The sequence below is a fragment of the Spermophilus citellus genome (genome assembly GCF_964194105.1).
Source record: "Spermophilus citellus genome assembly, chromosome: 14".
Classification (NCBI taxonomy): domain Eukaryota; kingdom Metazoa; phylum Chordata; class Mammalia; order Rodentia; family Sciuridae; genus Spermophilus; species Spermophilus citellus.
This window is the reverse complement of record NC_138194.1, coordinates 59,415,548-59,537,443: the sequence shown is the minus strand read 5'-3', so window position 1 is coordinate 59,537,443 and position 121,896 is coordinate 59,415,548. Positions and strand designations below refer to the sequence as shown.

The following is a 121,896-nucleotide window of genomic DNA, read 5'->3' as shown; positions in this document are numbered from 1 at the left end:
CTGAACGCTGAGGAATAAACATTCCAGGAAATGATGAATGCAAATTCCAGGGGGAAACATAAGGGGTTTTCCTGTAAAATAGGAAGAAGGTCAGAGGGATGGAATAAGTGGATGTTGCAAGATACGAGCTTGTAGAAAAGTGTCAGGGACTAATCATGTTGGATGTTGTGGGTCATGCTGAGAGGACCTGCTATAGTTAATGAGTTTGCAAATGGAACCCACATTTGAAGGTTATTCAATAAGAGAGTGAGATGAGTAAGATGATGTGATTTATTTTTTATAAGACTATCAGGCTGCTGAATATCTTATCCAAGGTCAATCTTCACCCCATTGCTTCCCATCACACCCAGTGTCTAGCACATAGTAAGTGCCCAATAAGTACACATTATCCTTTGTATCTCCAATATCTCCCCCCATGTAGTCTCTCATTAACTGCCCTTTTTGTCCTATTTGCCTGACTTGGTGGGAAATTCCTATTCATTAAAATTTAGCTAAAGCATCTCTGTCCCGGGAAGCCTTCCTAATCTGCAGAGCTGAGGGAAGTACCCTCCTCTGTGGACCTTGTATTCTACAATATTCTATTCTTGTATTCTATAATAATACCAGTCACACGTTATTGTACTTGTTGGTTGGGTTGTCTCTCCCTCCATATAATTCTTAAAAAAGCTTTTTTCTTTCTTTTTTATTTTGATTTTTTGCAAGGCTTGTTTCTTCTTCTTTTTATTTATTTTTATGTAGCGCTGAGGATTGAAACAAGTGCCTTACATGCGCTAGGCAAGTGTTCTATCATTGAGCTACAACTCCAGCCCATTTCTTTTTCTTACTTAATCTTTAGTGACTTTGTTAGATGATTTACATATGTTCTGTTCTACCTAAACTGAACTGAAAGAGTGTATCATTACTTTTACCTAACTTTAATATTGACTCTAGAGATGGTGATTTCTCTATAGAACCTTTGCATATTATCCCAAACCATCCCTGTAACCTATTCACACTATTATAGTATCACCCTAGGTAATCCTAATTTTGCACTAAAAGTTGGTTTCCAACTATCTCCAAATTGGGTGTGAACTTATTTCTATTATTAGGCACAAATTCTTTGAGTACAGAATTGTGTCTAACTTATTTCTGTAATCCTGGTCCCTATTACCACATGTGGCATATAGCAAATATTTAATAAGTGATAATTATTATGAGCCCAAGATTCTTTTTTTTAATTGTCTAGTTGTCAATGGATCTTCATTTATTTATATGTGGTGCTGAGAATCGAACGCAGTGCCTTACACATGCTAGGCAAGGGCTCTACCACTGCATCACAATCCCAGCCTCCTTTTTTTAAATATATATATTTTTTAGTTCTAAATGGATCTTTTATTTTACTTATTTATATGTGGTGCTGAGGACCGAACCCAGGGCCTCACATGTGCCAGCCAAATGCTCTACTACTGAGCCACAACTCCAGCCCTGAGCCCGAGATTCTTGAAGCCATGATCCATTGATGTTTTCTGTAAAAACAAGCTACATCAGTAGAAAAAATATAAAATCTTTCATTTACATAGTATTTCCAAGGAATAAATATTTTTCAATAGGAAATATTTTTCATCTTTTCAATGATTCATAGGAACAAATCTTCATATTAAAAAAAGTAGTTACGACAGAAACTTTAGTCACACATTTTAGGAAAAAAACAAAAAAAAAATCTTTTCCAGTAGTTACTAGTAGCAATCTATCTATCTTGCACTTCATTGATAATGATGTTGAAATATAAATGAATAGAAATCAGTTTTCTTAACTGTGGTGGACAACCCATCTTTCAGACTTGGATGTGCAAGAAGGGATAAATTAACTAAAATGAAAATTAAGATAAGTTTTGTTCCTTATTCTTTTTTTTTCCAAACACTTGGTTAGCTAAAATAGAAAATTAGGAATTCAGCCACATGAATGTCTTCAACATCTACTTTTGTGGTTAGAAGAGAGCCAGCTTTCACGGCTTTCTGAGCATAGAAGACAGATCAGCTTCTCTAAACCCACTTCTCTTTCCTCTGCTCTCAAATTCCTAAAATAACAACAAAAATAACCAGAAAGTATAGTGCTATTAAGATCAGTGTACAGGAAGGGAAAGATGAGATTTTTCTATCACAATTATTTATTGGAGAAAAACAATTTCTCGTGTGGCTAAACTGTAATTAAGTTTACAAACGCAAACTCTTAAAACCTTAATAATTAGAAACTCAAGAAGAACAGAGGAAGGCCTTGTTTTCCTGATTACCCATCAAAGTGGCAAGGGTATAGAGGACTCAAGGGGGGCATGTGTTGTTCATATTCCAGGTCTTGCTTATCTTTGGCCCAGGCTTCTTGGTCTCTCATAGATTTAAGAAATTCTAATTGAGGTTGGGGATTTAGATCAATGGCAGAGCACATGCCTAGCATGTGTAAGGTCCTGAGTTTAGTCCTCGGCCCTTAAAAAAAAAAAAAAAAAGAAGCTCTAAGATGCACTTCTCTTATTTTAAAGCTGGGTGGAGATGTGTGAATATTCTTAGAAACATAAATATAGAAAATAAGTAAGACAAGAGAGGCTTTCTCAATGATGGCTATTTCTGTGAGGTATTTGAAGAGCAGAGTGGAGGCGGGTGTGAATCATTCCACATGGGTTGTGCTTAAACAGTAGTGAGGTGCCCTTCCCTTGAGCCCACATACAAAAGCCAAGAAAATGGGTGTGAAGGATAAATGGCTTTATCTGCCATCAGTTAGAAGATCTGCTAACCCAGAAGCTGGTGTTTCTATGTAAATTTGGTGGCAAGAAGGGGAGAGGTTCAGATGGTGCACATCATGAAGCACTGACGTTTTACTTTCTTACTCTCAAAGTAAGAGAAATCAAAGGTCACACTAGAACAAGATAGTAGAACTGAGATCCACTTGTACTTGACACTTTGGTCACTTTTTAGGAGGAGGGGGAAGGTGGGACAAAGGCAGACAGGACCAAGTGCTGCCAAATACAATTTAACGCAGACCCTAGACAAGACAACCAAGAGGAAATGAAAAACTGAGACAAACCATTTCTCTCACTGGACAGAAGCAGACCTCACTTATCATTAGCAAGAGGGGGCCTGGTACGATGGAAAAGCCACAGAAGCTGGCGTCAGAGACAGGAGAATGAGTCCTGAGTTCTGTCATTTACTGGCGTGTGATCTTGGATAAGGCCCATCACATTTCCCTGAATGATTATGTTTACCCACCTCAAAGACAAGGATAGTTATACTCTTAGCAGCAACAATTTCACCAGGTTTGTGACAGTAGATGAGATTAGTAAAGCTAATTGTGAAAACTTTATTATTTAAAGTTAAATTGCTTCATCTTTATTATTCACCATCCCAAACTACAATCATTACCCAAAAACCTTTTTCTAAGTATGCCCATACTAACGTCCTCTATTCTCTTTATAATTCATTTGCTGTCTGCTTGTCCCACATTAGTCTAGCTAGTAGCAGGGCAGCTGAGATGGCCAACCGGGAACGTACAGTGGGCAGACTGGAGGGGATTTTAAGCACCTTGAGCAAGGTGTGCATGGATATTGGTTTTTGCACAGCCTTTGCTGTGCTCATCAGTTGGCTCCTTTGTATTCATCCACTCAGCACTTCTCTGCATTAGTGCTTTGCTGAGTAATGATCCCGGCCCACGACCATGCAAGGTGTACGAAATGATTGAGCTGCTGTGTGCTTTCTCACTTCATGGGAGTCATTTTAAAGGGGCTGTATTTATGCAGAACCTGTGAAAGACAAATGTGACTGAAATAGAGACCCTACTTTAGCATTTTAAATCACTGGAATAGGTTTATGGAGAAAACAAGATCAAGATGTACTGGAAGGGTATGGCTGGGGTTATTAGCACCACTGAACCTAAGAAGCTATTGATTTCCCTTAGCTGAGCTTCAAGAACATGAGTAACTAAATCATTTTTGTTTTTCTTTCCTGGATGCAATAACAATTGATGAGTTCAGTCCATTGAAACAAAACATGGTCACTATAGTAAGAATTAGTCCTAGAACATGACCAAGGACCTTATTACTAAGTATCTGAGAAGGGAGGAGGAATCAGAAAAGAAAATAATTAGTAGAAAAAAAGGTCATTAGTGAGAACCTATGGTTCACTTTCAGGACTCATTTAAGGACACAGAGATTTGAAATCAATTTACATGGATGTAGTGCTACTTAAGAAATTGACAAATCATACCAATAATAGCAAAATTTGGTGTGTGATGATGACCTCTATGTCTTATATGGAGAGATGTCAATAAGCTCTTAAGTTATTGTACAGCCTAAAAGGAACCTAATTAATACCCATGTTTCTCTTGGTTCATTTCCTCTCAAAAACCTAAAGTCATATTTATAAAGGCATATTATGCCACAATGTACTGTCTGATTAAGTTCATAATATTTTTCTTTTTTTCCCTTGATTTTATAATGAGTTAAAATATGTATTTCTTAAAACTGTCAAGTTAGGAATCAGAGCTGGGAATATCACATCTGTTTTCAATTTTTTCAAAGGAGATGTAAAAGTTTTAAAAAGAAGATGAGTGAAATCAGCCTATAACATTAGAATACTGTGAGCACAATTAATCCCTGATGTTGCTCTGGTCAGCCAACCTCCTGGTAAAAATTTGTTGTAGACAGAGGAGTAATTTGTTGGGTAGCACATTGGGAACTTCCCTGAGGTCACAGGTAGAGTAAACAAACACGATTGAGAAACTACTGTGTGTTGACCTGTGACCACCTTGGCTGTAAATAGGTTTCATGACATTAGGAAATCTTATGCCTGATTTTGTGATTCAGTCTTGCCATAGAGAATCAGAATCGCCTTCCTGATATTTCCTGGTGTGCAGAATGTGGCCTGTAGTTGATAAGTGTGACAATAGTGAATACTTCTTAATGATCTGAAGAATTTTTATCGGTGAGTTTAGGTTATTATGTGAGGTAGTCATATTTATGTCACTCTAACAAAATAACTGAGACAATCAACCAAAAAAGAGGAAAGATTTACTTTGGCTTACAGTTTTGGAGATTTTAGTCCATGATAGATTGACTCATTGCTTTGGGCCCGTGGCAAGACAATCCATTATGGTGGGAGCACAGAGCAGAGGAAGCTGCTCATCTCATGGTAGACAGGAAACAGAGAGGAAGGGGCTAGGGTTCCAGTATCCCTCACTCTGCCCTGTGACCTAACTTCCTTCCCCGGGGCTCTGTGTCTTAAAGATTCCACCATGTCCTGATAGCACCCTGGGTTGTTGACCAAGTTCTTAACACAAGGGCCTTTGAGGACACTTACCCAAACCACTGTGCTATGCCAAACTCTGTTGTAAACACTAAATGTAGAACTGATTTAATCTTTATGATATTCCCATACTAGTATTTTCTAATTTGAAAAAACCACAGTGGCCGGGCATGGTGACACATACCTGCAATCCCCAAAAGATCTTAAGTTCAAGGCCAACCTGGGCAAATTAGTGAGTCCCTGTCTCAAAAGAAAGGGATGAGGATGTGGTATAGCACCTCTGGGTTTACTCCCCAGTAGCATAAGAAAAAGAAAAAAAAAACTTAGTTGAGGGAAAGAGCAGTAGCTTGCTTATCACAGCAACAGCATCATTTGCTCTAGGACAGTATAATAAACTACATAGTCAGAAAATGACAGTCACAATGAGTGTGGGCAAAGAAATGGCCAATCGTAAGTTTCTGAGAAGAAAAATGTGAAGGCCAGTACACTACTAGAAAATTTGAAAAGTAGCCTAGGAATATCAGAATTGCATCAAAATGGAAGATTTTTTTTTTTTTTCTAGGCAGAGATGGATTCTCTTTAGAGAATTTTCTCTGGGATCTCTATTTTCCTTCTCTGTCTTCTCCATTAAGATATTGTTATCCTGAAATAAAAACAACTGGTATGGTCTTTGTTTCTGAAAAAGTCAATTATGTTCACTTCCTCTACAAAAATGTGTATAGTGACAGAGGTGTCATTAAGTTTTCTATTATAGAAAATGAATTTCCTTGTCCTTGCCGGGTGATAAAAGAAATTCTGAGGCACTAAGTGCCTGGAATGGGGACCCCATGATTTGCATCATGCTGCTGTGATCATGAATATATCACATTATGGTTAATGTGTTACATTAGGAAGTTACAGTTGCACAAGCAATTATTTAAAAAGGAGCAGGAGAGGTACAAAGTGTGAGAGTAATTCTACACATTCCTGGGGACTTTCAACCTGGAGGTAGCAAGCCAGGAGCCAACAGGTATGGGCAGCCCTTAGAAGTTGCAAACAACACTTAGCTGTCAGCAGCATGAAAAGGGGACATCAGTCCTATCACTGTAAGGAAACTAAATTCTAGCAGTACCTCCAACAAGCAAAACAATGGTGTCTCCCCTAAAGCCTCTGCAAAGGAATGCTGCCCACCACACTTAGATGTTAGCTCTATTACTTGTGTCAGAATCAGACTTTTGACCTATAGAAATGTGAAATAGCAGATGTGGGTTGTTTTAGATGCTAAGTGTGGGTCGTTGGTCCCAAATACCATTCACAAAATCCGGACTTCATCCATGGATTCTAGGCTCCCTTGCTAAACTGTTCCTGGCAAAGACATCAATTCTCACTATAACCTTGAAGATTCCCAGTCATTGGCTGCATTTAACTTTGCTGAATTTATTCAGAAAATGTTGAGTGATAGCTAAGTGCTGGCATTGCTTTGGGTTCTGTAACAACAAGCAAGAGAAACTTGGGGCTTACCATTTACATGAAACTTGAGACAAGTAAATGAATACCCACAATATAGAATGATAGAGGTAATACCCAGCTCCATGAGAGCACAAAAGAAGGGCATGGATGGTTCTAAGATGTGGGCTCTGGAAAGGCTTGCTGGAATTGATGATAAACTAAGAACTTGAACTACATGCAGTGGGGTGGGCATGAGTGGTGCAAACATCAGATAAAGTATGTGCAAATGCTTTGGAATGCCATCAGCCTCTCTGTTTGAGCCATCACCAGCCACCCTCTACGTAGCAGTCTTAGGAACATAATTCCTATTCCATTTTATTAAGATAAAAATTAAAGTTTGACAGCCTAGCTTAAGGTTCAGTTTTATTTTAATACATTGCATAAAAATACCAGATCTACAGGATTGAAAGTTATCTCTGACTTCTAAAGTGCTATGTATTTGAAAGATGTAAAGAGCTATGCATTTGAAAGATGAACAAAAGTTACACATATATATTGGACATGCTGTTTGGATTTTTAAATAAAATCTGTAAGAAATCCCAGAAAGAAAAAGAATACCCCTTAGCCAGGCTCGGTGGTGCAAACCTATAATCCCAGTACACACTTATAATCCCAGCAATTTGGCAGGCTGAGGAAAAATGAGTACATATACCTTGCACTCTCTTTCTGTTCATATAATTGAATAGTTAAGTTGATAGAAACAAACTTCCTTCTTCTGGGGAAAACCCAGTCATGGTCCATCTGCCCAACTAATTTAAGTATGCCCTGAGCTGAGTCAGAGAGCAATCCTGTGCCTCAGCAGAGACCTCTGATTGGCTGAAAAGAACTTGTCCTTTTGAAACATGATCTGAGAAAAGCACAAGTTCTGCCCATGATATGGTTGGAAAGCCCAGAGTACTTTTAATGCACCAGGGCATATAGAATCCTGCATCTATATCCAGGGAGAAGGGGTCAGAGAGGGTGGCTGTAGTTTGGCACAGGAAGTTAAAAAAGGAGGCAAAAGAGATGAGATTTTTGAGTATGGGAAGTAGTTATATGGTTAGGGAAGGATTCTACCGGTATGAAGAAGAGCAATAGTCATTTTATTTCCTTGGGAATCTGAAGACTTTTCTGACAAGGCCACTGGCCTTTTTCTTTTCTTTCCTTTCTTTTCTTTCCCGAGAGCTTTATCAGGTCAGTCTTGGTCCTACTGAGTAGATTTCTAGAAGCCAAACTCCTTTGGTGGCTTCTCAATATGCCTATTATCTATCATTTAAGGCCATTTTAGTGTGAAGTGCTCCAGTGCTATTCCATAGTGATTATTACATACACACAAGATAAAAGAGATACAAGGAAAGAGGGATGTTTCCTCCTTGCTGGTAAAGAGATCTGAATTCCTAAAGAGTTCATCTAAAGAGATTTGAAATAATAAGTATTGATGATTTCTCACCACAAAGAAGCTACCAATCTTCTATTTGCAGATTACTAATTTAGAAAGGGTGTGTTCAGTCATCATTCATTAACTGTGACCAAGCAACATATTTAAAAGCAAACTGAGAAAAGAAAAAGGCATGAGGGGGTGAAGGTGGGGTGAAAACTAAAAACAAACCAAAGGAAGGTGTGTGTGTGTGTGTGTGTGTGTGTGTGTGTGTGTGTGTGTCGGGGAGACTCAAAACACAAAGAAGCAAAAAAAGTTTTTCAAGATTCATCTCTTTTGGGGGTACTGGGGATTGAATTCAGGGTCACTTAACCACTGAGCCACATCCCCAACCCTATTTTGTATTTTATTTAGAGACAGGGTCTCAATGAGTTGCTTAGCACCTCACTGTTGCTGAGGCTGGCTTTGACCTGTGATCTTCCTGCCTCAGACTCCCTATCAAGTTGTATATATTAAATAAATAAAATTGTATGTCCACTCATGCCTCAATAAAAGCATTATTAAAAAAACAGGAAAAAAGTATTTTAAAAATTTTGAAATATGTGTGCTCACTTCTGCTTAGAAATGGCTCCACTCATATATTTAATACTTTGGGACAGATGTAAAATGTATATGTTAGAAGCATCAATATTTAACAAAATAATTCAATTACTTAAGTTAGAAACTGATATAATTAATCAACATTTGAAACATATACAATCTACTATTAAAGTTAATTTTATTAACCACAAAAAAGATCTTTTTTTCCAATGAAAATCAACGCCTCCTCCTTACATAGATTTTCTTTTAAAGAGCACTTATTAAAGGTAACATCATTAAAAAAATTTTTTTTTGTAGTTGTAGATGGACAACATGTCTTTGTTTTTATTTTTATGTGGTGCTGAGGATCAAACCCAGTGCTTCACATGTGCCAGGCTCTGCCACTGAGCCCCAGTCCCAGCCCTAATATCATTGTTTTAAAAATGTACTGGTTTAGTTCCAGAATCATCATGAGTAACTTAAAATTTTTAAACAAATCTAAAGTATATACTAAAAATAAAGAAGTGATAATTTTCTGGTTTGTCTATGTATTAGCATTTGGATAGTAACTATCATTTGCTGTATCTCAATACACTTTTATTTTTCTAGTCTTCTTTATTACCATTCTGGTGATTTCATCTGTTTTCATGAAATTAAGTAACATCTATGTTATTTATATATTGATGACTATCAAATTTATTTATCTGGCTCAGACTTTTCTGATCACAGACTGTGCTTTGTAGTTTTGGACTTCTTATTGCGTTTTGAAACTTAATACCAAACTCAACTCTTGGTATTTTTCACTTCAAACCTTGAGGAATTATAATTTTCTCAGAAAATTGGATTGTTTTCCTTTCATGTTCACAGCTAAAACTTTGGGGCTTGTCTTGATTTCTCTTTCCCTTCTTACCCACTGTTATCATACCCAATATGTAGGCAAATCATGTTGTTATATCTCTAAAATAAGCCTGAACTCCAACACTGCTTTCTGTCCCCACTGTGGAGACCTTGGTCTAAGTCACCACAGTCTCCCACCTAGACCAGCCTCCTAACTGGTGCTCCTTCCTTCACTTCATATGCGCATGTAGCAGCCTTTGTGATATTTAAAAATTCAAATAACTATGCTTTTACTCTCCTGTAAACCCTCTCAGAAGTTCCTTTTGCACTTGGGATTATATGCAAACTCCTTCCCTGCTCTGTAAAGCCCTGTATGATCTTGATCTTCCCTACCTCCTTTTATAAGGTATTCTAGTTACACCAAAAACAAAAAGCAAAACAACTTTTTCCATTGCTATTTTGCATTTCTGGTTCTCCCAGATTAACTAGATGGTCATACCCAGGAAAGCTAGCTCCTGACTCCAATTTAAAATTCAGTGTCAATGACACCTCTTTACGGAGGTCTTTCCCAACTACTCTAATTAATGTAAGTTTCTTCATTAGTCATTCTTACTCCTCCTCCTTGGGCATCAATGTTTTAATAACAATCTGTAATTATTTTATATTTGATTCCATTTATTGTCTGTTTATTTCATAGTCATGTGAGCTCATTTAAGGCAGAGATGACCCCTCTCCTTATTACCAATGAGCCACAGGACTTAGAAATAAATAAAAAATACTCAATAAATATCTATTAAGAGATAATAGCATCCTCATTTTATTCCAAAGTCATTTGATTTTTTCAGCACAGTAATTTTGACTACTTTTAGACTACTCCAACATCTGTACATTTACATTTTTACTATGCTATGCTTATACAGGCAACACATAGCCATCTCTTGATTATGGCACTAAAGAATTTGTAAAATTGTCTAAAAAAGATTTGATAAACACATAGACATTTAATTAGCATTGCAGTCTGATGAGTAATACTATTTCTGGGTTTGAACATACAATCTGCTCCTACTTTCGTATCTTAGGCAATAGTAGTCTTACTTAAAATTGATCAAATTATACTGTTTTATTGTGTGAATGTATGAATATAACAAATGAAAAATAAAAAAAAGAGTAGGCTCATTTAGGATGAACACTACTGTAAGTAAGACAGAATTCTTTTTTTGGTACTGAAAATTGAACTACTGAGCTACAATCCCAGTCTTTTTTATTGGTTATTTTGAGAAAGGGTCTTGATAAATTGCTGAAGCTGACCTTGAACTTGGAGATATTCCTGCCTCAGCCTTCTGAGTTGCTGGAATTACAAGTATGTGTCACTATGCCTGGAAAACAAAACATATTTCTTGTCCCCAAGGTTTAATGGGGGATTTAGTCCAATAGTAAGCAACCATAAGACAGGAAATTAAAACTGTGAAGAGGCAGGTTTATTAATTTTCTATTACTGCTGTGACTAAGTACCATGAATTTAGTGGCTTAAAACAACACAGATTTATTCTCTTCTAGTTCTGGAGGCTGTTAGTCCAAAATCAATTTTACTGGGCTAACGTCAAGGTGTTTGCAGGGCTGGTTCCTCCTGGAGGTTCTGAGTAGAGGGTCAGGGTGTCCTTTCCAGTTTCTACAGCTTCCTTACTTGCATTTCTTTGCTTTTGGTGGCTTCCTCTATTTTAAAGACATATCATCTTCAAATCTCCTTGCTTCCTTGATCACATGCTATATTTCTTTTGTGATGATACCACCTTCCCTCTGTAAGGATGTTTGTGGTTAGGTTTAGGGTCCACTCCCACAATCCAGGATAATTTCCCTATTTTGAGATTCTCCACTTCACCATATCAGTAAAAATCTCTTTTGCTGCCCAAGATAATATTCACAGGTTCTAGGAATTAGGACTTGGGCATCTTTGTTGTTGTCTATTGTTTAGCAGTAGGTAAAGAAAAAGATCTAGGCCTATGGGAAGAGACCAATGACTCAGGATCAGGTAAGGCTCAATGGTAGATTTCAAAGGCAAGACCCTTCAGAAAAGTTTACAATAGCCTGAAAGGGAAAAGGAAGAAGGGTCTTATTAAAATAGCAGGAGTCAGAGAAGGTAGCTGCGGTTATGTGGACTGCTGACAGCTTGGGTGAATTAAATTCAACAGAAGGATTTGGAGAAAGGAGAGGAAAGAAAGTGAAGCTAAAGCAGAATTTGGAGGCCTCTTATGGCCTGGGACAATGAAAAACCATCAAAGGATACAAAAAGGGAAGAAATGGACTACACACCATTATTTTTGGTTCCTATGTTTAAAAAAATGTATTGAGGAATGGAGCAATGAATTGTTCATTCAAATTCAATAAATACTTTTTTGGACTAGTAGGATATGCTAGGTAATAAGATACTTATAATAAAATAGCCATGGTTCCCACCTACCCTTATGAGATTTATTTGTTGAAGATAAAGCAAGTAGAAAATAAATAAATGAAATATTTACCCATTGAGATATGGTACAAAAGGAATACATAGGGCTGAGAGTAACTGGGAACCCACTTAGATATAGTGACCAGGGAAGGCCGTTCTGAGAAAATGAGATGTGAGCTGAGATTTTGAAGGACCCAGAAGATTCATATCAAGAAAGATCCCATTTTGAAAGGGCAAAGGTGAGCTCTAGAGGAGCCTGCAAGGAGAGGGATATGACATAAGATCAAAGACCAGTATGCTCACATCTTGTAGATTTCTTTTCCCTTAAGCATGAAGAGAGTTTAAACACGGGCTGAGGATATAGTTCGGTTGGTAGAGTGCTTGCCTTGCATGCATAAAGAACTCAAAAACTTAACACCAAAATAAATAAATAAATAAATAAATAAATAAATAACCCAATCAATAAATTGGTTAAGGAACTTAACAGACACTTTTCAGAAGAAGATATATAATCGATCAACAAATGCATGAAAAAATGTTCAACTTCTCTAGTAATTACAGAAATGCAAATTAAAACTACGATTTCATCTCATTCCAGTCAGAATGTACACTCATACATTGCTGGTGGCACTGCAAATTGGTGCAACCACTCTGGAAAGCAGTATGGAGATTCCTTAATAAACTTGGAATGGAACCACCATTTGACCCAGATATCCCTCTTCAGTCTTTACCCACAGGACTTAAAATCAGCCTACTAAAATGACACAGCCAATATTTATAGCAGCTCAATTCACAATAGCTGTGGAAGCAACCTAGATGCCCTTCAATAGATGAATGGATAAAGAAACTGTGGTATATATGCATAATGGAATATTACTGAGCAATAAAATACATGTACGACCAGAGAAAAGTTGTGTTCCATTTTTGAGCAATGAATCAAAATGCATTTTGCTGTCATATATACCTAATTAGAACAACAACAAAGAAGGAAGAGTGTAAAAAAAAAGTTTTGGGCTGGGGTTATGACTCAGTGGTTAAGCGCTTGCCTCGCATGAGTGGGGCACGGGGTTCGATCATCAGCATCACATAAATAATAAAATAAAGGTATTGTATCCATCTACAACTGAAAAAGGGGGGGGCAAGTTTTAAGCCAGAAGCTGACTTGGGAGTATTTACTTTTTAACAACCTGATGATAGAGTTGTCTGGGAAAGAGAAGCTGTTTATTGACCTGCAGTATGATATCCATCTATGATGACGGAAAAAGTGGTCAGGCCGTAGATATATTTTGGAGGTAGAACTCGTAGGACTTGAGATTAAGTGAGTATGAATGGTGAGGACCTTGAGAGTAGAGTAAGAAGAAGCAGAGGGAGGGAGGGTTGTCTTAGTTGCTGAGCGAAGACACAGGAGAAGGAAATCAAGTTTTGTGTGATGTTGCAGAGAGGAATGAGGAGGTCAGGCTTGGAATGTGGAGTTTCCTGTGGAGCAGTCAAGAGGGCTGGGCTGGTAGGAAGTGAATCTTGAGTTTAGGAGAATGAGCTGACTTTGGACTCATGGAACGTCGAGGTGATAATTAAAGACCATGGAGGGGGATGTGGTAGATCAGGGAAGTGGCAAGAGGTAAGTGGGTTAGGAACATGAGAAGGTCCAGACTGTACCTGGAGTAAGTACAATACCTAAAGTACTTGACTAGAACAGTACCAAGACCTAGTAGAAAAACCAGTGATGTGTGGTGCCATGAAAGAGGAGAGAACTATTTACAAAGGAGAGAGTGGCCAGCTACATCAGACAGGGAAGGACCGAATAGCTTTCCCTGGGCTTAGAAACTGGGAAGATGGATTAGTCATTTTGGGCAAGAACAATTTCAGGGGAGTGGTTCAGATAGAAGCCAGATTTATTTATTTATTTATTTCCTTCCTTCCTTTATTTATTTTCCCAACTTTCTGCTATTAGAAATATATATAAAATGGCACATGTCTAGAAATTTAACTTCTTGGGTCTAAAAGTATAAAACTTTAAATGTCAATGAATATTGGCAAATTCTCTTCTAAAAGTCTGTATCAATTTATACCCTCAACAATACCTAAGTGGATTATAGCCAAATAAATAAATAAAGGCTGTGGAATGAGTAGGGATAGTAGGCTGTTGGAAATCAAGAATGACAAGAGACTAAAGAAACATGTCAAATGTCTGCCTTGTCTACTGACATACCTATATACCAAGTTCTTGAAAATCTCTGGTACACAGAAGATGCTCAGTAAATATTGTTCAATGAATGAATGATTTGTCTCCACTGCTGATTGGCAGGCTTATCTCTGTATGATTGTGTATCTCTAGCTCTATCTTCTTAGTTATTCTCTATGTATATTTTCTCCCTATGACTACAGTATGGGCAACTTGAGAATAGAGGTTCACATCATGATTCTTCTTACTAGTTCAGATAGTCCTAATCACAGATAATTCTACACAAGGTGTCTAATAAAGACAGATCAATTTAATGTGATCCATGACTGACTTTTCTGTTTTGCTCTGTTAGTCCCACTTTCACTGCTCTTTTTACCCTGGATTAAAATGATATTGTTTCTTTTAGTGTAAAAGAACACAACGCTGGGGGGCATTATAGTAGCTGCTTGAAACGTATCATCTGGGATTCAGCAAATGAAAATAGAATCTATTTAGTAACAGGATATAAGAGCTGGTTAAAAAAGGATATGGTGGCTAATGGAATCACTGTGGGCTCAGAAGAAGTCTTTCTAGACTCTGCAAATTACTAGCTGGGTCACCTAGGACAAGTCACTAAAACCTCAGTTTTCTCTCATCTATATGATAAGGATAATAAGAATATCACCCACACAATATTGTTTTCAGAAATACATTAGATGATATTTGCAAAAACACTTGAATGGGTTGGTTAGTCTAATACAGAGCAAACATTCAAAAGATGATAGCTACTATATTAAGCAATTCCAGTTATATAAAAACCATCTTTTTGCTAATGACTTACACTTAAATCTCTGATCTGGTGCCCGTCTGTGTTCTTCTTCTGTGATCAACCACCTCCTTGTTCTGATTGGTGTCCGAAAAAGTGTCTTGAATATATTGTATCCAAAACAAATTTCTTCACTTCCCCAAAATCAATCAAAATAAAGCAAAACTTTTTCCTACTCTTTTTCCATCTGCTAAATTACTCAGGTCAGGAGTAATCCTTAGTCCTTTTCTTCTCTCATATCTAGTCCATTGCCATATTGTGCTGTTTCTCGCTCTGGACTATATATCAAATCTCTTCACATGTCTAATGGCCTACTCCAGTCTAAACCTTTTAAATGGAGTCTCACAGTCAACTCTTGCCTCCCACCCCACAAAGAATCCCTCTCAAATGAAGCCTTCAGCATGTTACGTGATACATTAGAGTAAAATTAAATTTCTTACCAGGCCTAATCATATGTCACCTTTTGGGCTGTGTTTCTTTCTCCTGTCATCTCTCATCATCTCTATTGTCTTCCAACCTCACTGCCCACTAATGTTTTATCACTAAAGTCCTTTCCCCACCCCTCATCATGGCTGTCCCATTCTCCAGTGATGCACTGTAGCATCCCCTTCAGAGAGAGATGTTCCCTACCACCCCATGCAAATTCATTCTTTCCACCTCACAAGTAAATTCTATCAATAGTACTTGTTTGTTTCATTTCTAGCTCTATAATCTATAATTATCTTCTTTTGCTTGTTAATAGATTGCTGTTCCATTCAGCTGTGAAAAGATGATTTTCTTGAGGGTAGAGTCCTCTTCAAGAGAGTAGACTCCTTTAAATACTTAGCGAGGCCCTAAACAACTCAGGAGAACCTGTCTCAAATAAAATATAAAAAAGGGCTGGGGATGTTGCCCAGTGGTTAAATGCCCCTGGGTTCAATCCCCGGTACCAAAAAAAAGATGGTATTAAATTATTAAATGCCCAGTGTGGTGGTGCATGCCTATAATAACATTGGCGTAGGAGGCTGAGGCAGAGGATTGCAAGTTCAAAGCCATCCTCAGAAACTTAGCAAGGCCTTAAAAAATAAAATTAAAAATAAAAAGCCGAAGTCCCTGTTAAAAATGTTTTCCTCCTCTTTTTATGCATTATTTTATTTTGGAGTCAGCATTTTAGAAAACTTTTGGTTGTAAGCATTTTCTCATCTTTTTGCAAAATATATAAATCCTCTTGGAGAAAGGTCTTTAAGCAGCTTTATTACTCAGAAGTGTCTTTCTCAAAACCCAGGAGCCATTTCTTTGTAATGTCATCATCCAGGAAGATTCCCTACTCCTAACCTCCCCACCCCTCACTTTGTCCTTGAGGGTTACAGTCTAACTTCAGCAGGCTGCCTGACTTCAAATTGCACTCTTAATTCCTTTAAAAATGATCATCTTTCCTTTGGACAAAGAAAATCAGTTAACACAATAGATCATCCCAATTACTAGGTAAAGTTATGATAAACTATGCATGATGGAGAAAAATGACGGGCGCCCACTGCATGATATTATTTAAATGCAAGGCAGGAGATATTTCAAATTGTATTGGCAAGCCAACTAGAATTAGGAGCATGATGTTTAGCTAAGGAACCATGCTTTCAGAGGCATTCAGACCATCCCTCTTAAATAACCATGAGGCAGGCAGGGATTATTCTAAAGAAGAGCCAAATAAAACAAAACATCAAGAGCAGAAGAGTTGCCTAAAATACACATAAAGGGCTATCATATGGAGAAATTAGATTTACTCCAATACCCCATTCTTTCAATCCTACCTGTTTCTTCGGTATAACTTTCAATACAACCTGGTATTGCTTCTTGGGTTGTTCTTCCCATGTCAACTCAGCTCTCCTACTGTCATCATTTAAGTGTTCCTTCTGAAGTTCTTCTTAAAAAAATTAGTTTTAGATTCTTATCTGATCTGAGGGTCATGTTAAGCAATCTTTCCAAAATGCAATATATGACTAAAATGCTTTGGGAATTCAGGTTGGATGCAAAAGTAAAAATTTCCAATCAAACCTCAGTTCAGAGACTATACATCCTGAAGACAAACATGGCAATCAGAAGTAAGAAAAATTGATTTGTAAGCCTAAAGAGAAATTATGTTATACACAGTTCTACCTATAGTAGTTCTTAAAACTATGGTCTTGAGATTGCCAGGAGGATTTGTTAAAACAGATATCTGGACTCCACCTCTATAGAGAAGCCTTAATTTGAATTTCTAACAAGCTTCAGGTGATGCTAATGCAGCTGATGTGTGGACTACACGTCCAGACAGCACAGCTATAAAAAACAATGTAAAGAATGCCATTTTCTAGTCTAATTAGGATTATCTGGCTGGGCCTGGTGGCACACACCCACAATCCCACCAACTCTGGAGGCTGAAACAGGAGGATCACTAGTTCTAGGACAGCCTCAGCAACTTAGCAAGTCCCTGTCTCAAAAAAAAAAAAAAAAAAAATTCTGGTGTCAATGTCCTAGAGACTGAATCCAACTCATTGTTCTACTACTTCTGTGTGATTGTTGGCATACTCATGTACCACATATTTACAATTTCTATTTCAAAGTGTCTTTTTATTTGAATATTATAAAACTTTATATATTATTACAAACATAAAAACCAGGACTATTTGTCAAATGTGATTTGTTTTCAAAGGAAATACAGTTTAAAATAATTACAAAATTCTTGCTAATATTCTATTCTTAAGTATTTTTAAAGTTGTAGACAGACACAATACCTTTGTTCTATTTATTTTTATGTGATGCTGAGGATCGAACCCAGTGCCTCAAACATGGTAGGCAAGTGCTCTACCACTGAGCTGTAATTTGTAACCCCAGGCCCTTGCTAATATTATTTCTGAAGTTCTGTTAAGGGAGATCAAAAGATGATAGCACAAAATTAAGACATTTCCCTTAATCAGAAGGCTTCAAAATGGACTGAATGAAACTCATTTACTATATGATTCAAATGTTGTTTAGTGTTATATCTGTGTACTTGTTAACCCCATTCACTATTAGCTGTACTTGTACTACATTTTGGGAAATGTGATTTAAGTGAAATGCCCTCTTTTCTTCTCCAGCTTTTATTCCACTGATTAATTATTCATTAAAGAGTTATTTAGAAAGGGGCCACTGTATGTGCCTGACCCTGTTCTGTATTGACTGGTCCTAATCAGCATACTGTCTCACCTTCTCCCAAAGAATCACTATATTTTTAAATATGGGTCATCATGAAAATCACTTGCGGAGGTTCTAATAATTCTATGAAAGGATGTGAGTTCATTGCAGATTCACTCTGATCCTTGACACCATCTTCTTATTAATCAATATGTTGTTATTCATGTAGAGTTTGAAGAGCTGATGATGGATGACTATATCTGTGTCCTTCACACAGTGATCCATGGGAGAAAGTGTGTGGTAAGCACATAGCCATAGCAGAGAGTTGATGAGGTTTTAGATCTTTGAAGAAAATGGAAAATGCAGGGCAAAGCTCATTTTATCAACTCACATACCCCCAAATCAACATAAGTCAGTTTGAGGCCATCAATATTAAAAAATTTTAAAAAAGAATATATAAAGAAAGGGAAAGCCTCCAAAATAATTTTTTTTCTCCTACTGATTGTTTCCCAAATTAAACCTTTATATTATCACTTTTTAGAGTTACTAGGTAGCTGTGTGGTTAATTAACTAATTAGTTTTCATTTTTCCCTATCAACTTCCATACTTCTCAAAGGCACATAAGGAGACAGCAAAGGTTAATAAAATACTACAGGAGATTGAAAGAGTTATTTTAAATAAAAAAATTTTAATTGCCTTAATGCCATCAAATTTCTTTTATTCATTTTTCTTCCAGTTAATTTATTTTATTTTTTTATTCAGTTTTTTTTTCAAGTTACGGGTCTGGGGTTTCTTGAAAATTTGTGCTTTCAAATTTATCTTGTATCTTACTTTTTACTGATTTTGTTAGATGTTTTTCAGGAAAAGGCTACTATTCCTTGTAGGTTTTCATTTAGTGATATAGCCCATTATTAAAAAAAAAAAAAAAAACGTTCACATTGTACCTTTACTGATTGGGCTACAGTTGGGGTGAAGAAGAAAAAAGAAAAAAGAAAAAAAGCAGTCTGTGCAGCAATTAAATAGTTAGATCTATATTTGATCTGGACAGTTATACATGCTGTCCTACTAAATGCAAAAAGTAGGCTGCAGGATGATGTTTAAAGATAATAATATTAAGAAATGACCTTCTCTCAAATTAGCATATACTTTGTTATGAGCAAGAAGAGGTGCATGAGAATACACATCAGGCTACTAACCTTAGTGAACTTGGTTGTTATTGACAGTGGGTAGGGCTGAGGTTAAAAGTCAGGGCAGGGGGGTGAGGTTGTAGCTCAGTGGTGGAGCACTTGCTTAGCATGTGTGAGGCTCTGGATTCGATTCTCAGCACCACGTATAAAATAAAATAAATAAAATAAAGGCCCATCAACAACTAAAAAAAAAAAAAAAATTTTAAAAGTCGGGGCAGATAATGCTATTAAGATTATTCCTTGAAATAATCCTGTTTTATAGGAAAAATGTAACCTGGAACATGGAGTTTAGAATGAATGATTTTTTTAGAGAGAATTTGAATCTGGGAAGACAGAGTAGGAATGCTTTGCTATTTCTGGTTTGTCTATAGAGGTTCTACACTTCATAAAGATCAAATCTTAGACGAGTAATAAATAATCCACAGAGAAAATGAGTGTGCAAATGGCTTCTATCAGAAACACACGATACTTTAAGACAACTTTTAAGTACAAGAACATTATTACACTAAACATAGTTCTAATTAATGAAAGAGGCATGTAAAATTGAAACATGTAGCAAAAATTCAAAGTTTTTACTTATGTTAACTTAAAAAAATACTGCAATATCATGGAAGGAGATAACATCTGCCCTCCAAAAAATATCTTCAGTAAAGCTTGTAATACTCATATGGATTTTGTAAAAACAATGTCAATGTAACAGAGATATAAATAATCTTCTATAAACTGACTTTTCTTCTTGAAAAAGACTTACTTATAAACTTTTATTTTGAGGGAAATTTGAAGATGGTAGTCTGGAAACCACTAGTATTTCTGGGTAGGGTTGAAGACCCATTTGTTTGTTATCTTTCAACTTTTGTACTATAACTTTAGCAAATTCTTCTCCTTGGATGTCACTGGTGTCCAATAATTGTCTAACTTTTGAAGTCCTTGTAGGTTTGGTACTAATAAGTTCATAGTCCTCCTTCATGATCAAGTCCCTGGACAGGAGGGCATCTAGTGATTGGTTAAGGCAGGCTTCAGTCATTTGGTTCACAATGTCTTCCCTTTTGCTCTGGATCCACTGTTGGGCTATACCAGGTTGTAGACGCTCTGTAAAGGTAAGGGATGAACAATTAAAAAGGTGAGGATGGATATTTAGCAATGACTAAAATTACTAAAAAAAAAAAAGTAGGCATAAAACCTAATTTTTGTATGATTGTGCTAATGTGGGACACCGTATATTTTTTCAGGAAACATGGAGATCTGGATTATCTTTCCTTCACCTTTCAGAAAAAGCACTACCCTTTTATATGCCACAAATCATGGGGAAAATATTCTTTTATTCTTTGGGTTTTGTTTTTTGATTTCTTTCAAATATACAGGATATATGAATATTTGTTAAATTAAAAAATAGCTTTACCTTTAGTGACATAGTAATACCTCCTGTTAGCACTTCCTTCTTAATTAGATGTTCATGGGATACTATGTCAGCAGAGTTTGAAAGTGTTTTCCTACTTAAAAGGGTATGTATTTATTTATCTTACTGAGGAAACACAACAAACATATCTTGTCCAGTGCATCTGCTGGATATATACTTATGAGGTAAGATGGCATCATTTACAATATGTCTCATGGTAAACATTTACCTGAATACCTCTCAGTTAAGAATGAATTTATTATTGTTGAAGAGCAAGGGGTGGTCTTGTGATCACAGAATACAGCCCTCTGAGATGCAGCAACAGTACTATCCCAACTGTGATTTACTGACTGATGTAGATTCATAGAAGAGTAGTCTGGAGTTTTTCCTATAAAACACAAGATCTTCATTAGGGCTGAAATATTCCTTAGATATTCCTATTAGCTAAAATATCAACATTCTGGTTGCATAGAAGGTAGGCCCCAATCTCTTAGGTTTTCACTGCTATTAAAGTTGCCTCAGGGGCTGGGGTTGCGGCTCTTGCCTCACTGGGTTCGATTCTCAGCACCACACAAGAATAAACAAACAAAATGAAGATGTTATGTTCATCTATAACTAACTAAATAAATAAAGTTGCCTCAGAAAACTAATTCTGCAAATAAACAGGTTTTAGATCAAATAAGGGTATATACCATATGTTCTTACTATACTTTTGTCTGTGTTGTCTATTCTATATTAATTATGAGCTGTGGAATTTCATTTCTTCTCATAGTCCCATATTTATTCTCTATCTTCTTTTCCTTCCACTGCACTTTAAAACATGAGCTCTATACATGTGTCAATATGTAGTTAATATACATTTTTAAATGTATCAATCTATATATGACATTTATCTTCCACCCTCTCCCAATTCTATCCAGCCTCACTCAGAGTCTCAATTGTCCATCTGTGTTCTCAGATCTGTGTAATTAAATTTTCTGTCATTGTTTAATATGGTTTTACATTTTCAACAGCCCACTGGACATCACCTCCATATGTAATGCTAGAACCTCAAATTTAAAAAAAAAAGTTAAAAATTTCCATCATCATTCACTAACTCTAAGACCTGCTTCAACTCTTATTTTTGTGTGTAGCATTAATATTCACCCAGGGACCAGGTTTAACAACTTGTTTATCTTTATCTTTTTTTTTTCTTTCTTAACTTCTTCAAGTGAAAAGTTACAACTCCTATCAGTGAGGCATCCATAATAATTCTCACACCATCTCTGCTTGTTTTCACTCTGGATCAGTTTTCATAATCACTTACCAGTACTTTGGTAAAAGTCTCCTACATTGAAGAATTTTATCATAACACATTCCTGCTCAAAAATTTTCCAACATTACTCCCTCCTCAATTCAACATACCAAGGAGCTGAGTTGAGTGTCAGAATTCTGGACGATGTAACTCCCCTGCCTACTTATCTATCTTCTTTCGTTCACCCTCTTCATCAACCAAACCAAACTACTCACTGTTGTCTGTCTTCTTGGTCTTGGGCCTCTGTGTTGTTCTTTTTGTCTGGAATGCTTCTGCTTTATAACTAGATGTCCAGGCCAGAAACGGTGTCATCATGATAACAATTTGGTGTATCGGACTGACATAAAAGTCCTCCTTAAAGGACCTGATTTCAGTCCAGTCTTGGGTTTGCCTGCTACTAGCTCTGTGATCCAGAGGGTTCTTAATCTATAAAATGAAGACTACCTCCCTTTCAAAGCTGCTGTTGAAGTACTCTGTAAAGAGCGGTACTCTGTAAAGAGTATTACTCTTGAAGTTAGGTGCAGTGATGCACATCTATAATCTCAGTGATTTGGGAGGCTTAGGTAGGATTGCAAGTTTCAGGGCTTGAGATGTGGCTCAATGGTAAGGTGCTCAGTGTTCAATCCCTAGTTACCAACCCCCACATCTGCTTCTATTTCATACTGTGGTAACTTACAAACATTTCTCCTCTCTTGTTAAGAACTTTTTTTTTTAAGTATCTAACACAACACCTTTAATACTTAAATGTGTGTATTGAACATGCCACTGCTATCTTCACATCTTTAGACCTTGTCATTTAAGAAAATGAGTTATGAATACATATGAAAGTATATTCAATACAAACCATAACTCCCTGCCAAGAATATGACCTTGAAAGAAAATGGAAAACTTGAAATCAATTCTGATTGAAAAATTAATGTACCAGATAAAAAGTCGTTTTCTTGGGGAGTTGACAGGGACCTTGAGGTTCCAGGAGAACTACTGCTTTTATGAAGCTGAGAGGATCCACATGATTCCTAAAGTAAACAAATGATAAATAGGTTTAGGGAGACTACTCCTAATGGGTAATAATTTTTTTTTTTAAGTTATACAGCTTGAGTTTCTAACAGTTCTTGCTTTTGGTTTACAAAGATTCAGAACTATTAACACATTATAACTTAGAGAATTAAAGGAACATATATAAAATACTCAACAAATACAAACTTAATTTTCTTATCAAATGGAGGACATGGGCAACAATTACTAGAAATATTTTTTTCAGTATAATCTATATGATCTCAGAGGCTTTGTCCAGTGGCTTGAATAGTGGATAAGAAATTTGGAATCTGGGTTATCTACTGACTTACCCCAATGGCTTATTATTAGGTTCCTTCAATCAGAAGTGGAAACCCTTGAAAAAGTAATGGAGAAATTGACTCTACTCCTAGCTCTGTCATGGAATTACTGACTAATCTTTGACAAGGCATTTAACTCTCTGGCTCTCTGATTCTTTGTACTGTCTATCTCAAATATGCATGCATAGGCTCAAGGATCAAATGAGATGGTTTATATAAAGTGACTTAAAAAAACCACATATTCTGCTTTAGGTTTTTTTGAAGGCATTATTACTTTTCTGAATCTGTAAAGTGAATATATACATTTTTGAAAAACAAACTCATGAAATAAATCTGGAAGAGTGCTCCAAAAGAAATCTTTCTTCTTGGTGAGGAAAAAAAAAAAAAGACTTTCTCTCTTATTAATTACTATAAAAGGCAAGGACTAGGCAGCATAAATAATGTAGAGTTACAATCAATGAGTTGCCCATATAACACACCCTAGATCATTATTAACTGTACAAAATGACAGGGACAGAAGTCAATGCCAAAGAAAAAAAATTTTATGATTTGATGGGATCAGTGATGAAAGAGAATTACAGAAGCTGATTTCAAGTTTGCCCTGGGCTACCAAATTCCAAAAGCTTCCTGAGCTTTAGTTCCCTATTGTTAAAAGAAGGGGTTAGACTGAGTGATTTTTCATATTCTTACATATATATATATATGTAAGAATATATATATATATATGTGTGTGTGTGTGTATAAAATGTACATTTGCATGTGTGTGTGTGTATTTTTTTTTTTTTTACCTCCTGGGGACCATGATTTACAGGTATGTTCAGAGATACCTCCTTCCTCTTGTCACACGAGTGAACAGTACTCGAGGCACTCTGTAACTGGAATGAACATATACACGCACTTTAATTGGAAGCAATTAGGAAATTAGAAGTAAAATACACTTACTTAACACATTTTTAAAAAATATTTATTTTTTAGTTTTTTTTTTTTTAGGTGGACACAATATCTTTATTTTATTTTTATGTGGTGCTGAGAATCGAACCCAGTGCCTCACACATGCTAAGCGAGCGTGCTACCACTTGAGCCATATCCCCAGCCCATACTTAACACATTTTATATATTTATACAAAATCAATGGAAACAAACTCTAAATTGGTTGAGAACACAGTATATAACTTATAGGCAGAGATAGTATAAAAAAAATGGAAATATCCTTAGATAGAGAGAACTTGAATTATGTCTCATATTAATTGGTTGCCTTGAGCAGATTATTGATTGATCAGAGCCTCGGGGCTTCATTTTAAAAATAATACCTGCATGCAGGATTGTCCCTAAAAATTGAGATAATAAATATAAAGTGCCTGGTAAGAATTAGGTACTTGGGCTGGGATTGTAGCTCAGCGGTAGAGCATTTGCCTCGCATGTGTGAGGCCCTGGGTTCGATCCTCAGCACCACATAAAAAAAACAAAAACAAAAACAAATAAAGATAGCATGTCCATCTACAACTAAAAAAAAAAATTACTACTTATTAAATTTTGGTGTGTGTGTGTGTAGCACACACATACACACATTTTCTATCAATGATTATTTAGCATTAACTGTTTCATGCACTGGGTTTGTACTATTATTTTTGTTTTATTGATAAGAAACGAAGGCTTGGACTTAGTAAAGGAACTAATATGTTATAATGGAATGGTGGAGGTCAAGTAGCCAATCAGATGTGGTTCAGAATCCAAGAATACTTAACTATTTGACCTCGAGCATGAGAATGTATCTCAATTTATCATATCTATAAATTATAGATAATAATATGTTTTATACAACTACTATAAGGAGAATTAAGTGTAATATATGCAAACAGGACCTATGATTACTTGTAAAAAACGAAAAAGGCTCGAATGTAGCTCAGTGGTAAAGTACCCCTGTGTTCAATACTTAGTACTGCAAAAAACCAGTCAAACAACAGAAAAACAACCTATATGTCTGTTTTCTTCCTCAGACCAACATAATGCCAACTGCTTTTCAGAACTTTAAAAACTGCTGAGTTTTGTACCGAGCCCTCCATTCATTATTCAGTTATGACTACCTGTTCTATTAGAAGTAAAAAATTCCTATTCAACTGTGTATACAACACATCAACTATAATATTCGGTACACAGTAGTTCAATAAACATCCATAAACTTGTTTTTTAAAAAATATTTCTTTTAGTTGTCGATGGACATTTATTTATTTATTTATTTATTTTTATGAGGTGCTGAGAATTGAACCCAGTGCCTCACACTTGCCAGGCAAGTATTCTATCTACACTGAGCCACAACCCTATCCCCTGTAAATTCGTTTTTATATGAAACTTTAAAATTAGTTTTATTCTATGTGTCCATTGTGTAAGGTTTTCTGTAATTTGAACAAAACATTTCTTATAAATGTAACTGAATATGCATTAGTAACTGACCAGGTGATAATTCAAATTGCCCATCAAGCAGTAAAATCAGTCCCTAAGAAATGAAATAATTTTTTTATTCAAGTTTTACTATTCAAGATGTAGGAAGCATTTATCTGTGGAAACATGAATTGCAAGAGCTGGTTCAAAAAATTGGAAAAAAATGTAGGAAATGCAAACAAAATAAGTCACTCTAGATAGTGATCTTCATTTTCAGAAATTTCTTTATGAAAAATCTTATTATATTTGTATTCTACGGTTGGCCCTGCTATTAACTAGCTATGTGAGATGTTAGTTAAGTGACAACTTCTCTATACCTTAGATATCTAATCTGTAAAAATCAGATGATATTTTCGCTTTAGCAGCTTCACAGAATGATACAAGGGTTTAAAGAGAAAACCAAACCAAAACAAAACACCCCAAACTATAACAACTCCAAGTGAAAGCAATACTGCAATTTAAAAACACTGAAGAAAGTAATGCTATTACTAAATGGTATTAATATATCTGAAAATATATACTTTACTTTAAAGGCCAAAATTTCTTTAAAACTTAATGTTATATATAGAATCCTAGTGCTAGAAACAAAAATGATCTAGAATGGTTCTCGTAACTGTCACGAGCCGTCCAATGGCTGTGTGTGGACTCTTGTGCATAGTAGCCTAATGAGGAGACAGGTCTGGCATTGCCAACTCCCTGTAGCACCCCTCAGGGACTGATCGACTGATGCAGGTGAAACTCCCCCTCAAGCTCTGCCCAAGATCCCACAGGGCACCTGAGATGGGTGTGACCTGCCAAGATGTCAATAAATCTGCTGACCACAAGACATCAGGAAAGTAAGACTTCACCCTTGAAACTACCCCTGCCTTTGAGTGTTTGTGTTTTATTATTTGTTAATTATTTGAGATAATAAGATTTAGGGTGGCCCTTTATGGTGGCTTGGATTCCTCTGGGCAGAAGAATCCCCCAGTGAGACACTGGCCATCATCCCCTTGAAACTTCCCCTTCATAACTAAGACAATAGGCCCTTCCATCCAGCTTTGTTTGGAAGGACAAGAAAAAATTGTAAGGAGGAAAAACAAGGAACTGAAATAATTAGGCAGGAAGAGATATTTTCTGAGGTTTGTATCTGTCAAGTGGAGAAACTGGTATGCTCTGGAAAGGATTTCTCAGAAGTGAGGGAGTCAAGCCCTGCGCACGCCTGTAATCTCAGGAGGCTGAGGCAGAAGGATCCTGAGTTAAAAGCCAGCCTCAGCAAAAGCAAGATGCTAAGAAACTCAGTGAGACCCTGTCTCTAAATAAAAAAAATTGGGCTGGGGATGTGGCTCAGGGGTAGAGTGCCCCTGAGTTCAATCCCTGGTACCCACCCCCAATCCCTGCAAAAAAAAAAAAAAAAAAAAAAAGAAGTAAGAGAGTTAGTGAAAAGTTTATCAAAAGATCTCAAAAACAGTAGTTCCTTTTTAAGTTCCTGCCAAAACTCAGGCATGAATATTGCTACCACAAATTTGAAGTTGGATTAGTTGTTTCCTTTGTATTTCCTTTTAAACTAAACTAAAGGTTATGTTAAAAGATGTAGTGAATCACAAGGAGAAAGCAGTCTCATTTAGTAATAAAGTTAACTGTAGACTGTGCTTGTTCCATAACCTAAGAGTTTGGCTAACTGATGTCTTTTTTTTTTTTTTTTTGAGAGAGAGAGAGAGAGAGAGAGAGAGAGAGAGAGAGAGGGAGGGAGGGAGGGAGGGGGAGGGAGGGAGGGAGAGAGAGATATATTTCGGCGGACACAACATCTTTATTTTATTTTTATGTGGTGTTGAGGATCGAACCCAGCGCCCTGCGCATGCCAGGTGAGCGCGTTACCGCTTGAGCCACATCCCCGACTCCAAACTGGTGGTTTTTATTATCAAATATTAAGTGCAATTTAATGAGACCTAGCAAATGCTAATCCATCCTTACTCAGCCCTAAAGGACTACAGCAGCTTTTTAAACAATTTTAAATAATCAGAAAACCCTAGAGTAACAGTCCTTTATGTTCTTCTGATCCACAGGAGCCAGACTGATCAAACAACTGTCCTAGGTAATTCACATTAACTTCTAGTGCTACTTTTGTCCAAGCAATAAGGACTATTTGAGTGAGAAAATAAAAACAAAACAAAAAAACAAGCAAACAAAACAAACCCCAAGCAATTAAAGATATATTTTGGGGCTTCAATTATAATAAAATTCTGTAACTTATCTTGACAATAAATCTCAAAAAACCCCAATTATAATGAATAAAAAGATAAATCCAAGAACCCAGGTATCTACTACTTTGTAAGGAAGGCAAATGTAAATTAAAACACACATACACAACCACCCCTGTGTGATATTCACGCTCATTATATATAGATGGCCTTTCATTACACATTTTAAATTTACAGCTGATATATGAAGATTCTGGAATTTTAAATCTGAAGTTGGTCATTTCTGAAAAATACAGAAAAACCCTGTGGTGACAGGGAAAGGTAGTATTCAAAGTCTCTGATAAATTCTCCTATCTTAAAACTATAACCCATATCTGTGTAAAGTATATAGATAAAAACTAATCTAAAAACTTCATAAGTCACAGAGAGTTGTTTAAAGTTCCAATTTCTAGCATTTCATAGGGCAATTTACCTTTGTTTTCTTTAGCTGAATAACAGCTTCAAGAAAAGTTATCTCTTCATATGTTCTCAGAACTGGCTCAAGCTCTATTAAACACTCTAGATAAGAAAAAACAAATCATAATTTGAGTTAAGATTGATTGTAATCATTAAGTTAAAATGTTAACATTTAAGTCATAAAGCCCTAAGTTAAACTAATGATAGCCAGCTTTTTAAAAGAATTTTTATTACTGGTATAAAGTTAGACATAAGGATCAAAGGAATAGAATTGAGAGTCTGAATATAAACTCTTACAATCATGGTCAACTGATATTCAACAAGGGGGCTAAGTCGATTCAATGGGGGAAAGAGCAGTCTTTTTAAGAAATAGTGATGAGAAAACTGTACAGTCACATGAAAACCGATAGTTTAGATCCTTACCTCACCATCACACATAAAAATTAATTTGAAAAGGATCATAGCCTAAATGTAAACATAGAAAAAAAAATCTTCATCACCTTGAGTTAGGAAGATTTCTTAGATAAAACATCAAAAACAGGATCCATAAAAAAACCCTGATCATTGTACTTCAAAAACATGAACATTTTCGCACTTCAGAAAAATACTGTTAAGGAAAAAAATAAAAAGATAAGCTACTGATTGGAGAATATATTTGCATGTCACATATCTGGTAAAGGACTTGTACCTAGAATATATAAAGAAATCTGACAGTTCAATAACAGAACAAATAACAATTTAAAAATGAGTAAAAATCTTACATATAAATTTTCCCTATTTCTTTCCAGTTAATTGATTTTTAGATATACATCAGTCTGCTTTTGTATTGCCATTAAAATTACATTTGTTTGGGTTTCCAATGATGACAGTGATGGGAAATTGTTTTATTGTTGTTGTTTTGCGATGGGGTGTTGCTATGTTTTCTAGGCTGACCCCTGAACTTGAACTCCTAGGCTCAAGAGAGCCGCCTATCTCAGCCTCCCACCACTATACCCAGCTAACCTCTTACTTATTTTATTTGGATTCTGGGCAGATTAAACATGGCTGACTGGTATTTCCTCCCAGAAACTTTTCTTCTTGTGGCTTCTGAGATACAAGAGACTACACTTTCTAATTCTTCTAATTTTTAATTTCTTTTTTTCTTCTTCTACTCATGTTTCTAAGTGCTTGAATGGCTCAGAGGTCTAATATGGGTACTTGACTCTTTATTGTCAATATTCTCTACTCAGTCCAGACTGTCTGTGAATGAAGTTCAATTTTATACAAGGAGCCCTAGTTTCTCCCTTGAGCAACAAATTTGCCTATTATTATAGTAGTATCAGTAATTATGATGCTTTCCACTTGTTGACAATCTGAATAATGCTACAATGATTATTCATATAAAAGTCTTTGTATGAACATGTTTTTATTTCTCTTAGGTAACTACCTGTGAGTGGAATTACAGGGTTGCACAGTAAACTTATTTTTCATTGTTAATAAACTTCCAAACCATTTTCCCCATGGCTGGTTTGGATGTGAGTGTCCCCCAAAAGCTCATGGGTGAGACAATGCAAGAGGTTCAGAGGAGAAATAATTGGATTTTGAGAATCTTAACCCAATCAGTGAATGAATCCCTTGATAGGCATTAACTGAGTGGTAACTGAAGTAGTAGGGTGTGGCTGGAGGAGGTGGGAACTGGGGGAGTGCATTTGGGGTATATATTTGTCTGGCAAGTGGAGACCTCTCTCGCTGCTTCATGATCATTATGTGAGCTGCTTCCCTGTGCCACATGATGTCCTGCCTCACCTTGAGCCCTGAGGAATGGAACTGACTTTCTATGCATTAAAACCTCTGAAACTGTGAGCCCTTAAATAAACTTTTCCTCCCCTAAAATTGTTGTGGTTGGATCCTTTTAGTCACAGTAGTGAAAAAGCTGACTAAAACAACCACATTACATTCCTATCCACTATCTATGAGTGTTTTGCTTCTTCATGTCACTGTCAACACTTATTATGTGTCTTTTTAGTTATAGTTATTTAAGTAGATATGTAATGGTATTTTTATGTAGTTTTAAAAAAAATTTTTTTAGATGTTGATGGACCTTTATTTCATTCATTTATTTATTTATATGCAGTGCTGAAAATTGAACCCAGTGCCTCACATATGCTAGGCAAGTGCTCTACCACTGAGCCACAAGCCCAGACCTTGTAGTTTTAATCTGTATTTTCTAATAATGTTAATCACCTTTTCATTTTTTTAAATCATTTGTATAATTCCTTTGGTGAAATTCAAATCTTCTATTCATTTTTTAAATTATGTTATTTGACCAATTATTGAATTGTCAGAGTTCTTTATATTTCTAGATACAAATCCTTTTATCAGATACATGATATACAATATGTTTTCCCTGTCTGTAGCTTATCTTTTCCTGATTCAGTGTGATTCTGAAGCTTAAAAGTTTCCAATTTTTTAAAGTCCCATTACCAATTGTTTTTATAAATTCTGTTTTGATGTCAAATTTCAGAACTCTGCTTAATCCAAGGCCATGAAGATTTTTCTCCTACATTCACATTTAGATGTCTTTCACCAGAATTTTGTCACTGTACCTCTGAAATACATCTTAAATCTCTATAATTTTTCTATCTCCAGAATCATCACCTAGTTAGACAATTAATAAAAGACTTCCTAGCTGGTCTCTTTGCTTCTACTCTTGCCTTTCTCCAGTTTCCCACACAGTAGCAAGAGGAATTTCACCAAGGCTTAAATCAGACCATACTTCCCTGCAAAACACACTATGATGGCTTTCCATCACACTTGAAAAAAAATTTAACCTTCTACGATGGCCAACATCTTTATCACCTCTCTATTCTCACCTCCTTTACTTCATTCCTTGCTCACTAAATTCCAGCTAAATAGACTTTCTTTTTGTTGCCTACAAATAGAAATGTTTTCTTCTTCTAGGCTCAGAATCTTGCTGTTTTCTCAGACTGAAACACTCTTCATTTAGCTTTTGAATGACTAGCTTTTTTTAAGCTTCAAATCTCAACTCAAATATTAGCTCCTTATAAAGCCCTTTCCTTAACTAGTCTACTATCATGTTTATTGTCTCATAAGAATTTACAATCTGTACCTGATTTGTTTTCTGCCTTTTTGACTAAATGTGAGCTCTTGGGAAGTTAGTAATTTATATTTTGTTATTTGTTTTGGGTGCTTATCCCAGTGAGTAGGTGTCAGATGCTAAGTGTTCAACAAATACTTGCTGAATACATGAATGGAACTGTTACTCCTGTCAGAAATTTCTCTTTTCTGTTATACATTCTCTATTCTTCTCTAGAAACAGTCCCTATATATAAGTGCTAGGAGTAACAAAGGTGAAAAGAATTCAGACAACTTTGAGCTACTCAGGTAATTTGCATAATTTCCAATATTTTATTCACACTCTATCGGTTATTTCTGTAATTCAAAGGGTCCAGATTAAAACTGTATACTCACTTAAGAAAGAAGGTCTTTCATCTGGATTTTGTGCCCATCCGCTTTCTATTAGAGAGGTCATGACTGCTCGATGAGGTATATCAAATGGCAAACTTTCTTCAGTAGTGTCAGGTCGATGTCCTTGAGACACACTGTACATAATCTGCAAAGGATTGGTGACGTCTGTCAAAACAAATATGTCATTAAGTAGAAAGATATTATGCTCCAGTATATTAAATACCCAATCTAGCCAAATGAAAATGAAGGAATCTTAAAATTCTAGGAATGATTCATCCTACCCCTATCTGTAAAAGGAATCTGTGCAATTCCCGGGCAGTGTCAGACCTGTCCACTTCCTGTGGGAGGAATTTACTTCCTCATTTCATTAATTCTGGGCTTGGCCCTGTTTTGCGATTTTGTCAAGGGGACATGAGTAGAGCAGAGCTGGGCAGAGCTCAGCAGGGCTGAGTGAAACCTAGCAGGGCAAGAGGAGTTACAGTGACTAATATCTAATGTGCATAAGAAATAAATGTTTACTTTGTAAGCCAATGAGATTTCAAAATTGGTACACAGCAAGCTGACCTATATAAACCTCCAAATAAAACCAATATTATCAGAGAATGAAAAAGACATTATTTTTCAAAGTTTAGCAGTCTTTCCAAAAGGAATATTAATTAAATTTTTATAGAATGGATCTTGGAAATAGTTATTCATAACTCTTATAGAAGACAAAAAAATGAGAAGTCAAGAAGCTTGATCATGAGCTAATTACTGTCAGATCAAGAATTAGAATCTTGGGAGATCCAACATGGCAGCGGGCGCGGGGAGATCAAATCTCTGACCTCTTCAGCTGTGCAGGCACAGGGAGTCGTAAACAGTCTAAATGCTGTTTGCTCAGGATCACTAGGCAATGCTGAGCTGACGTGGATCTGGGGCGAACAGTCTGGGCCTCTCAGAACACACACTGAGCCCGGATCGGCTGAATTCAAGCTCCCGTTCGCCTGCTTCTTGCAGACAAACAGCTGTGACTCAGCACTAATCCATCCCGCTGAAACAACTGGTTGCCCCTTCTGATCCTACGGAGGTAAATGCCAACCGAGCCTTCATAGGCAGTGGCCACAGGATTTAAACGGGGCTTGGGAGAGAAAGTCAGGACCCACCCATTGCATTGGTCACCCAGCAAAGGGAAACGAACTGTTGCCATTTGCAAGAGATAACACCATGGCAGAGAACTGACGTCACCAGACTGCGGCGGAGGAGATAACTTCATTGAAACCTGCGGCTACAGGTGTGTAATCCCCTAGCCTTCCCTCTCTACAAATCGGGGAAACCTTAAGGGCCCCTCCCAGCTCTCCTGTGAGGGCGATAGCCAGACTGAGGGAATCAGAAGTGGCGCGGGATCCGCGACGTGGAACTCCCGGCTACCGCTCCCACCAGTGCTGACAACTGAGGTCTCTTGCACCAGCTTCCTGGGGCGTGGCTACCGGAGGGCAAGCAAATTCGCTGAGGATTCTCAGCCTCAAGCTCTACAAACTTAGGGTCTGAGGGAATGGCAAACAGGGAGAGTGTGCCCAGTCGTTCATGAAAACAGGGCTCCCGGGAGCAGCAGACCTGGCGTGTGGCCAGTATTGTGGTGAGCGTCACCGGTGAGAGGGGCCTGGCTAGAGGAAAAGTGGGGAAGTGACTAGACACAAGAGAGGGCCTAGGCACTCAGGATTGGAGACTCGCCCAGTCTGGGAGGAGGAGCTGCTGCACAGTGATTGGTTCCCGCGTATTGACAGGAGAAGCTTGGCCTGATGGGCACAGCTCCACCTACTGGAAGAGAAGTTAATCAAACTCTAAGACTGCATTTATTAGTTTTATTTATTTATTTTTTTGATTTGGGTTTTTTTTTTCTCATTTTCATTTTTCTTTCTTCTTTTTTAAAATTTTTTTTGTTTAATTTTTTAAAACTTTTTTCTTCTAATTTTAATTTTAATTTTTATTATTATTATTATTTAAAATTTTTTTTCTTCTTTTATTTCCTATTTTTTTCTTTTATCTTTTCATTTCTTTTCAATTTTCTTATTCCCCCTTCCTTGAATTCTACCTGCTTACTCTCATTCTCTTTAGTGACTTCTTCTCTTCCCTTCTAATACCTTTCCTCCCAAGCATCAAATAAATTGATAGGAGTAAACAGTAACTCAACAGTCAAACAGAACAAGAAGTAACATGAGCAGCATGAAAAAGCAAGGAAGAAAAGGAGTACAAACAATGCAGGACAGCCTAAATATTCAGGAGGACCTAGAGTCATCAGAAAATGGTCATATAAAGAACTCAAGGAACACCTTAGACAGATGGAATGGAACCTTAAAGAGGATATGAGACAGCAAATTCAAACAGTGAGAGGACACATTGAAAACGAATTACATAAACAGATAAAAGAAGAAGTTAAGCATCTTTATCAGGAGATAGAGATTATAAAAATAAATCAAACAATAATTCTAGAAATGAAGGAAACTATAAACCAAATTAAAAACTCAAATGAGAGTATCACTAACAGAGTGGAGCAAGTAGAAGCCAGAAAGTCAGATAATGAAGACAAAATATATCATCTTGAAAAGAGTCTAGCCAACTCAGAAAGGCTGGTAAAAAATCACGAGAAAAACATCCAAGCGTTATGGGATAACTTAAAAAAACCAAACTTACGAGTCATCGGGATAGAGGAAGGTATAGAGATTCAAACCAAGGGAATGAGTAACCTGCTGAATGAAATGATTACAGAAAACTTTCCAGAAATAAAAAAGGAAATGGATATACAAATTGTAGATGCATACAGGACACCGAGCATACAAAATCACAGTAGACCAACGCCAAGACACATTGCTATGAAGATATCCAATATACAGAACAAAGAGAAAATATTAAAAGCTACAAGAGAAAAGAGGCAGATTACATTCAGGGGTAAAACAATGAGGTTAACAACGGATTTTTCATCACAGACGCTGAAAGCAAGAAGGTCCTGGAACAATGTATTTCAAACACTGAAAGACAATGGATGCCAACCAAGAATTCTGTATTTTGTATCCAGCAAAATTAAGCTTCAGGTATGACAATGAAATAAAAATCTTTCATGATAAACAAAAGTTAAAAGAATTTGCATCAAGAAAACCAGCATTGCAAAGCATCTTGAGCAAAACACTACATGAGGAAGAAATGAAAAACAATAACCAAAACCATCAGTGGGAAGTGCCTCGGTAAAGACAGAGGGCAGGGGGAAAGATAATCATGGAGAAACAAACTAATTAAAAAAAAAGGATAAATAATCAAACATGGCTGGAAGTACAAACCATATATCAATAGTAACTCTAAATATTAATGGCTTAAACTCTCCAATAAAGCGACATAGGCTGGTATCATGGATTAAAAAAAACAAATCCAACAATATGCTGCCTCCAGGAGACACATCTGATTGGAAAAGACATACACAGGCTGAAGGTGAAAGGATGAGAAAAAATATACCACGCACACGGTCCTCGTAAGCAAACAGGGGTGGCCATCCTCATATCGAATAAAATCGACTTCAAGACTAAGTTAATCAAAAGGGATAAGGAAGGACATTATATACTGTTAAAAGGAACCATTCACCAACAAGACATAACAATTATCAATATCTATGCACCAAATAATGGTGCTTCGACATTCATAAAACAAATTCTCCTCAAGTTCAAGAATTAAATAGACCACAACACAATAATTATGGGTGACTTCAACACACCTCTCTCACCATTGGACAGATCCTCCAAACAAAAGTTGAATAAAGAAACTATAGAACTCAATACCACAATCAATAACCTAGACTTAACTGACATATATAGAATTTATCAACTATCATCAAGTGGATATACTATTTCTCAGCAGCACATGGATCCTTCTCAAAAATAGACCATGTATTATGCCATAGGGCAACCCTCAGTAAATATAAAGGGGTTGAGATAATATCATGCATTTTATCTGATCATAATGGAATGAAACTGGAAATCAATGATAAAAGAAGGAAGGAAAAATCCTACATCACATGGAAAATGAACAATATGTTACTAAATGATCAATGGGTTACAGAAGACATAAAGGAGGAAATCAAAAAATTCTTAGAGATAAATGAAAATTCAGACACAACATATCGGAATCTATGGGACACAATGAAAGCAGTTTTAAGAGGGAAATTCATCGCCTGGAGGTCATTCCTCAAAAAAAGAAAAAACCAACAAATAAATGAGCTCACACTTCATCTCAAAGCCCTAGAAAAGGAAGAGCAAAACAACAGCAAATGTAGCAGAAGGCAAGAAATAATTAAAATCAGAGTGGAAATCAATGAAACTGAAACAAAAGAAACTACTGAAAAAATTAACAAGACTAAAAGTTGGTTCTTCAAAAAACTAAATAAGATCGACAGACCTTTAGCCATGCTAACGAAGAGAAGAAGAGAGAGAACTCAAATTACTAACATACGGGATGAAAAAGGCAATATCACAACAGATGCTACAGAAATACAGAAGACAATTAGAAATTATTTTGAAAACCTATATTCCAATAAAATAGAAGATAGTGAAGACATCGATAAATTTCTTAAGTCATATGATTTGTCCAGACTGAGTCAGGAGGATACACACAATTTGAACAGACCAATATCAATGGATGAAATTGAAGAAGCCATCAAAAGATTACCAACCAAGAAAAGCCCAGGACCGGACGGGTATACAGAGGAGTTTTACAAAACCTTTAAAGAAGAATTAATACCAATACTTTTCAAGTTATTTCAGGAAATAGAAAAAGAGGGAGCTCTGCCAAATTCATTCTATGAGGCCAACATCACCCTGATTCCGAAACCAGACAATGACACCTCAAAGAAAGAAAACTACAGACCAATATCTCTAATGAACCTAGATGCAAAAATCCTCAATAAAATTCTGGCGAATCGAATACAAAGGCACATCAAAAAAATTGTGCACCATGATCAAGTAGGATTCATCCCTGGCATGCAAGGATGGTTCAATATACAGAAATCAATAAATGTTATTCACCACATCAATAGACTTAAAGATAAGAACCATATGATCATCTCGATAGATGCAGAAAAAGCATTCGACAAAGTACAGCATCCCTTTATGTTCAAAACATTAGAAAAACTAGGGATAACAGGAACTTACCTCAACATTGTAAAATCAATCTATGCTAAGCCTCAGGCTAGCATCATTCTGAATGGAGAAAAATTGAAGGCATTCCCTATCAAATCTGGAACAAGACAGGGATGCCCTCTATCACCACTTCTATTCAATATAGTTCTCGAAACACTGGCCAGAGCAATTAGACAGACAAAAGAAATTAAAGGCATAAAAATAAGAAAAGAAGAACTTAAATTATCACTATTTGCAGATGACATGATTCTATACCTAGAAGACCCAAAAGGGTCTACAAAGAAACTACTAGAACTAATAAATGAATTCAGCAAAGTGGCAGGATATAAAATCAACATGCATAAATCAAAGGCATTTCTGTATATCAGCGACAAAACTTCTGAAACGGAAATGAGGAAAAACACTCCATTCACAATATCCTAAAAAAAAAAAAATACTTGGGAATCAACCTAACAAAAGAGGTGAAAGATTTATACAATGAAAACTACAGAACCCTAAAGAGAGAAGTAGAAGAAGATCTTAGAAGATGGAAAAATATACCCTGTTCATGGATAGGCAGAACTAACATCATCAAAATGGCGATATTACCAAAAGTTCTCTATAGGTTTAATGCAATGCCAATCAAAATCCCAATGGCATTTCTTGTAGAAATAGATAAAACAATCAGGAAATTCATATGGAAAAATAAAAGACCCAGAATAGCAAAAGCAATTCTAAGCAGGAAGTGTGAATCAGGCGGTATAGCGATACCAGATTTCAAACTATACTACAGAGCAATAGTGACAAAAACAGCATGGTACTGGTACCAAAACAAGCGGGTGGACCAATGGTATAGAATAGAGGACACAGAGACTAATCCACAAAGTTACAACTATCTTATATTTGATAAAGGGGCTAAAAGCATGCAATGGAGGAAGGATAGCATCTTCAACAAGTGGTGTTCGGAAAACTGGAAATCCATATGCAACAAAATGAAACTGAATCCCTTTCTCTCGCCATGCACACAAGTTAACTCAAAATGGATCAAGGAGCTTGATATCAAATCAGAGACTCTGCGTCTGATAGAAGAAAAAGTTGGATCCGATCTACATATTGTGGGGTCGGGCTCCAAATTCCTTAATAGCACACCCATAGCACAAGAGTTAATAACAAGAATCAACAAATGGGACTTACTTAAACTAAAAAGTTTTTTCTCAGCAAGAGAAAAAATAAGAGAGGTAAATAGGGAGCCTACATCATGGGAACAAATTTTTACTCCTCACACGTCAGATAGAGCCCTAGTATCCAGAGTATACAAAGAACTCAAAAAATTAGACAATAAGATAACAAATAACCCAATCAACAAATGGGCCAAGGACCTGAACAGACACTTCTCAGAGGAAGATATACAATCAGTGAACAAGTATATGAAAAAATCCTCACCATCGCTAGCAGTCAGAGAAATGCAAATCAAAACCACCCTAAGATACCATCTCACTCCAGTAAGATTGGCAGCCATGACAAAGTCAAACAACAACAAGTGCTGGCGAGGATGTGGAGAAAAGGGTACACTTGTACATTGCTGGTGGGACTGCAAATTGGTCTGGCCAATTTGGAAAGCAGTATGGAGATTCCTGGGAAAGCTGGGAATGGAACCACCATTTGACCCAGCTATTGCCCTTCTCTATTCCCTGAAGACCTTAAAAGAGCGTACTACAGGGATACTGCCACATCGATGTTCATAGCAGCACAATTCACAATAGCTAGACTGTGGAACCAACCCAGATGCCCTTCAATAGATGAATGGATAAAAAAAATGTGGTATTTATACACCATGGAGTATTACGCAGCACTAAAAAATGACAAAATCATGGAATTTGCAGGGAAATGGATGGCACTAGAGCAGATTATGCTTAGTGAAGCTAGCCAATCCCTAAAAAACAAATACCAAATGTCTTCTTTGATATAATGAGAGCAACTATGAACAGAGCAGGGAGGAATAGCAGGAAGAAAAGATTAACATTAAACAGAGACATGAGATGGGAGGGAAAGGGAGAGAAAAGGTAAATTGCATGGAAATGAAGGGAGACCCTCATTGCTATACAAAATTACATATAAGAGGTTGTGAGGGGAATGGGAAAATAAACAAGGAGAGAAATGAATTACAGTAGATGGGGTAGAGAGAGCAGATGTGAGGGAAGGGGAGGGGGGATAGTAGGGGATAGGAAAGGTATCAGAATACAACAGTTACTAGTTGGGCATTATGTAAAATTGTGGATGTATAACCGACGTGATTCTGCAATCTGCATGTGGGGTAAAAATTGGGAGTTCATAACACACTTGAATCTAATGTATGAAATATGATATGTCAAGAGCTTTGTAATGTTGTGAACAACCAATTAAAAAAAAAGAATTAGAATCTTGATTTTTCTGATCTTTAATCCAGTACACTCTCCAGTGTATGGTGAAATCAGAACAGATCTTTAATCCAGTATACTTTGGAGTACACAGATATGCATAATTAATAAACTGCTATATTTTTATAGTGCTTTTTGTATGAAAGAAGTTATAGATTTAAAATAAGATAAGCTTTAGATAGTTCTGAGTGTGGCCTAACAACCTGATGCTACCAAGAATAAGGAAGTCACAGTAAGTTACCTTCAAAAGGCTGTTTTCTGGATAACACTTCCCACATGATAACTGCATAGCTGTTTAAAATAAAAACATTTATTTTAAATTAAATGTGATTTATATATTATATGTTATATGTGAGCTTTGCATAATAAATTAAAACAGAAGTAATTTAAAAGCAGACTGTGCAGATAGCATTTCTTAAAGTGAAGGTGGTTGAAATGTTGCTTAAAGAATCACCACATGCAAGAGGATGAATGCTCATACAAAGCATTATTTTGAATGGGAATTAACCTTAACTTGAAAACATCCAGGAAGTTACTGTAATAAAAGTTTAAAGTTACCTTTTTAGAGGAAAATTAATTGTCATTCCTGAATACTCAGGTAAGCCATGCTCTCTAATTACATGATTCTACTTTTTACACAAAATAAAGAACATAAAAATGTCTGTCTTATGTAGCCCTACTCTGTTGACCGTTTATTCTGAAAATATTCTGCTTACAATTAAACTTTGATTGTAAATCACTTAGGGTTCACTAAGCTTATATTTGGGATCAATGACTAAGTAGGATATAGAAATTTTACTGCACTACCAAATTAACTGTGCATCCAAAATGGACACATTGAATCGATTAGGTACTGACACACAGTCTTAGAAGGAGAGTGAAGATTACAGAGGAAATGCTCACTCAAATCAAGAAATAACATTTTCTCATTTTCCCTGACAGGGAATACCAAAATTGAACATAATGGCATAATTCACAAAATGAATAAGTAGATTTAAGTTGGTCTTTTTTTTACAAAATCAAATCAGCTTTCAAGAATTTCAAGAATTGTTGGCTAGAATATGTAAATATTTTTGTTCCCTTTTCTCAGAATAATATATAAAATCAGCTAAAAATATCAGGGAACAGAATATAAAAAGAATATTTATTCATACAATAGTGTGAATGTACAAGATTTATATCTGGTGTGTTAATGCAGTCACTAATATGGATTGGCTGGCACTGGATTTAATTAGAAGTAACAAAAATTAAAATCTTTTTGGAAAAGATTAATTAACTCTACAGTTTTTTTTTTTTTTGTAGAGCGATAGCATTAATTGCTAAAAAGCATCTTTGTATTTATCAGGTAGATTATTTTTTAAAGACAGAAAAAAGTTCTTTTAGAGGGACATAAAATGTGTTCATGGTAAATGTCTGATTTTGCATAAATTATCATGTTAAAAGACACTAGTTTAACTTATACATGAAGTGAATGCACCCACCCCTAATTCTATGCATTAAAAATTATCACTTTCCTTTTCTCTTGTCAAACAACCACTACCAAGAACAATGTATTATACTTATTACTGTATTATGAGATTATAAGTAATCTGCATTGAAACACAAAAACACAATTTTATCAAACAATGATTCCTTTGGCACACATTTACAAGCATCAGGGATTCTTAAAATAGAAAACTCCCCAGTACATTTATAAGCTCATTCATTTTTCTGAAAATATGAACAGATAACAGAGATTGAAAGGTTGAAAAATTTAAAGCTAAGCTATGAGGAATCAGTTTCTCTATGCCTCCCCAGGGCATATGATAAGAACATTTGAGGACATATTACAAATTAATAGAAGAACTTTTAACATTTTTTAAAAGAATACAAAAGTTTCTTAAAGGACAGCACCTTTAATTTGAAAACTATTAATTACTGTGGTTTCTAATTTATGTTCACCACAATTATGGAAGAAGAATTAAAAAATCATACTTTAAAGTTTCAAAATCTGGTTGATTAATCTTATGTTTTAGACAAGATGCAGTACCTATATATATCATGTTTGACACTGGCCCTTGATTTCTGTCCAGGTTCATAGTTTTCAGGTGGCATATAGATAATTGTCCCTCCTTCTGGAGCAGATTTGTTACTTCGTGATTGTGAGAGAGACATCATACGCCATTTTGATAAACCAAAATCTGCAATCTGCAAAAGAAAAGAGTACATAGCTGAATTTAAGTATTTGCTCTTTAAAAAGCCCAAGAATTGACTCTCTTTGTGTTTAGTCACTGTAGTTAGTTATCACAGATGTCACATATGCTAATATTTTATTTCTATTTATTCTGCCAGTTTCATACTGAATTAAATTCCATAGTGCTACGCCCCCAAATTCTTGAAACAATAAATACTGACTTGAAGTTTAGCACACTATTACAAAATTTACAAGGCAATCTAATGGTTTTTGCCTTATATTCTGAATGAATATATACTCAACAGTAATTTTTTATTTTATTTTTTGTACCAGGGATTGAACTCAGGTGTATTCAAACCACTGAGCCACACACTCAGCCCTATTTTGTATTTTATTTAGAAACAGGGTCTCTCTGAGATGCTTAGTGCCTCCCCGTTGCTGAGGCTGGCTTTGAACTCATGATCCTCCTGTCTCAGCCTTCCAGGCACTGGGATTACAGACATTGTCATCGTGCCTGGCTTAACAGTAATTTTTAAGTCAAGTAATTTTATAGCATGTGCTTTCCAAATTCATATAAATCTCAGAATTGCTAAGTACATTTCATACAACTGTTACTAGGCATTTTTCACAACTTCGGTTTATATGTTCTCATTCATAATGTCCTAGAAGTCCTTAAGTTTTGGAAAAAGTAAAATCTCAATAGTAAAGATTATCATTATATGTCTAATGCTCACTACTAAAAGTGTCATATTTGGTAAAAAATATTATAGCTACCATATAGGCGTATTTAAGACCACGACAATGGGTATTTAGAGAATTATCAATGAATAACATTCTACACATTTTATATATATCCTTTACAGTTTTACTTTAATTGCAAATATTGTGGAGATGTTACATAATACCTTGTAATTATAAATATTTAAAAGGTTCCTTGTTTTTTAAAAAAATAAAAGGCAAAATGCAAAAAGAAATGATATTTAGTGGACAAGGAATTATGGGAAAACTTAATTACTTAGAGTTTTATAATGTTTACTTAAGAAATTGACAGGATGGAATGAGCTGCAACCAATACATCAGCTGTATTTTGATTATTTAACTCATATTTTTATTGGTTTTAAAAGCATTTAGATGTATTTGAGATTAAAAAAATGTAGCCTCTCATCCCTAGTAGGAAGATATAATACATGAGTGTTTCATACCTTTAATATAATAAAAAGGCAAGTATAAGACAAAAAAAGAAAAAAAAAAGAATAAATTGCAAGAAAACATGGTCGTCAACATGTGAAACTCCAACCCTGACTGAGACCTGGGACTTGAAGTTCAACTACTAGAGCAGAAAATAAAATCTGGATCAAGGTGGGGAAGGTAAAAGGGGCAACCCAGAGAGAAACACGGAGAAAAAAAGCATAGAAGGCCACTCCCTTAACAACAGCTGGAAAGAAAAGCAGACCAAATTAAAACATAGTCACTGGGGGAGATCAAAAGTTTAAACCGAATCATAGCCAGAAAGACGTTCAGGACATGGCAGCCTTTTTGTGGAGCCCACAACACACTAGTCACCCAAGAAGAAATTAAACATGGCATCTTCCCACCTCTGTACAGCAAAAACTTAAACCAGAGGGAGGACCCATGCAGTGGGTTGTCTTAAGAATCCATCTAGAAAGAACTTGTAGAGGGATTGTTACTAGCTGAAAGTGGCTGAAACCCCCTCTCCACTATGAACATGATAGAGCAGCCCCATCTGGGGAAGGGTCAGCCTACCCCAGCATACCACACAGCCTCCACTGGAGCCTTGTTAGTGGGAAAGTAGTGCTGGGAAGCTGGTCACAACTGGAAGCTGCCTGTGGGCCAGGCAGCAAAGGGGGAAGAGGTGCCTGAGGCTCCCAACTTGGGGCAGTGGAAGCAAGAATCTAGGCAAACTGACTGAGTCTCTTTACCTAATAGTAGGGACAGTACCCTATGAGTTGTGTTGGCCAGGGTGGATGTTTTTGCACCACAGATTACCCAAAGAGAATCCACAACTACAGGACCTGTATTCCAGACAGCCACAGGATCCATGCCATTTTGAGAAGGGTCCTATGGAGGGGAGCAGGTACAAGGTGGCCCACAGCAATCAGAGAGAAAGCCCAGAGCCCTGCATCCTGAGTTGCTGCACACGACAGAAAGAGTCAGCAGACACAACATGGAACCCTCTGAACAGCCAGTGTCAGGCCCCAGGGCTGACAAGGAGCACCAGCTGGTGGGAGGTCCATAGCAACTAGCGAGGCTCTTGTGTTCCAGCACCCCTGGAGGGATCCAAAGCCAAAGATCATGGATATCTTTTAAAGATCCCAAATCCTGATGAAATCCAAACCAAGACTCAATAAGAATGTCCTTTACCTTGGCATGGTTTACTATGAATAGCTCTAATGTCAACTTTGGTCATACATACATCTCTCATTTTGATAGTTGTTGCCCTAGTAGACAATACCGTGCTTTCAACCAATTTGACTATATTTCTCCTAATGTTTTAAAGCATTAATTGGAATCATTCTTTGTTTTCCTAGCTCTGGTTTATACTTGCTGTTCTTACCCAGTCCTTTTACCTGCTACTACCTCCAATTCTCCCCTCTATCTTTTTCTTTTCTTTCTTTTTTAACTTTGTGTGTCTATCATTTCTTTCTTTTTTCTCTCTTTTGCTCAATTTTTCTCTCTTCCCTCATTCAGCCTCTATATAATGTTCTAGCAATTTTACTTTATTTATAAATAAATTTTTTTTCAGCCTATTCCAGAACTTAACTATAAGTTTATACCTGAATTAGAGGACCTGTGGGGCACAATATCAATACATTTTCATTTTTCATAAGGTTGAATAAAAAATAGTATGTGGGCTTTGCTCTGAAGTGACTGTAGTAAATAGGGTTCAGTGTCTTCTCTCAAAATGGTGCTGATATTGAGAATAGGAGAGTTCACACTCTGAGTTAAAGTATCTATACCTGAATATTCTCCCAGCCTCGCCTTCTTACGAGAAAGAAGCGCACAAAAAAGTCCCTTGTATAAAGGTAGAAGTGATAACCATCCCAACAGATGGGTAGATACAGAAGAAGTATGAAACACCAAGGGAACAAACCACTTCAAATAGCCCATAACATTTCAACAACTGATTCCGCTGACACCACAGTGGAGGAAATGTTGAAGAAAGAAGTAAAAAAGTTCATAGTTAAAATGTTCAATGAGATAAAAGAAAACATGAGAAGTAAAATTAGGGAAAAAATAATAGGAGGTGAAAGATCATTTTAATAAAGAGAGAGTCTTTGAAAAAAAACAAACAGAAGTCCTGTAAATGAAAGACTCAATAAATCGAATTAAAAATTCAATGCAAAGCATCACCAATAGATAAGACCACTTTGAAGACAGATTTTCAGGCTGAGAAGGCAAAGTATATAATCTTGAAAATAAAGTTAACAATAAAGAAAGGATGATAAAGAGACTATGACCAGGATATTCAAGAAATCTGGGGTGACATCAAGATATAAGAATCACTGGAGTAGATAAAGTTTCCAAAAAACAAATTCAAAGAATGAGCAATCTTTTCAATTAAATAATATTAGGAAAATTTCCAAATCTTAGGAATGAAATGGAAATCCAAATATAAGACATATACTAAACTCCAGACAGGCAAGACCAAAAGAGATCCTCTCTAAGACACATCTATACCAAGTAAGGACAGAATTTTAAAAGTTACAAGAGAAAAACAGGAGGTCATATTTGGATTTCAACTGATTTCTCAAATCAAATCCTCAAAGCCAGGAAGGCTTAGACTAATACATACAAAGTCCTGAAAGAAAATGGGAGCCAACCATAATTACTATATCCAACAAAATCATCCTTCAGAATTTAAGATGAAATAAAAACTTTCCATGATAAGCAGAAACTAAAAGAATTCATAACCACTAAGACTTTATTACAAAATATATTCAATGAAATATTCATGCAAAAGAAATAAAAAATTAAAATGAAAATCAGCATTTGGATGAACTGCATTAGAAAAATAGTTAATTAAAAGAAAATCAAGTCCAAATTAAGCATTAGAAATAAATCAAATTGGCAAGAAATAATAAAAAAAATCACCTCTCTATAGCAACACTGTATGTAAATGGCCTAAACTCTCCAATTAAAAGACACAGATTGACAGACTGGATTAAAAAGAAGACCCAACAATATGTTGTTTACAACAGACGTACGTTACAGATGTAGACATCCACAGACTGGTAAAAGGATGGGAAATATATATACCATGAAAATGTCTCAAAGTGGACTTCAAGCCAAAGTTAATCAGAAGAAATAAAGAAGGTCATGTCATGGGGCTAAGGGAACCATACAACAAGAAGATATAGTGATTTTAGATCTTTATGCCCTAAAACAATGGTGCATCTATGTACATAAAATAAACTCTTCTCAATATAAAGAATGAAACAGGCCACAATACAATAATACTGGGTAATTTCAACACACCTCTCTTAACACTAGATAGGTCATCCATACATAAACCAAACTAAGATTCTTCAGAACTAAAAAAGTACTATTAATCAAATGAACTTAATCGATATCTACAGAATATTTCATCCATCGACAACCGAATTCACTTTCTTCTCACAGCACATGAAATGTTCTCTAAAATAGATCATATTCTAGGGCACAAAGCAAATCTTAGCAAATAATAATTAAAAAACTCAGATAATCAATCAGATCATAATGCAAAGAAATGAGAAATAAGATTAAAAACCAGGAACCACTCTTAACACGTGGAGATAAGATAATAATTTTCTAAGTGATGAACAGATAGCGAAAGAAATCAGGGGAGAAATAAAAAACATCTTAGAACACAAATGAGAATAGTGATGCAACATACCAAAATCTCTGGGGCAATGGGAAAGGCAGTTTTAAGAGGAAGGTTTATAGAACTGAGTTCCTACATTAAATAAATAGGAAGATACCACCATAAATAATCCAATGTTACATCTCAAGGCCTGGAACAAACTTACACCAAAAGCAGAAGACAGAAAATAATTAAATCAGAGCCAAAAATCATTGAAATTGAGAATAAAAAAGACAAAGCATCAAATGAAGATCAATGAAGCAGAGTTCTTTTCTCTAAAAGGATGAACAAGATTGATAAACCTTAGTCAAACTAACCAAAAGAAAGACAGAAGACCCAAATTAACAAATTAGAGACAAAAAAGAAATATCATTACTACTAAAATCCAGAGGATCACTGGAAATTATTTGTAAATTTATATGCCAACAAGTTATGAAATCTGACACTGACAAATTCCTAGAGACATATGACCTACCCAAGTTGAACCATGAGGATATAGAAAACTTAAACACATCAATATCAAGTTAAAAAAATTGAAGTAGTTAGTAAAAGTCTTCCAATAAAGAAAATCCCAAGACCAAATGAATTCTCAGCTGAGGATGTCTACCAGACATTTAAAGAAGACATAATATCAGTCCTTTTCAAATTATGTCATTAAATAGAAAAGGAGGGAACACTGTCAGGTTCATTCTTTGATGCCAGGATCTGTCTGATACCAAAAACAGACACATCAAGAGACAAAAATTTAAGGCCAATATCCTTGATGAACATAGATGCAAAAATTCTTAATAAAATACTGGTGAACTGCATTCAAAACCATATTAAGATCAAGTGGGTTTCATTCCAGAGAAGCAAGTTTGGTTCAACAAAGGCAAATGAATAAATGTAATTCACCACATAATTAACAGTTAATGATAAGAATCACATGATTATCTCAATAGATGATGAAAAAGCATTTCACAAAATACAGCACCCATTCTTGTTTAAAACATTAGAGAAACTAGGGCTAGAAGGAACTTACCTCAACATGGTAAAGTCTACATATGACAAACCCAAGGTCAACATCATACTGAAAAACTGAAACCAATTTCTCCAAAAATGGGAAGAAGACAAGGACATCTACACACCACTACTATTCAACATAGTTCTTAAAATTCTAGCCAGAGCTATTAGGCAAGAGAATGAAATTAAAGGGGGTCTAAATAGGGAAAGAAGAAGTAAAATTATCTCTGTTTGCTGATCAAATAAATAAAATAAAACCAAAAAACTCCACCAGAGGATATCAAGAGTTGATTTAAAAAAATTAGTAAAGTAGCAGGAAACAAGATCAATTTACATAAATCAATTGCTTTCCTTAACTCCAATAATAAATCTGTTGAAAAAGAAATTAGTAAAACTATCCCATTCACAATAACCTCAAAACAAACAAACAAACAAATAAATTTGGGAATTAATCTAATAAAGGAGATGAAAACCTGTGTAATGGAAACTATAGAACAATGAAGAAAGAAATTGGAGAAAACCTTACAAGATAGAAAAATCTCCCCTGTTCTTGGACAGGCAGAATTTAATATTGTCAAAATGGCCATACTACCAAAAGTGTCATCCACATTCAGTATAGTTCCCATCAAATAAAACACCAAAGACATTCATCATAGAACCAGAAAAAAACAGTTCTAAAATTAATTTGAAAGAATAAGAAACACTAAATAGCCAAAGTAATTCTGAACAAGAAGGGTAATTCTGGAGGGATCACAATACCAGACCTCAAGTTATACTACAGAACTACCGTAACAAAACCAGCATGGTATTGGCACCAAAGGAGACACAAAGACCAAAGGAATAGAAGACACATAGATAAATCCACATATTTATAGTCATCTGATCCTTGATGAAGGTGCCAAAACCATATGCTGGAGAAAAGATAGTTTTCTTAACAAATGGTGCTGGGAAAACTGAATATCAACAGGTACAAGAAGGAAATCTGACTCCCTATTTCTCACCTGCACAAAAGTCAACTCAAAGTGGATCAAAGACCTAGGAATTAGACCCAAAACTCTGCAACTGCTCGAAGAAAATGAAGGCTCAACACTGCAACACAATGGCATAGGCAATGATTTCCTTAATAAGACTTAAAACAAAAGAAATAAAATCAAGAATCAATAAGTGGGACAGTTCCAAATTAAAAAGCTTCTGCACAGCAAAGGAAATGATTAAGTGTGAAGAGAGAGCCAACACAAAGGGAGATAATCTTTGCCACCTATTCTTTCGGACATTAATATCCAGAATATACAAATAACTTAAAAGACTTACACACACACACACACACACACACAAATAATATAATTAATAAACAGACAAAATATCTAAATAGATATTTCTCAAAGGAAGAAATAGAAATGGCCAATAAATATATAAAAAAATGTTAACCATCTCCAGCAATCAGAGAGTTGCAAATCAAACCACATTGAGATTTTACCTCACTCCAGTCAGAATGGCAATCATTAAGAATACAAATAATAATAAAAGCTGGTGGGGAAAAGGCCCACCCATACATTATTGGTGGGACTGTAAATTATTGCAACCAGTCTGGAAAGCAGTATGTAGATTCCACAAAACAAAACACAACACCAGAGTGGACTACCATATGATTCAGCTATCCACTCTTCAGTATATACCCAAAATATCTAAAATCACCAAATACTATAATGGATGCAACCACATCAGTGTTTATAGCAGCACAATTCACAATAGCCATGCTATGCAAACAACCCAGGTGCTGACGGAGAGACAAATGGATAAAGGAAATATGGAATGTATACACGATGGAGTGCTAACTCAGCCATAAAGAAGAATGAAATTACGGTATTTTCCAGTTAATGGATGGAACTGGAGATCATCATGCTAAGTGAAATAACCCAGAAAAATCAAAGGCTGAATGTTTTCTCTGATATGTGGAAGCTAGATCAAAATAAGAGGGAAAGGGGTGAAGAGGAAAAAAGTGGGAGTATGAAATTCCATGAAAAATAGAAATCAGAGGAGAAGAAGAATAGGATTGATGGGAAGGGAGGAGGGACAGAAAAGGGAAGAATGGTGGAATCAACCTGACCTAACTTTCCTAGGTATCTATATGAATATACCAAAGTATACATATACATAAAGTATACCTTTATGTATACTGATAAGGATTAATTAAAAATATTATTAAGTAGAAGAAAGATCAGTAGAGTAGAGGTAAGGGGTCAGGGAGAGGGAGGAAGAGAAGAAAAGGGAAAGTATTTGGGACTGGTTCAGAGCAGATTATATTCCATGCTCGTACAATTATATCAAAATGAACCCTAATATTATGTATAACTAAAATAAACTAATAAAAATTAATATGTATGGGGGTGGTGGGACAAAGGGAGGGACGGAGGGAGGAGAGAGAAAATGTGGGTTCTGGAGCCCAGATTAAATTATTATTCTAATTCTACTGCTTTTTTATTTGTGTGAACTTTAGGAAGTTGTTTGATTTCTCTGTGCCTAGAATACCCAATCCTAAACTGGGGATAATTTACCTCATAGGGGTATATTGAGAAAGTTAAATGAGTTGTTTAAGTAAAGCATTCAGAATAATATCTGACATATAATATGTGATCCATATATGTTGGTTACCATTATTAATATTTTAAAGACAGGAAGTCTCTCAATAAAAATTGCTGTCATTCACATAACACCAACAAAAATCAGAACAAAGTTTTAGGACCTTGAATTAAATCACAATTGAGTAGTGAGAACTCTAAATATTACCTTCTCTACTTGCCACTTCTGTACTTGCCCTCTACCTACCATCTAAAAAGTAAAAACAGTTCTCTAGTTGCATATCTGCTAGGATAACAAAGCATTACTATGGCATAGTTTATTTTTGTGCTATAATTAAAATTGCTAAAAAAATGCAATATGTCATCTCACCTTACACTTGAACTGTAATTTCCAAACAACTGGAGGCTAACTTCTCTTAAATGCAGTGCTAGAGAAAACACATTCCTGGGCTTGCTTCTATATGTGCTCCTTTTACTTTACCTTGGACATTCATCTTTGTGCTTTCAAATGTAGTTGAGAACCTCCTTAATCGGAATTCTTTCTATTAGATTGGTTTTCACATCAACCATACTTTTCCCTTTTCTGTTACAAATAATATAAGTAAGATAAAATTCACTACGTCTTGATCTTCAGTAGAAAAGAACATTGGGAAGGGGAGAATGCAATGGAAGAAATAATTATATAATTTTTGAAGGTCTCGAGAAACCATGAAGATTGAGAATAGGAACTTTCTTATTTGAGACAAGATCTTTACAGGTATTTCAAAGCTAAAGGCTCTTTAATGGAAAAGATGATAGAAAGATTTAAAGATATTAAAATATACTATCCCCCAAAATCATCCATGATCCCATCATCCTACTAGAATACTTTCATTTTAGGGAAGGAGAGTATGGGAGGAAGATTATTTCTAGATAGAGAAGAGGGGTGGGAGGGAAAGGGAGAGGGAAGGGGAATAGCAAGGATGATGGAAGGTGATGGTCATCATTATACAAAATACACATATGAAGATGTAAATTTGGTGTCAACATACCTTATATACAAACAGATATGATAAATTGTGGTATAAATGTGTATTAAGAATTGTAATGCAAAAAAATAGTGAGTTCACGTATAATGGCATAATTTGGCGTGAACATACTTTATAAACAGAGTTACAAAAAATCGTGCTGTGAATGGATAATTATGAATGTAATGCATTCTACTATTGTCATGTATGTAAAAAATAAAAAAATAAAAATGCTATTCATATCTGAATATCTATAATATTATTGTCTGCAAGAAACTGTGAAGAACAATAAGCACTCTGGTTTCCACACAAGATTGATATGACAGCAGAGAAAGCAGAAATGGTACATATAATTATTTTCTTTTCAAACTGGTTTAACTTTTAACACTGGTTTCTCTCTTTCTGGGATGTATTTGTAGACACTAAGCAGACAGAGAAGTCTCAACTGCCCTTAATTGGTTGTAAATGTTTTTCTGTTAGGTACTATGTTTCTAGTTAGAATTCCAGTAAGAAAATTTGCTTCAAAAAATGGTAGCAAGGTATTAATTTCAATTTAATTTTATTATCTATCTTAAAGATTTTTTGTGATTCATTTAAAGGCCCTACAAACTGGTAAGTTGATTAAAAAAACTATGACTTCTTCATGGAGTCCATGATGAACTTTGATTTTTAAAAGATATTCATAAAGAAAAGGTAGAGATACATAAGGATGCATATAAAAGAGTATATGTTCTTTTGTATAAAAGAGAAATTTATAAGAAAAATATTTACAAGAAATATAATAATTTATGAGAAAAATATCAGCAAGTTCGGAGTACTATTTATCCTAAAACAAAATCTATAAAAAATTCATAAAACCAATAATATTTAAAACACTCATAGCACAGAAGGACCAATGGTACCCTATTGATGGATGAAAAAGAAAAAGTGGAGGACATCAACTTCTGTCTTATCAGGTTTATGGACTATATTAAAGGAAACAAGTTGCAGGAGGTTGAAAAGTTCAAGGATGTTTATAATTTAATGTTGAGAAAACCTACAAATACTTCCACAGTGCTATCAGTGTTCTTCTGAGACAGAATAAAGAAAAATATAGTATATTTAAAGTATTAGCATCTAAAACTTGCATAGAAGAGAATAAAAGAGAGGTTACTACAGACTAAGAAGAGCGGGGGCAAGGGTAAATACAGTGCCACAATACAGTCAGACAGAAAAAATAAGTTCTGTGTTTTAATAGCACAACAGGGTAAACGTAAACTACAATAATTTAGGAAATATTTTAAAATAACTAGAAGATTCTGAAAGTTCTCAACACATGAAAATGATATATGTTTGAGAAGATGGAAATAACCATGACTTGAACATGACACACTATATACATGTACTGAATTATCATCTCATAGCTATTACAAATATTGTCAATTAAAAATTAAAAACAAAAAATAAAAGTAAATGTCAGTCTAATTAAAAAAATGATGATTTTACAAATTTACATACCTAGTAAGATATTGTCAGTAAATCCTGGTTTTAAAAAGCTTAGAAAATTTCACAGAAGTTCAGCTTTAGGACCAAAATTTAAGGGAAACTCAAACAATCAGATGCATCTAAATAGCACCAGGGATTAAAACCTATGTAATAAGGAAATTTTCAGGAGGAACTAAGGATATTTAGCAGGAAGAAGGACAAAATCTATGGGCATGTGAGGAGTGGAAGAATCATAGCTATATTCAAATATTGGAAGGGCTGATATGTGTAAGTAGATTGGGTTTATTTAGTTTGAACAAAGAGGTAAAGTAGGACAGATGGGTGAAGGTAACAGGGAAGAGATTTTGATTTTTGACTGATAATATAAGAAAATGTCAGTCACTTAAGTAAGGATGTTAAGTCTCCTTCATAGCATAGTTGTCTTGGGAAATAAGGTCTGCTATACATGGATTCAGAGAACTGAATGCTGTGTAGAAGCTTTCTTTTCTTTCTCACTTCCCCTACCACTTCATTCCAGAGAAAGGAAGTGTCTTAAATAAAGAATGCTTTGTTCACTTAATTTTTCTCATCATTTTATGTCACATTTCTTTTCTTTTTTCCTGGTACTAGGGATTGCTTTATGGCTAAGCTACATCCTTTTTTTTTTTTTTTTTTTTTTTTTTGCACTTTGAGATAAAGTCTAAGTTACCCATGCTGGCCTTGAACCTGTGATCTTTCTGCCTTAGTCAATACAGTCATTGAGATTACAGATATGCACCACTACTCCTGGCCTTGTGTTAGTTTTTCTATTGCATCAACTTCTCTATTATTAATTTGTTTGAATATTTTTGATGCTTATGCTAATCTTCTGATTATGTTATTGAAAAAGTATAGAAAAATAATATGTAAAAATAAATTTATTGCATTCAGTGTTGGCAACTACTTTTTATTTGATGTTATTAGTTAGATGTAGGGTAACTGAAGTCACTACATGAGTGCTATTAGCACCTAAGCCTTACACTTCATACAAAAATAAAATCAAAACAGATCATAGATTTTGATGTAAACATAAAACTACAAAATCTTTAGATGATATCTAGAAGGAGAACACCAGTACCTAGAGCTTGGTGAAGAGTGCTTTAGATCTGATGCAAAAGCATGATACATACAGGATAAAAGTGATAAACTGGATTAAAACTTCTACTGTGAAAGGCTCTGTTGAAAGGACGAAAAGACAAACCATGGATTAGGAGGAAATTTTTGAAAACTGCAAGGACTCGTATCTAAATCTAAATCTATACAGAATTCTCAACACTGAACAATAAAAGCCAAAAACTCCAATTAGGAAATGGGCTTATGACATGAAAAGACATTATACTAAAGAGGCTAAAGAGGTGGTAAGTAAGCAAAAGAAAAAGTGTTCAACATCATTAGCTATTAGGAAAATACAAATTAATATAGACATATGAATAGCTAAATAAAAAACAGTGATAATACCAAGCGCTGGTGAGGATGTAGAAAAGCTGGGTCTCTCACACATTGTTGGTGGAAGGTAAAATGGTACAGCCACTCTGGAAAATAGTTTGATAGTTTCTTAAAATACACGCACCCTTACCATATGACTGAGAAGCTGCACTCTTAAGCATTTACCCTTGAGGAATGAAGACCTATTTAGTCGTAAACCTGTAGAGGACTATCCATGGCAGCTTTTTAACTGCCAAAAACATGGTAAAAACCCGATAGTCCCTCACTGAATGTCTAAATACCTGCAGTACATTCACACCATAGTATACCATTAATTAATAACAATCAACTGCTGATACAAACAACAGTTTGAATAATACAAGGCTATTATGTTCAGTGAACAAAACCAATCTCAAGGTATAGATACTTTATAATTTCATTTTTACAGTATTTTCAAAATTATGGAATTATAGATGGAAGATAGATTAGGGATTATCAGGAATATGTGATGGTGAGTGGGATGAAGTGGGTATAATTATAAAACGGTAGCTTGACAAATACCTTTGTGGTGATGGATAAGTGCTACACACCCTGATCTGTGATGGTTATGCAATTATACACATGATAATGTCACATAAAGACATACACACATTGTATCAATTCCTGTCAAATTCTTGGGTCTTGAAGGTGTATATTGTTATGTGTTATGTAACATGGAAACTGGGTGAAAGGTACATGGGATCTCTTTGTAACTTACCATGAATCTATAATTTCAAGATACAAAGTAAAAAAATAAAAAGGTATTCTTAACAATTTCACTTAAGAAACATGATGAAAGCATTTTGTGCCATAATTCTACTTATTTCTGAAGTTGAGGGATAAATAAGTCACTACAGTAGGAAGAAGGGGAACTCAACATAGAAACTAGGGATATGGAAAAGGTATTAAATTGGCTAGGTGGAAGAAATAACTAAAAAGACTTTTAAAACAGATAAACTTAAAAAAAATAATTACCTTAACATGAAATTCACTGTCTAACAAGATATTCTGAGTCTTCAAGTCATGATGAAGTAGAGGAGGATTCATATTATGCAGGTAATTTACACCAAGTGCGATTTCATGCAGGATGCGGAATCTTAATGGCCAAGGAACATCAGGATATTCAATTTTCTTTATATATAAATGAAAAGGAAAAAAAAAAAGAAAATTAGCATTCAAATTTCTCTCCATTTCACACTTAGGAAATTAAATCCACGAGAAAAAAATACTGTGAACTAAGGTCAAGACATATGCTCATTTTCATATGATAGCATCAATTTGATATTGTTTAATGTTCTTACTTTCCTTACTTTTTAGAGAAAATAATGATAATCTTATAGCATTAATATTACCTTAATTTATATGCAGTCACATGGTATTGGTTCTTTTTTTTTTTTCAAGTAACATGGCTCTCAATTATTTTCTGCCACTTATAGCCAGATTCATATTCCTGCACTTATATCCACTATCACATTCTGATTTAGTAACTTGTGCACTGGCCAGCACACACACAGAAAATTACACTTGATTTGTTTCTGATATATACCAATTCATTCAAAACTTACATTTTAATTTTTTACTAGTATAAAACCATACTTCATCATAATAATCTTTGCATCAATTAAAAATTATGACCATGTTATATTTTTTGCATATTAACCATTAATATCTCATACTTTATATCATAATTTATACTCCCTCTTGAAAAATTAATCTTTGAGAGTTTTCTTTTTGTGAAGGACACAAAGATCATTTTTGTTTCTAAACCTATGTAAAGACACATTTGGAATGTTATGTTTTAAATTCCTGGTATTTATAACTGCGATATCTATATGCGCTTCCTTAAAATAAGTATTTTCTGAACATATCTGTCAAAAAAGTTTCCCAGGAAAATGAACATACTCAGAAAAATCAAATAATTTGGGAAGATTGACAATGAATCATCAGGCATACACTGCTTGGTACACTTTTTCCAAGTGCTATGAAAAAATCTGCTGCTACTGAAAGTTCAAAACTGTTCTTGAGAATTCTTTCTTCAGACCTTTTGTGATCATTAGTTACAATTTAGAAAACTAAAAGACATCTAAAACACATGCATGGAACACTACTTTCTCTGGGATATACATGGCCCTATTCCCTGGAGTAAATGACTTTTAATCTGTAAAAAGGGAAATTTTTCTAAAAATTCTGCAGTTTAAAGGAATAACCAGGCCTCCCAACCACATAGTATTTGCTGTATGAAGGCTTTTGGGCATGGACACAGGTGGAGGGCACTCATTATAAATTTATACTCCCCGCCAGGAAGTAGCAATACACAGAATTTCCAGGGGCCTCCAAATTTGGGTTCCAGAGTATCTCTAGGGAGTGCATGAAGAAACCATTAGAATTTCTACTTATATTCATTTCTCAAGGAAAACAATTTTTTGCTTTTTTAATATTTATATTTTGTTTCCTGAGGTGGTTACACAGACTGACAACAGTTACTTGACTTGTTTCAGATGTCACAAGTCATGAGCAGAACGGGATGTATTCTGAAAAAAGAGGAGGCTACTCCATGAGTGGCTGATGATGCTGTCCACTTTCCCTTGGTGGCTGACAGAACATGTGATATATTGTAATTAAATTTATCTAATTAAGTAATACATCGTAATCAGATTTATCTAACCAGATTTTATAAATTATGCAGTTTTAACTAAACCAACTATCACAAAATGGACCAAGTGGTTTACAAGATTTCTCAAGAGAAAATGCAGATGGGAGATAATTATAAGGTAAGTTCAAGCAAAAAAATAATAATTGAATTTTGAGAATGAGGGCTCCCCAAACTGGCTTACTGACAGAACTGAAAGCCAGAAGAATTGAAATCTTGAGAAAAAATATAAATGCCTCAAACTGCTGTCTCTTATTGAGTATCTGGTACTCAAATAATTAATTTGGCCTGTTAATTCAGAACTTTATGGTAGGTATATGGTATTAGAACACTTAGTACTAACTCTAAATGTCATTAATATGAAAGGATGGCTTAACTGTGGATTATAGTATATGCAGAGCTTCTCTTTTCTCTTTCCTACTTGTGTGCACTCGCATATGGGAATACTGGAATTCATTATAAACATCAGAAACAGTAACCTAAACAAAATAATCAAGATCTCATGGAACACAAGGCTTGATTCTACAGTATATCTTAATACCATGAAGCCACAAAAGTGGAACTTTATCACTGCCACTGTTTTTCAGTATTCTTACTTTGATTCACTGAGATACCCAAATAATCAAAATGAATGTAAAGCCAAAATATAATGTAGTTTGAATAACAGAAATGGTAACTAATGAAAATGAATAATACTTACCCTATGTAGGAGTTCATTTAATGATCCATTTGGCATGTATTCAGTAACTATTCCCAAAAATTCTGGCTCATTGCAAATTCCCAATATAGGAAGAATGTAACTAAATCTTGCTTTGTGCAAAATTTCAGCTTCTCTTAAGACGTCATTTCTTTCACTAAGGAAAAAAAAGCATAAATATTTTGGGTAATGAAAAATATACAATTATCATATCTATAAGATTAATTAACCCTGTATTTTTCCTTAATTATATGACCTCAAATAAACCCTGCAAATTTTCTGTCCCTTAGTTCCATTACATTTAAAACAGGTAATATCCACCCTATGTATTCCACAGGTCTGCTTACAGACCAAAATAACTTTTAAAAAACCACTGTCAGGGGCAGGGTTGTGATAGAGCACCTGCTGAGCATGCATGAAGCACCACATAAAAATAAACAAAATAAAGGTATTGTGTCCATTCACAATTTAAAAAATATTAAACAAAACAAAACAATAAAACCACTGTCAGGTCAAAGTGCTATACCCAGGTTACTATTATTGTGTTTCCTAGGAAAGGGAAAGAATACAGTGTTTTAGAGAAGTTTATAAAGCCTATCTATGTTAGAATGATTAGTGCTTGAACTAATTATGTTTATTTTGTACCAAACAGATTCAATTAGAATATTACATTAAATGTTATGGTTGCATACAATGTACATTTTCCCAAATATTCTGAATTTTAAAACATTTAAATGTTGTAGATTTTAATGACTAGATGATAATGGCTGCATAAAGGTCAATGATGCTTAGAAGTTAATATACAGGGAAAGAACACTGAGAGTAGGTAAATGCTCATAACACATCCCAAGTATAACTCTGGATACCAGGTTCATTTGCTTATTCATAAACAAAACAAATAAGTATTTTAGTATAAGAAATGTGCTCAGCATTATGAAGCATATAAAAATAAAAAGATGTATTCTTTGCCTTCAAACTGCCTGAAAATATTTTAAGAAAAATAAGTAAAAATGTCAGGCAGAATGTGATAAGAGCCACCAAATTACAAACAAAAATAAAAAAATATAAATAGTAGAATGTTTGTATTTAATTTTTAAAGTTAAGTAGAAAGGGAGAAAAGAAAATATAAACATATGCAAATAGAAAGAAAAGGAATAAAAACTATGGGAGCTCCAAGGAAAAAATAATTTTGGTCTGGGGAAGTCACAGTGTCTGCAGGTAAGTAGGATTTTGGCTGTACCTTAAGGATGGACAGAATTTCAAAACTGGATACAGGGCAGTTAAGATGGATGAGGAAGGACCATGCTTTTCTAGTTCACATGTGCACCCTGGATGTGAAGAGTGCCTTGGGCATAGTAACATAGATGTCCAGTAGATATGTGTCAACTGATTTCAAGGAGTAAAAATGAAGGTTATGTTTGGGAAACTGCAAACTGTTTAAAATGGTTCAGGATATGCAACAGTGTATATAAAAGGAGTGAAGGCCAACAAGACAGGCTGGGGCTACCACTGAATCCTAAAGGCAGGTTAGGTGGTGACTCTTTATTTGATAGTTGTGATTAAAGGTTTTGAGCAGGAGAATGACATCAGCAAAACAAAAGTTTAGGATGGTTAACTTGGCAGCAGGATACAGGATCAATAGAAAGAGGAAGAGTTTGAAAGTCAGGTGTTGGGAGATTTTAATACTGGTCAACTTGTGAATCAAGGGGAGCCCTACACTATATGGGTAGCCATGGAATTGCAAAGGAAAACACGAGCTGAACAGAATGCCTCAGCTGGGCTGTGGTGACTGATTATGGGGGATTAGAAAAATGGAAGGGAAATGAAGACGTCATCAGTTTTTAACCTGGACGAGTGGGTGTTGGTAACAATAACAGAAATAGAAATGCTTCCAGGAGAAGTCTATTAGGTAAGTGGTGATGATTAGTTGGCTCTTAAAACACCCAAGCTCTGGATAAATGGTTGTTGAAAAAAGAATACCAACAGACATTCCTGACCAGACTCATAAAGCCTGTTTAAGAACCCATAAAAACCAAAACAAAGCAAAAATAAAAATCTTATTTTTTGAGTAGGTAATATACTTTGCATGTTTTAAATTTCAAGAGTTGCGAGAAGACATAAAGTGAAAAGCGTCTCTCCTCCTTCTTGTCCCTCAACCACCTCATACCTTAAGTGTGAGAAAACCAATTTTATCAGTGTATTTGTTTAATTAAACTCATACTCCTTAAGTTCAGAGTGTTCTGTATTTTCCCTAAAGGACATGAGCCATTAAGACTGTTACTGGGTAGTACCTTTCCAGGGAGTCACAGGATGAACCTGACAATTCCTGGATACTAAGAACTACTGAGAGGAAATATTGTGAAAGTTCCAATGGTATCTAGTACATTCTTTCCTCCTCTTGTGTGCTATCATCCTAAGATCAATCCTCTAAAGTTCGCTTCATTATCTACACTTTATAAATAAGGGCACTGGGGATCAGAAAAAAGGAATAATTTTCTAATGACTATACCACTACAACCAGAAGGGCTGGAATCAGATTTAAATACAATCATAGTATTCTAAAGCCAATGTTCTTCCAATTGCATTTCTTGATTAGAGAAGCAAGGACAGTTCATGAAGACTAATTACAGGAAGACTTTGAGAGTTGGAACATTTTTAAAAAGGCAAGATGTGAAAATTAAAAACGTAAAATATAGCTTTTTATAGGTGGCTCACTAAAATTACCCAACTCAAAATTTCAATAGAAAAAACAGTTATGTTACCAATAGGGTACTTAAACAACGAATAGGATTTATCTCCTCAAAAGGAGAAAGATGTTGCAGAATTTCCACTCACTAGATAAAAGGTTATGAGGAATGATCACCAATCACTAAAATAACATGTAACATCTCATAAACTTATTTTTATTTCATGTGATCCCAAAGAACAATGCAAACATTATCCACACCAGAGTCTAAGAAATATATGGACTGTATTATTCACATTTCTTTTACGTGAGGAAATAAGACACCCTACAAGTCAATTGCATAAGCTTAGCCCTATTCTCAGACTACATAAATACTGCTAAAAGATCTTAAGCAACAAGTGGGAGAAAAGAATGTGATATTGAAATGTTAGGGTTTTACTGGTCTTATGGCTTCTTTTGAGGATGGAATTAATGTCTTACTCAATTTAGTGACAAATTTTATACTATGAAAGCTGGTAATGAATATGGGAAGAAAACTCCCTTCTCACTCCTTGTCCTCAAATGGCGTGAAACTTAGAAAAATTAAAATCTTGAAAAGCAGCATCCAAAATGGCAGGATCAATTGGCTTTAGAATACATAATGGTCCAGCAGTGCTGCATTTGTATATAGTTGGTTCTAAAATATGTCCACCACCATTTAAAGGTGACGACATACACACATTGCCCAGCATCTGCTCCACAGACTATAAAGATCCAGGGTAAGTACGCATTACACTTGGTAGGTGGCTGAACTGGATTATAATACAAAAAAAAAGTGTAAACTATTTTTAGAGGTGTTCCAAATCTACAATGGAATCTAGCCCCCACAGGAAGATGAAAATCTAGAATTTGGCAGGGGTAAAGTTGAGAGATTTATCTAATATTGATATTAACAGCCTTTGACCAAGCACTCCTCTATCATGACATATTCTCACAATAGACACAAAAGAAGAGGATGTCACAGCAAAGGATGTTAATTCACCCAGAACTGAAAGTAAAGTTCTAGTCAAATTCCACAGTACTAGTGACTAGACCATGACTGAAACATCCAGTCACAGGTCCATGGTATGTGATTGTAATGGAAAGAGAAACTAGTGCCAGTTTTTCTTAAAATATGAACACTGGGGCCTGTGTTTGTAGCTCAGTGGTAGAGGCTTGCCTAGCACCTATGAGGCACTGAGTTCAATCCTCAGCACCACCAAAAAAATATAAATAAACAAAATAAACAAAATGTGTCTATCTACAACTTAAAAAAAATTAAAAATAATGTGAATACTGGGCTAAAATTGTTCCAGGGTATGAGAGATATTCACAATTTTTGACCATTTGATCTTTTTCTAATTCAATTTATTGTTAGCAAAAATAATACACATTTCCTCTGTGGGCAGTGTTCCCCTGTGACAGTAAGAGAAACTGAACTTCTATTAAAGAGTTTGACATTTGAACTTTCATGACCACATGTAATAAACCACAAACAAAACAAAAAACCAAACCCAAACATCTCTAGTGTAGCACCGTCCAGTGAAAATATACAATTTTAGATTTTCTAGTGGCCACACTAAAAAAAAAAAAGGAAGCACGAGATGAGTTTTTAACATCTTACATTTAACCCCCCCCAAAGATTCCATTTCAGTATGTAATCAATATAAAACTATTGAGATTTATTATTATTGAGTTCAAAATCCGGTGTGTTGGGAGGATTAGATGAACTCTAGATAGGGCAAAGGAGATGGATGGGAAGGGAGTGGGCATGGGGTTGGAAAGACGGTGGAGGGAGGTGGCTATCATTACCCTAAGTACAAGTATGAAGACATGAATGACTCTGTGTACAACCAGAGATATGAAATATATATCATATATTCTGCTTTATATAATAACAAATTAAGACATAAATAAAATAAAAGTAAAGTTAAAAAAAAATCAGGTGTGTCTTTCACATTTCTTGCCTATCTCCATTCAGAGGGTCACGTTCCAACAACTCAATAGCTCTTGTGTCTAGCTCCAGAGTGAACTGTGCAATCTTAAGAGTCCCATTAAAAAAATATAAAACAAAAGCAAACAAAGCCAACACCCAACACACAAACACATAAGCTTCAATAAACAGCTTTTCGAGTTGGACTGTCATTGCTGATTTTTGGAGTAGAGAGAAAAGACGACTTGGAGAGTAGGAGGGAAGGTGAGAAAGGACAGCGGAGAGAAGAGTGCTGGAAAGCGACTGACTCATCTCCAGCAGTGCAGTTTCTCCCCACCTTCCACGGCGATAGGCTTGGGGGTCTACTTAGAAGTGACGAGGGGTGGGGCCAAACCCAAGGGTCTCGGTCGTCGGGATTCTGAAACCCGCTCGCCTGGGAGCGGGGTGGGGGTGCAGCAGCGCTCGGGGATCCGCCTGGAATCGGCGCTGGCGCCCTACCTGTCGAGCAGCGGGGTGTGGATGTGCAGGTGCTTCACAGCCACCTGGACGCGCCAGTCTGCGTGTCGGGCGGACGACACGGTGCCAGAGGCGCCGCGGCTCAGGTAGCACAGGTCGGCGAGCTTGCGGTAGGGAATGGTGGGCAGGGCGCTGCAGATGGCCTCTCCGTTCATGGTGGCGGCCGGCGGATTCCGGTGCGCCCGCTGCTCCTCGGCTCCGGACGCCGAGATCCCGGCCTGCCCGAGTGGCCGCGAGCTCCTTCCTGTGTGGGACGCTAGGTCGCCCGGCCGCCCATGCCCCTGGCTCCCACCGCTTTCCCGGCCGATCAGACTCCCTCGGACCCTCGCGGGGGGATTCCCGGTCAACTACGCAGCGCCGCGTCGCGCCAAGGAGGAGCTTGCTCTCGCGGACCCGGCCCTCCCCGGCGCGCAGCCTGGCCGGCCAGCCGCGCTCCTCCCGCTCCAAACTTCCCAGGCGTGGTCAGCTGGCCACTGGGCGGGGCGGGGCTAGGCGCCGCCCACTCGCGGCTCTCGGGGCGGGTCTTGCCGAACCTGAGCCGGGAATCCTTCGCCGCCCCCACTGTCCGCGCGACTTGGAGGGGTTCGGCTGGTTTTCTGGGGGAGGCTGGGAGAGGGAGTTCGGGGCGCGCCTTTTGCTTGCTCTCCTCCACCCCCAGGTTTGGAAGAGTTTTCCTTTCGGGAAAGTCCCTCTCAGAGGCCTGCTGACCGGTGTCAGGCTAGTCAGCTGGCCTCCACACGTGGGAGGATTTTCCTCGGGGCTGCGTGCCTTCCTGTAGCCCTGGAATCCCAGGACGGCGGGTGGGGAGTGGGGTCCCCACCCCTGACCCTCTGCCTGCAGAGGAAACGTTTGAGGCAAGTTTGGTGACTTCTAGGTTCTCCACACTGAATGAAGGCCTCAATTCGCGTACTTACCTGGACTCCAGCCTTCCTCACTTCCTGCCACTTAAGGAGTGAGGAGGGTTGGAGGAGAACTCCACCTTGGTGGAACACGTTCAGATGTTTAGCTCCCGTGACGTGCGCCTCTACTAGGGAATGTTTTTCCACCTCTTAACTCACATAAGTATATGCAGAGGTTTAAAAAATAACCTTGAGAGAATCTATCCCTCTGACTCTAGGTAAGACTGCCAAGATTTCTTACGGACTGCAAAGATGCAGTGTTAAATGCCAAAAGAAAAAGACTGCAACCATCAATCCATTTAAACAAACACCTTTCTAATTAGATGCACTTTACAGGGTGTGTGGTGCAAATGCAGTTAGTTCTTGGCATCCCATACTTATGGGGGCCTCGCTTATAGGACACTAAAATTTGCAGATGCTTAAGTCCCTTGTATAAATGGTAGAGTATATATAACCTAGGCATATCTCCCCTATCCTTTTCTTTCTTTCTTTCCTTTTTATTTTTGTTGTACTGAGGATTAAACCCAGAACCTCGCACATGGTAAGCAAACACTCTTGTCCTGAGCTAGATCATGAGCCCCTCCCCTATACTTTAAAGCATCATAGTTTTTACCTGTATACAATATGTTAAAAATATGTGTTCTTGGTTATATATGGAAATGAATTAAACTATATATTTCCAACTAAGAATACATATTTTATATAAATGGAAAAATTTTCTACCTGGGAATATATGTGTGTGTGTGAATATATATTATATATTGTTTAGTTTCCATAATTAATTGGTTAAAGACAGAAAGCTTAAGGAATACTAATACATTGATAAATAAGAAACAAAAATAGAATAGTTATGCAAATTATTCTTAAAACCAAGCATCATTTTTAAATGTTGGATTCATTTGTTTGAAATTATATGAAATTATATCAAACTGGGCCAGTGGCACAGGCCTGTAATCCTAGTGACTGGGGCGACTGAGGCAGGAGGATTTCCAAGTCCAAAGCCAGCGTCAGCAACTTGGCCAATCCCTAAGCAACTTAGGGAAATTCTGTCTCATAAAAAATAAAAAGGACTGGGAATGTGGCTCAGTGGTTAAGTGCCCCTGGGTTCAGTCCCCTGTGCTAAATAAATTGATAAAATTACATCAAAATTTGTGTTCCATTCACTTTTTAAAAATTTGTACCTGTTTGTGTAATTTTTAGAAGTAGCAATATTAAATATCTCATCTCTTCAATTAGAAACAAGAACAAAAAAAATTGAAAAGCCACTTAAAAGCACACAAATCCAAGAATTCCCAACATCTCATATTCATAAATGTTCTGTTTTTCAATCTAAAAGTACCTTGAAATTATAAAAACACAAATGCCAGCAAGTCTGTATAATTGTATGATAATGAATGTTCTACATGAGAAAACTAATGCTTTGGAGTACATTTGGTATCTTTCTGCACCCCCCAAACTAAAAATCAAACCTGTTATATCTAATGATGTGGAGTTTCTTATGAGTAAAAGAATACCCATTTTTGCAGTTAGAGTACAATTATGTTTCACATTTAGCCATTTCATATTCAATCCTAAAATTGACATAGTGTCATTTAAAAATATTTTTTCTAAGATAATTAAGCTGCATTAAACAAAATGTTTCACATGTCAATTGGAAAAAAACTAAACACTTCTCATTTTAGAATTCTTAGTAAAGATTACATTAAAATCATAGTATTTACTAATACTATATTAGTTACATTTTAGTTTTTTCTATTATTATTATTATTTTGGTACTGGTAATTGAACCCCAGTGCTTAACCACTGAGCCACATCCCCAGCCCTTTTCATTTTTTATTTTGAGACAGGGTCTCACTAAGTTTTTATAGAGTTTCCCTAAGTTGTTGAGGCTGGCTTTGAACTCATGATCTTCCTTCCTTAGCCTCCTGAGCCACTGGGAGACCAAGTACTATGAACTGAATTGTGTATCCTCCCTAAAATGGAAGTCCTAACCTCCAGTTCCTGTGACTAACCATATTTTGAAATAGGGTCGTTGCAGTAATCAAGTTAAAGTTATTGTAGAAGGCCTTAATCCTAGATGACCTAGTCCTTATCAGAAGGAGAAATTTGATCTCAGTGACAAGAATGCATAGAGGGAAGACACTGCAAAGATACAGTGAGAGTGTCATCTCTAAGTCAAGGAATGACTGAGGCCACCAAGCTGAGGAAAACTGAAGCTGGGAGTGAGAAGTGGAACAGATTCTCTCTCCCAGTTGTCAGAAGTAACCAACCCTGCCAACATCTAGGAAATGAGTACACTCAGGGACAATGTTTAAAAGCTTTTATAAATTCACAGAAGTTCAAAAATAATGCACAGGGCTAGGGTTGTGACTCAGAGGCAGAGCACTTGCCTTGCGCATGTGAGGCACTGGGTTTGATCCTCAGCACCACATAAAAATAAATAAAGATATTGTGTTCATGTATAACTAAAAAATAAAAAAAATAATAATACAGAGAGGCACCATGTATCATCACTCAGTTCCCCTCATGATTGCACCTTATGTAATTAAGATACAATATAAAAGCCAGGAAATTTGGTATTCATCCCATGGGAGTTTATGGTCCTGTGCCCTTCTCATCTCTCCTCAAACTGGAAAGTCCTGGATTTAAAATAGAACTGAGGGGATTAACACTCCTTAATCCTTTCTTCATAATAAAAGAAAAAAATTTCATTCAAATGAAATTTTTAGTCTACAAAATTAGACATATGGTTTATTATGTGGAAGATGAATAAATAATTTGTCTTAAAATCATCACTTTGAATCCCATGCCCAAAGAAGAAAGGAAGCCGAACAGTGTTCAGTGTCCTCTACTCATTATTATATGTTCATTTGCCTATATATATATCCAAGATACATTTTCTTCTATTCATGTACTATGATTTTTAGTTAAAAAGAAATATATGTACCCAATAGGCATAGTAAAACATTCAAACATTTTTAAAAGACATGCAAATGAAAACCAAGCCTTTTTAGTATTCCAGATCTTTACTCAGTGAGAGAAAGAGACCCTTATTAGATGGAGATCCAGATCTGTGAGCATGACCAGCTACACTTGCCTCTTTTGTTATAAGAGCAAAATCTCCAGTGTATGCATCTACCAGATCAACCAGAACAAAAACATAATCAGTGTAAATGTCACCAAATTCAAAGTGCCTGTGGCTGATTTATGGCTAGAGTGCTTAACCAACCCCCCAAAATTCTAAACCCCAAAGATCAAATGATTGATGTGAAATTTGATTTTCACAAAAGCTTGCCTGGGAATCTGCACATTTCTTCACAGGAAAATCATATATGGAATTAGAGAGCTCAGCTTTGGGGGTGTCACTCATTTTCTCTGAGGGGTAAGGGGCTTCCACACCCTGCCTTTGGGTATACCTTTATTTTGCTCCTTTAATAACTTCTTGCTTTCAATGTGGCTTGAAATTCTTTTTAGTGGGATAAGTCAAGAACCTGTGTAGGCAAACTTGAGGTCCAACTGCCTTCTTAAAGGGACCTCCTTGGATCCCTGTCTGATGACAAACCCACCTACCCTTTGCCAATAAGTAAACTTAAGTGACATTTTGTGGACATAAATATTGGTGGTCTCTACCCTCAAAATGCTTTGAGTGTTCTAAGAGGGCTAGACACCAGAACATTTGGTTTTGAAAGGGAAGTCCCAGGGTATTCCCCTGTAACAGAGGACAGAAGCATGTGTGTTAATTTAATAAAAGCCGGGTTCATAGAGGTTAGGTAAACTGATGGAAGCCACAGTTGTAAGTTACAGAGACATATTCCCCAACAAATGTGTTTGAATCAAAGTCCATATTCTTTCTGGGAACTGCTTTAGTTTGATAATAATCAGTGGTGTTTCCACTTTCAGTTTCACTTTATGTGATGCTTAGGAGAGAACTTTAATGAAAAGAGGGAATTTCCCACCTACAAAAATATTGTGCTTCCAAAGATTTTTTTATTAGAGAAATTTCATGGGAAATTCCATTTTCCTTTGAGATTTAATTGTTAGGTTTCTAAGAATGTGGAAAAACATGTAACTAGTAGCTCGGTGTACATTTAAACATTTCAGCCCTGGAATGTAGCAGAATATTTTGCTTTTTAAATTTTTCTTTTTCAGAAGTCATAATCATTTGTTACTTCCAGGCTGTAAGCAAAATATACTAAGGTATATTAACACATACTTATTTTTGCAACACACATACTTATTTTTGCTTTAGGAAGTTACTTGGTGAAGGAGGTTATAAAAGGTTAACACCCATTTAAGCATCCTGTTTTGGGCAGGCAGACATAGCTGTGGAAAAAGGCAGAACTTTCTGATTGCAGTAGCCTGTATAGTTTAGTTCATAACAGGATAGGCTGGTGCAATTTTCTGAAAGTGGAAACTGTGACTGAATCAGCAATTCAACGTCAACAGCTGAACAGATTGCTAAGGAAAACGCTAAGGATTATTGAGAAATAAGAAGCAATCCAGAAGCTTCTGTGACCCAATTTTCATAATTGTCAAAAGGAATAGAAATGTCAACCCTCCCAGGGCAGTCTTGTTGCACAACTGCAGGGGGCGTTATTCACATCAAACAAGTATCATTCACATGAAATACATTATGAATGAGGCCCTTGCAGTTGTGCAATGAGGAGGCCTTCTGGCTTACTTATTTTCCAGGATTGTTCTGAGAGGCTCAAGTTACACAGTAAATACAAAAGGACTTTAAAAACTGTAAGCCTGACGATATATATAAATAATAACAATAATAGTTATTTTCCTGGCCGGTTCTTCCTCTTGAACGAAACTGTCTTATCTACTTTGAGAACTAGTAAAGCAACCTCTGCTAGCCTGGAGCTGCCTGGTGCTCACAATGATGTTGCAGTGTTCTCCTGTTGAATATAAATGCTGTCATAGAACACCAACCTTAGATAAGAGCATTTGTGACTGTAGTAGAGCAAGACAAAAATAAGATCATCATGATTATGTCTAAACAGGAAATATAAGATCATTTTCCAAACCATGAAAATGAACCAACACCTCCCTTTCTTGGCTAATAGTGGCTGACTACTGCTTATTTTCCAACTATAACATCAGCTTTTCTTTATGTCTCTAAGGTTTAGGTAATAATTATTAAGATTCTTAATCAGAGAATCATCCGTGCTTCTGGACAGCATCCAGTCCAGGGGGGATCCCTATTTTCTTGAATGCACCCAAGTCCCAAATCCTATACTAAGATCTTTTTAACATTGTTTTATTGAGGTGCCCTGTGGTTCCCAATGGTATTTGTTTCTCCTCCTTGCAATGAATAAATACACTCAGCTTAGTAGACCTGCAGATATATTCCTAGTCATTGACTAAAAGACATATGAGTTCATAGAGTAGTTATTACCATGTAGGAGCTCTCACTGTCTCTTAGGCAGAGAGCTGGTTCCTCTGGCTTTTCTAGAGATTTGTCTATGGTATTAGTGGTATTTCAGAACCCAGACCTTGTGAGGAAAAGACTGTGGCTAGTTGTAAACTCAGACTCCCGTGTTGTTTGTGGATTATGGGGCCATGAATCCAAGATACTAAATTTCTTTAAAACAATAGCAATAAAATTAACACTTTCAAGATGTTTACCATATGTCAGGCACTCTTCTAGGAATGTTCTTAAAATAGCATTTAATACAACACAACAATAGAGTACGTGCTATTTACTTTCTCACTTTACAGATGAAGAAACTGAGGCACAGAAAGATTACTTACTTGTATGAAGTCACACAACTATAAGAATGCCTGGATTTGAATTAAGGAAATCAAATTATTGCATTCTGAATTTATTCAACTGTTCTTATAAAATGGTATTAGGTCACTGAGAGATGGGAGTGTGAATTATTTGATATAAATCAACGTGCTTTTGTATGAAGAGTTACTTTATCTATGATCAATGATGTCTTTTAAAGAAGGGCAGTCTAGTAATCTTAGAGTATTAATGTGTCTGTAGTAAAAGTTTGTGGTTAGGAATGATTTAAGCTTTATTTAAAGAATGAATTCTATAAGGGACATATAAGCTTTATGTTGCTACCTACACAGGCATAATACCAGATCTTCATATACATCATTTTTCCCTTAAAAATATTTTTCATTATCATAACAATTTTGACTTGGGATATAATTTACACTATTTGATTAATTTTAGCAGAAAAAATAAGAACTTCAGAATTGAATGGAGATGAGTTAGTCTCCTTTATCTAATATGTGTGATCTTTTTGGTATTATGTAATCTCAATGAGCCGATTACCTTCATCTTTTAGTGATAGTAATAACTTTTCTTGAGGATATTATAAGAATTAAGATTATGTGCATAAGGTTATATCAAATGAATATTAGCTTCCCTTCTTCAAATAAAATATTTGTGACCTTGTTAATTTTAGTATGAGAATTATCAACTTTGCAAGGTGATTGTCAAAGCTGATTTATGAAATGTTATGCTCTTGTTTCAAATGGGAGCCCCATGAAGACAGAGCCATATTTATGTGTTTACCAGTGCCTAGGACCATAAACAAAAGTGATAATAATTCACCTTTATTACCTTAGGCTGTAGGAGGATGCTATATGTCATGGCTATTTGAAGACCACAATTCTCAGATTAAAAGCATGCAGATTTATGTGATATGATTATTCTCAGCTTTCTCAGAGTTACCAAGCTCATATTTAAAAATGATTATAATTCACAGATATAAAGTTGTAAAAAAGTGCATATTTAAAAAAGTTTTGTTGCCAATATTTAGAGACTATATTCTAAATGCTAGGCTACCTCCAAATGCAGTGTATTTCCTATTATGTATTTAGAAAATGAAACTTTACTGTTTGACTGAATGAATAAACACAGATTAAAAATTATTAGGAAGTAAATAGATAAAGAAGTGATAAAATTGAAATATGAACTCCTTATATATAAAAGATGTTTAATATGCCACCAAATACAATATATTTAAATACAATCTTGTAACTTATATTTAGTGTGACATAATGAGGCTAATAAATGATATCCTTTATCTAAGTTTGGAACCAACGAGGCAAGCAAGAACAGCATGGATGGAGACCAAAGTGTGAATTTACTGAAATTTGGGGAACATGATTTAGATGTATTGGGCAAGCCAGCTTGTGAATCCTGTTGCTACCTGACCACAGGAAGGACAAATCCAGGCCTTTCTCTGTGGAGGTCTTCCATTGTCAAGGGTCTGGCATTGAGGAGCAAAGCAGAATGCATTCTCTCTGAAGGCAGGAAGATTCCAAAGAAAGAGGGGATGAGCTGCCATGTTTCCAAACTCCCAAGTCAGGTAAGATACTCCTCCTCTTTTAGGAAGGAGCACTGGGTCTAGGGAGGTGTGGGGCATGGATGGTGCAGAGAGAGACCACGAAGTTACTCCAATAAAAAACTCTCCTCCTAGAATGAAATGTCCAGAATGGAGGGATGGTGGTAGGTGTTCTTGTCAACAATTTCCAACTTAAAGAAGATAATCCTGAACCTAAAAGTAGAGTGATTGGCTTCAAGCAGGAAGTGATAGAGCTGTAAGTAAACCTTAGTCTAATTCAGGTTTATCAGAAAGTCCTTGTTAATTTAGTTCATGATATGATATCTTAGAGTTAAGTAAAAATTTGATCCTAGACATGTAAATATCAGAGCCAAATATTGTAAATTTGCAGCTTTCTATTTGCTTTGTAATAGGAAGTGAACTCATTAGAATAAAGGTATTGTAATATTTCTATTTAGTGAGTACTCAAATCATGCATACAAAACCAGCCAAGTAGAGCATACCTATAATTCCAGTTACTTGGGAGGTGGAGGCAGGAAGATCACAAGTTTGAGACCAGCCTGGGCAACTTAGGGAGGACCTGTTTCAAAAAAGCAAAACCAAAATTAGTTGGGGATGTAATTCAGTGGTAGAGTACTTGTCTAGCTTGTGTGAGGTCCTGGGTTCAATCTCTAGTATCCTGCCACCAACCTCATGCACATATTTGGAAGATGTTTTATGAAACATCTTAGTCATTAAGTGCCTTGCCTTCTAGACATACCAGAGTGTATATGTGTATATGCACACAAATATTTAACAGAAACACAATGAAAAGTTTCAGTAGTATTCATGCTAAAGTGAGACAGTTACTAGGGAGGTTTTGAATAAAGAATTCAATCAGAAGTATTTTGCAGGATGTAAATGATTAGGATAAAGTTAAGGAAAGAAGGGCAATTTACAAGAGAAAACCATTTTTTTTATTACAGACAAGAAGGAAGTTCATATGGAGTCTGTATGACGCATTTTAGAGAAGACTATAAAGTCTAAGAGTGAAAACACATTATTCTGTACCACTAGTAGACCTGCAAGCTACAAGGGATCAGTACTCGCAGTTAATCAGGTCCGTACTCTCATGCACTCTGCAGCAATGAAATGTATTAAGAGTTGAGTATTATGACGTAAGTTCTTCTTTACAACTTGTGGGTATATGGGTAAAGGCTCTAAAATTCTATGATACTTGGCTTTACTCAGACATACAAAAAACATGTTAACAGGACCATGCTTTGTTTCAGGCCCATTCTTCATTTTGGTACCCACATTGCCTATTTTATGAAACTTATCTTTGTCATTTGTAAGGGTTTCAGGGAGAAGTCAATGAGATAAGGTATGTGCAAGTGCTTCATGAACTCCAACATGTTCATTAAGTTTTGGATCCTGGCCCTACTCTAAAATTGTTGTTATTTTAGTTTAATATTGTTTTGAGGATGAATATTATGTTGGGCACATATGGGAAAACAGGATATCCTGCTTTATAGGTGTTCTGGAAGAAGAGTGAACAGTTTTTAGAGGCTTAGCAATTATTCCACTCTGTACGTTTTCTGTTAATATTGTTTCTAAAATTATTCATCTCTGGGAAGCTTAATAAATATTCTTTTACTGAATAACATGTTCCAGGTGGATCGGGTACTCAGAAGTAATACGTTCATCGGTACGGTATAGCCTGTGATCTTCTATATGGCGATTGGCAAAATGTGTAATCAAACTGGCTTTTAGGATCTAGCCGTGCCAGTTTGGGTTTGATTTATTATCTCTCCTATGCCTGCTACAACTTGTACTTGCTTATATAATATCATGTAGAAAATATAATCTTTTAGCAAGAACTCTGGCCCTGAATGCAGTTGTACCTCAACTTGAGTAAGGAATTGTTTTCTAATCCAATACTTCCCCTAAACCTCAAAACATTCAAAGAACTCAGAAGCCCTCTGTTTGCCTCAGTAGCATTCATGCAACAGTTTGGCAGCCTTGGCATGGTGTTGTGTTTGCTTTGACTGTTCAGCTTTCCAGTCATACAAACATAGGGAAACACTTTCAGAAAGTACAAAGGTTCAACATCTTCCTGTAAAACCAATGATTGAGTTATTTTACTAGTTAACTTTTAAAGATAAAAAAACCAACCTGTTACAATTGACTACCTGTTGATCTATGTGATAAAAACTTCCATTGTTCATTTTAAAAGATAAATATTGATGCCAGTTTACTGGTGAGGAAGTGGGAACCTGGGAATTCTAGTGGGGATGAGACCTGCTGGCAGGCAACGTTGGAGCTGGAACATTGAGCTGGTTTGAGTTGTGTTTGCCTTGTGACTTTATCACTGACCATGATCCTTGGGGTGAATGACTGCATCCTATGAGATTTCTGAGTCAGTTACGAAGTATGTTCTCATGCAAGTTAGGCAACCATATAAAAGTACTATAAAATAGCTTGTGCACTGGCCCAGAGTTGAGGTGTAGGACGAGGTAGGTAGACAGAAGCTAAAGGAGACATGTTTACACAAATGAGAAAATGGCCAAAGTAGTTTTACAGGCAGGAGGTTGGGAGGTACAGAATGGGTTGTGGCTTATCCTGAGTTCTTAATCATGGTAAGAGAAAAAAATGCCTGGTTTTACTCAGGGGCACTTTGGATCAGTAAAGAGAGTCTGATATCCATGTGTGTTTATGTATTTCTAGCTCATACATGTGCATTACATAAAGTTTAGAAGAATCAAAAAGGTACATAGTGAAAAGTTAGTTTCTAACACTTTCATGTCTCCCACTCACCTTTCCCTCCTGGTGACTGCAATTGCCAGTTTCTAACCCCTTTATTTCTGCTTGTTCTTTATTCTAGTGCTAATTAGCCTCACCAAGCTCAAATATTCCTTTCCAGAAACTTTCTAGATTAGGTGTTTTCCTGCCTGGTTACACTGGATCTTACTTAACGTTGTTCAAAGCCTCAATGCTTTATTCATCTTTAATTCATCTTCTTTTCCAGTTCTACCTAGTATGCTTTTATTATCCCTACACGAACTGCTCCACTTCCTCAACACTGTTCTTGGTCTTTGTTCTTCTTTGGCCTGCCTTAAATTTATGCTTCTTTGAAACTGAAGCCAGGCCCCCATCTCTTCCCTCTGTTCCATCTGCTATCCATTTCCTTCTTCTCTGAACTCCCAAGTCATCAGTATTCCCAAAACTTCAAAGTATGTCAAATAAAATTTTAAGCTGCATTTTTTTTGGCTGAAACTGTATAAATTCAAAAGAGGCAAAGAGATTAGTGAAAAACTATCAGATGTTATACTTAAAAGTTTGTATTTGGTTAATAAAAATTTAAATGATATTGTTCAAGGTAAGGTCTTTGGCAGAAATGAGTAAAATAAATATGTGATGGAGAAAAGTTTTGAAACATCAAATGTACATATATTCAGTACTTATTTATGTGAAGACAGTGTTGACAATATGATCTTTGAAGTCAGGCAGCCCAGGTTTTCCACCCAGGCAAACATATTTGTATAACCTTGGACAATTTTTTTCTCATAATTTTATTTCTTACCAAGGAAATGACAGAAGGCAAGTAATAGCACTGAACAGAATACCTATCACATAGTAAATGCCACATAGTAAATGTTTAATAAATGTTATGTGCTCTTACTGTTAAGCCTTAATTACAATTTTATGATTTGTCCCTGTATTAGGCAGAAAAATTGTGTTACCCATCCCCACCTCCAGTGCCCCACTAACCCCACCAGATGTCTACCTCCTAATCACCAGAACCTCCCATGTTACCTTATTTGGCAAAAGGGGCTTTGAGGGTGTGATTATGTCAAGGATTTTAAAAAGGAAGATTATCCTGGAGTATTCAGAGGAACTCCACGAAATCACAAAAATGCTTCAGAGATGGAGGGGAGAGGCAGAAGAGTTAGAGAAAATGGGACAACTCAGTTAGGGTCAGAGTTAGAGTGGCTCTGCAGGAGAAGGATTCAACCTGCCCTTGCTGCTTTCCAGGTGGAAGAGGGGGCTGTGAGCCAGGGAGTGTAGGTGGCTAGTACAAGGGAGCTGGAGAGGGTAAGGAAGTGGGTTCTCCCTTCTAAAAAGGAACTCTCTGCTGACACCCTGATTTTATCCCTATGGGAACCCATTCAGGTTCTCACCTCTAGAATGGTCAGATGATAAATTTGTGTTTTTTAAAATCATTAAGTTTATGGTGATTTGATAAAGCATCCATAAAAAAATAATATTTCTCCCTAGCAGAACTGCTTCTGAGGACCAACTCTGTACAGATGTAGTGCTGAACAGTAAGTCAGAATTACTACAAGAAAGGAGTTCCCATTTTAATTTCTTCCCTTTTTTTTTTTTTAGTGGAGATGATGAAACCAGAGTTAATCATAAGCCAGTCCTCTTTTTCAATATAGATTTTCATATCAATACAAGTTAAAAATATAGGGGAAATTCCTCATCTCACTGCCAAGGACAGACCTAATTGACAATAGTTTTATCTATATCCGAATCAGGGTTTTCCCCTTAGTGTCTCTGCTTTCCATAACTATAGCTACTTTGCAAGATAAATAATGGCTACCATGTGTGGAGCACACGGTATGTACTAGCGATTATGTTATCTATATGTTATCTTACTTCATCCTCAAAAAAACTCCTATAGAAGTAAAAATAATTTTTTTCCAAATTTCAAGTCATGTCTCAGTGGACCTTAAATTCAATTTTGTGGGGAGTGACCAACACAGTTTTTTTGTTTTTTAATTTTGTTGTTGTTCTTGTTGTTGTAGAAGGACACAATACCTTTATTTATTTATTTTTATGTGGTGCTAAGGGTCGAACCCAGTGCCTCACACATGTGAGGCAATCGCTCTACCACTGATCCATGAACCCAGCCCCCCAACACAGTTTTTAAACAATGTAATTATAACATATTAGTGCATTGCATGTATGAAGAGTACATTTTAGTTTGAATTATATATGTATATATATAATTATAGGGTCTTGATTTAACATTCTAGCAGCCATCTTAAATGTTAATTGCCATCCTATAAATTTCACTTTCCTGCATTTTCTCTTACCTGAACTCCCTCATACCCATTAGTGACCTACTCCATGGTACCATAACCCTGAGCTAATCCCAGAAGAACACAACCCCTTGACTGTGGAAACCCCATGGTGCCATGACTTAAGCCAATCCCATGCTATTCCCACCCGCCTAGCTCAGATGCAAGCACTGTGAGCATATCCCATAGCACCACAACTACAACTCCAAACTCCTGCCCCACAAAAGCTGAACATCTGAACATCTCGGGGCATCTCTCTCCTATAGAGAGATGGCCTTTACTTGTCACCTCTGACAAATAAACTTTTGTTTGTATCTCTGTATGGTCTCTGTCTTTCATTTCTCACTTACCCGTCTCTCATTCCTTGCTTTCCCTTCAATATTTTATATAAAATTAGATCTATATATGTATCTATAGCTCTATATCTGTACCTATAACTATCTATATGTATATATCTACATCTATATATATATATGTATATATATGTGTGTGTGTGTGTGTGTGTGTGTGTGTGTGTATATATATATATATATATATATATATATAAAGGAAAAAACAAAGATAACAACAACATTGACAAAGCTACTCTGAATATCAAGAGAAGAATATGTGGGGGACTCCGGCGGGGCTGGACATATAGAATACACTGATAACTCACTCAACCTTTTATAGTAGAGGTCCCATATGGATTATTACATCTAAAGGAAATCAGACCAAGGAAGAAATCACATAAGAATTTGGAGGGGAGTCTGCTGACTAAAAGCTTAGTAGGTGATGGCAGTTGGCTTTGTCAATGTTGTTGTTATCTTTTGTTTTTTCCTTCTCTATTTCTTCTGTCTCCTCCAGTGGGCAACTCAGGCATTTGTCAGTCTCTTAAAATATGTTTTCACCGTACCTGGTGATTGAAATATATAGCCAGGTTGGATTGCGTTTATAAGCTCTGAAAATATAAGAAATTAGGAAGCAAATGTCTCTTAAGTTACATGTAAATCTAATTGAAGATTTCCCAGCTTTTATAAACTATTGATTTTAGTGTTCAGCTAATATCACATTTAAAATATATTTCACATCACTTCCAGATTCTTGACTCTGAAGTAATTTTGTTTCTAGTTACTGTACTTCTGGAAAATGTGTTTTTAGGCTTTAAGAATTGGGAAGGGTGTGAGTCCAACTTCTCTAACAGGATCTAGCAAGTAGATAGCAGTGTTTAGAACAACCAGCAAAAGGAAGGAGGTATAACCCTAACCCCCCACATGTCAACACATCAATTTCCTTGTTTTAACAATGGTAATCTTTCATTTGCTAGTTTGGTTTGAATGTTATTTGTGGCATGTGGCCCTACTGCCTTAGAGCTTTAAGGGAAAAAAGAGTGCCAATAATTCCCTGCATAGATGTTTCCCTCTCTTTTTAAGCCTATGAATAATTCTTGAGGTCAGTGGTGGCCTAAATGAATAAGCAGGTCATGTGTGGTCACTCAGTGGTTATAATTTTGCAAGACACTCCGTGCAGCTGGTTTTTAACCTCTATGCATAAGATTCTAGCAGCAGAACCCAGGTTTCTACAACTCTATCTGAGAGGTATTTGTGAAAGTCCTAGGGGAGCTGTGTATCTCATTGGTCTCTAGGGGACAGGTACATGAGAATTGCATGAGGATGGGGGCAGTGACTTTATATTGAATGCATGTGGAGGTTTCTGATGCAAAGAAATAGCTTGGGTGGTCACGATTTCTGTGAAAATGTAGAGAAAGCAGAAATGTATTTGCCTTTTAGTAGGAGTTCATATTCAATTCTGCCAAACACAGTGCATTCTCACATCAGCCTTCTTGGAGCAGGGAAATTTTGCTGGACCACACTGAGGGGAAAGGAGTTAAGAAAGCCCATGTCGGATGCTCTTTGGGAATAGACACATCCTGTTAGGAGCCTGGAGAGGAGCTTAGTAGTTTTAAGTTGCTATAACAAAGTACTATGTACTGGGGAGCTTATAAATGACAAAAACTGATTTCTTACAGTTCTGAGGCCTAGGAAGTCCAAGATCAAGTCACCAGCAGATTCAGTGTCTGATTAAGTCCCTCTTTTCAGTTCTGAAGGAGGTGTAGAAGGGCTTAGGTAGTCAGGGTAAGATGGCAAGAGAGGTGGTCAGGGGCAGAACAAAGGAGTATGAGATCAACTTCCTGCTTGACAACAGCACTTGTGGACACAAGCGGGGACCTAGTCAGATACACTTCCATACTTGTGCTAAGTGGTGGACCTAATAGACAAACTAAAACAGATGCATGGACTGAGGGGGGCACCAATCAATAATAGTAAGGTGTGTGTGGGTGGACAGGAAAGGAGCTAAGAAGAGGAGGAAATTCCAGAAACCACAAAAAGAACAAGCCAAAATTCTGCCATTGGATTCCTAGCTCTGGAGCCCCTTTTCTTTGGAGAAGTCTATCTCTGATGCTTTTGCAAGGAACCTACTTTTTGCTTGCCACCGCTATGTGTGCTGTTCTTCAATTCTGGGCTGAGCTGAGACAATGAACCTAGCACTCCTAGACAGTAGCAGTTCATAGAAGACATCTTCCTGCTGCGTCATTACACAGCAAAGGAGCAAAACAGCTCTCTTTTTCCTCCTTAATAAGGGCAGTAAGCCTACCCATGACAACTCTGCCTTCATGACCCCATCACACTTCACAGGCCCCACCTCTTAACACTATCACATTGGGGATCAGGGTTCAACATATACATTTGGTAGACAGGGACAAAGATATTTAGACCATAGCAAAAGGTAAGAAGACTATGGGGCTTGCAAGCCCCATTGACCACGCATGCCTTTCCATGCATTTGATAAGGAGTAGTTTTGCTTACTGGACCAATGCCTATTTCTCAGACATGTTAGTGAGCAGCAGAAGCGTACGTCAGTCAGCATATCTTGTAAAAAGAAATAGCTCTGTAACAAAAGAAGCCCACTTACAATGAAACATTTTAATGATAAAAACGTCATGCTTTGAGAGGACTCAATAAGTAATATCTTCCTTTCCCTCTTGAACTTGGAGGGATAAATTAGATAGCCAGCAGATAGAGATCAACTGTGCGTTCCAGTACTGACGAGCACTGGATTGGAGAACGTGGCCTAGGAGTGCAGACGTAATGGATTTGTCAGACTTCATCTCTGAATCATGTCAATTGACAGCCCTGGGCATGGCAGGACAGCTGCCAGCCTCTTTGGAGGGGCAGACCCTGAAACACATAATATAAAGCAGAGGGGATTTATTAATTTATTAAAAAATAGTTATTTGTAGTGCACCCATGGTATGCTAGGCATTGTTTGAGATACAACAGTGGGTAACAGAGACAAGTCTTGCTTTCTTGTAGTTTTATTTTCTTGTGTGTGTGTGTATGGGGCGTGGTGGCGTTGAGAATGGGGGGAGTCACGTGGGTATCACAGACACTAAAGACAATAAAGAAGTTTCTGCCTCAGGCTGACAGACTGGCTCTGAAAAGATTGAAGACAGGGCTTGTACAATGCGTGTATTACTTTTCCTAATTCGGATATCACAAAATTCCTGGGGAAGAGCTTGGAAGTATGGGAGAGATGCGTGAAATATCAGTCTCATGTTTTCAAGAGGTAGGGAAATGTGGGTTTTCTTTAACAAAATGTTCTATCTATACATAACATTTCAACAGATGTGCATAAAGCTTCTCCAAATCTCCCATAGTGTCACTTTTTACACCCCACTGTAAAATAATTGTTGTTACCTTTTCTTGCTTATCAGTATATTTTCTATCAATATAAAGCAAAGTATGCGTACTTAACCTTTAAAAAATATTTGCTAGATATAAACATGTGAATATGGAGTGAAAAAGATAAAAGTAAGAAAGTGCAGACTCTCTAGGTATCATAATTAAATACAACTATTAGTAAATAATATTTTCCTTAACTTATTTTTTCCCCCTAATGTTAGGGAGGGAAAAAAAACCCTAACATTTTAATTTTCTTGCATCTATTATAATCCTAGACCTTGAAAAATCTTGAATCTTTACCTAATTAATGAAGTATACTCCATTCCCCAGACATTGTGTAAGTTACAAAAATGGGAAGAATAATAAATGCTGACATATCATATTTCATACATTAGATTGAAGTGGGTTATGAACCCCCAATTTTACCCCAAATGCAGATTGCAGAATCACGTCGGTTACACATCCACAATTTTACATAATGCCCTATTAGTAATTGTTGTATGATATGTCAAGAGCTTTGTAATGTTGTGAACAACCAATAAAAAATAAAAATAAAAAAAAAATGCTGACATCCTTTCAAAGTGCCGGCCTGTGCTGTCTGTGACCTGGAAGAACCCTTCAGTGCCTTTTTTTTTTTTTAAAGAGAGAGAGAGAGGAATTTTTTTTTAAATAAAGATGGACACAACATCTTTGTTTGTATGTGGTGCTGAGGATTGGACCCTGGCCGCACGCACACCAGGCGAGCGCGCTACCACTTGAGCCACAACTCCAGCCCTTCAGTGCCTTTTTTTGCAATGGGCTCCTACTGAGGGTCTGTCTTCCAGGCATAACATCCTCATTTGTGCAATCCCACTAATCAGCAAATTCTTCTCTTGAAGTAGGGGTCTTAAAGCTTCGTGCGGTGTCTCCTGTATCTTGTATCCTGTTTCTTACTTTTCTTAATTTCTCTTACTCTCAGAGACAAAAGGATAGTGACAAAAAGTGCCACTTCATTTCTCTAAGTTTGGAAAGAGTTATGTATTGGAATTATGATGTTAGCTTAACCCTTACACTTGGAGTTTTTCACATAAGGTGAAAGGTTATTTTGTGCGGAAAAAAAATTAAAAAAAAAATCACTCTTGTTTCAAGTATAGCATAACCTTTTAGATAGACTGTATTATAACGGCTGGTTGTAGTGACTTCATAAAAGATAATTGAAAGGAAATGCATTAATATCTTGTCCTTTTCTTTGCGATACCAAATATGGGTTTCATTTTAAGAATAAAACTCAATTTTCCTCTCAATTAAGAAATTACTGTAAGAAACTGGAATGACACACTAGAAAGGGTTTCATCACGTTGGGATGACTAATCACTTTTAGAATGGGGAGTTCTTTATAAATATAGACTGGAGGATGGATTATGATTTAGCCAGGGTTATGGATTACAGTTGAATGTCAAGGACAGAATGGATTTCTTTTTCTTTTCTTTTTTTTTTTTTAACTTGTTGGAACTGAGCAGTGTTAGAAATAGGGAAATAACAGGGGCCAAGTGATTCTCAGCAACTCTGGTTTGCTTACTTGGAGCACTTTCAAATGTTAACCAAGAACACTTTCTCTTTCCTTCCTGAAGTTTATTCCTCAAACTCTTCTCTATTCTGCCTTCCTTTTGCTCATAGTTTTCTACTTCCTTTTGCTCATAGTTTTCTACTTCCTTTTGCTACTGGTTTGCTACTGCCTCTATTTTTGAAACTTACATTTTTAAAGTCTAATTTCTTATTCCAATTCTCTCTTCTTACCCTTTGTATGAGTGTCTTTTCTTTAGTACAGGGTATTTATGCTTCAATAAAAGATTGAAGATTTCTAAACAGTATAATACATATTATTACATTTATTTTTGGTACTTGGTAGAAACTATGCATGTACATATCTCTACGATGACAAGATCTTTGATTACTTCTTTTTTTTTGGTCAATGTGTCCAGGGCTATATGCCATAAGTGCTTATAAGAATACCACACGGAACAATTTTACCCAAACCACAGTAGCTGCTGAGATGCTACAGGTCTCCTGCTTATGCTCTTAAAAATCTGTGTGCCTAGGCCAGTGACATCATCTGAGGGGGCTTGTTGGAACTGCAGGATCTCAAGCCCTGCCCATTCTTATTGGAACAGAAGATTCTCAGGGGATTCATATGTATAATACAACTTGAGAAAGACTGTGCTGAAGGACATATAGAAACCTATTTCTGCTAGAGTGTTTTCAATGTCTAGAATCTTATCTGTACCTTTAATTTAGTATATTAGAGCATAGAACCAAAGGCTTTCTTGGTGACTTCAGAGAGTTAATGTCATGTAGTATAAAGTGCAATCTTAAGAGTGACTTAAGACTGAGAGAATCAAACTTATTATATGTTTGGAATGTTTTAATGTGTCTGGGGTTATGAATATTCTGTCTTAGCCTCAAGAAATGATGGTTACTTTATGTAATAATTGTTAGATCCTGTACAGGTTATAGTTGTTATCCCTGTGTGTAAACAAATAGTATATTTCCATAGTCTTTATTTGAATGCCTAACCAGTTGGAGAAGCTAGACATGTGTAACCAGTTCACTTAACAATCAAGTTCCAAAAATAATACATGGACTTCCTCCTGGTTTCTTCTCTGCTCAAGGCTTCCAATGATTTGGATAATGCTATAGACTTAAGGAAGCTGGTAGGAGTCCAAAATTCTCAGGGTGCTGTGTGAATCACTCTACCTGATTCATGTATGTACCTCCATAGGCTTTTAATATTGAGGGATATTTGGAGATGAAAAGATTAGAGTAATTATAAGTCCATTAAATTATAGGCTGACAACTTTTATGAAGATTTATTTTCCTGGTACACATATTTTCATCACTTTTAAAAAAATTGTCCTTAGCTTTTGGGCACTCTATTAACGAAAAATCAAATATAGTTCTGTAGATATTCTGCTTCACAATTATGAATCACAACGTGAATGGCTATTAGTATCCTCCAACCTTATCCCTATTAGTGAGTAAAAAATAAGTCAGGCCATGATTCATGAAATTAAGGTTTTATTTTCAAATAAATGACTGAAAGTGTTATAGTTTTGAATGGCTATGGAAAAAATTTTTGAAGGCAGAATTGTTAAAAAAAAAATACAATCCTTTCGAACCATGTGCAGTGGTGCATGCCTGTAATCCCAATAAGTGGGGAAGCTGAGGTAGGAGGATTGCAAGTTTAAAGCCAGCCTCTGAAATTTAGTGAGACCCTGTTTCAAATGAAGGCCTGGGGATGTGGTTTCGTAGTGAAGTGCCCCTGGGTTCAATCTCTAGTACAAAAAAACAAAACAAAACAAAAAACAATCCTTTGGAAAACAGGGTGCTAAAAATGTAGAGGTATTGCCGCAACCTTTAAGAAATTTGGATAGAACCAGTAGGCTGCTGATGCTCCTTAAAAGATTTTCTCATTGACCAACACTTTGGTCCTCCATAGTTGTCAGCAGAGTGAAGTTTTGTGGAGGAAGGCCCCTAGGACTGCAGTCAAGACTACTTGTGCTGGCCCCTTGAGAATCTCACTAATCACTGTGGCCACTCCACCTTGGCCCCAGAGAAGACGTTGAGATCTCTGTCTTTAGCACCAGGCCTAGCTAGGGCACCCTTCCCCTCCTGAATTCACCACAACATGGTGAAGACCACACTGTAACCACTGACAAACATTTACCAGAGATTCAGGGATAACAACAGAGAATATAGTATCATGTGGCTTCCTTTTCATAGTGTACAAGACCACTGTCACCTCACAGGAAGGAGGGCAGGGAAGAAGAGGGCAGTTTGGGAAGGTGTCTGTTTAATCTTTGCCTTTTTTTTTTTTTTTGGTCTGTCTTTGGCTTCTGTCCTCCTCTCACTTAGGAGGAGGTGATTCTCAGATGACTGGCCAATCACTTCTTGGAGTCTTGAATGCAGAAGCTGGTCTGATTTGAGGGGAAAAGCATAAAAAAGAAAGCATCATGGGAACTCTTGAAATAAAATGCTTTGGGAGTCCCATTGTTATTGTTGGGATGTCCAGTTGAAGTCCAGGTCCTTGATGTCCTGAACAAGGAATCGAGCAAGACACAGAGAAATGACAAAGTACAGATTCATTGAAGATGAAGATAGCCCTACAGTAGGTAGAGCAGAATATGCTGAGTGAGAGACGAGGATCAAGGCCTCAATGTCTGGAAATTAGGGTCTTAAATCCTGAACAGTAGGGTTTGCTCTTCCCTATATGGACCTGTTTGAAGACCCATTTGCTCCCATTGGTTACTTTATGATATCTGATTAGAATATTTTCCAATTTTTCCCCCATTGGTTACTTCAGAAAACCTAATGAGAATGCAGCTTACTTTAACTCCATTGGTCATCTTAAAATTTGATCCTGTAGCAGCACTTGTCATGGTGACAGTCCTCAATGGTGGGAGTTGTCATGGTATTGGGATTTACTGTAAACTGGGACAGGCCTTGTCTCCTTGTCTTGCCCTCCAGCAACTTCTTTCTAATACCCTGTCTCTGCCATCTTGGGGTCCCTGAACTCCTACCTAACACCATCACTGCCATTTTCAAAGGGAAAGCTCAGTGGGATACAGAAATTTAAGAAGAAAGCAAGCAACCAAACAAACCACAAACACCTTAAAAAAATTCCAGAGTGACCTTCAAGACATGGTTTCACATGCAGAAATTTCACAATGAAAAGTATTTCTCACAACATGTTTTATTTCACATGGTTCAGTAATGAGGGTGTTGTGGATAGTTGTGGTGTGGGGCTGCCCTATTCCCTGCTTATTTTCCCAAACTTTTATTTGGGAAATATGACATTCTCCATTGTGAACTAAAGATACCTATGTTGGATAACATAACTTTAATTCATATGAAAATACAGTTTTCTCTTGATATCCACAGAGGTTTGGATCCCAGAACCCCTGTGGACACTAAAGTCCACAGATGCTCACTCAAGCCCCTCAAATAAAATCGTCTGGTATTTGCATATAACCTATGCAATCCTCCTATATACTTCAACTTATCTCTAGACTACTTATACTACCTGACACAATGTAAATATGTGTAAATAGTTGTTATACTATATTGGTTAAGCAATAATGACAAGAAAAAAAGATTATATTATGTTAAGAACAGACACTTTTTTCCCCAAATATTTTCATTGGTTGAATCTGTAGACGTGGAACACAGGGATATGGAGTGCTGACTGTATTTGGGTATGTATATTTGGAGTTAGGTATTTTGCACGCCACCTTCTGGCCACTATTAAGAAGGTACTCAAGATGTCTGAAGGCTGATTCTCTAACCACACCCTTATAACTGCTTGTAGTTTTTGTTAAATGTGGATTCCTGGACCCTATCCCACCTTTCCATAATTAGGATCTATGGATGTGTAAAGAGAATATGAGTTTGTAACAAGCCCAGGTGATTTTCTTGCCCACTAAATTTGGAGAACCATTGGTATAGGGATGTAGCATAAATTTTGAGATAGAACATTTTCATTCCTAATTAGTTATGTTATAGAAGATAACATAGGGAAATACTTCTGTAACCTTGATTTAGGCAAATACTTCCTAAGTCATAAAATGCATGAATAATATGGGAAAATCATGCTAAAAAAGAATTAATAGAGATGAAAAAATGTTTGCTTTTCAAAACACATTGTTAAGGAATAGGCAAGCTACAGACAGAAAGAAGATATTGGCAAAACACATATGACAAAGAACTTGTGTCTATAATATCAAAAGAACTCTTACAACACAACACAATAATAAATAGACACCTGGGAACAAAAATAGCTTTTGAAAAATTTGTGGACACTTCACCAAATAATTTGTATGAATTATATAAACAATATCCTAAATGTTATGAGTTATTAAGAGAATAAAAATCAAAACAACAATGAAATGTCCAAAGAGTGGCATGTGAATATTTATTTTTAATAGTCAAAATCCCAAATGTGCCTCACCTGGGAATGAACAAACAAATTGAAATTCTACTCAGTAATAATTAAAAGACTACAGATAGATGCAATGATGTTGATACATCTCAAAAGCATTATGATAACTGAAAGAAATCCTTCTCAAAATATTGCATAATTTATGAGTGCATTTACCTGAGGTTCTAGAAAAGACAAAACTATAATGACAGATAGCAGATTGGTGGTTAGGAGGGGCTGGAGTCAGGTGGGGGAAGGGATTGACTGCAAAAGGGCACAAGAAACGTTTTGGATGATGGAAATATTCTATTATCTTGATGTGGCAGTTGTTTCATAACAAATGAATAACTGTATTCGTTTGCCAATACTAATAAAATTGTATACTCTTGTTATGGTTTTGATCTGGAATGTCCCCCCAAACCTCATGTGTTTGGCAATGTAGCAGAGTTTAGAGGTGAAACGATTGGAACATGAGGGATTTTACTTTATCAATGGGTTAATCCATTTGATGGATTAATAATTTGAACAGACTCCCTGGGAAGTGGTAAAAACTACAGGCAGGTGGGGCATAGCTGGAGGAAGTAAGTCACTTGGGGCCTGGTCCTAGGCACTATATCTGTTTTTGGTCCCTCCAGGACTTTCTTTCTGCTTTCCAGCTGCTATGAGCTGAGCGGCTTTCCTTCACCATCCCTTTCTATCATGATGTTTCTGCCTTGGAGCCTGCTAACGGTGGGCTGAATGGTCTGAAACTCTAAGGCCAAATATATCTTTTCTCTTCTAAGTTGATTTTTTCAGTCATTTTGGTCACAGCAACAAAAAGCTGACTAACACAACTTCAAACTGGTGAATTTTATTGAATGTAAATTAAACTTCAATAAAGCTCATTTAAAAATATTCAGGGTAGAGATGTGGAATAGAAATACAAATTTGAGACTCTGAGCATATAAATGGTATTTAACAGTATGGAATAGGATGATGTCACTGAAGATAAATAGTGAGTTGATGTCTAAATGGAAAAGAAGTAAGTGTGTGCAAGCCTGGGAAACAAGATGGAAGTAGCATATATGATTCAGAAGTAGTTAGTGAGGAAAACTATGTGTGGTGTCCTGGAAGCCAAGTGATAGAAGTTTTTCAAGAGCAAGTAAGTGAATGTGTCAAATGTTGTTGACACATCAAAATTTTGAGGACTGAGCATTTCTTATTGAGTTTAGTGATCACCTATGAAGGGAAGGCATGTTTTTCTCTTGACAAGCAGTTTTTCTGGGGCTGTTTGGAGTTGGTTCAAAAGAGAATGGATGCAGCTAAGTCGCAGCCATTGGACACAGACAGCTACAAATTAGGAGTTTTGTTTAAAGGGAAGGGATGTAATGCAGTGCAGGTTAGAGGGCAAGTAAGCTAATGAGAGAGCTTGTTAGTAATTTTAAATGGTAGCAATATTGCCATGTTTTTATGCTTATGGGAAAGATTCAGCAGAGGAGGAAACATTTATGACATAGGAAAAAAGAGGGACTATTTGCCGGAACGACATCTTTAAGCAGGAAAAAGTTGATGGCATCTGGTGAAGTTGAAGTGGTAGGCCTTGGGCAAGAGTATGGACAGTGTCATTAACAGGAAAAGAGGTTGGAATGAACAACGCAGGTAGTCACTGTGATGGTAGCTTGTGGGGTTTCTCCTCGTCTTAGGTCTCTCTCTCTCTCTTTTTAAAGATACAGGAAGCAAGACTATCAGCTAAAAAATAAAGATGAACCACAAATTGTTGGAGGTTTGAGGAGAGAAAAGAAGATATGAAGCAGTCACATTGAGTGGGAATGTGAATGAACTAGGGGAAATGTGGTTTGATTGTTGGGCAGAATTAGGAGTCCAGTTTGACTGAAAATTTAATGTAAGCCCAGTCAACATGGTAGAGTGTTTGTCTTCAGTGTGTTTTTCATGCAGCTACAAGGATGCAAGCACAAAGTAGATGGAGAAAAGAATCTTTCCAGGATTAAGGTCATTCCAGGAGAAAATGAGAAGGGAGAGGAGAAGCAGAGGAGTTGGAAATATATGTCAGAGAATGATTATAATAAAGACGGACTTGGACTTAAGCTGTGGAACGAAGCTAGGACATGAGGAAATAATGGACGATGCCAAGGTAGTAGGATTGGTGGTGTAAGAATGGCTAAAAGCAAGATATGAGATTAAGTCTGAAAGATGGGTGAAGGGATTTCTTAAAATTGTGAGAGGGAAGGGGTTAACAAGATCATGTTTGAACATGAGAGTTAATATCGAGAGGTCAAGTATAAGATCAATGCAGAACAAAAAGTTGCAGCTGGGTTTCTCATGGCCCTGGGTCCCAGCCCTTGGTTTACCTGATTTCAGTAGCACTTTCGGGAGCCCTTCCAGTGTTGGTTGATCCCCTTTCACCTTAAGTACCTGCTTTGTTCTTGCTTTTCTGCCTTGGGGCCTTCTCTGAAGCCTAGATAAGGAGGCCTGGAAGAGTATAGTTTATATTTCTGGTGACAAATCTGGTGACAAACCAGCTGGGAACAGGAATTGATGAATAAATATCCCAGCTTCCCTTCCAAAGGGAACATGATTCTTCAGAGGGTCTTCAGTGGAAGTGACTTGTTATTGTATATTTTGGTAACTAATACAGCAGCACATGCTTTGATCTCACTCTTCTTATATCCCCACTCTTACATTCTGGGATCATCTCTGAAACTATCTGCATGCAAGTATTTGTCTTGAGTTCTGCTTTGGGAAAATTAGATCAAGGAACTGAGATGCCAGGTTATTCAAAGCATCATTCAAGTAGATATTTAGAAGATAATGGTAATGTTGGAATAAACGAAGTAATCTAGGTGGTACAATTTGCAAGAACCGGGGGACCATTACTTATCACATAGTCCTGGCACTTAATAATGATTTGATGTATATTAGTGGAATAAATAATCTCTTCACTTTTGTGAATTTATTTCCAAATGTGGAAATTTCTTTCTTTCTTTCTTTCTTTCTTTCTTTCTTTCTTTCTTTCTTTCTTTCTTTCTTTCTTTCTTTCTTTCTGTACCAGGGATTGAATCCAGTGGTGCTTAACCACTGAGCTATATTCCCAGCCTTTTTTATATTTCTTATTTAGAGACAGGGTTTCACTAAGTTGCTTAGGGCCTGACTAAGTTGCTGAGGCTGGCTTTGAACTTGCTATCCTCCTGTCTTGGCCTCCCCAGCTGCTGGGATTATAGGTATGTGCCACTGAGCCCGGCTGGGAATTTCTAGAAGAATCATTCTGAAAACCATTGTAAGATATCTGTACTACATTAGTCTGACCATAGAAATCATGAGGGGTCTAATGGCTGGTTAAGGCCAGAAACCACTCTTAAGTAGGAAAATCAATCATGGCGCTTTGAATTTTCTATGGAAGGAAATGTCTGGATATTCATTGAAAATGATCTAATGAAACCATTCTGTGTAGCTTAAGGAACTGGAGCAAAATACTCCAAGCCCATTCAAGATGACCCTTCTTCTATTCCTTTTCTTACTGTGCCCAGATAACCTCTTTCTGGGTGCATTTACTTTCACAGGATACTTTAAAAGAATGCAGGGGTCTTTCTATGGCTCTACTTCTTTTGTATCAAACAGCTCTAAACTAATGAAATGTTACTGTAAATTCATTAAGAAATATGTTTACAGCCTTAATATTTGTGTTCCCTAATGAATACCTAAATGGTTTGTGAAAGCTAAACAATGATGTAGGCAGTTGATTAACTTTAAACATTATCTCCAGAAGAAACGTAGCATATTTATAAGGTAAGAATTGATTAATGTTGAACAGGAAAATGAGAGGAACTGACACAAATATTCACATGGAATTACACCTGAGTTGCCGAGTTTCTAAATGCAATGCCTTTTCTTATCTCTATAATGGAAATTGTCATTAGGAGGATGGCAGGAGTAGGTTGTTACTGCTGGTAATGAAGCAAGACATGAAACACTCGAGCGTATACTCGTAAAATTGCATTTATTGGTAGAAAGGAAAATGGGCTCATTTATATCTTAAAGACACTAATATACATGTTAAAGACAACATTCTGTTATATTATTCCAATACTCATAAACATATATACAGACCAGATCATTTGTTTTTAAATGGCTGAATACTAAGAAAGAATATACTTTGTAATGAAAATTTAGTTTGAATGATTTTCTAGTTATTAAAATGTTATAGACCCCAAATATATGACTTGGTTTATCTATCATCTATTCTCCCATCCAGAAAGAAGTGCTTCTGAAATATCTTGGGTATGTCACTTGGTTCTTTGCAGTAAACATGGAAAAAAATGTAGGTAATAAAATTTAAACCACCCACTCTTTCACCTCAGATCATTGCTCTGATCAGAATATGATATTTTGGGGAGGACACTTTGAGAATTTGAATCAAAAGTTAATTTGTATCAAGGGATATATCTTGTTCTTGACTCAGGAAGGGATTTATCTTAAGAAAATAGCTACTGATGCCTGGCTGGTTTACACTGTAGTGGGTGCTGTAACGAATTATCAAACTAAGTGACTTATATAAAAATTTATTTGTCACAGTTCTGGAGGTTGGAAGTCCAAGATCAAGGTGCTGGCAGACATGGTGTCTGAGAAGGGCCCTCTTCCTGGCTCATAGAAAGCAGCTTCCCCTTTGTCCTCATGTGATAGAACAGGATCCCTTTGGGGCCTCTTAAATAAGGGCAGGAATCTCATTCATGAGGCTTTGATGCTAGCATTCAGACCATAGCAGGTATCTAGGGTATTTGTAATAGTATTGTGAATAATAATTCTAAAGCAGAAAGGAAGGACATTATACAAAGCTATTTGCTAGATTCATCATAGCCTGGTTGTATAATTAAACACTAAATGATCAATAAGAATTATATTGTAGAATATTTAATTTAAAAAAGGCTAGGTTCATGCACATACACATATATAAGAATATTTAGTGACATCAAAAAATCTTCTATTTACAGTTAAATAAAAACAATAGTGTTGGGAATAGTAACCCACGATGATGCACGTTGTGTGTGTAGGTATGTATACACACCTTTGTGCTTGGATCTATGTATAGAAATGACCATAGGTATGCCCACACTTTCAATGGTGAATCTTTTGTGTTAGGTGCTTCAATTTTCTTTTTGCTATCTGTATTCACAGTTTTTCTACAACAAATGAGGGCTTTTTAAAACATTTATTTTTTATTAGTTCTAATCAGTTATACATGACAGCAGAAAGCTTTTCGATTCATTGTACACAAGTGGAGCACAACTTTTCATTTCTCTGGTTGTACACGATGTACACGCATCACATGCACAAGTCATACATGTACCTAGGGTAATGATGTTTGTCTCATTCCACCATCTTTCCTACTCCCATGCCCCCCCCTCTTTTCCTCCCTCCTCTTGGCCCAATCAATGTTCCTCTATTCTCCCCTCAACCCCCACTATGGAAACAGCATCCACTTATCATAGAAAACATTTAGCCTTTGTTTTTTTTGGGATTGGCTTACTTCGCTTAGCATAATATTCTCCGACTCCATCCATTTACCTGCAAATGCCATGATTTTATTCTCTTTTAATTCTGAGTAATATTCCATTGTGTGTGTATGTATGTATGTATGTATGTGTATGTGTATATATATATCACAGTTTCTTTATCCATTCATCTAATGAAAGACATCTAGGTTGGTTCCACAGTTTAGCTATTGTGAATTGTGCAGTTATAAACATTGAAGTGGCTGTGTCCCTGTAGTATGCTGATTTTAAGTCCTTTGGGTCTAGACAGAGGAGTGGGATAGCTGGGTCAAATGATGGTTCCATTCCAAGTTTTTTAAGGAATCTCCATACTGCTTTCCAGTTTGGTAAATGAGGGAATTTAAAAAATAAATTTGAGCAATTGTGGGTAAGAAAAAACTTATATACATATTTTAAACCTTTAAGTGGAGATATTAAGATATGGAAATTTGAGAGGACATATTTATCAAAGATTGATATCTTCATCTTATAAAAATTTTAAACATAAATTTTGAATATCTGTATGAAATCTTCACCCAGAAGTTTAAAGAATATATCTGGAGATAGGCAGAGGCTTCAGAAAAGGAGATATGGTGATAAATGAACAAAATTTAATTGAAAATAGTGCTTAAGGCCAGACCTAGTCTCTTATCCTTTTCACAAAATTGAAAGTGACTCCCTTTCAGAAATGGGTCCCCAGAGGTGTGGCTGGTTCTGGCTCGCTGTCCACTCCGTTATTCATCTCTAGAGAGTCCGTGACAGGAGCTGAGAAGACAGAGACATGGAAGGTGATGCTGCAGACACACAATGGTGTTCTTCAGCTGTTATTCTAATAAGATTCGTTTTGTTTAATAAGCTGCGAAACCCCTCTTTTAAATTACTCCTGAGAGATTGAATCTAATAGTCAAAACTTACCATAAATAAAACCATAAATACTTACATTTCCCATTTTCTTCTAATTGAAGTACACATAATTGAATGTTTTATGGGAGAAAAGGGGGTTAGAGAAGCAATGGAGTGGTTATTGGTGATGGTGGGGCTGTCCGGGGACATGATCAACTGGAGGATATTTTGATACCTGAGGTGTTAGCCTGATACTTGATACCTAAAGGGGTGATGCCTGGAAGTGAGTCAGAGTACAGAATGGGTTGTTCACTTTTTCTGTAAAGAGTAAGCTACTTGGTTCCCATTTTAGCACTTAAATTAACCCTGGACAGTGCTTGAACCATGAGCCTGTGTTGCAGTAAAATTCCACTTATAAAAATAGGTTGCAGGGCTGGGGATATGGCTCAAGCGGTAGCGCGCTCACCTGGCATTCGCGAGGTGTTGGGTTCGATCCTCAGAACCACATACAAATAAGATAAAGAGGAAGATGGCGGCGAAGGGAGTGCATCACCCCCGTGTGCCGCGTCACTGTGCAGGAGAATGATGAGTTAAAACAGCTGAAGGCTGTCTTGTTGGGAATTTCCAGTGAAATTGAGGTGCTCCAGAATCTAGTGGAGGGATTTTCATCGCGTGAGGATCGGCGGCGGGGGCTTGGTTGCGGGCGATTTCTCCGCATGGAGGGTTGCACGGCTTGTTCGGCGGATTGCCCCGCCGCCGGAGTGGCGGCGAGGAGGTGCACCGCTGCGGATTCTGTGGGCTCCTGCCAGCGGTGCAATGCCTGTGCTCAGAGCTTAGTTCTGGGTTTGAGATGGAGGAGGGAAGCGGTCCAGTTCGGTTCTCCACACCGGTCGGTCCACGGAGGAGGCCAGCGGCTGCCATCTTGGAGAGCTGACATAATCATCCCTGTTTTCTACTGATCTCAGCTCATTCAGCTACGGAGCAGGTGATTTCAGGCTGTTATTTGCCTGCGTCTCGCAGACAGATAGATCAGGCTCAGGGTTAGAAAACCCGTGGAGACGGCTTCTTGGAGCTCGCCCCTAGCAGAGCGTGCACCGAGCTCTGAGCAGCCGGGTTCTGGCTCCCGGAGCTGCTTTGGCCCAGGGCTGGGGAACCTGCGGAGACTGCTTCTTGGAGCCTGCTCCTAGCGGACCGTGCACCGAGCTCTGAGCAGCCGGGTTCTGGCTCTCAGAACTGTTTTGGCCCAGGGCTGGGGTACCCGTGGAGACTGCTTCTTGGAGCCCGCTCCCAGAAGAGCATGCACCGAGCTCGGGGCAGCCGGGTTCTGGCTCCCGGAGCTGCTTTGGCCCAGGGCTGAGGAACCCGCGGGGACTGCTTCTTGGAGCCTGCTCTTAGCGGATCATGCACCGAGCTCTGAGCAGCCAGGTTCTGGCTCCTGGAGCTGCTTTGGCCCAGGGCTGGGGAACCCGCGGAAACTGCTTCTCGGTCCGGGTCCTGCTGGGTGCTGTGGGGGCCAGAGGGGCAGAGTGGAGCTGCCGCCTGCGCCCAGAACAGGCCAAGTGACCTGCCGGCGTGGTATCACATCACCCCAACTGCAGCTGGGGCCAAAGAGAGCAGCCGCCCACGCCTAGATCAGGTCCAGCGACCTGATGGCGTGGTAGTCAAGTCACCCCATTTGGAGTAGGGGCCGAGCAGAGCCGCCACCCGAGCCTGCAAGGTAGGCAGACCTGCGACCCACCGGCAGGACAGGCCCAGAGGCCTGCCAGCGTGGTGGACACGTCGCACCGATTGGAGTGGGGGCTGAACGGGGCCACTGCCTGTGCCCGGAAAAGGTCCAGCGACCCACCAGTGTGGCAGTCAAGTCACCCCATTTGGAGTGTGGGCCGAGCAGAGCCGCCGCCCCAGCTCGCAAGGTAGGCAGACCGGCGGCCCACAAGCGGAACGGGCCCAGTGGCCGGCCGGCGAGACAGACACGTCACACTGGTTGGAGTGGGGGTGGAGCAGAGCCGCCGCCCGTGTCCGGAAAAGGCCCAGCGACCTGCTGGAGTGACAGTCAGGTAGCCCCATTTGGAGTGGGGGCCAAGCAGAGCTGCCTCCCGAGCCCGCAAGGTAGGCAGACCTGCGACCCACTGGCAGAACAGGCCCAGAGGCCTGCCAGCGTGGTAGACACGTCACACCAATTGGAGTAGGGGCCGAGCAGAGCCGCCGCCCGCATCCGGATCAGGCCCAATGACCCGTGGGCGTGGTAGTCATGTCACCACAATTGGTGTGGGGCCAGAGCAGAGTTGCCACCCGCACCCGCAGGGTGGGCAGACCTGCGACCGACCGGCAGAGCAGGCCTAGCGGCGCGCCAGCGTGGTAGACAGATCACCCAATTGGAGGAGGAGCACAGCCACTACCCGCCCTGCAAGGGAGATTTTTCAACTATACAAGAGCAATATAAATAAATAGGGGGAAAATTTCAAAAACACAACAGTTTTACTAAGCAGAAAGAAACGCGAGCAGTATGAAAAGACAAGGCAAGAAAGGACCACAAGCAATGCAGGTCAACTCAACTTTAGAAGAGGTAATAGCTGCAACGGATGGAAGGTCAGATAAAGAATTCAGGATATACATGCTTCAGATGATCTGGAGTCTCAAGAAAGACATGAGACAGCAAAATCAGACAATGAAAGATCACTTTGACAAGGAATTACATAAACAAATCCAAGAAGCAAAGGATCAATTATACGGGAGACAGAGGTAATAAAAAACAAACAAATAGAAATCCTAGAAATGCAGGAAGCAATAAACCAAATTAAAAACTCAATTGAGAATACTACCAGCAGAGTAGAGCACTTAGAAGATAGAACATCAGACAATGAAGACAAAGTATTTCAACTTGAAAAGAACATAGACAGCTCAGCAAGACAGTTAAGAAACCATGAGCAGAACATCCAAGACATATGGGATAACATAAAGAGACCAAACTTAAGAGTCATTGGGATACAGGAAGGCATGGAGGTCCAATCCAAAGGAATAAACAATCTATTCAATGAAATAATACGAGAAAACTTCCCAGACTTGAAAAATGAGGCAGAATCCCAAATCCTAGAAATCTAGAGGATGCCAAATGTGCAAAATCATAAGAGATCCACACCTAGACACATTATAATGAAGATGCCCAACATACAGAATAAGGAGAGAATTTTAAAAGCTACAAGAGAAAGGAAGCAGATTACATTTAGGGGTAAACCAATGAGGATAACAGCTGATCTTTCAACACAGACTCTGAAAGCTAGAAGATCCTGGAATAACATATTTCAAACACTGAAAGAAAATGGGTTCCAGCCAAGAATCGTGTATCCGGCGAAATTAAGCTTCAGGATGGAAGATGAAATTAAAACCTTCCACGATAAACAAAAGTTAAAAGAATTTGCAGCTAGAAAACCATCTCTTCAAAAAATCCTTGGCAAAACATTACAGGAAGAGGAAATGGAAAATAACAATGAAAACCAACAGTGGGAGGTAGGACAATAAAGGGGGGAAAATAATCAAAGAAGAAAACAAATCAGGTTTAGTAACATTAATAAACAAATATGGCTGGAAGAACAAACCATATCTCAATAATAACCCTAAATGTTAATGGCTTAAACTCACCAATTAAGAGACACAGGCTAGTTGAATGGATCACAAAACAAGACCCAACAATATGCTGCCTACAGGAGACGCATTTGATAGGAAAAGATATACATAGACTGAAGGTGAAAGGTTGGGAAAAATCATATCACTCATATGGACTGCGGAAACAAGCAGGAGTGTCCATACTCATATCAAATAAAATAGATTTCAAGCTAAAGTTAATCAAAAGGGATAAAGAGGGACACTACATACTGCTCAAGGGAACCATACACCAACAAGACATAACAATCATAAATATATATGCCCCAAACAATGGAGCAGCTATGTTCATCAAGGAAACTCTTCTCAAGTTCAAGAGTCTAATAGACCACCATACAATAATCATGGGAGACTTCAACACACCTCTCTCACCACTGGACAGATCTTCCAAACAAAAGTTGAATAAGGAAACTATAGAGCTCAATAACACAATTAACAACCTAGACTTAATTGACATATATAGAATATACCACCCAACATCAAGCAGTTACACTTTTTTCTCAGCAGCACATGGATCCTTCACAAAAATAGATCATATATTATGTCACAGGGCAAGTCTTAGACAATATAAAGGAGTAGAGATAATATCATGCATCTTATCTGATCATAATGGAATGAAACTGAGAATCAACGATAAAAGAAGGAAGGAAAAATCATGCATCACTTGGAGAATGAACCATAGGTTACTGAATGATCAGTGGGTTATAGAAGACATCAAGGAGGAAATTAAAAAATTCTTAGAGTTAAATGAAAACACAGACACAACATATCGGAATCTATGGGACACATTGAAAGCAGTTCTAAGAGGAAAATTCATTGCTTGGAGTTCATTCCTTAAAAAAAGAAAAAATCTACAAATAAATGATCTCATACTTAATCTCAAAATCCTTGAAAAAGAAGAGCAAAATAACAGCAAAAGTAGTAGAAGGCAAGAAATGATTAAAATCAGAGCTGAAATTAATGAAATCGAAACAAAAGAAACAATTGAAAAAATTGACAAAACTAAAAGTTGGTTCTTTGAAAAAATAAATAAAATAGACAGACCCTTAGCCATGCTAACGAAGAGAAGAAGAGAGAGAACTCAAATTACTAGCATATGGGATGAAAAAGGCAATATCACAACAGACACTTCAGAAATACAGAAGATAATCAGAAATTATTTTGAATCCTTATACTCCAATAAAATAGAAGATAGTGAAGTCATCGATAAATTTCTTAAGTCATATGATCTGCCCAGATTGAGTCAGGAGGATATAGACAACCTAAACAGACCAATAACAATTGAGGAACTAGAAGAAACCATCAAAAGACTACCAACTAAGAAAAGCCCAGGACCGGATGGGTATACAGCAGAGTTTTACAAAACCTTTAAAGAGGAACTAATACCAATAGTTTTCAAGCTATTTCAGGAAATAAAAAAAGAGGGAGAACTTCCAAATTTATTCTATGAGGCCAACATCACCCTGATGCCTAAACCAGACAAAGACACTTCAAAGAAAGAAAACTACATACCAATATCTCTAATGAACCTAGATGCAAAAATCCTCAATAAAATTCTGGCAAATCAGATTAAAAAACATATCAGAAAAATTGTGCACCATGATCAAGTAGGATTCATCCCTGGGATGCAAGGCTGGTTCAATATACGGAAATCAATAAATGTTATTCACCACATCAATAGACTTAAAAATAAGAACCATATGATCATCTCGATAGATGCAGAAAAAGCATTTGACAAAGTACAGCATCCCTTTATGTTCAAAACTCTAGAAAAAATAGGGATAACAGGAACATACCTCAACATAGTAAAAGCAATCTATGCTAAGCCACAGGCTAGCATCATTCTGAATGGAGAAAAATTGAAGGCATTCCCTCTAAGATCTGGAAGAAGACAGGGATGCCCTCTCTCACCACTTCTGTTCAACATAGTCCTCGAAACACTGGCCAGAGCAATTAGACCAACAAAAGAAATTAAAGGCATAAAAATAGGAAAAGAAGAACTTAAATTATCACTGTTTGCAGATGACATGATTCTATACCTAGCAGACCCAAAAGGGTCTACAAAGAAACTATTAGAGCTAATAAATGAATTCAGCAAAGTGGCAGGATATAAACTCAACACGCATAAATCAAAGGCATTCCTGTATATCAGCGACAAATCCTCTGAAACGGAAATGAGGACAACTACTCCATTCACAATATCCCCCAAAAAAATAAAATACCTGGGAATCAACCTAACAAAAGAGGTGAAAGACCTATACAATGAAAACTACAGAACCCTAAAGAGAGATATAGAAGAAGATCTTAGAAGATGGAAAAATATACCCTGTTCATGGATAGGCAGAACAAACATCATCAAAATGGCGATATTACCAAAAGTTCTGTATAAGTTCAATGCAATGCCAATCAAAATCCCAATGGCATTTCTTATGGAAATAGATAAAGCAATCATGAAATTCATATGGAAAAATAAAAGACGCAGAATAGCAAAAACAATGCTAAACAGGAAGTGTGAATCAGGCGGTATAGCGATACCAGACTTCAAACTATACTACAGAGCAATAGTAACAAAAACAGCATGGTACCAGTACCAAAACAGGCGGGTGGACCAATGGTATAGAATGGAGGACACAGGAACCAATCCACAAAACTACAACTATCTTATATTTGATAAAGGGGCTAAAAGCATGCAATGGAGGAAGGATAGCATCTTCAACAAATGGTGCTGGGAAAACTGGAAATCCATTTGCATCAAAATGAAACTGAATCCCTTTCTCTCACCATGCACAAAAGTTAACTCAAAATGGATCAAGGAGCTTGATATCAAATCAGAGACTCTGCGTCTGATAGAAGAAAAACTTGGCTATGATCTACATTCTGTGGGGTCGGGCTCCAAATTCCTCAATAGGACCCCCATAGCGCAAGAATTAATAACTAGAATCAACTAATGGAACTTAACTCAAACTAAAAAGTTTTTTCTCAGCAAAAGAAACAATAAGAGAGGTAAATAGGGAGCCTACATCCTGGGAACAAATCTTTACTCCTCACACTTCAGATAGAGCCCTAATATCCAGAATATACAAAGAACTGAAAAAATTAGACAATAAGATAACAAATAACCCAATCAACAAATGGGCCAGGGACCTGAACAGACACTTCTGAGAGGAGGACATACAATCAATCAACAAGTACATGAAAAAATGCTCACCATCGCTAGCAGTCAGAGAAATGCAAATCAAAACCACCCTAAGATACCATCTCACTCCAGTAAGATTGGCAGCCATTAGTAAGTCAAACATCAACAAGTGCTGGCGAGGATGCGGGGAAATGGGTACACTTGTTCATTGTTGGTGGGACTGCAAATTGGTGCAGCCAATTTGGAAAGCAGTATGGAGATTTCTTGGAAAGCTGGGAATGGAACCACCATTTGATCCAGCTATTCCCCTTCTCGGTCTATTCCCTAAAGACCTAATAAGAGCATGCTACAGGGACACTGCTACATCGATGTTCATGGCAGCACAATTCACGATAATAAGATTGTGGAACCAACCTTGATGCCCTTCAATAGATGAATGGATTAAAAAATGTGGCATTTATACACAATGGAGTATTACTCTGCATTAAAGAAATGACAAAATCATAGAATTTGGAGGGAAATGGATGGCATTAGAGCAGATTATGCTAAGTGAAGCTAGCCAATCCCTAGAAAACAAATGACAAATGTCTTCTTTGATATAAGGGGAGTAACTAAGGACAGAGTAGGGACGAAGAGCTGGAGAAGAAGATTAACATTAAACAGGGATGAGAGGTGGGAGGGAAAGGGAGAGAGAAGGGAAATTGCATGGAAATGGAAGGTGATCCTCAGGGTTATACAAAATTACATACAAGAGGAAGTGAGGGGTAAGGGAAGAATAATACAAGGGGGAGAAATGAATTACAGTAGAGGGGGTAGAGAGAGAAGAGGGGAGGGGAGGGGAGGGGGGATAGTAGAGGATAGGAAAGGCAACAGAATACAACAGACACTAGAATGGCAATGTGTAAATCAATGGAAGTGTGAATGATGTGATTCAGCAATCTGTATATGGGGTAAAAATGGGAGTTCATAACCCACTTGAATCAAACTGTGAAATATGATATATCAAGAACTATGTAATGTTTTGAACGACCAAGAATAAAAAAAAAACAAATAAGATAAAGATGTTGTGTCCACTGAAAACTAAAAAAATAAATATTAAAAAAAAATAGGTTGCAGGCTGGATTTTACCTACAGGCTGTAATCTGCTAACCCCTGGTCTAGACTTAAAAGTAAGAGAGTGATGGGCAAAATGCTAATGATGCTGAGCAACTGAAAGTGTGTTGTGTGTATGGTCTTCTTTTTTTTAAATATTTTTTTTAGTTGTTGATAGACCTTTATTTTACTTATTTATATGCGGTGCTGAGAATGGAATCTGGTGCTTCACATGTGCCAGGCAAGTGTGCTACCACTGAGCCATAATCCCTGCCCTGTATGTATGGTCTTTCCTGTGAGAACAGCACACAAAACCGAGAAATGTGATTTTAATGTTTAAAAGATATTTAACAAGTGAGTTTCTTCCATCGACAAACGAGTGAAGTTCCATCATTTATCTGTATTATTTCCTTTTTCGTATATCTCATTAATGGAAATACAAAGATCCACCAACATTTATATCCAAACTCTGGGAGCAGCTTTACCAGCACACAACTGCTCCCTCCTGAGGGCCCTGGGGCTCTCATGCCTTCTGTTCCGACCTCTGATGAAGACTCTGATTACTCTGTAGTGATGGGGATGCTGTTTCTAAAATGGCACTAGCAAGATCTGCTCCAAGGTGACTATACAGAGCATGTTTCAGCTTCTGTTGTTGAGGAAGGAAAACTTAATTCCTGGTAGGTCAACCCATTAGATATAGGTGTGTTTGATTTTTTATTTGACAAGTAAAAATTATACATGTTTACTATGGTTTGAAATATGTTCCAGGTGTGTTTTAAACATATCGTGTGCAAGGAGTAGGGGAGAGCATTACGGTGACTGAGTTCCTCATTGGAAGAATGTCTTTTTATTTTCAATAAGTCACTCGAAGGAACCACTTGGGTGTGAAAAGTTGGGTCTCAGGAGAGGTAGAAGAAAGGGTGACTGGCTATGAATGAGAAAATGAGAGGATGTTGTGCCTCCTACACACCCAGTGCTGTTCTAGTCACTGGGGATAGAGTTGTGAGCAGGATTAAGAAGGTCTCCTGCTGTCAAGTAGCTTATTTTTAGTTTAGCTGGAAAAGAGTGAAGAAGAACTGCAGGTGCAAAGAAGAAGAGAGAATTCAGCAGAGGCAGGATGGGATTGCAAGAGATGAATAAGATGAATGTAAACCCTGCAAGGATCATTTATGATAGGGATAGCAGTAAGGACTACAAGAGATAGAGCATTTCCTTACCTATGTGGGGCCAAATTTCAAACAGGAAAAGGTGATTTCAGAATAGCTGAGACAGCTGACCTTGGATTACCCTCAGTGATAGAAGACAGTCTTTTTTTGTTTTTTTTTCTTTCCCCTGTAGTCTTTCTCTTTACTTACTCTCTTTGCCCCCACCAAGTGGCACAGTAAGGAATATACTGTGAGATCTTGATTTAATTAACGTTGGCAAGATGCCATTAGTGATGGTTATGTTACATGTTCTTGTGACTGAAATGAGACACTCTTGTCTAGGACCACAGTTATCTGATTTAGTGCCACTCTGATGCTAATGCTTTAGAAATGTGATAGGACATTGATACACCTTCCGCAACACCACACACCAGCGTTTTGTATTTGGGTCAACATAGCTGCTTGCTTCCTGCAGGTTTGGACTGAAGCTGCTCACTCTGTAAGAAACACTGTGTAGTGAAATTTCTTTCTGAAGTAAGTGTTTGCAGCAGCCCACTTAAAATCTGCACGTGGCAAGAAACAATGGGACAGGTTCTTCCGGAATAAAAACTGTGTCCTGTGACTCTTAACTGTCACTCCCTGCCCCCAGAAAATTACACTCATTCTTTGTTGCTAAAGCACTCCGTTAAATATTTTTGTTTCTTCATTTTAAAGAAAAACCACGCCGTGTGGAATCTAAAGTTTAAAATCACATATACCTGTAGTAGAAACTCTAAAAAGAACAAAAAAGAAATGATTGGTCAGACATTTATTTGTAATTTAAAAGTGAGTTATTAGGCAATCTTAGATGTTTCAACTTAAATGGAGACTTTACTGACTGCCTTCTGGACAGGCTTCACCTCAAGGTTAGTTTTATGTGTTCAAATTCTCTAGTTTCATACAAATACTCATCATAAACAAATAGAATGAAATTTGAATATTTTGAAAAGCACATATCTTTTCTTAATGCCACCCTTTTCATGCTGTTATGAAAGTGAGTTACAGAGTTGACTTTTGGAAATGTTAGTCACAGAAACCTTTATTTTTGTAAAAATGTCAGGTTTTTTCCCCCAAGATGCACTTCAAGAGAATGACCACTAGATGGCACCAGTGTAACACTCAGATGGAGACAAATATCTGATTCTTAGAACTGAGTTGACTACTTCAGCTTCATAGCCACACATCTATTCAAAAAGTAAATTCAAATGAAAGAGATTTCTTAATGTAGCCCAATTATGGTTCTTATATCACTCAAGGAACTTGGGATAAGTCCGGTATATTTTGAGTTTTTTATTTGGGTAATTTTAATTATTTTATTACTCATCCATCTTCTTTAACAATTTAGCTTATGAAATCTAAATACTCTCTTTTTAAAAAAAATCTATTTTACCTATTTTTAAGAAGTAAAAGAAAGTACATATCTATTTAATACTATTATGTCTCTGTGCCTCCATAGTTTTGACAAACCTGTGATCACGACTCACAAAATTCACAGTAGAGGGGAGTAGATATTACCTTCACAATCCGTTGGTCTAGCCCAAAGAGTGAGGTCCCCTGGTAGCAAGATCACAATCATTTATCTTTCTCAGCCATCTGGCTAGTCATAGACCATTAGGGGGAGATTTCTTTTTAGGCTGAGTGGTCAAGGAAGAAATGTGGCATTTCATTGGCACGAAGTAGCCACCTCCCTGTTCCCACTCTGGTGTTTTTTATTTTTTATTTATTTATTTATTTATTTATTTATTTATTTATTTTTAATTATTTTATTGTTGGTTGTTCAAAACATTACATAGTTCTTAATATACCATATTTCACAGATTGATTCAAGTGGGTTATGAACTCCCATTTTTACCCCGTATACAGATTGCTGTGTCACATCAGTTACATTTCCATTGATTTACAAATTGCCTTTCTAGTGACTGATGTATTCTGCTGTCTATTCCATTCTCCACTGTCCCCCCTCCCCTCCCCTCCCCTCCCCTCCCCTTCTCTCTCTCCATCCCCTCTACTATAAATCTTTTCTTCCACTTATATAATTTTTCTCCTACTCCTCCTTTCCTCTTATATGTAATTGTGTATAACCCTGAGGCTCACCTTCCAATTCCATGCAATTTCCCTTTACTCTCACTTTCCCTCCCGCCTATCATCCCTGTTTAATGTTAATCTTCTTCTCCAGCTCTTCGTCTCTACCCTGTCCTTGGTTACTCCCCTTATATCAAAGAAGACATTTGTCATTTGTTTTTTAAGGATTGGCTAGCTTCACTTAGCATAATCTGCTCTAATGCCATCCATTTCCCTCCAAATTCTATGATTTTGTCATTTCTTATTGCAGAGTAATACTCCATTGTGTATAAATGCCACATTTTTAAAATCCATTCATCTATTGAAGGGCTTCTAGGTTGGTTCCACAATCTTGCTATCGTGAATTGTGCTGCCATGAACATCGATATAGCAGTGTCCCTGTAGCATGCTCTTGTTAGGTCTTTAGGGAATAGACCGAGAAGGGGAATAGCTGGGTCAAATGGTGGTTCCATTCCCAGCTTTCCAAGAAATCTCCATACTGCTTTCCAAATTGGCTGCACCAATTTGCAGTCCCACCAACAATGAACAAGTGTACCCATTTCCCCGCATCCTCGCCAGCACTTGTTGTTGTTGGACTTCTTAATGGCTGCCAATCTTACTGGAGTGAGATGGTATCTTAGGGTGGTTTTGATTTGCATTTCTCTGACTGCTAGCGATGGTGAACATTTTTTCATGTACTTGTTGATTGATTGTATGTCCTCCTCTGAGAAGTGTCTGTTCAGGTCCTTGGCCCATTTGTTGATTGGGTTATTTGTTATCTTATTATCTAATTTTTTGAGTTCTTTGTATACTCTGGATATTAGGGCTCTATCTGAAGTGTGTGGGGTAAAGATTTGTTCCCAGGATGTAGGCTCCCTGTTTATCTCTCTTATTGTTTCTTTTGTTGAGAGAAAACTTTTTAGTTTGAGTAAGTCCCATTTGTTGATTCTGGTTGTTAACTCTTGCGCTAAGGGTGTCCTATTGAGGAATTTGGAGCCTGACCCCACAGTATGTAGATCATAGCCGACTTTTTCTTCTATCAGACGCCGTGTCTCTGATTTAATATCGAGCTCCTTGATCCATTTTGAGTTAACTTTTGTGCATGGCGAGAGAAAGGGATTCAGTTTCATTTTGATGCAAATGGATTTCCAGTTTTCCCAGCACCATTTGTTGAAGATGCTATCCTTCCTCCATTGCATGCTTTTAGCCCCTTTATCAAATATAAGATAGTTGTAGTTTTGCGGATTGGTTACTGTGTCTTCTATTCTGTACCATTGGTCCACTCGCCTGTTTTGGTACTGGTACCATGCTGTTTTTGTTACTATTGCTCTGTAGTCTAGTTTGAAGTCTGGTATCGCTATACCGCCTGATTCACACTTCCTGCTTAGCATTGTTTTTGCTATTCTGGGTCTTTTATTATTCCATATGAATTTCCTGATTGTTTTATCTATTTCTACAAGAAATGCTGTTGGGATTTTGATTGGGATAGCATTGAACTTATAGAGAACTTTTGGTAATATCGCCATTTTGATGATGTTAGTTCTGCCTATCCATGAACAGGGTATATTTTTCCATCTTCTGAGGTCTTCTTCTATGTGTCTTTTTAGGGTTCTGTAGTTTTCATTGTATAGGTCTTTCACCTCTTTTGTTAGGTTGATTCCCAGGTATTTTATTTTTTTGGGGGATATTGTGAATGGAGTAGTTGTCCTCATTTCCGTTTCAGAGGATTTGTCGCTGATATACAGGAATGCATTTGATTTATGCATGTTGATTTTATATCCCGCCACTTTGCTGAATTCATTTATTAACTCTAATAGTTTCTTTGTAGACCCTTTTGGGTCTGTTAGGTATAGAATCATATCGTCTGCAAATAGTGATAATTTAAGTTCTTCTTTTCCTATTTTTATGCCTTTAATTTCTTTCATCTGTCTAATTGCTCTGGCCAGTGTTTCGAGAACTATGTTGAACAGAAGTGGTGAGAGAGGGCATCCCTGTCTTGTACCAGATCTTAGAGGGAATGCCTTCAATTTTTCTCCATTCAGAATGATGCTGGCCTGTGGCTTATCATAGATTGCTTTAACAATGTTGAGGTATGATCCTGTTATCCCTAATTTTTCTAGAGTTTTGAACATAAAGGGATGCTGTACTTTGTCGAATGCCTTTTCTGCATCTATCGAGATGATCATATGGTTCTTATTTTTAAGTCTATTGATGTGGTGAATAACATTTATTGATTTCCGTATATTGAACCAGCCTTGCATCCCAGGGATGAATCCTACTTGATCATGGTGCACAATTTTTCTGATATGTTTTTTAATCTGATTTGCCAGAATTTTATTGAGGATTTTTGCATCTAGGTTCATTAGAGATATTGGTATGTAGTTTTCTTTCTTTGAAGTGTCTCTGTCTGGTTTAGGTATAAGGGTGATGTTGGCCTCGTAGAATGTCTTTGGAAGTTCTCCCTCTTTTTCTATTTCCTGGAATAGCTTGAAAAGTATTGGTGTTAGTTCCTCTTTAAAGGTTTTGTAAAACTCTGCTGTATACCCGTCCGGTCCTGGGCTTTTCTTAGTTGGTAGTCTTTTGATGGTTTCTTCTATTTCCTCTATTGTTATTGGTCTGTTTAGGCTGTCTATATCTTCCTGACTCAATCTGGGCAGATCATATGACTTAAGAAATTTATCGATGACTTCACTATCTTCTATTTTATTGGAGTATAAGGATTCAAAGTAATTTCTGATTATCTTCTGTATTTCTGAAGTGTCTGTTGTGATATTGCCTTTTTCATCCCTTATGCTAGTAATTTGGGTTCTCTCTCTTCTTCTCTTCGTTAGCATGGCTAAGGGTCTGTCAATTTTATTTATTTTTTGAAAGAACCAACTTTTGGTTTTGTCAATTTTTTCAATTGTTTCTTTTGTTTCGATTTCATTAATTTCAGCTCTGATTTTAATTATTTCTTGCCTTCTACTTCTTTTGCTGTTATTTTGCTCTTCTTTTTCTAGGATTTTGAGATGAAGTATGAGATCATTTATTTGTTGGTTTTTTCTTTTTTTAAGGAATGAACTCCAAGCAATGAATTTTCCTCTTAGAACTGCTTTCAATGTGTCCCATAGATTCCGATATGTTGTGTCAGTGTTTTCATTTATCTCTAAGAATTTTTTAATTTCCTCCTTGATGTCTTCTATGACCCATTGATCATTCAGTAACCTATTGTTCATTCTCCACGTGATGCATGATTTTTCCTTCCTTCTTTTATCGTTGATTTTCAGTTTCATTCCATTATGATCAGATAAGATGCATGGCATTATTTCTACTCCTTTATATTGTCTAACAGTTGTCCTGTGACATAATATATGATCTATTTTTGTGAAGGATCCATGTGCTGCTGAGAAAAAAGTGTAACTGCTTGATGTTGGGTGGTATATCCTATATATGTCAATTAAGTCTAGGTTGTTAATTGTGTTGTTGAGTTCTATAGTTTCCTTATTTAACTTTTGTTTGGAAGATCTGTCCAGTGGTGAGAGAGGTGTGTTGAAGTCTCCCATGATTATTGTATGGTGGTCTATTAGACTCTTGTACTTGAGAAGAGTTTGCTTGATGAACGTAGCTGCACCATTGTTTGGGGCATATATATTTATGATTGTTATGTCTTGTTGGTGTATGGTTCCCTTGAGCAGTATGCAGTGTCCCTCTTTATCCTTTTTGATTAACTTTGGCTTGAAATCTATTTTGTTTGATATGAGTATGGACACTCCTGCTTGTTTCCGCAGTCCATATGAGTGGAATGATTTTTCCCAGCCTTTCACCTTCAGTCTATGTATATCTTTTCCTATCAAATGCGTCACCTGTAGGCAACATATTGTTGGATCTTGTTTTGTGATCCATTCGACTAGCCTGTGTCTCTTAATTGGTGAGTTTAAGCCATTAACATTTAGGGTTATTATTGAGATTTGGTTTGTTCCTCCAGTCATATTTGTTTATTTATGTTACTAAACCTGATTAGTTTTCCTCTTTGATTACTTTCCTCCCTTTACTGTCCTACCTCCCACTGATGGTTTTCAATGTTATTTTCAGTTTCCTCTTCCTGTAATGTTTTGCCAAGGATTTTTTGAAGAGATGGTTTTCTAGCTGCGAATTCTTTTAACTTTTGTTTATCGTGAAAGGTTTTAATTTCATCTTCCATCCTGAAGCTTAATTTCGCCGGATACACGATTCTTGGTTGGAGCCCATTTTCTTTCAGTGTTTGAAAAATGTTATTCCAGGATCTTCTAGCTTTCAGAGTCTGTGTGGAGAGATCAGCTGTTATCCTGATTGGTTTGCCCCTAAATGTAATCTGCTTTCTTTCTCTTGTAGCTTTTAAAATTCTCTCCTTATTCTGTATGTTGGGCATCTTCATTATAATGTGTCTAGGTGTGGATCTCTTATGATTTTGCACTTTTGGCATCCTGTAGGCTTCTAGGATATGGGATTCTGTTTCATTCTTCAAGTCTGGGAAGTTTTCTTGTATTATTTCATTGAATAGATTGTTCATTCCTCTGGTTTGGAGCTCTGTGCCCTCCTGTATCCCAATGACTCTTAAGTTTGGTCTTTTAATGTTATCCCATATTTCTTGGATGTTCTGCTCATGGTTTCTTAGCAGTCTTGCTGAACTGTCTATGTTCTTCTCAAGTTGAAATACTTTGTCTTCATTGTCTGATGTTCTATCTTCTAAGTGATCTATTCTGCTGGTAGTATTGTCATTTGAGGTTTTAAGTTGGTTTATTGCTTCCTGCATTTCTAGGATTTCTATTTGTTTGTTTTTTATTACTTCTAACTCCCTGTGAAATTGATCTTTTACTTCCTGGATTTGTTTCTGTAGTTCCTTGTCAATGTGATCTTTCATTGTCTGATTTTGCTGTCTCATGTCTTCCTTGAGACTCCAGATCATCTGAAGCATGTATATCCTGAACTCTTTATCTGACATTCCATCTGTTGCAGCTATTACCTCTTCTAGAGTTGAGTTGACCTGCGTTGCTTGTGGTCCTTTCTTTCCTTGTCTTTTCATGTTGCTTGCGTTTCTTTCTGCTTGGTGAAACTGTTGTGTTTTTGAAATTTTTCCCCCTGTTTATTTATGTTGCTCTTGTATATTTGGGATATCTCTCTTGTAGGGCGGGTAGTGGCTGTGATCCTCCTCTAATCAGGGTGATCTATCCACCACGCTGGTTGGTCATAGGTCTGCTCGCCCTGCGGGCACGGGTGGCTGCTCTACTCTGCCCCCACTCCAATTGCGGTGATGTTCCTACCACGTCCTCGGATCGTTGGTCCTGATCCGGATGTGGGCAGCAGCTCTTCTCCACCCCTACTCCAATTGATGTGACGTGTCTACCACGCTGGTCGGCCTCCAAGCCTGTTCCGCCGGTGGGTCTCAGATCTGCCCACCCTGCGGGCCTGGGCGGCAGTTCTGCTCAACCCCCACTCCCAGTGGGGGTACCTAACTGCCTCTCCAACGGGTCTCTGGGCTCCTTCCGGACGTTGGCGGTGGCTCTGTTCAATCCCCACTCCAACCAGTGTGACGTGACTGCCTCGATGCCACTCGTCCACCACACTGGCAGCCTGCCGAGCCTGTCCTGCCAGTGGGACGCAGGACTGCCTACCTTGCAGGGTCAGACAGCAGCTCTTCACGGCCTCCACTCCAAGTGGGTTGACTTAGCTACCCTGCCGTCGGGTCGCTGGTCCTGTTCCAGGCATGGGTGGCTACTCTCCTCGGCCCCAGCTGCAGTTGGGGTGTCGCGATACCACACCGGCGGGACCCTTAGCCTGCTCTGGGCACAGGAGGCAGCTCCACTCTGCCCCCCAGGCCCCCGCAGCACCCAGCATGACCCGGACCAAGAAGCAGTCCCTGTAGGATCCCCAACCCTGAGCCAGAGCCGCTTCGGGAGCCAGGAGCCGGTCTCTCCGATCCCCGCCACGTTCTGCTAGGAGCAGGCTCCTCAGGGCAACCGCCGCGGGTTCCCCAATCCCAGGCCAAAGCAGCCCCGGGAGCCCAAGCCTGGCCGCACCAGACTCTCCCTGCTCGGTGCCCAAGCCTGGCCGCACCAGACTCTCCCTGCTCGGAGCACGCTCCGCTGGGAGCAGAGTCTAAGACGCACTTCCCGCGGGCTCCCCAGCTCCAGCCCAAAACTGTTCCAGGAGACAGAGTCCCGCTGCCCCTTGTCGCAAGTTTCACTTGTGGCTGGCCTCAGCTTGCGGTCCCCGCAGGCTCCGCGGCCCTGGGCTCAAGCAGCCACGAGAGCCAGAACCCAGCCTCTCCGATCCCTGCCACACTCTGCTCGGAGCAGGCTCCACAGAGGTACCCCAGCCTCAGGCCCAGGCAGCCCCGGGAGCCCGAGCCTGGCAGCTCCAACCTCTCCCAGCTCAGTGTCTCTGGTGTTTTTTAGCAGCATTGATTCTCCTCTTTGCACACCCTCCTGAGGGCATGGAATAGCCTTTGAGTCCTCATTCCTCTAATCAGCATGTTCAAAAGAATGTCTCAGGCAGGATCTCATAGTCTTTAAGAGCTCAGTTCTGAAGTAAGATGGTCCTGGGTCCTATCTAGAGTATGCCATTTGATATAGTATTTGGTGGTTTATTAACTCTATTTGACTTTTGTTTGCCTTGGGTGCAAAATGGGTTTGGATCTAGAAGATTGGCTGTGAAGATTAAACAAGATAAGGTATAGAATGTGCTCAGCACAGTATTGTTGGTATCACCTGAAACATGCCAAGATTTCAATTTGTTTGAACAGTTTTGAGACAGAATTAAAGAGTGATCATGACAGTTTGTCTCTCCACCCCTGTAGATAAAGAATATATAGAGCAGATATATCAGAAACAATTTGTAAAGGGTTTTTTTTTTATTTTTCTTTTTTGTAAATATTTAAAATAATTCCAGAAATAATTTGTAAAGTTTTTTTGGTAGATACTAAAAATAATTCCCATAATTGTTAAGAAGTCTCATTTATAACATCTACACTAGATTTGGTATTCAAAATGGAGTAACTTTGGATGGGACAAAGGGGAGCGGGGGAGGGGAAGGGAAAGGGGGGTACAAAAGATGGTGGAATGAGACAATATCATTACCCTAGGTACATGTATGATTGCACAAATTGTGTGACTCCATGTACAATCAGAGAAGTGAAAAATTCTCCATTTGTGTACAATGAATCAAAAAGCTTTCTACTGTCATGTATAACTGTTTAGAACTAATAAAAAAAAGAGGAGAAATGAAAAATAATGCAAATATAGGCTGGGAATGTAACTCAATGGTAGAGTTCTTTCCCAGCATGCACGAGGCTCTGAATTCTACTCTCAGTATTGAAAAAAAAAAACATATGTACACTATTCATGACTCATGAGCTTTTATGATCTGCTATAGATGAAGCATTTTGGCAAATTCAAAGGAAATACATTCAGTTGACAACTCTAGAAATAAATTTACAAAAAGTACTATTTCACAGCACTGTTTTTAGTCAGTTTTTTTTCTGCTGTGACCAAAAGAACTGACAAGAGAAATTTAAGGAGGAAAAGTTTATTTGGCATTTAAGAATTCCAGAGGTCTCAATCCACAGAAAGCCAGTGAACTCCATTGCTCTAAACCTGAGATGAGGCAGAATTTTGGCGGAAGGGTGTGGTGGAGGAAAACAGTTCAGGACATGGCCACCAGGAGGCAGAAAGAGACTAAGGTAGTCTCACTGAGGACATAATATACAGCCCAAAGGTATGCCCCTCAGTGACCACCCTCCTCCAGCCACACCCTACCTACCTAACAGTTATATACAGTTATAAGGGAATTAATGCACTGATTTGGTTAAGGCTCTCTTGACCCAATCATTTCACCTCAGAACTTTCTTGCATTGTCTTGCACACGAACTTTTAGGGGACATCTCATATCTAAACTATAACAAGTACCTAAAGATGTAATCAAAACAATAAATTTGGATATGAACAGATAGATACATGACATATAAATAAGTGATAAAATATTACATATAGATACATTACATATAAATAAGTGATAAAATATTCATTGTATTAATCTGTATCTCTTAAGGATGAATTCTTTATTTTAGTAGAGTCTGTTGTGATGTTGAGGAAAACAGGAAAGTTGTGCAGAGGTACAGAACTGGATAGTATAGGTGGTTAACTTCACTTTCTCATATTGGAAGACCATGCTATTTTGAGTACATGATTTTGAGGGACAGGTGTTTTAAGAGCTTATCAATCAAATTCTGGTGCTGATCAGAATTAATATTAAATAAAAAAACTGATAAAGTTTTGCACTTGTTAAAGTAGTGGATATTTACACACGTAGAATTCTAAATGTAATTCTTCTCAAAGCACCTATTTATCAGCATTGGGATAAAATATGAAAAGTTTAATTTTTTATCAAATTAATGTTTTCAACTATATTCTAAGCTCCTTTTCTATCCTTTAATGACATACCAGGTTCTCTAATATTTAGGTCACTTATTATTAAAATTCATTCTAGTACAGCTTAAAATTTCCAAAATTCTATGCTGGTGGCTCTCAAACGTTAGCATGTGTCAAAGTCACCCGGGAAAGGGGTTTGTTAAACATATTGATTATTGAGTCCTAGCCCCAGTGTCTCTGGTTCAGGTCTGTGGGAGGGGCTGACAATGTGTTCCTCCTAAGTTCCCAGGTAATGCTGTTGCTGCTCTCTGGGGACCAATAGGTGTGCACCTCATCCCTCCTGCCTGCTTTCCTAGGTGGTAAATGCTCTAACCCTCATGTTAGAATAGAGTAGGACAAAGGAGAGGGACAGGGAAGAGCTCTTCTCCTTCACTGGCCATTGCCATGATCCACTGCTGCTCTTGTGCACTGCTACTGGCTGTTGATGTCTTCTGACCTTCCAGTGTCCAAATTCTGTCTCCCTTGGGGTGTCTCGTATCCACATGGGGATATCTTACCATTTCTTCAAGGGTCCCTGAGGAGCATTTGTTTCCCCATCGCACAGTTCCCTGATGTGATAGGCTCTGCTGTCGTTTGAAACTCTTGCCTTTTTTACCTGTGTGCCATGACCTGCACAGCCATTAATTCAGGTAACTGGACTGGGCAGTGAGGGGATGAAGAAAAGACAAACAGACATACAAATACAGAAAAAGCAGGGTCTCAGTGGGCCACTAAACCTTGATAGGGAAATAGTGACTATATACCAGCTCAGCACATTTATTGTGTAGGTTTTACCATTAAAAAGGTTATTGTGAGAAATTTCTTCAAAGCAAGCAGAACCAAGGTCATAAGTATGAACAGCCTGATTACAATTATCAGCTTGTGTCCATAACTGTCTAACCCTAAGCAGCTGGCATCTGAACCTCAAGGTCGAGAACTGAATAGCTCCCGTGGCTGGCATAGAACCTCCTTTTGAACAGGGTGTCACCATAGCAACTGGGTGGCCTCTACCAGAGCTTTGCGCCTAGAGTTCCCAAGAGAGGCATCACCTCTGTCACAGGACAGGTCAAGACCCATTATTCAGTTGCTGCTCCTGACACCTGTGTTCCTACTACTCCTCTTGTTGCCTTGGGCTCCTCTAAGCCCCTCCATGAGATTTCCAGAGTAGTCTGTAAAAATCCTGAATTGGATCATATTATTTCTAGCCTCTCATATTCCCTCCTCAGCCCCTGCTTCATACCCTCAATGACACCATGAAATCTTAACTCCTTACCATGGCCGCTGTGGCCCCGAGTGACCCGACTCCTGACTGCCTTGCCAACCAAGGTTCACCACATAAGCCTCCCACTCATGGTGCTTCCTCCCTAAAGCCCCGCCTTAGTTCAGACCTTGCCATTTGTCTTTCTGCCTGAACTGCTCTTTCTGAGGTCTTAATATGATTAGTTCATTCTCCTCCTTAGTCTCAGCTTAAATATCTGTCTGAAGGCATTTCCATCCGGTACTGAAATGGCTTCTCATCATACTCTCTGAGAGTATGATGTCTGTTTTTTTTCCTCCATAGGATTTTTGCATTTTTAACTCCATGTTTATATTTATTTGTTTGATGCTCATTTCCCCCTCAAGATGATAAGCTGCATTAGAGCAGAAACCTTGCTTGCACTGTGTACTCAGGACCTAGGACAATAATTTCCACATAGTAGGTACTCAATAAATTTTGACTCTCTGAAGGAATAAATGAAAGAATGAAGGGTTGGTCATCTGGGCTGGTCTCAAGGTTCCAGGCAGTCTTCCCTCAGGGCTGGAAGGTCAAGTAGACAGCAGTTTAGACAAGTCATCACAAGAGAAAATGAAGTGGTTTTGGGGAAGACCATCACAAGAAAGACTTATTTTTCTGGAAAGCTTATATGTGTGCTAAACAGAGGGACACATTCCCTGGTGTTAACAGATTTTCATGATACGTAGTGGAATGCATTAAGCTTTTCACTCAGTCAGGATGTTACTTAGGGTTCTCTAAGAAGCTGACACCAGTGGGAGATCAGAAGTATGAGAGATTGCATCACCCTCTGCCTACCCCAGGGAAACACTTTTAAGGGAAATTGGGAGAAGTACCAGGAAGGAGGGAGAGGAAGGTCTTAGACTGCAGTGCAATTCTGAGTTTTGGCAAAGTTAATGTTAGTCCTCAAACTTTTATGGCCCCTACAATGTCATCATTTCAGAGATGGGTCATCTTCAATATCCTGGCTTCACTGAGTAATTGGTTGGTGCCACTCCTGGGAGATGTAGTCTCAGAGCAGACATGGTGGTGGATTCAAAGCATAGTTGCTGATGTCTTCAGTTAATCATGGACAATAATAGGAGATCTGATAGATGTATTTTGAAGTCCAGTAGATTCTAATACGCATTTATTTAAAAATGATATTAGTAATATTATTTGGAGTATTCTCCTATTTGTTTTAATTTGGAAAGACACTAACCCTGTATTTCTCATTGTCCTGTGGTTATATCTTTAGGTTTCCCAGTCTTTTTTCTTTTAAAATTACTGTTGATATATGCATAATGCCGTTAGCTTTCTGTCACTAAAATGAATACTTGAGAATCACCTTTATCAAGAAAAGTTTTATTTTGGCTCAGTTTTGGAGGTTTCTGTCCATGATGGATTGGCTCTGTTGATTTTGGTCCTATTGTGAGGTGCACATCATGGTGGAAGAACATAGTGGAAATAAACTGCTCATCTCTCAGCCAGGACATGAAAGAGAAAGAGGAAGGAAGCCAGGTTCCACAATCCACTTCAGGAGCACACCCCCATTAACCTAAGAACCTCCCACTAAGCTCCACCTCTTAAAGGTCCTACCATCTCCCAATAGTGCCAGTAATGCACTGGAGACCTAGCCTTTAACGCGTGGATCTTTGAAGGACAAGTCATTCAAACCATAGCATGGGCTCATTATAAATCATTTAAATAATAAAGGGTTATATTAAGTGAAAAATAAATTCTACATTTCTTCTTCTAACACCACCCATCTTTGCATGTTCCCTTAAGTAGTAACCACTACTAACATTTGTTGAATCGGTGTCTAGACTTTTGTATAATATTTGCTTGCATCCATATATATGCTTAAAAACATGCACACATTTATATACACAAACATATAAACACACATACATTCATACAGTTTTGTTTTTTATAAACACAGGCTTGCATTTTACATACTACTCTGAATCTTCTTTTACTTCTAACCATTTTATGTAGGAAAACTTTCCCTGTTGGAACACATAGTAGTGATTTTCAAACTTTTATGGGTAAGAATCAGCTGAGGTTCTAATTAAAGAATATATGTCCGGAGCTCCGAATTTTTTGTCAAGGCTGTAGCTGCTGATGAAGCCAAGATGGGAGGCAGGCCCTGCCCCACAGGAGCTGCTGCGTGTTGGTGTAAGGGTCCCACCCATCGAGAAAGAAGGGGAGTGCAAAGAGCAGAATTTGTCTTGGCATAGGAAAGGGAAAACTGTAGTAAAAGTGGCTGAACTCTTCCTAGAAATGGTGGGAAAGCAAGATACTCTACTCCTCTAGGGGTTATGTGAGAGCACCAAGGGGTGCTAGGTCCAGTGCTACAAGTGGACATAGAGCTCGGTCCAAGGAAGAGGAGCCCACCCATGCAATAAACTAGGACCTACGCTAAGGGGAGGGGGACTTGATCCTATGAAGAAAAATAAAACGCCTCAGGTTCAGTCTGAGCCTAGATGGTAGGAGGCCAGTTGAATTGGGTTGCTGGCGCAAAAAACAAACAAACAAACAAACAATAACAAAAAAAAAAAAAACACCAAAAAAACAAAAAACAAAAAACAAACCAAAAACCCTTTAGTTCCTATTCCAAACCCCTTTCCTGGGCCGAGGTTGTGACAGCATCTTTTTTTTTCAACCAGTCTCCTTGCTGCACTTCATGAAAAGTGATAACTATTCTATGGCTTTCCTGAAAGCCCCATGATTTCAGTTAATTGGAAACAAAATATACTTGGTTAATGAAAAAAAAAGAATATGCCCAGTGAATTAAGGAGGTCTTGGATGAGGTTCAGGAATCTGCTTAACAAAACCCTGGTGTTTCTGATGGAGGTGATCCTTGGAGCATGGTAGGAGAAACCTTTGCAGAAATTTATCTCATTCTTCCCATGGCTATATTAATATATATTCAATAGTATGGATGTTTTATGATTTATCTTTTTCATTATTGATGAACAGCCTGATTTCGTTTTTACAAGTGAAGAGTATAATGAACATTCACTTTTCTAGTGTCAGTTTCAATTTATACATAAAATATTCCTATGCAGGAGTACATACATTTGTTTCTCTTGCAATTCACACTTAATATTGAAGAGGTCAATTGTTTACTGTCCCACTTAGCACAAATTAATATATGATTTTCATCATGTTAATTCCAGGTCATATTTTGACTCCATAATCTAACATTTTGAAATCTGATTACCTTAAGATACACGTCAAATGGTTTCTGTTATTGCCTTATTCAACATCTTTTGGGGATTCTAGTTTTGCCCTAGTTATTCTAATATTTAATGAAAAAAACTTTCTCTAAAACTGGGCCTAGGGAGGAAGGAAACGTTTAAGGAAAATTTAAACACAATTGAAGTTTGAATTCAAGGCAATTCCTGGAAATGACTGCTGACAAAGATTGAAGCCAGTGCAACCTTTAAATCAAATCACAGGTTAGTGTTGGTAGGTTTTATGTATGTGTAAAAATCATTTTTAAAAAATTGCTCATTTTTTCCCTGCTTTAATCCCCCCAAATTCAAGTTCTGCAGAAGTAGTCAAAATAAGATTTTATTTCCTTACCTTTATCAAAAATAAATTCTCATGCTCTGGAGCCTGCTTTTTTAGGTAGTATTATGCATAGAAGTATGGGTCTTCCCTGAGGTCTCTGATTCCCCCAAAGCCTTCTTCACTGGTGGCTGTCCTCTCTCCCTCCCTACCTCACATCACTAGGACAGTAAGTGGGGTGGGGTGACATTCCTGGTCATCATTTCTGCTTTTAGTTCATTCTCCCATTCTCTGGTCCTCTCCCCCATACCCCCTCCAGCTCTCCCGACTTCACATACTGGACTGCAATGCCCATGATTTTTCCAACAGCAGTTATCTACAGTCTCCTGGACTGGATCTCCTCATTCCTTAGAGATGCTCTGTCCTTGCCCACTGCATCCTCCCTATCCTACCACAGTTATAATTCTTGTTTATTTCAAGTGCTTTCAAAGACAAGCTCTTACATAACCTGGTGTACTCCAGTGATGTTCTCATTCTGCCTTAGCTACTTAACCCTTGGTCATATCCCAAGCTTTGTCAGTAACTTTTTTTTTTTTAACATCACCATTATCTCAATGTAAATTTTCCATCTTTACTGTCAGTTTCTGTCTCTCCAGTTTTTTCCCTTTAGTAACATGAGTCCAGCAATCCTTCAACACCATCTGGGTCAGGGGTGAAGACAACTTAGATATTAAAAAGAAAGGTTTCACACAAGGCATTATAATACCAGCCAGCTGTGGGGATCATGGAAGCCCCCATGTGATCTGCCTGTTACAGATCTGTTATTCATCTGTCTTTGTTATTCCTACTCATGTGGATATGGAAGGACACTGGTACATAATTGCCAATTGGAACATAATTGCCGAGCAAAACTGACAGCATTCTGAAGTTAGGGACTATTTGGTCAGAAGCATCCTGAATCAATCACAATACTATCAGATTCTTTAAATAAATGAGGTATTGCAGATATTGCTGTCTTGGGGTTGTTAAAACTTTTTAAATTAAAACTTTTTCTCGAATATCCATATGAAGATATATAAACACACACAGTAGCTTAATAATGATAATGAAATGAATATCCACTCATCCACCACCAAGTTAAGAATTACTGCTTGGCCAGTGATATAGAAGCCCTGTGAGTGCCCTACTCTGATCATTTTCCTCTCTTTTCTCTCAATGCTTATCAATTCTGAATTTCCTGCTATCACTGCATGATTATTTACCATTTTACCAGGGTATTTTTCTACGCCTAAAGTAAAAATTATTTGTTTTAGTTCTTCTTGAATTTGGTGCATAGTGTGATTCTCTTCTTTCATTCAATATTATGATTTAATATTCTTGTGCATTGATGTCTGACTGCAGTTATGTTCACTGTATATTATTATAATACCCATTGTTTGAATATATTGTAATTTATGGATCCATCCTACTGTTGATGGATTTTGAGATTCTAACTTTTTTTTTCTTTTCTGCCATAAGTAACGATGCTGTGAGCTTCCCTGTTGATGTCCACAGGTGTACATGCTCAAGAGTTCTCTCTGCCACTTAGGAGTGGAATGACTGGATCGTAGGGGATGTGCCTATTCAGCTCTCCCCAATAATGTCTAACTGTTACACAAATGGTTGCACCAGTTTACTCACATCTGCAGTGGAAGAGGCTGTTTCTTTTAATAGGTGAAGCTTCCCCAAGAGTCAGCTTTAAAAGACTGCCTCATCAGAGGGACGATGATTGAAATCAGTCATGTCTAAATTAAATGCTTGAGAGTAGAAAAATGACAGCTTGAGTAAATCTTGTTGGCAAGTGGGTACATTTAAAATAAGTTTTAAAATTATAAACCTTGAGAGAGTTTAATTAAAGTTTAGAGGAGATTACAGCACAAATGCTTAGGAACTAAAATTCCCCTTTCATGTCCATTACCAATTAATTATTTTTCTTTTCCATTTCTAATTTGTCAACTTGCTTCTCTTGCATTGATAGCACTACTACAATTTTATATACTTAGTGGTTATTTTAAACCCAAGTGGATACATCTACCAATCAGTGAATTTAGGAAAGTGAGGCCTGGTTGGCATATATATGTGTACATGTGTGTACACACACACACACACACACACACACACACACACACACTTGATTAGATTACTTAGAACATTTCTGGAAAGGTCATCTGAAATACCTTTATCTTAAAAAAAAATCCTGAGGTTGCAGGAGAGGCCAGAAAGGAATTTATCTGCCATCTCCTTATCATATTTGTTCTCTGGGACTTTGAACAGCCAATTGTATTAGTTTTGTGTTACTACAACAAAATACTTGAGATACCTAACTTATAAAGAGAAAAGGCTTATTTTGTTCACAGTTTAAGAGGTTCAAAGTCCAAGATTGAGCAGGGGATCCCGTTTGTTTGTTCTATGGAAAGGGCAGAGGAGAGTGGCACATCATGGCAGGAGAATGTATAGGAGCAAATAGTTACATCTCCAAGTGGAACAGAGAGGGGGGAGGGAAGAGAGAGAAGAGAAAGAAGAGAGAGGGAGAGGAAGTAAGAGAAGAGAGAGACAGACATGGATCCCACAATCCCCTTTGAAAGTATGTCCCTAATTACCCAAGGACCCCCACCCCCAGCATTAAGCTCCTCCTCTTAAAGATCTACAGCATCTCCCAACACCACTAATCTGGGGACCAAACTTTACATGTGGACTTTTGGGGTTCATTCAAAGTCTGAACCATAGCACCAACCCCTATGGGAGCGTTTGGAAACTCAGGTTCCATGCTCCATAGTGAATGCTTCGTCTAAACCAGGAAGTAATGGGAAAAGCCAGCATCTCTGTGGGCAAGTTAACTTATGCTTGGACTTGGCCTCTGTCTCCCACCAGGAAGAGGTTGAAAATAACCAAGAGTTTTACCCAAGAGGCTGGTTGTGTAGCCTGGGGCCAGCTGTATGTGTGGGTTGCTTCAATGGCTGACCTGGCTCAGCTACTATCCTATAGGTCACCTCTGTGGGGGAGGCTTTAGTAGCTCCTCAAGTGGCTTTGAGATTGCCCTCATTAACTCACTGTCCTACTTGCCTCAGGAAAATTGGGATCAGAATTCGGAATGCTTCTTTTCTGTACAACTATCACTTAGGAATGTGTTTGTGCAAGTTTTTAATGAGCCATCCCTTTTCTGCAGAAGAGAGCAAGAGTTGGAATAATGGAACCAGAAGAAAGATGGCCATTGAGAGCATAAATTTAATTTTTAATTAAAGTAAAGGTCTCTCATATTGGAGATATGCTTGGATTGGAGGGAACATTCAGAAGTCAAAGGGACAGGAATAGAATTAAGATCGGGTAAGTCTCAAAATTGACTCTTAAAATATCAATAAAATATCAACCAGCATGGCTTAAACTACTTGTACAGTCAGGAAACTCATTGGGTGGGAGGCTTGCACAGTGGGATTTGGCTGGATGAAATTCTTGGTGCTGGTGTGAGGTTTGGCAGGATTGTGCATGATTTCTTCATGGTAGACATCGTGGACGTGAAAGCAGGATCTAGCCCTCAGTACCATATGCAAGTGAGAGAAAACTTTAGGAAAGATTCCAATATTTAGTTGAGTACAAGGCTATGCCAGTAGAGAAATAAAACAATGAAGGTTTCCATGAACTGAGCCAAATATTAGGCTGAAGATTGAGGGGAAAGGAGAGAGCAAGACTGTCCCTCAGTGGTGTCCTGGATACCCTGCTCATTGAGTATGCTGCACACTAGATGTGCTTAGAAAATTAGGTTTTCTAACCAAATAGCGGTAGAAACAAAGCAGGGGAATGGTTAAAAATGTGAATATTATCTTTTTTTTGTTTGAAAATTCTTTCAACTATGTTATAGGAAGTTGGCATTTTTATTGCAGAAGGTGTTCTCTGAAGATCTTTAAAAAGTCAGTGTGACAGATCTCAAAAGTACTTGGAATTCCTGTTTGGATTCTGTGCAACTGAAGTTTATTTATTTTTTTAAAATAACTCAACTTATTCTTAAATTTTGCTTCTAGAATGAAAAGGTGATTTTTCTCATCTGCTCTGAAAATATTTGATATGAGTAACCTCATCCCTTCAATCAGCTATTTTCATTTTACTCTGAAATAATGAAAAGAAATAATGAAAATAAAATACTTCTCAGAGGCAAGAATTCTGTTTGCATATAGACCTCATGGAAACAGAGGGCCAACTATTTTTTAAAGCCCTTTTAACCAATTATAAAACACATTACTTACTATTTTTTTTGTTCCTGATTTTATCGGTTGAATTTTATTCATTTTAATGAAGACATTAAAATTTTTCTTTAAAAGACAAGAACAATTCCTTGAAAAAAGTATTGCTGGGGGCTGGGGTTGTAGCTCAGCAGTAGAGTGCTGGCCTAGCACATGCAAGGCCCTGGGTTTGATCCTCAGTACCATGTAACAATAAATAAAATAAAGATATTGTGACCTACTACAACTAAAAAATAAAAAATATTTTTTTAAAAAAGTATTGTTACTCTTGTTGCTTTAAGGAATTATTTGTCTTCTGACTAAATCGGAATGGAATGGCTGAATTTGTGACCCTGGACTTGCCTATTTGTTTCTACTTCTCCCTCCCCTCCCCCACGTGCTCCCTATTTTTGTTCTAGCTGAAGTCTCTTTTAAAAGTTTTCCATCTCTAGTGTCTGCTTCTGTGCACTTCGCAGTGACACATCTTCGTTTGGCAGCTGTTTTGCTCTGCTCTGGTGCTTTCTTCATCTTCTGTCTATTCTCCCTCTTCTCAGATCTCAGCCACTCACAGGCAGAGCCGCTTAGAAACCAACAGGGTGGCAAAACCCAGCAGCTGTCAGGGGGATGGAGCTTGACACTGGGGAGATGAAGGGGGAAACTCAAACCAACCAGTGGATGTGCCTCTGCAGGGGAGAACATTTGACTCAGAAATGGTTAGGTGTGCAAGTGATTTTTGAGATTGACAAGTCTATCTAGCCTAATAGGATAGACTCTGACATTCTTCTCTCCCCTACTCACCTTCATGTACATTAGTGAAGGAAAAAGTGCCAGGTGTTGGCCAAGAAAGAATAATTGGCAGGACTTGGAGATGATTTATAATAAGAATATTTTGTAATTATCCATTATGTCAAATTAGAAGGGGAATGAAGGAAAGTTTCAAGGAGGTCTTTTTAAACCTTGGCCTTTAAGCTGCTGAACATTTTGCCTAACTGTGGCATTTGGTTGCTTCCTCTGAGGTTCACGTTCCTTAATATATCTTCAGGCTTCAACAGTCACATTTTGTGTCTTTTCTCCTGTGCACACTTAAAACAGTTGTATCTATTTGTTGGGATTTCAGCCAGAATACCTTAGCATAATTTAAGTTTCTTTCTCCAGTGTTCTTGCTTTTGTGTAGACACATTTGCTTTAGTCAAGGATGCCACTGGTAAGTTCCCCCTGACTGTAGCTTTTGTATTCATTTTTGTGAATTGGTGGCATTTCTGGAAATTCCATGGTTTATTATATATTATTGATTATGAAGACCATCCTGTTCAGATTGCAGATGTATCTGAGTCTTAGAAAAAATGACATATTGAGCACTTCCAGCTTTCTGGGCAGACGGACAAGTTAGGGAAGGCCAGCACACATTTCACTACACTATTGGCCTTTATCATTCTGAAAGACATCTTTTGTCTTCCACCTGCAATTTATTGCTTTATGGAATGTTATGCAAAAAAAATGCATATTAATT

The 121,896-nt window shown here is 37.4% G+C and overlaps 1 protein-coding gene across 1 annotated transcript; it reads right to left on the bottom strand.

Annotated features, from left to right (window-relative positions):
- Positions 1-17,535: 17,535 nt before the first annotated feature.
- On the bottom strand, positions 17,536-62,963 carry RIPK2 (receptor interacting serine/threonine kinase 2). The gene is made up of 11 exons (XM_081266117.1): positions 62,471-62,963; positions 57,339-57,492; positions 54,964-55,119; positions 41,429-41,586; positions 39,641-39,690; positions 31,848-32,009; positions 28,393-28,478; positions 24,090-24,176; positions 22,890-22,983; positions 20,903-21,061; positions 17,536-20,366 (listed from the first exon to the last, which is right to left on the bottom strand). Exons 1-11 carry the CDS (start codon positions 62,641-62,643, stop codon positions 20,029-20,031), a joined length of 1,617 nt encoding a protein of 538 aa, XP_081122243.1. The 5' UTR covers positions 62,644-62,963; the 3' UTR covers positions 17,536-20,028.
- Positions 62,964-121,896: the final 58,933 nt, after the last annotated feature.

Coding starts and splice junctions, on each gene's coding strand:
- RIPK2 (XM_081266117.1), bottom strand. CDS start 62,643: ATGAACGGAGAGGCCATCTGCAGCGCCCTGCCCACCATTCCCTACCGC. Junction 57,493..62,470: donor CACACCCCGCTGCTCGACAG/GTAGGGCGCCAG, acceptor TTTTTTCCTTAG/TGAAAGAAATGACGTCTTAA. Junction 21,062..22,889: donor AGAAAACGACTTTTTATCTG/GTACATTAATTT, acceptor TGTGTTTTATAG/GAAAAACTCCAGACTACTCT.